The sequence below is a fragment of the Alligator mississippiensis genome, chromosome 12 (genome assembly GCF_030867095.1).
Source record: "Alligator mississippiensis isolate rAllMis1 chromosome 12, rAllMis1, whole genome shotgun sequence".
Taxonomy (NCBI): Eukaryota; Metazoa; Chordata; order Crocodylia; family Alligatoridae; genus Alligator; species Alligator mississippiensis.
This window is the reverse complement of record NC_081835.1, coordinates 43,510,203-43,651,380: the sequence shown is the minus strand read 5'-3', so window position 1 is coordinate 43,651,380 and position 141,178 is coordinate 43,510,203. Positions and strand designations below refer to the sequence as shown.

Sequence of the window (141,178 nt, the reverse complement as noted above, 5' to 3'; positions counted from 1 at the left end):
TGGTGCCCTCGCTGGCACTGCTATAGTGACTCAACACTTTGCTGGCTGCCTCGTCTTTGCTGGCCTGGGAGTCTGCCTTGGCACTGCTCCGAGCTCCTGGGGAACCAGAAAGGGGAGTTAGGGTGGCTGGGGACAGCTGTAAGCATGAGCAGAGCCCATGTGGCCTCTAGGCAATCCTCCCTGTCCAACCCAGTGCTTATCAAGAAATAAGATCTTTCTGTGTTTACAGCCCCTACTACAGTGACCACAGGACAGATTCCCTTTCACTGGGGAAGTTCATCTCAACACCAGATAAGTTTCTTTCCCCTACATGGAGCCTCCTTTTGATTTCCACGCTAAGTTCAGCTTTGGCAGTTCATACTCAATTTGTTCTTGTGGCAGCATCCTTTAGCCTGAAGTCTCTTCCCTCCTCGAATTTCCCCTTCATCTCAGCCTTCTTTTGGCAGGATAAAGCAAGCTGATCTCTTCTAGATTTCTCTCCACCTTTTCTCAGTCACCCTAGTAGCCCTTCTCTGCACCCAAGCCAGTTTCAACCAACCTTCCTGGAATACGGGTGACCAGGACTGGACACAGGAGTCCAAAGGATACCTCCTAGAGCCTTCTTCAGCAGTACTGATACTTCCCCATTTCTAGAGGGGATGCCTTGCTCCACACATCTTATGTCAACATATCTTTCACACTGATACCCTCAGATCCTTCTCTTTGCTTCCATCTAACAAGCTCCCACCCACCCAGGCCTCCATACTACAGCAGCCACTATGCCTGAAGTTGCCCAAGGAAGCTTGACTTGCCTACACAACATGCCTCAGTCCCTTGGAGTGGGCTGGCTGCTCATCCCACCTTCTCAGAAGTTTAAGAGGTGGAAGATCCAGTCCCTGTAAAATCCCATATGCCCATGTTACTCACGAGTGGTCCAGCTTGGGCTGCCACCTTCACCATGCAAAGATTGTATCTCCTGCCTGTGAACCACCATGCCTCTGAGATTGCTGTGTGGTAGATCCTGGGGTGCCCTTTACTTACAAAAAGTGATCTTCACCATAAAAAGGTTGGAGACCACTAATCTACAAACTAGATTGTGCTAATTGTGGTCTCAAGAGGGTCAGTGCATTCTTAGCTCTTTACCGAGACAAGCAGAATAATTGCATGGGATAAATTGATGCTTATCCACTAGAAGCCTGAAAAAACTCAGTTTTCCTGTTTGGGATCTCCAGCATCAGCTAAGGTGGCCACAGCCTTAAACTCCCTTCAGATCATCCCCAAACTAGCACTGCTTCTTTAGTCTTACTGAGCTGTGAGGCTCAAGCCACCTTCACCAAGAGCTCCCAGCTGAGATGGACAAGCTCTCCCATAATGTACTCCATGAACGATACGTGTCCTGGGAGGCTGGGGGGCATGGCAACTGCCCGCAGGTGGCATGGCAGTGGCAGTGGCAGCGGCGTCGGCAGTGGCAGGGGGGTGGCAAGTGCCAATCAGCGGTCAGTGACCACTCGCAGACACTGCTGGCAGCGGCAATTGGCAACTGCCCACAGATGCCGCCAGTGATGTCAGCGGCAAGGAGGTGGGGGGAGGAGTGTGTAGAGAGAGGTGACCGCCCACAGGCACTACCTGCAGTGTCGGTGGTGGCCAGTTGCAGGGGATGCACTGCCAATCTCAGGGGTTGCACGTGCACCCGTGTGCACCCTCTATGCATTGCCAGGGCCTCACACCTTCTAGCACTGGGGTGAACTTGGATGTAGAAATGCAGCCCTATACACCTAGCAGGAGATTGAGACTTTGGATGCAGGGAATCACAGCAACTCAGCACAGCCACTGCCCTTTGGGAACAGGTGAAGGGCTTATTTACACACAAGCACCATTTTAGGTTCCTTCTAATGACCGTTTGAGATCCAGAATGACTGAGCCACTAGAAACTCCTCCACAATGCGGTGATACCCCAGGTTCATTTCGCACTGTGAGCAGACACACCTTGGGGCTATGCTGAGCCCTGCCCATGGCATTCTGAATGATTAGTGCTAGGCTAATGAAGCCTGCTGACATTGCCTGAACCACCTCAGAGTCATTCACTTGGGGAGTAGAAGAGTGAATGTGGCCAGGCCATCAGCTGGTTATCAGCCAATTGGTCACCCATAAGTAGCAATAATATAAACATTAGGTGGTAGAAGGCAGAGGCAGATCACCTTCACATCTGCCACCTGCTCTGCATCTTACACTTTTCTTTGTGTTGGTGCTGGCCTCTCTTTAGGCTAGGAGCCAGATGAGCTGGGCCTTGGCTCTGATGCCCTCTGGTAGTTCTTGTTCTGGGGCACCTGGGGATCGATGGCAAAATGCTTCCATGCTTGACTGCTCTTGGCAACATGGACATCAGCAAAGTTCAGTAAAAGTGAGGGGTGACTGGGCACTCTTTCAGGGACCTGATGGAGAACAAAGTATAGAAAGGAAATGGCATCACTGGGAGAAGACCACATTAGTCAAACAGCTCTGTGCCCATCTCAGCCTGGCACAGACAACCCACTGACTGAAGGACGATGATGACACATACTTTGTGGAAGCTGTGCGTATTCCAGAAGGCTGTCACTGATGCCCAACTGCCACAATACCAGGATTACAAAGGTACCTTAACAGCCATCTTTGTTCCTCAACTTACCCTCTTCCCAGTTTCTGTGTTTAGTAGCAAACCTGAGTACCATCATAATTTCATAGCTGTTAGGGCCTGGAGGAGCACTTACAGGACATCAGGTCCACCCCACCCAGCACTTGGGCAGGACAGACTGCTGGGGTCAGATGATCCCAGCAAGATGGGCATTGAGATACTTGTTGAAGATCGCCAGGGTGGATGACTGTACCACTTCTGGGGGGAGCCTGTTCCAAACCCTCGGTACTCAACTTGTAAAGAAGTTTTTCCTTATGTTTAGCATGAAGCGATCCTCAATCAGCTTGTGCCCATTATTTCTTGTCCTCCCCTGGGGGGCCTTGGTGAACAGATGCTCCCCCAGGCCCTGATGTACACCCTTGATATATTTATAGACTGCCACCAAGTCTCCTCTGAGTCTTCTCTTCAACAGGCTGAACAGTCCCAAGTCTTTCAGCCTCTCTTCATATGACCTGGTCAAGGCCTCAAATCATGCACCTGGCCCTCCTTTGGACTCTCTCAAGCTTTTCCACATCCTTCCTGAAGTGCGGTGCCCAGAACTAGACACAGAGCTCCAGCTGCAGTCTCACCAAGGCCAAGTTGAGAGGGAGGATGACATGCTTAGCCTTGCTTGAGATGCCTCGGTAGATGCATGCCAGTCATGAACAACACATGCCCCCGGTGCCTGGGGGGGAAGGGGGGGTGGTCACGGTGGCACTGGTGGTGGCAGAAGCATGGCGGCAGTGACGGGTGCACAGCGGCAGTAAGTGTGGAGCTCCTGCAGACGCCACTGGTCCTGTTGGCAGCGGGTGGGGGGGAAAGGGGTGTGGTGAGTGCTGAGCAGAGGTCAGTGACCACCCACAAACACCACCCGCAGCAGCCAGTGGTGATTGTTGACTGCCCACAGATCCCGCCAAGTGTTGGTGGCTAGGGGGGGAGTGGCAAGTGTCAACAGCGCCTTTTTGTAGGGAGTGTACCGCCATGCTCAGGTGGTGCACGTGCACCTGTGTGCACCCCCTACGTATCGCCAATGATGCCAATGTTTGATTAACTCTGCAGCTACAGCATCACATTAGTGGCTCACATTCATTTTGTTGTCTATCAAGACACGTCTCGTTCAGATGTGGTGTTAGTAAGCAAGCGTAGCACTGCTGAGCCTGTAAGTGTGTTGTGGATTATTTCTCCCCAGATGGAGCACTTTACACTTCTCCATATTAAATGACATCTGGTTGAGTTCCGCCCATCTTGCACGCCTGTTCAGGTCAGCCTGTACTGCCAGCCTGTCTTCAAGCACGACCATACCCTGCCATGGTTTGGTGTTTGTCCCAGGGACGCCGGGGTTAGAAGGAAACCCCGGGGCAAAACCAGGGGGGAAGTAGACACTTACTTACCCCACGCAGAAGCCGGAGGGAGCAGGGACATGCGTGCGGGAAAACCGCCGGCACGATTCGTAAACCGCGCTTATATCCAGCTGGGGCCGGGTGATGTCAGCAGGAGACGCCACCTGGCAGCAATAAAAGGCGGCCCTGGGAGTGGAGCAGGGCCGGAAGTGGGGAAAGTCTGCAGGGAACCCCGAGAGCAGGACCCGCTTACCCAGCCCGACGGGGGAAGTCATGGCAGCGGCAGTGGCGGTGAGAACGGCAACGGCAGCTGCAGCAGTGAGAGCTGCGCCATTAAAGGAGCTGGCGAAGAAAGCTGCAGCTACAGCAGCGAGAGCTGCGTTCTTAAAGGAGCCGACGGAGAAGGTGGAGACGACGACGTCAGCAAGACTAGAGAAGGAACCGGCTACGGATCCGGTAAAGGAACGGGCGGCGTAGCCGGTGAGGAAACCAGCAGCGGACCCTACGAGAGAGCCGACAGACGGGCTGGTGGAGGAACCGGCAACGGGACCGGCAAGGGAGTGAACGCCGGATACGAGTCTCCCAGAGAGCGGGAGCCATGGTCCTGGAGAGTAGACACCCGGGGGAGTTGGTGGCCTTAAGCCACCTGACGGACTTTGTGCCAGGGCAGCCCATTGATCGGGGCTTAGGCACCCGGGTCAGATCCCGGGCTAGGCATGATAGAAGGGCTTGACTTTCTGTTTTGTTGTTCGCTCTCCTTTAGGCTCTCTCATTTTGTGTTGCGGTGACCTCAGGTCAGTATAGGCTAGGGGCAGCAGGGAATCAGGGGGTGTGAGACCCTCAAGGCAGATTCCAGCCTGGAAAGCTTGGTTCTCCGGAGTGGGGACCACCGGGAGGCACAGGACCGAAAACACAGCAGGGTCGCCAAAGGAAGGCCACTGGGAGACCCGCAGCAGCAGGTGGTGATTGGCTGGGGTGTAGGGGAGGTTGGAGCCCCGTGAGTGCCTGCCGAAGGCGTGATGACCCTGGAGGCTGCGTTAATGGAGACCCCCACCACTGAGGTTCCATCCTAAGTCGTGGCAGACAAGGTTAGGTGGCCTCCCGACACCACCCGAGGCACCTTCCGGGGCCCTCTCGGGGGCTCGGGGCAAGTTAGAACAGCCACCTGAGCGAAGGCAGCTTGAGAGCGCCTAGTCGAGCAGAGGTGGGCACAACGTGGTGCATTGGCCAGGAATATGGAGAACCCCGACTTGGCACCTTATGCCAACATGCAGCCCGCGGCTATGGGCCCCGCCCATGTCCTGGGACAGAACCTACAGGTTCTAACCCAGATCCTGGACTCACAGCAGCAAATGATGGACAGGCAAGAAGACTGGTTCTGACACAGCCTAACATCCTGCAAGATGCCTAAAATGACCAAAGATGATGACCTGGAGGCCTACATCAAAGCGTTTGAGCGTCACGCCCTCATGACGGGGCTAGACCAGGGCTATTGGGCTAGCCAGTTGGGAGCCCTAGTCGTTGGCAAGGCCCAGGCCGCCTATCGGGCCCTCTCGAGGGAGGATGCCCGGGACTATGCGTTAGTAAAGCAAGCCATCCTGTATAGGCTGGAAATCATCCCGGGGCACTACCGTCGCCTGTTCCGGGCCAAGAAGGGGCCTGACGAGAGGCGACCCAGAGTGCTGCTACAGTTATCAAGGGATCTGCTAGATAAGTGGGTAAACCCAGCCGGACACGATCGAGAAGCCCTGGCAGACCAAATTGTTCGCGAACAATTCCAAAATGATCTGGAAGAACGGACACAACGCTGGGTCTGGCAACACACCCCACTGACCTGTGAGGAAGCCCTAAAGCTGGCAGAGGCGTTCACGGCCTTGGAGGCCAGCTACCCTCGAGAGAGAAAGAGCCCAGGATACTCTCCGGTGAACCCCAAAGAGCCGGAACGCCGGCGCCCACCAGGCCGGGGGGCTACCAGGGAGACCAGGTGCTTCCGGTGCGGGCAGAACAGCCATTTTTCCAGGGAATGCCCAAACCAAGTAGTGGAGCACTGGATCCCCACCGACAGGTCAAGAGCCCCAACAGAAATATGAAGAGGTCTGGAATCTGGCGAACCGTTGGACTGCAGCTACGTGGTTGGGGAGGAGAATGCGGCCTGGAGCCGCCCAGTAGCGAAGGCCTGGGTGGAGGGTCGCACCATGCAAGCGACCCTGGACTCAGGGTGCGCCCAGTCGCTGGTGAGGTCAGATATGGTAGGGTCACAGGGCCGACGGGGGGCTTGCCCCGTAAGAGTAGCCTGCCTCCACGGGGAGACCCGGCTAGTTGAGCGCCAGTGGGTACGCCTAAGGGTGATGGAACATCAAGGAGAACTCCTGGTCAGGGTCGTACCACGATTAGCTTGTGAGATGTTATTAGGGCGAGATTGGGCGCCAGTGTATGATGTCCTGGATAGGGTAAGAGACACAGAAGTAGCCCGTAGGAGGATCCAGGACTGCAAAGGTTGGCTGGGTGAGACACAAGAGAATGAGGAATCGGGGGACGAGGCGAACGAGCTAGATCTCAACAACTTCACCAGCTGTCTGCAGTTCCAGGAGGCACAGGCGGAGGATCAAGAGATCTGAGAGCTGCAAGAGCATGCCCGAGGTCCCCAAGACATCCCAGCACCACCGCCTGAAGGGCCTCCCTACTTTGAGGTAAGGAACCGCCTCCTCTACCATGTACAGGGGGAGCGGCGGGGGGAGACCTTGGGCTCACAGTTACCCACCCGATTCCGCCAGACTATTTGGCGGTTGGCACATGCGAGCCCTATGGGGGGGGCATCTAGGACAGGACAAGACCCTCGCGAGGATAAGCCGGTGGTTCTTTTGGCCCGGGATGGGGGAGGAAGTGGCCCGTCAGTGTGCAGCCTGTCCCGAGTGCCAGAAGACGAGAGCCGAGCGTCCGGCACAGGCACCCCTCCAGCCTATGCCCATCATAGACACCCCATTCTCACGGATAGCCCTAGATGTCATCGGACCTCTTCTCCGTAGTAGCTCGGGCCACCAATATGTATTGGTTATAGTGGATTACGCCACCCGGTACCTGGAGGCCATCCCCTTGTGAGCGGTGACCGCCCTGCGTACTGCGGAAGAGTTAATAAGATGGATCGCCAGGATGGGGATCCCGCAAGAGATATTAACGGACAAAGGGAGGAATTTCATGTCCGGGGTCTTGAGGGCGGTGTGCCGGACGTTACAGATAAAACAGCTCCGCACCTCGGTCTACCATCCCCAGACCAATGGTCTGGTGGAGCACCTCAATGGGACGATAAAGCAGGTACTGCGACGCTACATTCAAGGGGACCCCCGGAAGTGGGATCTCCTCCTCCCTTTAGTATTGTTTACTCTAAGAGACACCCCTCAAGACACGATGAAATTCTCTCCATTTGAACTGGTGTTAGGGCACTGGCCGCGGGGTCTGTTGCAGGTCTTGAGAGAAGGTTGGGAGCAGGAGAGAGGCTCCTCTCAAGAGCCGAAGACATACCAGAGAGAGTTTCAACAGAGGATCAAGGTGGCCCAGGACCTCGCACGTGAGAACATGAGGGTAGCCCAGGCCTGTCAGAAGGAGAAATATGACAGCCACGCCCGAGAACGGGAATTCGAACCTGGCCAGAGGGTTTTGGTATTGTTCCCGACATCCACCAGCAAGCTCCTGACCCAATGGCAGGGGCCGTTTGAGATCCTCCGACGAGTTGGACTGGTAGACTACAAGGTACATAGGCCCGGTCACCTTTGGGAGAAACAAATTTACCACGTGAATCTCCTGCGAGAATGGAAGGAGCCCGAAGGGTGGGTAGCCTTTTCTGAAACAGATAACGAGGACCTCGGACCCCAGGGGTTGGGGAGAGAAGCCGTACCCACCAAGGAAGGATCCTTGGTCCGGATCGGGGAGGAGTTGGTCCCCGAGCAGAGGCAAGAGGCCCAAAGTATGATAGAGGAATTCCGGGAGGTATTCCGTGAGGAACCCGGGTGGGTCCAGGACTTGTTTCACGCTATAAAGACCCCCCCTGGAGCAATAGTAAGGGAGAGGTGGCGACCCATCCCGCACCACCTCTTGGAAGCCGTTCGTAGAGAGGTAGACTCTATGCTGAAGTTAGGAGTCATTCAGCTGTCGAGGAGCCCCTGGAGGAGCCTGCTGGTGCCGGTGCGTAAGCCCAATAGATCTTTGAGGCTTTGCATCGACTACAGACGATTAAATGCCCTGGCAATGTTTGACGCATTCCCAATGCCCCATGTGGCAGAGCTGGTTGAAAGAATAGGGGATGCCCAGTATATATCAACCCTCGACCTCGCAAAGGGGTATTGGCAGATCCCGGTGGCCAAGGGAGACCGGCCAAAGACAGCGTTTGGCACCCCGTGGGGGCTATACAAGTTTGTCAGGATGCCCTTTGGGTTACACGGTGCCACCGCAATGTTTCAGCGCCTGATGGATCTGATACTGGCCCCACATGACGAATATGCCGCGGCCTACATAGATGATATCGTCATATATACCCGGACGTGGGCACAGCACAAGAGAGCCCTCCGAGCCATCCTGACGGAATTGAGACGGGCAGGGCTAATGGCCAACCCTCGAAAATGTGCCCTAGCTCAGAAGGAAACAAAATATCTGGGGTTTCTGGTTGGCAGGGGCATGTTCAAACCCTTGGCCGACAAGGTAGAAATTATCCGCAATTTCGCAGCCCCTCAAAACTGCCGCCAGCTTTGATCATTCTTAGGGCTCACCAATTATTATAGGCGGTTTGTACCTCACTTCTCAATGTTGTCCACACCTTTGTCGGAGGCACTCAAAGGGCGAAAAACGGGGGCCATCAGGTGGACAGAGGAGATGACGTGGAGTTTTAAAAAGCTGAAACAAGCACTCTGCGAGGAGGAGGTAATACACGCTCCTGACTTCAGGAAGCCCTTCATTTTACAGACGGATGCCTCGGAGACCGCAGTGGGGGCCGTCCTAACCCAGGAGGACAGAGGCAGCGAGAGGCCCATAGCGTATGCCAGTTGCAAACTGCTACCAGTGGAAAGAAGGTACTCAACTATAAAACGGGAATGCTTACCCATACGGTGGGCAGTAGACCACTTTAGGTACTACCTGATGGGCAGAGAATTCAAACTGATAACGGATGATGCCCCGCTAAGGTGGCTGAGCACGGCCAAGACAGATAATGCCCGAATTACCCGGTGGGCCTTGGCACTCCAACCTTATAAGTTTTACATAGTACACCGACCTGGGAAAGATAACGCAGTTGCGGACTTCCTATCCAGGTGTGACGGGGAAGACCAGACAGGGGCCCGAGGTGACCTGACAGATGGACGGGCCAGCCTGACAGGTGCGACTCGAAATGGGACCGAAGAAGCGCCCCAAGGCATCTTGAGTGGGGGGGGTTGTGTCCTAGGGATGCCGGGGTTAGAAGGAAACCCCGGGGCAAAACCAGGGGGGAAGTAAACACTTACTTACCCCACGCAGAAGCCGGAGGGAGCAGGGACACGCATGCGGGAAAACCGCCGTCGCGATTTGTAAACCGCACTTATATCCAGCTGGGGCCTGGTGATGTCAGCAGGAGACGCCACCCGGCAGCAATAAAAGGCGGCCCCGGGAGCGGAGCAGGGCCGGAAGTGGGGAAAGCCCGCAGGGAACCCCGAGAACAGGACCCGCGCCTGCGGGGCCCATGTACCCAGCCCGACGGGGGAAGTCATGGCAGTGGCAGCGGCGGTGAGAACGGCAACGGCAGCTGCAGCAGCGAGAGCCGCACCATTAAAGGAGCTGGCGAAGAAAGCTGCAGCTACAGCAGCGAGAGCTGTGTTCTTAAAGGAGCCGACGGAGAAGGTGGAGATGACGTCGTCAGCAAGACTAGAGAAGGAACCGGCTATGGATCCGGTAAAGGAGCGGGCGGCGTAGCCGGTGAGGAAACCGTCAGCAGACCCTACGAGAGAGCCGACAGACGGGCTGGTGGAGGAACCGGCAACGGGACCGGCGAGGGAGTGAACGCCGGATATGAGGCTCCCAGAGAGTGGGAGCCACGGTCCTGGAGAGTAGACACCCGGGGGAGTCGGTGGCCTTAAGCCATCCGACGGACTTTGAGCCAGGGCAGCCCGTTGATTGGGGCTTAGGCACCTGGGTCAGATCCCAGGCTAGGCGTGATAGAAGGGCTTGACTTTCTGTTTTGTTGTTCGCTTTCCTTTAGGCTCTCTCATTTTGTGTTGCGGTGGCCTCGGGTCAGTATAGGCTAGGGGCAGCAGGGAATCAGGGGGTGTGAGACCCTCAAGGCAGATTCCAGCCTGGGAAGCTTGGTTCTCCGGAGTGGGGACCACCAGGAGGCACAGGACCGAAAACACGGTGGGGTTGCCAAAGGAAGGCCACTGGGAGACCCGCAGCAGCAGGTGGTGATTGGCTGGGGTGTAGGGGAGGTTGGAGTCCTGTGAGTGCCCGCCGAAGGCGTGATGACCCTGGAGGCTGCGTTAACGGAGACCCCCACCACTGAGGTTCCATCCGAAGTCGTGGCAGGCGAGGTTAGGGGGCCTCCTGACACCACCCGAGGCACCTTCCGGGGCCCTCTCAGGGGCTCGGGGCAAGCTAGAACAGCCACCCGAGCGAAGGCAGCTCGAGAGCGCCTAGTCGAGCAGAGGCGGGCACAGTGTTGTCAGTGAACTTTGCTAGTTTGCTTTTAATACCCAAATCCAAATCGTTGATGAACAAATTGAAAAGCTCTAGCCTGAATACTGAAGCCTGAGGGACACCAATGGTCATCCTCTGCCAGGATAACTCAGTCCATCAGTCAATACTCTCTGGGTCCTATCAGGGAGCCAGTTACCTAGCCACCGGACCGTAAAGTAGTTGAGGCCGGATTTTCCCAATTTTTTCATAAGGAATTCATGGGAGAGCAGGTCAAAGGTCTTTTTGAAGCCCAGGTATATGACATCAACCTCATTTCCCCCATCCAGGGGGCAAGTAACCTGATCATAGAAGGAAATGACGTTGGTTTGGCATGACCTGCCCGTAATAAAGCCATGTTGGTTATCCTTCAGAATACTGCCTGCTGCTAGCTTCTCTGTAATGGATTCCTTGGTAATTTTTCCCAGGATTTTACCAGGGATTGAGGGCAAACCAATTGGCCTGTAATTTCCTGGGTCCTCCTTTCTCCCTGTCTTAAAGATAGGCACCACACTGACCTTTTTCCAATCTTCTGGGACCTCTCCCAAGCGCCACAAGTCTTCAAATAACTTTGCCATTGGTCGCACAATGGCATCGGCCAGTTCTTTTAGCACCCTTTAGTGTATTTCATCTGGTCTTGCTGCCCTGTAGATATTTAGCTTTTGTAGGTGCTCCCCCACAAGATCTATACCAACTATGGGGTGGGGGGGTCACCCCCACCACGATCATCCTGTATCCTGTCAAGCAGGCTAACACCCTTGGACTAGCGGTATACCAACGTGAAGTATTCACTCAGGAGTTCGGTTTTGTACTGAGAGTCAGTTATCAGCTGTCCCATTTCATTCATCAAGGGCTGTATGCTTCCCTTATTTTTTCTCTGACTTCCTACATATCTAAAGAAGGACTTTTTGTTGTCCTTGATTCCAGTTGCCAATCTGTATTTGGTTTGTGCTTTTGCTATCCTGATCTGCTCCCCACAGATGTGGGCTGTTGCTGAGTACACCTCTTTGGTTGTTATTCCTGACTTCTGTCCATCGAGTGTCCCCAGGTGGTACAAGTAGCTAAGATGCCTGCTGCAAGGACATCTGGGGCCTTACCAGCAGTCATTTGTTCTGGGTAAGGTGTTACCTGTCAGCTCTGTGTTCCTGAAGGAGTCATGGCACCCAGCTTGCTGGACTTACAAAGGATGTTTTCTATTTCCACCCCCCCCCACACCCCTCATCTAACCAGAACTAAGCAGAAGACAAGTTTAATAGGCATTTGGGGCCATACATTCCCCAGTCCCAGTATGGGAGGCCTATTTAAACTTGATTGACTAAAACTTGGTTGCTGGGTTAGGGAATGCTGAGGCAAGAGACTGAGTCAGAGGGGGTATGGGTGACATTTGAACAATGGTTAAGGGTTCCTCACAACATCCAGCCCATTGGAGCCCTGATCACAAATGCTGTCATACTTTTCCTGGGATGACTAGTAGGAGTCCTCCCCACAAAGTTTATGAACACTCCAAGTAATCCCCTTAATATGTTAAAAGACTACAGTAAGATCTGAAAGTCATGCTAAGATGAGGCTTATTCACAACAGGTAAAATACAAAAAACTGATGCTGACTTCGCAGTGCAAGCATAGTTAGGCCATCTGAGAAAAAACAATGTGATATCCCTTCCAGTATATCTTCTGTATGCATAATAATTTCAAGCTGGCTCTTAGGTGTCTAGTTACTCCTTAAAACTTTATGTTTTTCCTGGTTGTTAATCAGTTTCTTGAGATGTTCCAAACCAGATAACCCCTTGTCACTGAAAAAGGTAATTCATTTAAATTGAAACTGTTTATATAACAGGATTTTCCCTGTCAATTCTGGCTTGGGACCTTCTTGATTTACACAATTAAAAGAATGCTTTGAAGAGGCTGGACTAAGGGTATAAGCTGTAAAGCAGCAAACAGTGTGCTTCAAGAGGGAGCTATCTCTCTGACACCATCCGCTGTTGTTCTCAAGAAGCTGGGACAAACAGATCGTCTCTTTCCGTTGCCTGTTTAACCTTCAAGGATGGTGCTAGAAACTTTGCCTGTCAACAAAACACCCGAGTGCCTTGGAATGGTGAGATCCCAGCTCTCTTTCTCTTTTTCTCTCTAGGCATAGCTTTCTGAACCTGAATTTTATTAATTAAGCTTGAGATAGGTTTCCCCAAATACTCAATTGAACCAGGGTAATATTGTAATTGTTTTTGTTTGTTTTTCCTTGCATGGCTATCATCCATTTATTTAGCAATAAATAACTTTTATAGTCAAACTGGTGGTAACCGGGTGAACTTTTCCTTCTCTACTTCCCCTTCCCCACTTGCTCTGGAGCAACGCTTCTTCTACCTAAGCCAAAGATCCCTATGAAGCCCCAAAAGACTGTGGGGTGTGCTTATCAAAAGGCTACCACTACTAGGACTGTTAGGGCAAAAGACTGGGATGTGCTGAGTTTGAGATACATAAGAGGAACAGCTTGTATAGGCTGATTGACCCAGTTTGACTCAGATGTGCCCTAATGAACTGAATGCTGGCCCATGAGGGAGTCAGCTGGACACCCAGCCTGATTCAGAGGTATTCTGTTCACCTGTGTGCACGTGTCTGTCTGACTTTATTGTTGCCCTGATGAACTGATTCCTGGCATATGAGGGTGCCAGCCTGTACATGCTGATCAATCTGGCCAGATCAGGCATGTCACATTCATCTCTGTGTGCCTGCGTGTGTGTGTGTGTGTGTGTGTATTCGACTGATTTGATGGCTGGAGGAACCCAGCCCCATTGAAACTGAGTCCTGCAAGATAGCTCCATTTGGGGGTGAGGACAAAACCCGTAACACAGACTTTGAGAAATTAAAGGAGTTAATTAAGGAGAGCCTGATCCCAAGGCATTGTGACCAAACAGTGCAAATATGTCCACAAATACCTCCAAGGAGGGTGTTGATGCAGTCCTCCTACACCAGTATGGTCATAACTGGAAACCAGTAGTGATACCCAGATTACAACATCCTAGGTAGGATCATCTTCCCAATCTGATCCCTGCATCTCTCCTGGGCCACGAGGCACAGCCACAACCAATCCAGAGATCCTGGGGGCCCTGCAGAGCCGGTTTTAGGCACTTGCTTCAGTGTCCCCAAAGGCCCTGGGGCTGGCCTGGAGGGTGAAATGTGTGGGAACTAGTCTGGGCCCTGTACCAGGGCAGGGGAGGGGTCATCACTGGGACAGAGCCCTCAGGTGAGGGTGCTGTTGAGAGGCAGGTGATCCCACATTGGCTATGTACAGGCTGTCCCTGGCCCAGTCAGTGCTATGACACCAGGATGACCCCCAGCCACTCCACTCTTTCCACAAGGGGATGTGACTCCTAGCTACAGAACCTCTCCATAGGTCTACACAGACCTCATCCAGACTGAAGCCACCCCTAGTGTGTCCTCCACCACCCTCACTGAGCTCCATAGCCAGCTAACTTCACAGCAGAGTACTGAGGCCCTGTACCCTAGGGTTGTCTCTCTTTGCTGGACCTCTCCAGCAGGAAGATCAGGACTGGCCAGGTCCTGTCCTTGGGCTGAGGCCTCGTTGGGGTCCCAAGCACTGTATTTCTGCCAATACCTTTCAGACCCCCGCCTCTATGCTATAAAATCCCGCTGCTGCTGTTACCCCCAAATGCTGTTCTGTTTGGCCCCGAGCCCCTGGACTGCCTGTCCCCCTGTCTTCACACAAACTCAGCCGTTATACCCTGTGAGCCTAGAGTGCCCTGTCCTTCAGATGCCCATGCAGTGGCCCCTGCTGCCTGGATGTAGAAATGTGTTATTGTGCCCCCTGGGAGACCTGGGCCCTCCATGTCCAGCACATTCTGGAGGGCCAGTGCCAGCTGTGGCTCAGCTTGCATTTTACAGCCATGGAGAGTGCAAAGAAAGCCTCTCAGGACTGTGGTTGACTCCAGCTCATCTGAACCTCCCTCCCAGCACTCAGTGTGGTAGGACACTGCATGGGGCCACTGCCTCATGCGCTGCAGCCACCATCACCTGTGGACCTATCCTCCAGGCACTCAGTTTCCCTGGGGCACCATGGGACAGGTGTCCAGATGCCGCCACAAGGCACTGCTGCAGCTAGGCAGCCTGGCCAGGGGAGCACAACTCGGCTGTGGTGTGAGTGGCTACTGGAAACAACTCAGCGTTTGTGTTGTATCAGGATCAGATAAAAGGCCCACAATCCAACTTTGTGTTTGTGGCATAGACGGGAGCCACACCCACTGAGGACCACTCAGCCACACAGGGTTAACCTCAGACCTCTTTATTTCAGGTTACACGCAGCAGACAGGGGATGCAGGGCAGTCACAGACAAGGTCACCCAGGCATGGAGCTGGGGACACCGTTGTCAAAGCCACTACACAGAGACAGGTGCTGCTGTTCCAGGACCGATCAGCAACGATGGGGGCTCTGGGTCTTTCGACCAGCTGCGTGCTCCCCAGACATCTCTCACAATCTCTAGCCCCAAGAGCCTGGCAGCTCCATCCCAAATCCCAGGGTCATGAGCCCAGGGGACTAGGGCCAGGCCTGGGTTCTTGAGGGACTTCGCACCCTGCAGCAGGGTCATCCCAGTATGAGCAGTGAGCCTAAACATCTTCCTTGTCCTGCATGACCCTTGGTCCTGGAGGCTCCCAAAACACAGTTCAAACTGGGTCACCCAGGTGCCAAGAAGGACTTGGGGAGGCACTGGAGATGGTGCCCAGACTGGACTGAGCCCTGTGGGAGGATAGGGAGACTACAGGAGCATGAACTGTCTTAGGAAAGCCATGAAAGGTGGCATGCGATAGAATTCCCCTGAGATTGGGGCGTCTCCGCAAGCCATGTCCTCACCACGGGCCACAGTCAGCTACCAGTCTACAGTACTGTGGCAAGAGAGGGACTGAGGGCTCTGGGAGATCCGCACCCACCACGGAGACGCAAGAGCAGGTAGATGGTGCTGTGGTTCTCAATGTGATAGTAAGAGAGCGGGTGGCGATCTTCCAGCTCCTGGGAATTGTGCGTGAGGCGCTGCTGGTCCACAGGGACTTTCAGCTTGGCCTGGATTTTGGCCTTCAGGTTCTGCACAGTGTCTGTAGGCCGTGCGCCGAAGGTGTAGGTCCTGCCATCATGGCCCTTCACGAAGATCTCCATTTCCTGAGGCTGGGTTTGGAGAAGCAGGATCGTGACGTCGTAGAAGATGCCATGTGATGCCAAGGTGCCGTTATCGTCCAGGACCTTCTGGTTGTCTAGGCCAGTGTCCTGCAGGGCCAGGCGCTGCTGGTAGGGAGGGACGTGCCACAAGCGCTCAATCTCCCCCTTGATCTGCCGGATGGTGGTGCTGGGACTCAGCGTCAGGTCCAGCCAGGACCCTGAGAGCTGCTTCACTCTCACCTGCACTGGTCTGGCCGGCTGGAATACAGAGGGCATGAGATGGGGTTGGGTGGGCACAGAACTGCCACAGAGGGAGCCCCCAGTGGCAAACAGCTGCCTGGCACGGGAATGCCGCAGAGCAGTGGCACAGCAGGGAAGTTCCCAGTGGCTCAAGGCTCACCAGGTGGTGGCACGGACTCAGTCAAGGGCAGTGGCTGTGGGGGGTGCCAGCTAGACTAGGCCTAACTTCTGCCTGTACAGGGTTGCTATGAAGAGCAGGGCAGGAGCTCTGGTTGGGGAGGGCCTCCCAGCTACGCCACCCCCACTTCCTGGGAGTACCGGTTTCCCTCACTTTATGCAGGTTCTGTATATGCGAATTTGCTCTTATGCAATGACCCTTTTTACACCCCACATTTGTTATATGCAAGGTAAATTTGCTATATGCAAGGTAAGTCTGTAGGGGAAGGGGCGAGAGGGCACAGCGCCTGCAGGCTAATGGCATCGGCCGCTCCTGGGGCTGTAGTAGGGAGCAAAACAGAGGGAAGTGTCAGTTATGTAAATTTGAGTTACGCACAGTTTTCTGGGAACTCATGTACCGTAGAAAGCGAGGGAAACCTGTAGGTTGGGTGTTTCTCCCCTTAGGAGGCATCCTCGAGGTAAGGGCAGGAGCACTGCTGTGCCAAGCAGTGGGCACTGAGCCAGCAGGGTCGTGAGCAGAGCCCTGTGAAGCACCATACCTGTACAGGCCAGGGCTGGATGGGCGTGGTGCCATTCTGGAAGCACAGCTGGCTCCGGCATTTGGAGGCTTCTCTTGCCACCAGCTCCCACTTCTTTCCCTGCCCTAGGAGTCCCGTTGGATCGGCCGGATCCAGGATCACAGGGCTGCAAACACACAAGCAATCCTTCTCCATGCTTGGTTCTGGGCTTTCTGGCTGCTGTTGGACCCCAGCCCACTCTCTCCCAGCCCTGCACATCCCTTCTCACACAGCTCCCCTGGCTTCTACCCACGGCACCTGTTCCCCACTCAGGGGTCTGTAGGCTACCCTGTCTCTCCTCCCACCATATCTGTGTGCAAGGTGTGGCAAGGGGGGCTCAGTGGTAGGTTTGGCTTACTGGAGCCTTAATCACGGGGGCTCAGTGATGAGGATAACAGTGGTGGGGCTGATGCTGGGCCCTGGGCACAGAGCGGGCAGCACAGACACTGAAAAAGCAGGGCTTTGGCCAGCCCCAAGTAAAAGGAAGGGTGGAGTTGCTTTAATCGGGGAGCCTAGTAGCACCTTGGCCATAGCCAGGCAGTGACTGATGCCGAAGCTAGGATGGAACTGGGCAAGGCTGTGCCCTATGTCTCACATTTATAGGACTTGGGCAAGGGTCTGGCCCCACTGACGACCCTGGGATTTGGACTTCTATGGGCTAGGGCTTCACCTTCAGCAAGCGCCTGCCTGGACAGCTTGTGCATGCCTGGACATGCCTGAGGCTTTGGAGGTCCAGCAGGGGCTGGCTGGTGCATCCTGAGCAGAACTGCCCATTCTCTCTCTTGGGGGTGTATTTCACTCAAGTGCACCTGCCCGCCCCAATGGGTGCCTCCCCAGACCAGGACCAGGACCAGGACCAGGACCAGGACCAGTCCTGGCCAGGCAGGGCAGGGATGGGATGGGATGGGATGGGATGGGATGGGGAGGAGCCGCGTGACATGAGTGACACTGCTCTCACCGCTGGTTCTTTAGCTGTTGCTTGATGTGGGCCCCCACCACGGGGTGCTGGAAGTCGTAGAACTCGGTCCAGTAGACACAGAGCTCTTGGTACCGGCACAACAGCTCCATGACGGTGCAGAAGCCCTCGGCCGTGCTGAACCTCTCTGCTCTTTCGGTGCCCCTCTCCCAGGCGTAGATGGTCAGCAGCTCTAGGGCATACTTGGTGGGAAGGACTGACAGGGTGTAGCTCTCGAGCAGGTACTGTTAAAGAAAGGGAGCCAGCTGAGATGGGGGGGCTGCTGGGGTCATACCCCGGTCCCCTGCGGTCCAGCCCCACAGTCACTAGAGGAGCCAGCTGCTTGGGCAGGGGGTTGGCGGCATGAGACTAGTTAGTGAGAGGGTGCGTTTGTGCGCGCGGAGCAAGGGGATTGGGGCCCTGTCCCTGGCTTGCTGTCTGTGGTGGTGCTGGCAAGAGGCACAGGAATTTGGGGGGTCAGAGCAGGACTTGTCCCTGCCCAGAAACACACAGACCTGCGGGACCAAAGCCGGGAGCCTGATGTCAGGCTGGCTGGTGAGATCTCTTGGTGCCTTGGGGAAACTGGCTGTGCCGGTGTGTCCCTGCTGCCCTGCGTGTGCGGGGGCAGGACCGGGCCCCTTACCTTCTTGTACCAGTGCTTGACGAGGCGCAGCAGGTTCTTGAGCTTGGCCGGGCGGCGCTTCACAAAGTTCTTCTGCAGCTCAGTGAAGGTGGTGGAGAATGTGCTGGGGCCATATCCAGCCTGGATCAGGTCCACATAGACCTGGGGATGGGGTCTGCAGCCAGGAGTCACATGCCCTGGGGGAGAGAGTGGAGTGGTTGGGGGTCATCCTGGTGTCACACCACTTACTGGGCCAGGTCCAGCATGTGCAGGGCTGATGGGGGACCACATGGCTCTCAGCAACACCCTGGCCTGGAGGCCCTGCCCGGGTACAAGACCCAGCCCCCTCCCCACAAGTTCCTCTCTCCAGGTCAGCCCCAGGGCCTGTGGGACACTGGCTCTGCAGGGCCCCCAGGATCCCTTGTGGCTGGGCCTCATGGCCCAGAGAAGGCACAGGGATCAGATCAAGGGAACGTTCCTACCTAGGGCGTTGTAGGCTGGGAGCACGTCCACCTCAATGGACTCCCGCCGCTTCTTCGACTGGATGGTGATGCAGAGTGAGCGCGGAGGGGTGCTCTTTCCTTTTGGCTGAGAGACTTCAACGTCGATGTTGAAGGCGAGTGATTGTCGGCACCGATTCAGCTGGTTTTCGATGGTGCTGATCACGGATGCACGTTTCTCCACCTGGTCCTGGTAGCTGGTGAAGCAGTTGAGGAAAAGGACCAGATCCGCGTCCGAATTATTCTTCAAGGCCGTCCCCTTCCCTGCAGAGCCGCCCTGCAAAGGAACAGAACCATTGGCTCAAGTGCACCCACTCCCCACTCCATCGCTCTGGGGTGCAGAAAGGCCGGGAGCTGTGGGACCTCCTCCAAGGCCAGCTCAGCCACGCTGCCCCTGTGAAGCAAGTGCTGCCCTGGCTCCAGGCTCATGGGGTGTCAAGCAGCAATACAAAGTGTTATGACGGCACACACATCGCTCCCCAGACTGTGCTAATGCTGCTGTTTCCACTGAGGTCTTCAGCAGGAGTTGCCTTCTGATTACTCAGCCGTGACCAGTTAGGAAAGGGGATTGGCAGTGTAATCTTAAAGGAGACGAAGGGGAAGGTGCAGAACAGATATAGAACTGAGTGCAGGGAAGCTGCCTGTCCTGAGCCTGAGGGAGGATGCTGACCAGCACTGCTGGGACAGCGAGGACCTCGACCGCTTGCAGAAGAGCTCCCCGCTCTGCCTTTCCTCCGGTCTCAGTCTGCTCACGCACCCTCCTCTTCCACTTCATCCTGCCCGGGTGCCGAGTCAGCCAAGCCAGCTCTGCCCGCCCCCGTGTAAACCAGGGAGGGGACGGGACCTTCCCAGAGCAGCCCAGGGGGTCTCCAGGGCGGGAGAGATGAGCCAGCCGCCCGCCCCCACCCTGCCGCAGCAACCCACCACCCAGTGCTGATTTTCCTCCCTCTGCCCTCCTCCCTCCTTGTGCCTGTCCTCTCCAAAGCAGGAAAAGCAAAGCCTTTTGGCAGCCTTTTGTCAGAGACAAAACTCAGTGCCGGAACTGAGCCCTTCTTCCCCGCTACGGGCTCGTGGACGGACTACGAGACTAAGTGGTATGCTCTCCCCGGAGAGGGCCTGGAATAAGCTTGGATCAGGTCTGTTCGGCCTGCCCCACGACATGCCAGCACCGCTTTGACCCCGTCCCTTGGCCTGTCCTGGCTGAGGTAGTTCGGACCTCAAACCAGGTTTAGCCGGTGAGTCTCTGGACCCACCTCTTCCAGCAAAACCAAGCCAACAGCTCCCTCCCTTTCTCCCTGACAACCTTTCCTTCACTGGCCGGACAAGGGGGACCTGGGTAGGTGAGGGTCTAGAGACCTCACCTTCACTGTCTTGTCCACCTTGATGTCTTCAAAGCACTGCTCCTTCAGGAAGTCACAGATCCTCCGGACCGTATCCTTCACCTGCTGCTGGAACTCCTCGCTGGGCTGCAGGTTGTCTGCAATCCAGGCATCCAGGTCCCTGGCTCGCACCTGGTACAGCTCCATCTCTACTGCCTCTCTAGCCCCTTGAGGCTGCTGCTTTTGAAGCATCCCGGCACAGCCCTGCCCTGCTGACGTCTCCCTCACAGATGGCGTCATGTGGAGGATATTAAGGTGGACTGGGTTCCTGCGCTGGGGGCTGGGGCCAGTACGAAAGCCTGGGCACTGCCACCCTGCACTCCCAGCATGGCAGGGCAGCCAAGTCTTCTTCCCCCATCCATACCTGCAGGGGCTCCTACCAGGCCCTGCCCACGGGCTCTGTCCCCCATTCCAGCCCCTGACCCAGATGCTGGAGAATGTGACACTTCCCAGCCCTGTCCCTAAGCCGAGTGCTGTGCAGGACAGCAGACCCTGTGCCCCGAGTCATCTTCATGTCACTCTGTGGCCTCTTCATGAAGCTCTGAGCTGCAGCGGGGTCACCGGGGCTGGCTGCGGTCAGGGAGATGCCCCCTCCCCAGGGCTCCATGGTCAGGTGCCAGCCAGGCAGACCCAGGGCTGGCACCTACGGGGCTGCTGATGGGGTGCTGAGCTTCCGCCTTGCCCAGGACTGCGTCCTGCCCATCCCCTCTTGCCCTGCACAGGGCAGTCTTGCAAGCCCTGGTGCTGCAGGAGCTGAGGGTGCTGTGCTGAGCAGCCCGCATCCTGGGCCCCAGCGGCGGCAAGGGCCCCAGAGCACAGGACCGGTTGCACGGTACTGGCTGCATTCCCAAGGCCACCTTAAGCAGTGTTGTTGTTTTTTTACAGCAGCAGGCTGTAAAAGCATGGGTTCGGTTTCACACCCCTTAGGTTTCGCTTTCCAGATTGCTAGAAACGAAACTGGGGAGCAGGGACTGCCAGAGCCGCAGCTGGGGGGAGAGGGAGGGGGGAGCGTGAGGCAATCTAGGCTGGACTTTCCCTGCTGTTTGTCTGACCAGTTTGAGTTCCTGCTCTCCCGTGCCAGCACACGCCATTCTGCGTTGCTGTGGCTGGAAGTGGAAGCTGCAAGCACAGAAGAGGATGCAGTCAGCCACAAGCACCCAGCTGAGATCAGTCAGGCACAGTGCCCTTCCCTGAGACTGCCACAGGTCCCTGCTTTGCACCCTGGCAGTGCCGAGTGCAGGGAGGTGGGGCAGCCTGGGCCAGCTCGATGCTGTGTCCAGAGCTACTTGGACTGGGCCCTGCTCACATGCATGTGCGCTGGTGGGGACACAGGGGCACAGCCAGTTTTCCAAGGGCACCAAGAGCCCCAGGATCTGGATCCCCTCAGCTTTGCACAGCAGTGCAGCCTGCAGAGTTGGCAGTTCCCAGCACGCACCAACAGGGCCGATGACAGGGCCGTATCACCAGCAAGCTCATTTCCAAATGCAGGAAGGTGACAGGCTACTTCCATCGGAGCGTCAAGCGGGGGCAAGATGCTGCAGGACAAACAAGCAGAGCCAAACATCCCACAGCACAAAATCATGCAGGATGTGGAGACTCAGTGAAACTCCGCATACCTGATGCTTGAGAGGCTGGTGGAGCAACAGAAGGCCATCCATGAGATGGCCTTGCTCGGGGAGATTGGGATCAGTGGCCCCCTTAACGAAGTTGAGCGTGATACCATCTCCCAAATCTTGGTGGTCCTCGAGAGCTTCCTCAAGGCCACCAAGACCCTCAGCGCTGCTGACGCCCTCCTTAGCCAGGTGAGCCCCATAGCGAGGGAACTTGAGAGCCAAATGGACAGCTTCCAGGGGATCAATGTTCCTGGCCGGGCCAAGCCGCTGTCACAAGACGTCCAGGCTGCTTTGGATGCTTTAAGAGCCTAGACTAAGGGTATAAGCTGTAAAGCAGCAAACAGTGTGCTTCAAGAGGGAGCTATCTCTCTGACACCATCCGCTGTTGTTCTCAAGAAGCTGGGACAAACAGATCGTCTCTTTCCGTTGCCTGTTTAACCTTCAAGGATGGTGCTAGAAACTTTGCCTGTCAACAAAACACCCGAGTGCCTTGGAATGGTGAGATCCCAGCTCTCTTTCTCTTTTTCTCTCTAGGCATAGCTTTCTGAACCTGAATTTTATTAATTAAGCTTGAGATAGGTTTCCCCAAATACTCAATTGAACCAGGGTAATATTGTAATTGTTTTTGTTTGTTTTTCCTTGCATGGCTATCATCCATTTATTTAGCAATAAATAACTTTTATAGTCAAACTGGTGGTAACCGGGTGAACTTTTCCTTCTCTACTTCCCCTTCCCCACTTGCTCTGGAGCAACGCTTCTTCTACCTAAGCCAAAGATCCCTATGAAGCCCCAAAAGACTGTGGGGTGTGCTTATCAAAAGGCTACCACTACTAGGACTGTTAGGGCAAAAGACTGGGATGTGCTGAGTTTGAGATACATAAGAGGAACAGCTTGTATAGGCTGATTGACCCAGTTTGACTCAGATGTGCCCTAATGAACTGAATGCTGGCCCATGAGGGAGTCAGCTGGACACCCAGCCTGATTCAGAGGTATTCTGTTCACCTGTGTGCACGTGTCTGTCTGACTTTATTGTTGCCCTGATGAACTGATTCCTGGCATATGAGGGTGCCAGCCTGTACATGCTGATCAATCTGGCCAGATCAGGCATGTCACATTCATCTCTGTGTGCCTGCGTGTGTGTGTGTGTGTGTGTGTATTCGACTGATTTGATGGCTGGAGGAACCCAGCCCCATTGAAACTGAGTCCTGCAAGATAGCTCCATTTGGGGGTGAGGACAAAACCCGTAACACAGACTTTGAGAAATTAAAGGAGTTAATTAAGGAGAGCCTGATCCCAAGGCATTGTGACCAAACAGTGCAAATATGTCCACAAATACCTCCAAGGAGGGTGTTGATGCAGTCCTCCTACACCAGTATGGTCATAACTGGAAACCAGTAGTGATACCCAGATTACAACATCCTAGGTAGGATCATCTTCCCAATCTGATCCCTGCATCTCTCCTGGGCCACGAGGCACAGCCACAACCAATCCAGAGATCCTGGGGGCCCTGCAGAGCCGGTTTTAGGCACTTGCTTCAGTGTCCCCAAAGGCCCTGGGGCTGGCCTGGAGGGTGAAATGTGTGGGAACTAGTCTGGGCCCTGTACCAGGGCAGGGGAGGGGTCATCACTGGGACAGAGCCCTCAGGTGAGGGTGCTGTTGAGAGGCAGGTGATCCCACATTGGCTATGTACAGGCTGTCCCTGGCCCAGTCAGTGCTATGACACCAGGATGACCCCCAGCCACTCCACTCTTTCCACAAGGGGATGTGACTCCTAGCTACAGAACCTCTCCATAGGTCTACACAGACCTCATCCAGACTGAAGCCACCCCTAGTGTGTCCTCCACCACCCTCACTGAGCTCCATAGCCAGCTAACTTCACAGCAGAGTACTGAGGCCCTGTACCCTAGGGTTGTCTCTCTTTGCTGGACCTCTCCAGCAGGAAGATCAGGACTGGCCAGGTCCTGTCCTTGGGCTGAGGCCTCGTTGGGGTCCCAAGCACTGTATTTCTGCCAATACCTTTCAGACCCCCGCCTCTATGCTATAAAATCCCGCTGCTGCTGTTACCCCCAAATGCTGTTCTGTTTGGCCCCGAGCCCCTGGACTGCCTGTCCCCCTGTCTTCACACAAACTCAGCCGTTATACCCTGTGAGCCTAGAGTGCCCTGTCCTTCAGATGCCCATGCAGTGGCCCCTGCTGCCTGGATGTAGAAATGTGTTATTGTGCCCCCTGGGAGACCTGGGCCCTCCATGTCCAGCACATTCTGGAGGGCCAGTGCCAGCTGTGGCTCAGCTTGCATTTTACAGCCATGGAGAGTGCAAAGAAAGCCTCTCAGGACTGTGGTTGACTCCAGCTCATCTGAACCTCCCTCCCAGCACTCAGTGTGGTAGGACACTGCATGGGGCCACTGCCTCATGCGCTGCAGCCACCATCACCTGTGGACCTATCCTCCAGGCACTCAGTTTCCCTGGGGCACCATGGGACAGGTGTCCAGATGCCGCCACAAGGCACTGCTGCAGCTAGGCAGCCTGGCCAGGGGAGCACAACTCGGCTGTGGTGTGAGTGGCTACTGGAAACAACTCAGCGTTTGTGTTGTATCAGGATCAGATAAAAGGCCCACAATCCAACTTTGTGTTTGTGGCATAGACGGGAGCCACACCCACTGAGGACCACTCAGCCACACAGGGTTAACCTCAGACCTCTTTATTTCAGGTTACACGCAGCAGACAGGGGATGCAGGGCAGTCACAGACAAGGTCACCCAGGCATGGAGCTGGGGACACCGTTGTCAAAGCCACTACACAGAGACAGGTGCTGCTGTTCCAGGACCGATCAGCAACGATGGGGGCTCTGGGTCTTTCGACCAGCTGCGTGCTCCCCAGACATCTCTCACAATCTCTAGCCCCAAGAGCCTGGCAGCTCCATCCCAAATCCCAGGGTCATGAGCCCAGGGGACTAGGGCCAGGCCTGGGTTCTTGAGGGACTTCGCACCCTGCAGCAGGGTCATCCCAGTATGAGCAGTGAGCCTAAACATCTTCCTTGTCCTGCATGACCCTTGGTCCTGGAGGCTCCCAAAACACAGTTCAAACTGGGTCACCCAGGTGCCAAGAAGGACTTGGGGAGGCACTGGAGATGGTGCCCAGACTGGACTGAGCCCTGTGGGAGGATAGGGAGACTACAGGAGCATGAACTGTCTTAGGAAAGCCATGAAAGGTGGCATGCGATAGAATTCCCCTGAGATTGGGGCGTCTCCGCAAGCCATGTCCTCACCACGGGCCACAGTCAGCTACCAGTCTACAGTACTGTGGCAAGAGAGGGACTGAGGGCTCTGGGAGATCCGCACCCACCACGGAGACGCAAGAGCAGGTAGATGGTGCTGTGGTTCTCAATGTGATAGTAAGAGAGCGGGTGGCGATCTTCCAGCTCCTGGGAATTGTGCGTGAGGCGCTGCTGGTCCACAGGGACTTTCAGCTTGGCCTGGATTTTGGCCTTCAGGTTCTGCACAGTGTCTGTAGGCCGTGCGCCGAAGGTGTAGGTCCTGCCATCATGGCCCTTCACGAAGATCTCCATTTCCTGAGGCTGGGTTTGGAGAAGCAGGATCGTGACGTCGTAGAAGATGCCATGTGATGCCAAGGTGCCGTTATCGTCCAGGACCTTCTGGTTGTCTAGGCCAGTGTCCTGCAGGGCCAGGCGCTGCTGGTAGGGAGGGACGTGCCACAAGCGCTCAATCTCCCCCTTGATCTGCCGGATGGTGGTGCTGGGACTCAGCGTCAGGTCCAGCCAGGACCCTGAGAGCTGCTTCACTCTCACCTGCACTGGTCTGGCCGGCTGGAATACAGAGGGCATGAGATGGGGTTGGGTGGGCACAGAACTGCCACAGAGGGAGCCCCCAGTGGCAAACAGCTGCCTGGCACGGGAATGCCGCAGAGCAGTGGCACAGCAGGGAAGTTCCCAGTGGCTCAAGGCTCACCAGGTGGTGGCACGGACTCAGTCAAGGGCAGTGGCTGTGGGGGGTGCCAGCTAGACTAGGCCTAACTTCTGCCTGTACAGGGTTGCTATGAAGAGCAGGGCAGGAGCTCTGGTTGGGGAGGGCCTCCCAGCTACGCCACCCCCACTTCCTGGGAGTACCGGTTTCCCTCACTTTATGCAGGTTCTGTATATGCGAATTTGCTCTTATGCAATGACCCTTTTTACACCCCACATTTGTTATATGCAAGGTAAATTTGCTATATGCAAGGTAAGTCTGTAGGGGAAGGGGCGAGAGGGCACAGCGCCTGCAGGCTAATGGCATCGGCCGCTCCTGGGGCTGTAGTAGGGAGCAAAACAGAGGGAAGTGTCAGTTATGTAAATTTGAGTTACGCACAGTTTTCTGGGAACTCATGTACCGTAGAAAGCGAGGGAAACCTGTAGGTTGGGTGTTTCTCCCCTTAGGAGGCATCCTCGAGGTAAGGGCAGGAGCACTGCTGTGCCAAGCAGTGGGCACTGAGCCAGCAGGGTCGTGAGCAGAGCCCTGTGAAGCACCATACCTGTACAGGCCAGGGCTGGATGGGCGTGGTGCCATTCTGGAAGCACAGCTGGCTCCGGCATTTGGAGGCTTCTCTTGCCACCAGCTCCCACTTCTTTCCCTGCCCTAGGAGTCCCGTTGGATCGGCCGGATCCAGGATCACAGGGCTGCAAACACACAAGCAATCCTTCTCCATGCTTGGTTCTGGGCTTTCTGGCTGCTGTTGGACCCCAGCCCACTCTCTCCCAGCCCTGCACATCCCTTCTCACACAGCTCCCCTGGCTTCTACCCACGGCACCTGTTCCCCACTCAGGGGTCTGTAGGCTACCCTGTCTCTCCTCCCACCATATCTGTGTGCAAGGTGTGGCAAGGGGGGCTCAGTGGTAGGTTTGGCTTACTGGAGCCTTAATCACGGGGGCTCAGTGATGAGGATAACAGTGGTGGGGCTGATGCTGGGCCCTGGGCACAGAGCGGGCAGCACAGACACTGAAAAAGCAGGGCTTTGGCCAGCCCCAAGTAAAAGGAAGGGTGGAGTTGCTTTAATCGGGGAGCCTAGTAGCACCTTGGCCATAGCCAGGCAGTGACTGATGCCGAAGCTAGGATGGAACTGGGCAAGGCTGTGCCCTATGTCTCACATTTATAGGACTTGGGCAAGGGTCTGGCCCCACTGACGACCCTGGGATTTGGACTTCTATGGGCTAGGGCTTCACCTTCAGCAAGCGCCTGCCTGGACAGCTTGTGCATGCCTGGACATGCCTGAGGCTTTGGAGGTCCAGCAGGGGCTGGCTGGTGCATCCTGAGCAGAACTGCCCATTCTCTCTCTTGGGGGTGTATTTCACTCAAGTGCACCTGCCCGCCCCAATGGGTGCCTCCCCAGACCAGGACCAGGACCAGGACCAGGACCAGGACCAGTCCTGGCCAGGCAGGGCAGGGATGGGATGGGATGGGATGGGATGGGATGGGATGGGATGGGGAGGAGCCGCGTGACATGAGTGACACTGCTCTCACCGCTGGTTCTTTAGCTGTTGCTTGATGTGGGCCCCCACCACGGGGTGCTGGAAGTCGTAGAACTCGGTCCAGTAGACACAGAGCTCTTGGTACCGGCACAACAGCTCCATGACGGTGCAGAAGCCCTCGGCCGTGCTGAACCTCTCTGCTCTTTCGGTGCCCCTCTCCCAGGCGTAGATGGTCAGCAGCTCTAGGGCATACTTGGTGGGAAGGACTGACAGGGTGTAGCTCTCGAGCAGGTACTGTTAAAGAAAGGGAGCCAGCTGAGATGGGGGGGCTGCTGGGGTCATACCCCGGTCCCCTGCGGTCCAGCCCCACAGTCACTAGAGGAGCCAGCTGCTTGGGCAGGGGGTTGGCGGCATGAGACTAGTTAGTGAGAGGGTGCGTTTGTGCGCGCGGAGCAAGGGGATTGGGGCCCTGTCCCTGGCTTGCTGTCTGTGGTGGTGCTGGCAAGAGGCACAGGAATTTGGGGGGTCAGAGCAGGACTTGTCCCTGCCCAGAAACACACAGACCTGCGGGACCAAAGCCGGGAGCCTGATGTCAGGCTGGCTGGTGAGATCTCTTGGTGCCTTGGGGAAACTGGCTGTGCCGGTGTGTCCCTGCTGCCCTGCGTGTGCGGGGGCAGGACCGGGCCCCTTACCTTCTTGTACCAGTGCTTGACGAGGCGCAGCAGGTTCTTGAGCTTGGCCGGGCGGCGCTTCACAAAGTTCTTCTGCAGCTCAGTGAAGGTGGTGGAGAATGTGCTGGGGCCATATCCAGCCTGGATCAGGTCCACATAGACCTGGGGATGGGGTCTGCAGCCAGGAGTCACATGCCCTGGGGGAGAGAGTGGAGTGGTTGGGGGTCATCCTGGTGTCACACCACTTACTGGGCCAGGTCCAGCATGTGCAGGGCTGATGGGGGACCACATGGCTCTCAGCAACACCCTGGCCTGGAGGCCCTGCCCGGGTACAAGACCCAGCCCCCTCCCCACAAGTTCCTCTCTCCAGGTCAGCCCCAGGGCCTGTGGGACACTGGCTCTGCAGGGCCCCCAGGATCCCTTGTGGCTGGGCCTCATGGCCCAGAGAAGGCACAGGGATCAGATCAAGGGAACGTTCCTACCTAGGGCGTTGTAGGCTGGGAGCACGTCCACCTCAATGGACTCCCGCCGCTTCTTCGACTGGATGGTGATGCAGAGTGAGCGCGGAGGGGTGCTCTTTCCTTTTGGCTGAGAGACTTCAACGTCGATGTTGAAGGCGAGTGATTGTCGGCACCGATTCAGCTGGTTTTCGATGGTGCTGATCACGGATGCACGTTTCTCCACCTGGTCCTGGTAGCTGGTGAAGCAGTTGAGGAAAAGGACCAGATCCGCGTCCGAATTATTCTTCAAGGCCGTCCCCTTCCCTGCAGAGCCGCCCTGCAAAGGAACAGAACCATTGGCTCAAGTGCACCCACTCCCCACTCCATCGCTCTGGGGTGCAGAAAGGCCGGGAGCTGTGGGACCTCCTCCAAGGCCAGCTCAGCCACGCTGCCCCTGTGAAGCAAGTGCTGCCCTGGCTCCAGGCTCATGGGGTGTCAAGCAGCAATACAAAGTGTTATGACGGCACACACATCGCTCCCCAGACTGTGCTAATGCTGCTGTTTCCACTGAGGTCTTCAGCAGGAGTTGCCTTCTGATTACTCAGCCGTGACCAGTTAGGAAAGGGGATTGGCAGTGTAATCTTAAAGGAGACGAAGGGGAAGGTGCAGAACAGATATAGAACTGAGTGCAGGGAAGCTGCCTGTCCTGAGCCTGAGGGAGGATGCTGACCAGCACTGCTGGGACAGCGAGGACCTCGACCGCTTGCAGAAGAGCTCCCCGCTCTGCCTTTCCTCCGGTCTCAGTCTGCTCACGCACCCTCCTCTTCCACTTCATCCTGCCCGGGTGCCGAGTCAGCCAAGCCAGCTCTGCCCGCCCCCGTGTAAACCAGGGAGGGGACGGGACCTTCCCAGAGCAGCCCAGGGGGTCTCCAGGGCGGGAGAGATGAGCCAGCCGCCCGCCCCCACCCTGCCGCAGCAACCCACCACCCAGTGCTGATTTTCCTCCCTCTGCCCTCCTCCCTCCTTGTGCCTGTCCTCTCCAAAGCAGGAAAAGCAAAGCCTTTTGGCAGCCTTTTGTCAGAGACAAAACTCAGTGCCGGAACTGAGCCCTTCTTCCCCGCTACGGGCTCGTGGACGGACTACGAGACTAAGTGGTATGCTCTCCCCGGAGAGGGCCTGGAATAAGCTTGGATCAGGTCTGTTCGGCCTGCCCCACGACATGCCAGCACCGCTTTGACCCCGTCCCTTGGCCTGTCCTGGCTGAGGTAGTTCGGACCTCAAACCAGGTTTAGCCGGTGAGTCTCTGGACCCACCTCTTCCAGCAAAACCAAGCCAACAGCTCCCTCCCTTTCTCCCTGACAACCTTTCCTTCACTGGCCGGACAAGGGGGACCTGGGTAGGTGAGGGTCTAGAGACCTCACCTTCACTGTCTTGTCCACCTTGATGTCTTCAAAGCACTGCTCCTTCAGGAAGTCACAGATCCTCCGGACCGTATCCTTCACCTGCTGCTGGAACTCCTCGCTGGGCTGCAGGTTGTCTGCAATCCAGGCATCCAGGTCCCTGGCTCGCACCTGGTACAGCTCCATCTCTACTGCCTCTCTAGCCCCTTGAGGCTGCTGCTTTTGAAGCATCCCGGCACAGCCCTGCCCTGCTGACGTCTCCCTCACAGATGGCGTCATGTGGAGGATATTAAGGTGGACTGGGTTCCTGCGCTGGGGGCTGGGGCCAGTACGAAAGCCTGGGCACTGCCACCCTGCACTCCCAGCATGGCAGGGCAGCCAAGTCTTCTTCCCCCATCCATACCTGCAGGGGCTCCTACCAGGCCCTGCCCACGGGCTCTGTCCCCCATTCCAGCCCCTGACCCAGATGCTGGAGAATGTGACACTTCCCAGCCCTGTCCCTAAGCCGAGTGCTGTGCAGGACAGCAGACCCTGTGCCCCGAGTCATCTTCATGTCACTCTGTGGCCTCTTCATGAAGCTCTGAGCTGCAGCGGGGTCACCGGGGCTGGCTGCGGTCAGGGAGATGCCCCCTCCCCAGGGCTCCATGGTCAGGTGCCAGCCAGGCAGACCCAGGGCTGGCACCTACGGGGCTGCTGATGGGGTGCTGAGCTTCCGCCTTGCCCAGGACTGCGTCCTGCCCATCCCCTCTTGCCCTGCACAGGGCAGTCTTGCAAGCCCTGGTGCTGCAGGAGCTGAGGGTGCTGTGCTGAGCAGCCCGCATCCTGGGCCCCAGCGGCGGCAAGGGCCCCAGAGCACAGGACCGGTTGCACGGTACTGGCTGCATTCCCAAGGCCACCTTAAGCAGTGTTGTTGTTTTTTTACAGCAGCAGGCTGTAAAAGCATGGGTTCGGTTTCACACCCCTTAGGTTTCGCTTTCCAGATTGCTAGAAACGAAACTGGGGAGCAGGGACTGCCAGAGCCGCAGCTGGGGGGAGAGGGAGGGGGGAGCGTGAGGCAATCTAGGCTGGACTTTCCCTGCTGTTTGTCTGACCAGTTTGAGTTCCTGCTCTCCCGTGCCAGCACACGCCATTCTGCGTTGCTGTGGCTGGAAGTGGAAGCTGCAAGCACAGAAGAGGATGCAGTCAGCCACAAGCACCCAGCTGAGATCAGTCAGGCACAGTGCCCTTCCCTGAGACTGCCACAGGTCCCTGCTTTGCACCCTGGCAGTGCCGAGTGCAGGGAGGTGGGGCAGCCTGGGCCAGCTCGATGCTGTGTCCAGAGCTACTTGGACTGGGCCCTGCTCACATGCATGTGCGCTGGTGGGGACACAGGGGCACAGCCAGTTTTCCAAGGGCACCAAGAGCCCCAGGATCTGGATCCCCTCAGCTTTGCACAGCAGTGCAGCCTGCAGAGTTGGCAGTTCCCAGCACGCACCAACAGGGCCGATGACAGGGCCGTATCACCAGCAAGCTCATTTCCAAATGCAGGAAGGTGACAGGCTACTTCCATCGGAGCGTCAAGCGGGGGCAAGATGCTGCAGGACAAACAAGCAGAGCCAAACATCCCACAGCACAAAATCATGCAGGATGTGGAGACTCAGTGAAACTCCGCATACCTGATGCTTGAGAGGCTGGTGGAGCAACAGAAGGCCATCCATGAGATGGCCTTGCTCGGGGAGATTGGGATCAGTGGCCCCCTTAACGAAGTTGAGCGTGATACCATCTCCCAAATCTTGGTGGTCCTCGAGAGCTTCCTCAAGGCCACCAAGACCCTCAGCGCTGCTGACGCCCTCCTTAGCCAGGTGAGCCCCATAGCGAGGGAACTTGAGAGCCAAATGGACAGCTTCCAGGGGATCAATGTTCCTGGCCGGGCCAAGCCGCTGTCACAAGACGTCCAGGCTGCTTTGGATGCTTTAAGAGCCTAGACTAAGGGTATAAGCTGTAAAGCAGCAAACAGTGTGCTTCAAGAGGGAGCTATCTCTCTGACACCATCCGCTGTTGTTCTCAAGAAGCTGGGACAAACAGATCGTCTCTTTCCGTTGCCTGTTTAACCTTCAAGGATGGTGCTAGAAACTTTGCCTGTCAACAAAACACCCGAGTGCCTTGGAATGGTGAGATCCCAGCTCTCTTTCTCTTTTTCTCTCTAGGCATAGCTTTCTGAACCTGAATTTTATTAATTAAGCTTGAGATAGGTTTCCCCAAATACTCAATTGAACCAGGGTAATATTGTAATTGTTTTTGTTTGTTTTTCCTTGCATGGCTATCATCCATTTATTTAGCAATAAATAACTTTTATAGTCAAACTGGTGGTAACCGGGTGAACTTTTCCTTCTCTACTTCCCCTTCCCCACTTGCTCTGGAGCAACGCTTCTTCTACCTAAGCCAAAGATCCCTATGAAGCCCCAAAAGACTGTGGGGTGTGCTTATCAAAAGGCTACCACTACTAGGACTGTTAGGGCAAAAGACTGGGATGTGCTGAGTTTGAGATACATAAGAGGAACAGCTTGTATAGGCTGATTGACCCAGTTTGACTCAGATGTGCCCTAATGAACTGAATGCTGGCCCATGAGGGAGTCAGCTGGACACCCAGCCTGATTCAGAGGTATTCTGTTCACCTGTGTGCACGTGTCTGTCTGACTTTATTGTTGCCCTGATGAACTGATTCCTGGCATATGAGGGTGCCAGCCTGTACATGCTGATCAATCTGGCCAGATCAGGCATGTCACATTCATCTCTGTGTGCCTGCGTGTGTGTGTGTGTGTGTGTGTGTATTCGACTGATTTGATGGCTGGAGGAACCCAGCCCCATTGAAACTGAGTCCTGCAAGATAGCTCCATTTGGGGGTGAGGACAAAACCCGTAACACAGACTTTGAGAAATTAAAGGAGTTAATTAAGGAGAGCCTGATCCCAAGGCATTGTGACCAAACAGTGCAAATATGTCCACAAATACCTCCAAGGAGGGTGTTGATGCAGTCCTCCTACACCAGTATGGTCATAACTGGAAACCAGTAGTGATACCCAGATTACAACATCCTAGGTAGGATCATCTTCCCAATCTGATCCCTGCATCTCTCCTGGGCCACGAGGCACAGCCACAACCAATCCAGAGATCCTGGGGGCCCTGCAGAGCCGGTTTTAGGCACTTGCTTCAGTGTCCCCAAAGGCCCTGGGGCTGGCCTGGAGGGTGAAATGTGTGGGAACTAGTCTGGGCCCTGTACCAGGGCAGGGGAGGGGTCATCACTGGGACAGAGCCCTCAGGTGAGGGTGCTGTTGAGAGGCAGGTGATCCCACATTGGCTATGTACAGGCTGTCCCTGGCCCAGTCAGTGCTATGACACCAGGATGACCCCCAGCCACTCCACTCTTTCCACAAGGGGATGTGACTCCTAGCTACAGAACCTCTCCATAGGTCTACACAGACCTCATCCAGACTGAAGCCACCCCTAGTGTGTCCTCCACCACCCTCACTGAGCTCCATAGCCAGCTAACTTCACAGCAGAGTACTGAGGCCCTGTACCCTAGGGTTGTCTCTCTTTGCTGGACCTCTCCAGCAGGAAGATCAGGACTGGCCAGGTCCTGTCCTTGGGCTGAGGCCTCGTTGGGGTCCCAAGCACTGTATTTCTGCCAATACCTTTCAGACCCCCGCCTCTATGCTATAAAATCCCGCTGCTGCTGTTACCCCCAAATGCTGTTCTGTTTGGCCCCGAGCCCCTGGACTGCCTGTCCCCCTGTCTTCACACAAACTCAGCCGTTATACCCTGTGAGCCTAGAGTGCCCTGTCCTTCAGATGCCCATGCAGTGGCCCCTGCTGCCTGGATGTAGAAATGTGTTATTGTGCCCCCTGGGAGACCTGGGCCCTCCATGTCCAGCACATTCTGGAGGGCCAGTGCCAGCTGTGGCTCAGCTTGCATTTTACAGCCATGGAGAGTGCAAAGAAAGCCTCTCAGGACTGTGGTTGACTCCAGCTCATCTGAACCTCCCTCCCAGCACTCAGTGTGGTAGGACACTGCATGGGGCCACTGCCTCATGCGCTGCAGCCACCATCACCTGTGGACCTATCCTCCAGGCACTCAGTTTCCCTGGGGCACCATGGGACAGGTGTCCAGATGCCGCCACAAGGCACTGCTGCAGCTAGGCAGCCTGGCCAGGGGAGCACAACTCGGCTGTGGTGTGAGTGGCTACTGGAAACAACTCAGCGTTTGTGTTGTATCAGGATCAGATAAAAGGCCCACAATCCAACTTTGTGTTTGTGGCATAGACGGGAGCCACACCCACTGAGGACCACTCAGCCACACAGGGTTAACCTCAGACCTCTTTATTTCAGGTTACACGCAGCAGACAGGGGATGCAGGGCAGTCACAGACAAGGTCACCCAGGCATGGAGCTGGGGACACCGTTGTCAAAGCCACTACACAGAGACAGGTGCTGCTGTTCCAGGACCGATCAGCAACGATGGGGGCTCTGGGTCTTTCGACCAGCTGCGTGCTCCCCAGACATCTCTCACAATCTCTAGCCCCAAGAGCCTGGCAGCTCCATCCCAAATCCCAGGGTCATGAGCCCAGGGGACTAGGGCCAGGCCTGGGTTCTTGAGGGACTTCGCACCCTGCAGCAGGGTCATCCCAGTATGAGCAGTGAGCCTAAACATCTTCCTTGTCCTGCATGACCCTTGGTCCTGGAGGCTCCCAAAACACAGTTCAAACTGGGTCACCCAGGTGCCAAGAAGGACTTGGGGAGGCACTGGAGATGGTGCCCAGACTGGACTGAGCCCTGTGGGAGGATAGGGAGACTACAGGAGCATGAACTGTCTTAGGAAAGCCATGAAAGGTGGCATGCGATAGAATTCCCCTGAGATTGGGGCGTCTCCGCAAGCCATGTCCTCACCACGGGCCACAGTCAGCTACCAGTCTACAGTACTGTGGCAAGAGAGGGACTGAGGGCTCTGGGAGATCCGCACCCACCACGGAGACGCAAGAGCAGGTAGATGGTGCTGTGGTTCTCAATGTGATAGTAAGAGAGCGGGTGGCGATCTTCCAGCTCCTGGGAATTGTGCGTGAGGCGCTGCTGGTCCACAGGGACTTTCAGCTTGGCCTGGATTTTGGCCTTCAGGTTCTGCACAGTGTCTGTAGGCCGTGCGCCGAAGGTGTAGGTCCTGCCATCATGGCCCTTCACGAAGATCTCCATTTCCTGAGGCTGGGTTTGGAGAAGCAGGATCGTGACGTCGTAGAAGATGCCATGTGATGCCAAGGTGCCGTTATCGTCCAGGACCTTCTGGTTGTCTAGGCCAGTGTCCTGCAGGGCCAGGCGCTGCTGGTAGGGAGGGACGTGCCACAAGCGCTCAATCTCCCCCTTGATCTGCCGGATGGTGGTGCTGGGACTCAGCGTCAGGTCCAGCCAGGACCCTGAGAGCTGCTTCACTCTCACCTGCACTGGTCTGGCCGGCTGGAATACAGAGGGCATGAGATGGGGTTGGGTGGGCACAGAACTGCCACAGAGGGAGCCCCCAGTGGCAAACAGCTGCCTGGCACGGGAATGCCGCAGAGCAGTGGCACAGCAGGGAAGTTCCCAGTGGCTCAAGGCTCACCAGGTGGTGGCACGGACTCAGTCAAGGGCAGTGGCTGTGGGGGGTGCCAGCTAGACTAGGCCTAACTTCTGCCTGTACAGGGTTGCTATGAAGAGCAGGGCAGGAGCTCTGGTTGGGGAGGGCCTCCCAGCTACGCCACCCCCACTTCCTGGGAGTACCGGTTTCCCTCACTTTATGCAGGTTCTGTATATGCGAATTTGCTCTTATGCAATGACCCTTTTTACACCCCACATTTGTTATATGCAAGGTAAATTTGCTATATGCAAGGTAAGTCTGTAGGGGAAGGGGCGAGAGGGCACAGCGCCTGCAGGCTAATGGCATCGGCCGCTCCTGGGGCTGTAGTAGGGAGCAAAACAGAGGGAAGTGTCAGTTATGTAAATTTGAGTTACGCACAGTTTTCTGGGAACTCATGTACCGTAGAAAGCGAGGGAAACCTGTAGGTTGGGTGTTTCTCCCCTTAGGAGGCATCCTCGAGGTAAGGGCAGGAGCACTGCTGTGCCAAGCAGTGGGCACTGAGCCAGCAGGGTCGTGAGCAGAGCCCTGTGAAGCACCATACCTGTACAGGCCAGGGCTGGATGGGCGTGGTGCCATTCTGGAAGCACAGCTGGCTCCGGCATTTGGAGGCTTCTCTTGCCACCAGCTCCCACTTCTTTCCCTGCCCTAGGAGTCCCGTTGGATCGGCCGGATCCAGGATCACAGGGCTGCAAACACACAAGCAATCCTTCTCCATGCTTGGTTCTGGGCTTTCTGGCTGCTGTTGGACCCCAGCCCACTCTCTCCCAGCCCTGCACATCCCTTCTCACACAGCTCCCCTGGCTTCTACCCACGGCACCTGTTCCCCACTCAGGGGTCTGTAGGCTACCCTGTCTCTCCTCCCACCATATCTGTGTGCAAGGTGTGGCAAGGGGGGCTCAGTGGTAGGTTTGGCTTACTGGAGCCTTAATCACGGGGGCTCAGTGATGAGGATAACAGTGGTGGGGCTGATGCTGGGCCCTGGGCACAGAGCGGGCAGCACAGACACTGAAAAAGCAGGGCTTTGGCCAGCCCCAAGTAAAAGGAAGGGTGGAGTTGCTTTAATCGGGGAGCCTAGTAGCACCTTGGCCATAGCCAGGCAGTGACTGATGCCGAAGCTAGGATGGAACTGGGCAAGGCTGTGCCCTATGTCTCACATTTATAGGACTTGGGCAAGGGTCTGGCCCCACTGACGACCCTGGGATTTGGACTTCTATGGGCTAGGGCTTCACCTTCAGCAAGCGCCTGCCTGGACAGCTTGTGCATGCCTGGACATGCCTGAGGCTTTGGAGGTCCAGCAGGGGCTGGCTGGTGCATCCTGAGCAGAACTGCCCATTCTCTCTCTTGGGGGTGTATTTCACTCAAGTGCACCTGCCCGCCCCAATGGGTGCCTCCCCAGACCAGGACCAGGACCAGGACCAGGACCAGGACCAGTCCTGGCCAGGCAGGGCAGGGCAGGGATGGGATGGGATGGGATGGGATGGGATGGGATGGGGAGGAGCCGCGTGACATGAGTGACACTGCTCTCACCGCTGGTTCTTTAGCTGTTGCTTGATGTGGGCCCCCACCACGGGGTGCTGGAAGTCGTAGAACTCGGTCCAGTAGACACAGAGCTCTTGGTACCGGCACAACAGCTCCATGACGGTGCAGAAGCCCTCGGCCGTGCTGAACCTCTCTGCTCTTTCGGTGCCCCTCTCCCAGGCGTAGATGGTCAGCAGCTCTAGGGCATACTTGGTGGGAAGGACTGACAGGGTGTAGCTCTCGAGCAGGTACTGTTAAAGAAAGGGAGCCAGCTGAGATGGGGGGGCTGCTGGGGTCATACCCCGGTCCCCTGCGGTCCAGCCCCACAGTCACTAGAGGAGCCAGCTGCTTGGGCAGGGGGTTGGCGGCATGAGACTAGTTAGTGAGAGGGTGCGTTTGTGCGCGCGGAGCAAGGGGATTGGGGCCCTGTCCCTGGCTTGCTGTCTGTGGTGGTGCTGGCAAGAGGCACAGGAATTTGGGGGGTCAGAGCAGGACTTGTCCCTGCCCAGAAACACACAGACCTGCGGGACCAAAGCCGGGAGCCTGATGTCAGGCTGGCTGGTGAGATCTCTTGGTGCCTTGGGGAAACTGGCTGTGCCGGTGTGTCCCTGCTGCCCTGCGTGTGCGGGGGCAGGACCGGGCCCCTTACCTTCTTGTACCAGTGCTTGACGAGGCGCAGCAGGTTCTTGAGCTTGGCCGGGCGGCGCTTCACAAAGTTCTTCTGCAGCTCAGTGAAGGTGGTGGAGAATGTGCTGGGGCCATATCCAGCCTGGATCAGGTCCACATAGACCTGGGGATGGGGTCTGCAGCCAGGAGTCACATGCCCTGGGGGAGAGAGTGGAGTGGTTGGGGGTCATCCTGGTGTCACACCACTTACTGGGCCAGGTCCAGCATGTGCAGGGCTGATGGGGGACCACATGGCTCTCAGCAACACCCTGGCCTGGAGGCCCTGCCCGGGTACAAGACCCAGCCCCCTCCCCACAAGTTCCTCTCTCCAGGTCAGCCCCAGGGCCTGTGGGACACTGGCTCTGCAGGGCCCCCAGGATCCCTTGTGGCTGGGCCTCATGGCCCAGAGAAGGCACAGGGATCAGATCAAGGGAACGTTCCTACCTAGGGCGTTGTAGGCTGGGAGCACGTCCACCTCAATGGACTCCCGCCGCTTCTTCGACTGGATGGTGATGCAGAGTGAGCGCGGAGGGGTGCTCTTTCCTTTTGGCTGAGAGACTTCAACGTCGATGTTGAAGGCGAGTGATTGTCGGCACCGATTCAGCTGGTTTTCGATGGTGCTGATCACGGATGCACGTTTCTCCACCTGGTCCTGGTAGCTGGTGAAGCAGTTGAGGAAAAGGACCAGATCCGCGTCCGAATTATTCTTCAAGGCCGTCCCCTTCCCTGCAGAGCCGCCCTGCAAAGGAACAGAACCATTGGCTCAAGTGCACCCACTCCCCACTCCATCGCTCTGGGGTGCAGAAAGGCCGGGAGCTGTGGGACCTCCTCCAAGGCCAGCTCAGCCACGCTGCCCCTGTGAAGCAAGTGCTGCCCTGGCTCCAGGCTCATGGGGTGTCAAGCAGCAATACAAAGTGTTATGACGGCACACACATCGCTCCCCAGACTGTGCTAATGCTGCTGTTTCCACTGAGGTCTTCAGCAGGAGTTGCCTTCTGATTACTCAGCCGTGACCAGTTAGGAAAGGGGATTGGCAGTGTAATCTTAAAGGAGACGAAGGGGAAGGTGCAGAACAGATATAGAACTGAGTGCAGGGAAGCTGCCTGTCCTGAGCCTGAGGGAGGATGCTGACCAGCACTGCTGGGACAGCGAGGACCTCGACCGCTTGCAGAAGAGCTCCCCGCTCTGCCTTTCCTCCGGTCTCAGTCTGCTCACGCACCCTCCTCTTCCACTTCATCCTGCCCGGGTGCCGAGTCAGCCAAGCCAGCTCTGCCCGCCCCCGTGTAAACCAGGGAGGGGACGGGACCTTCCCAGAGCAGCCCAGGGGGTCTCCAGGGCGGGAGAGATGAGCCAGCCGCCCGCCCCCACCCTGCCGCAGCAACCCACCACCCAGTGCTGATTTTCCTCCCTCTGCCCTCCTCCCTCCTTGTGCCTGTCCTCTCCAAAGCAGGAAAAGCAAAGCCTTTTGGCAGCCTTTTGTCAGAGACAAAACTCAGTGCCGGAACTGAGCCCTTCTTCCCCGCTACGGGCTCGTGGACGGACTACGAGACTAAGTGGTATGCTCTCCCCGGAGAGGGCCTGGAATAAGCTTGGATCAGGTCTGTTCGGCCTGCCCCACGACATGCCAGCACCGCTTTGACCCCGTCCCTTGGCCTGTCCTGGCTGAGGTAGTTCGGACCTCAAACCAGGTTTAGCCGGTGAGTCTCTGGACCCACCTCTTCCAGCAAAACCAAGCCAACAGCTCCCTCCCTTTCTCCCTGACAACCTTTCCTTCACTGGCCGGACAAGGGGGACCTGGGTAGGTGAGGGTCTAGAGACCTCACCTTCACTGTCTTGTCCACCTTGATGTCTTCAAAGCACTGCTCCTTCAGGAAGTCACAGATCCTCCGGACCGTATCCTTCACCTGCTGCTGGAACTCCTCGCTGGGCTGCAGGTTGTCTGCAATCCAGGCATCCAGGTCCCTGGCTCGCACCTGGTACAGCTCCATCTCTACTGCCTCTCTAGCCCCTTGAGGCTGCTGCTTTTGAAGCATCCCGGCACAGCCCTGCCCTGCTGACGTCTCCCTCACAGATGGCGTCATGTGGAGGATATTAAGGTGGACTGGGTTCCTGCGCTGGGGGCTGGGGCCAGTACGAAAGCCTGGGCACTGCCACCCTGCACTCCCAGCATGGCAGGGCAGCCAAGTCTTCTTCCCCCATCCATACCTGCAGGGGCTCCTACCAGGCCCTGCCCACGGGCTCTGTCCCCCATTCCAGCCCCTGACCCAGATGCTGGAGAATGTGACACTTCCCAGCCCTGTCCCTAAGCCGAGTGCTGTGCAGGACAGCAGACCCTGTGCCCCGAGTCATCTTCATGTCACTCTGTGGCCTCTTCATGAAGCTCTGAGCTGCAGCGGGGTCACCGGGGCTGGCTGCGGTCAGGGAGATGCCCCCTCCCCAGGGCTCCATGGTCAGGTGCCAGCCAGGCAGACCCAGGGCTGGCACCTACGGGGCTGCTGATGGGGTGCTGAGCTTCCGCCTTGCCCAGGACTGCGTCCTGCCCATCCCCTCTTGCCCTGCACAGGGCAGTCTTGCAAGCCCTGGTGCTGCAGGAGCTGAGGGTGCTGTGCTGAGCAGCCCGCATCCTGGGCCCCAGCGGCGGCAAGGGCCCCAGAGCACAGGACCGGTTGCACGGTACTGGCTGCATTCCCAAGGCCACCTTAAGCAGTGTTGTTGTTTTTTTACAGCAGCAGGCTGTAAAAGCATGGGTTCGGTTTCACACCCCTTAGGTTTCGCTTTCCAGATTGCTAGAAACGAAACTGGGGAGCAGGGACTGCCAGAGCCGCAGCTGGGGGGAGAGGGAGGGGGGAGCGTGAGGCAATCTAGGCTGGACTTTCCCTGCTGTTTGTCTGACCAGTTTGAGTTCCTGCTCTCCCGTGCCAGCACACGCCATTCTGCGTTGCTGTGGCTGGAAGTGGAAGCTGCAAGCACAGAAGAGGATGCAGTCAGCCACAAGCACCCAGCTGAGATCAGTCAGGCACAGTGCCCTTCCCTGAGACTGCCACAGGTCCCTGCTTTGCACCCTGGCAGTGCCGAGTGCAGGGAGGTGGGGCAGCCTGGGCCAGCTCGATGCCGTGTCCAGAGCTACTTGGGCAATAGAGGACCAGGAAAAGGGAGGGGACCCGTCAGGAGTGGCTGGCATAGACCTGTGCCCCAGCTATAATCTGCACATGGGGAAAGGCCCATGGCACCCCCACGACTGTGGCACAGTGGAGCTCAGTACCTAGCCAATTGCCCAGCCAGCCGCCACCCCCACGCTCCTGCACCCCGTCCTTGTGCCGAAACCTACAAAGCTTGTCCTTAGCAGATGTGTAAGGGGAATCAGACTCTGGTTATAGCCATGGGATTCTGAGTATAAGGGCCCCCCTGCTTCCTCTTGCTCCTACCCTAGCCCTGATGGATGAGGGTGGGGAGGGGTACTGCTTACATCTTTACTACCTTAGTGTGGAGCTAGCTACGTACTTCCTCCTGTGCTATTCAAGCTGCCTGGTTTGGAGCCCAGAAACATGTCCAGGCCCTTACTGAGCTTGGAGCCCAGCAATGGGGGATGGGCCAAGACAAAGGTAGCTTTCGGCTCGCTCTGGCACCATTTTCAGGGACTGCTCCATTCTGTTTTCAGAGCAGTGATGTGTGTTGGGAGAAGGTGGGACCAGGTGAACTGGAGATCCCCCAGGAGCCTCCAAGACTTTTGCTACCAGAGCAGCCTGAAGGGGTTGCAAAAGCAATCATTGTGTCTCCTGCCCATGACACGTCTGCCTTCCAGGTCCAGGGCTCAGCCAGCTGCTGGGAAAAGCAAGGGGTTGATGTCCTGCTGCCTTCTGGCACTGCCCTGATGTCAGTAGTGGTGACCTGCTGCTACTGTGCAGTCTTTCATTGGAAGAAAATTCCTTCCTGACCCCAAATGTAGCAATTGTTGGTGTAACCCTGAGCAGAAGAGCAATACCTTTCAGCCAGGAGCATTCATGAAGGGAAAAATATTCCTTTCTGGTTCCTACAATCAGCAAAAGTCCGGAAGCATGGGCCTTTGACACCGTCTCTCACCCCATCCTCATCAATAAATTAAGCGACTGTGGCATTGATGCCTGCACAGTTGGATGGGTAAAAATTAGCTGATGGGGCGCACCCAGAGAGTAGTGGTGGACGGGTTGTACTCAACCTGACGAGATGTGAGCAGTGGGGTACCCCAGGGCTCGGTCCTCGGGCCCGCACTGTTTAACATCTTCATCAGTGATTTGGACGAGGAGGTGGAAAGCACGCTGTGCAAATTTGCTGATGACACTAAGATGTGGGGCAAGGTGGACACATTTGAAGGGAGAGAGTGGCTGCAACTAGATTTAGACAGACTACAAAAGTGGGCAGATGAGAATAGGATGGGGTTCAACATAGACAAATGCAGGGTGCTGCACCTTGGGAGAAGGAATCCACAGCATACATACAGGCTGGGGAGTTCCCTTCTTGAAAGCACAGAGGCGGAAAGGGATCTTGGAGTCATTACTGACTCCAAGATGAACATAAGCCGCCAATGCCAGACTGCAGCCAGCAAGGCCAGCCATACCTTGTCATACGTCCAAAGGTGCATCTCAAGCCAGTCCAGAGAGGTGATACTCCCCCTCTATGCGACTTTGGTCAGGTCGCAGTTGGAGTACTGTGTCCAGTACTGGGCTCCACACTTCAAAAGGGATGTGGCCAGCCTGGAAAGGGTTCAGAGGAGGGCTACCCGCTTGGTGAGAGGGCAGCAGGACAGGCCTTACGAAGAGAGACTGAAGGACCTGAACCTGTTCAGCCTCAGCAAGAGGAGGCTGAGGGGGGACCTGGTGGCCGCCTACAAGCTCATCAGGGGGGATCAACAGCAAATAGGCAGAGCTCTTTTCTCCCCAGCACTACCTGGGGTGACAAGGAACAATGGTAATAAGCTGATGGAGAATAGGTATAGGTTAGAGATCAGAAGTCAATATTTTACAGTTAGGGTGGCCAAAATCTGGAACCAACTTCCCAGGGAAGTGGTCCTTGCCCCTACCTTGGGCAAATTCAAGAGGAGGTTGGATGATCACCTGTCTGGGGTCTTGTGAACCTAGCATTCATTCCTGCCTGTGGCAGGGGGTCAGGTTAGATGATCTGTTCAGGTCCCTCCTGACCCTAGCTACTATGAAATTATGAAACTATGGGATTATCAGACACCTTTCATTCTACAAGAGAGCTATTTCTATCCCTTAACCTGGGGACTGCAAACACATGACTTCAGACACCATGCATATTGATTGTTGAGCCAGAACTCCAGTCCCATCACACTAAGCCTTTCATTAACTAATGAGTCCAGTCTTACAGCAATTCCGGTTCTTTGCCTGATACTTGGTTTGAAAGCTGTTTAAAAAAATCACACTTTTGAGAGTTAGAAAAATTTTAATTTCCATTACGAGTTTGTCTATATTCATTTCAGAGTCTGTGCTGGTGGCATTCAGGAGTCTACAGGTTCTTCTCTTTCCCCAGTATTCACTCTATGAATGCACTTGCAAAGGATCATCCTATTCTCCTTCAGTCTCCATTTTGTTACACTAAACAAGCCTGGAGTCTTTATTCTTTATTCTTCTTTCATAAAATAAGTTCTCCATTCCTGTCACCAACTAGTAGCTCTTTTTAAAACCTGTTTCTGCTTAAGCTCGTCTTTTTTTTTTAATATTGGTGGCCAAAACTGCAGTTTCCCTAATGGAGTTTTACTAATGCCTTGTGCAACAGTCCTAGTACCTACTTGTTTCTCCTGAGCACAACCCAGGTACTATAGCCTAGGATTGCATTAGCCTTTTTCACAGCTACTTGGCACTGGTGGCTTGTAGTTACTTTATGATGGACCCATACACCCAGGTCCCCCTCTTCCTCTGTTGTCTCCAGTCACAAAGTGCTCTTGCCTGAGTTATAGGATCAAGTCTATGAGCACAGAGCCTAAGCTGGATTCATTACCGGAGCTGGTTAGCAGTTTCCCAGGGAACCTCTGCACATTGGAAAATGCTGATTTGGTGAAACTGAAGCCTGCCATGCAAAGGCCTAAGTTCAATGATTTTTTTTTTTTTACTTGAAAGTAGTCTGAAAAAAAACCCTGCTCAGAATCATCAAACTTTCATTTTGACCTTGTTAAATAGAGTAGTTGGGTTTTTCCATTTAAAAGGACTTGCTTAGGAAAAATATCAAGCAGATAGTATTAAAAAAGACAGCTCCACAGTCTAAGCCCCAAAGGGTTCACTGCCCTGAACCAACATATTTAAAACACATTTGCAAAATGGTTCAGGATTTGACTTCTTGTCTTAATTTGGAACACAAAAAAATTTCAAAACAAGTGTGAGAAGGGAACCATTTTGGTCCTAGTTCTACGCCTACATCTCTAGCCAGGCTCTAGCTACCGTCTGTGACAGGACTGGATTTGCAGTGGCAGGGGTCTATAGGTCAAGACTGATGAGTATTAACTGAGTTCTGTGCAGGGAGCCCAACCTGGCAGAGCTGGGGATTTGCAGCCAGACAAATGTCTGCAAATCATAACCCAGAAAATCTTCCCTTTCAGGGGCATGGCTGGACAGGAGCTGGGACAGGAGAGATGAGTGCAGAGGATTTAATGTGAGTGGTTCAAGAGTAAAAGATGAAAACCTAACCACTAGGGCTGTGTGAAATGGCAGCACTCCGTTTTGAATTTTGTTTCGATTTGAAACAGCTGGTCCGCTCTGTTCTCTCGAAGCGGTCGAAGCGGCGAAACTCACCCATAGGATATAATGGGGAAGGACAAAACAGCTTATAACGTTGTCATTTCTGGCCTGATGTGAATGAAACTTGTAAGAATGGTAGCCCCTTCTGAGGGCATGAAGCCTGCCAAGTTTCAAGGAGATAGGTGCAGGGGGTTTGGAGACACTGCATCTCAAAGTCTTGAAAGCAAAACTCATGTCATGGGTATGTGTTAAGCCACAGTGGGGTCAAAACTGCAGGCATGCTAGCCCGTGCTGAGGCCATGAAGCCTGCCAAGTTTCAAGGGGATAGGTGCAAGGGTTTGGGGGAAACTGTAGCTCAAGCTGCAGACAAGCAAAACTCATGGCAGGGGTGACACAGCGTGTGTTAAGGCGCAGCAGGGTGAAAGCTGCAGGCGTGCTAGCCTCTGCTGAGGCCACGTAACCTGCCAGCTGTCGAGGAGATAGGTGCAGGGCTTCTGGGTTTTGGGGCCTTGCACCTCTGGCTGCTGACAGGCAAAACTTGTGACATGGGTGCTTGTGCAACTGCTGCCTCTCATCCGGAAGCAGGACTGAAGATCCCCCATCACTTGCCACCATGGACCTGGGAGTAATAATTGACCAGAGTATGAACATGAGCCGACAGTGCGATGCTGTAGCCAGCAGGGCCAACAATACCCTGACATGCATCAATTGATGCAGCTCCAGTAAAACCATTGCAAAGAGGTGATTCTCCTGCTCTACTTGGCATTGGTGAGACCGCAGCTGGAGTATTGCGTCCAGTTCTGGGCTCCGCACCTTAACAAGGACATGGTAAAACTTGAGACAGTCCAGAGAAGAGCTACCCATATGATCAGAGACTTGCACAGCAAGCCATACAAGGAAAGCCTGAGGGACCTGGGACTCTTCAGCCTGAAAAAGAGAAAGCTGAGAGGGGGCTTGGTAGCAGCTTACCACTACATCGGAAGCATACATCTAGGGTTCGGTGAACAACTGTTTACCAGGGCACCCTTGGAGAAAACTAGGAATAATGGTCACAAACTCCTGGAAGATTGTTTCAGGCTCAACATTAGGAAAAACTACTTCACAACTAGGGTGTTCAGACTGGAATAAGCTCCCTCCAGAGGTGGTGCAATCACCTATCCTGGAAATCTTCAAGAGGAGACTAGACAGTCACATTGCTGGGGTCACCTGACCCCCAGTTGTCTCTCCTGCTTGGTGTAGGGGGCTGGTTTTGCTGGAGATGCATCAACTGAAAGGGTATTGTTGGCTCTGCTGGCTACAGCACTGCACTGCCAGCTCATGTTCGTACTGTGGTCAATTATTACCCCCAGGTCTGTGGTGGCAAGTGATGGGGGATCTTCAGTCCTGCTGCCTGATGAGAGGCACTAGTTGCACAAGCACCCATGTTACGAGTTTTGCCAGGTGAAAACTGGTGGTGAAATTTCACAGAGCCCTACTAATCACACTGGCTCCTTTCACTGGGGCCTGAGAACAGTGCAAACCCCCCTGCTCCTTCCTCTCCAATCCACCCCATCACTGCAGAAGCTCTGAGCTCTGGTGTTGGGTGGTGACCACAGCTTGGCTCATCTGATCAGTGGTAGGAGGTCTGCACAGATGACAAATCTTCCCCCTGGCAGTGCCCACTGCTCTTCAGACCTGTCCCTGCCTGGCTGATGAGCATAGCTGTGGTGCTCCCTCTGATGGCTGACAGAGGGAAGGCATGGCCAGGCCAGAGAGGCAAGGAAGAACAGACACCACAGTCCTCCAACTTCCAACTCTGGGTAAAAGGCATTGGCATTGATGCCGTTGTAAATGATTGATCGGAACCAGCCGGCTGGTAGGCAAAGAGAGACACTGGCCCCTTGAAACCCAGCTTTCCCACCGGGCGTTGGGCCAATAAGTCAATCTCCTCCACTGCTTCCAGGGCCAAGTGCTTAGGGGACCCATTGGGGCAAGTAGAGGTTACTCAGCCGCATAGTGATCCCCAACAATTCAGGCCCCAACCCCCACTGAAACTCCCATGCCCAGTACCCTACAACCCTGTCCTACACCCTAACACCCACCACTCTGCAACTACCAACTTAGACCCAGCACGCCCAGGGCCTCCATTTTCATCCACTAATTCACCCCATGGAAGTGTCCAGTGGCATCTGCTGGTGTAGGCTAAGCACACTGGGATCACAAAAGCCACTGCATGCTACAGAAGCACTGAAGGGCTGCCTTTGACACCACCTCCAACCCTGTGCCCCTGGCCCCAGGGGGCATGCATGGCAGCCCAGCCTCCATCAGCTTGCCCCAGCCTCCTTTCTGCCTTCTTGGGGCAGTTCTCCCCCCACAGCCTGGGAGGAGCAGTTCCAGGGGTGCTTCATCCTCCCCCTCCCAAGCAGGCAGGGGCACCAGGAGCACGCAGAGCTGCCCCAAGCTGTGAGGCTCTTCTTGCCCTCCCTGCACCCCTCAGCAATAGGCCCTACTCTCACAGGGCAGGTTGGATGCACTGGTGCTGACTCCAGAGCAACCCTGATTGGCTGTGGAGACCTAGGAGGTGGGGCAGTAAGAAAGACAGCCAATCAGAACAGGCTTACCCTCAGAACAGAATCTCGCGGAAGGCAGGAGGGTCTGCTGCCACCACCAGGGGTGTCAGCGAGTGTCCTGTCCTTGGGCAGGAATCTAGGCTGTAGGTAGACCCCAGAGACTGGTGCCATCCCATGTCCAATGTGCATTGCACTCTGCCTCCTCCAGCAAGGCCTGTGAGTGCGGCAACTTGCCCTTGCAGAGCTAGAGAGGCATAGGCCCCCAGTAAACCCCCACTCTTTCCAGCTCTGTCAAGTCTCCTGCACTCCAGGCATGTTGCCCACTGGTTCCAGCTCCACTATCAGGGGCTCCTCATCCTTTTTGTACCCCAGCTGCTTGGGAGGGACAGAGTGTGGATTACCTTTGCCACCCACTGAATTGCTCTGTGTTCTATGGTCATGCCTCTGGGTCCCTGCATAAGCCACATGCCAGGATTGCTATCTCAGACTGAGGCAGTGGGGATCTAGCCAGGGACATTGATTTCTCAAAAGCAGGAGGCTGTGGATTAATCAACTGCTTTTATTGTGTTAATTTAGTACAAGCCCGCTGGGGTGTCCAGTTCTGTCTGTCCCGCTCCCCTTTCATGCCCTAACTGTGTCCATGGAGCTGAGCACGGGCTGCCAGGGCTGCACTCACACATCCTACCTGGAGCAGCAGCCTTCCTTCACTTTCTTCACACTTGCTCTTCTACGTCTTCCTCCCATCTTGCTGCCTTCCAGATGAGCCACATGTACAGCTCCGAGGGAATGTGTCACTACAGTTAGTCGCAGTGGATCTAAGGGGTGCTATCATCACCTCTCGGCTGTTTGGCACCAAACCGGGTTCAATCTCATCATCCCCAAAAGGTTAAAAAAATTCTAGTAGATTCCTGGCTGGGATTTCTGGGAGCTGTCCTGGCTCTGAAACACACCCTCTGATCAGGCAAAGGAGAAATGGGGAGAGGAAGAGCTCAAAACAGGCAGCTGGGGAAAAAGTCTAAGCTTTTCAGGTGGAGAAAAGCTCCCTCTCAATGATCTCATGCTTCACCTACAGGTACTGGAGGATCTGTGAGCTCCATCACACATGGAAGCTGGGACAGGCTTTAGGGGCCTCCTTATCTGGTTTTATTTTGGTCATGAATTCAATACCTCTTAATCCTTGTGCATATGCCTTCACATACTGATCTCCAAGTGCATCACTCATGCATTACAAATGAAGGAGCAAGGGCACTCAGTAGGGCAGGAGCAGAGCTGTGAAGAGAACCTAGGTCCCTGACTCCTGCTGTCTGCTCACTGGGCCCGTGGCTGGTGAAATGCCTTGTGTGCTCCAGAGCTGAGCCCCTACCTATCTGGGGAGAAAGCAGCCAGGAAAGTGTCCTCTACCCAGCCAGGTGGTCAAAAGCAGTGGTGTACTGCATCCCCTCAAGAACTCACCTATTCAAAGCAGGCCTGGGACCAGCTATTGGGCTGTGGTAACTTCCCATTGCTACTAGCTGTGGGCTGGACTTGCCAATATGGACTCAGATCCCATCTCTGCAGGGCCTGGGAGTGATTTCAGATCAGGGGCTCCCAGAGCAATTTATTTCCAAGCAGGCCCAAGTGCAAGACAGCAGTCCATGGGAATGATTAACTCAACCCTCAGGGATGGCTGATCCTTGGTCAAGTTCATGGAGAGTTATGTGCTTCCACGTGGGCCTTGGTTAAGATCTCCCTGGGTCTGTCAGTGAAGAGCAGACTCAGCACCTTTCAGGACACAGAAGGACTCCTGTCCTACCCCTCAGGAACCTGGCTGCCTGTCATTGCTCACTGCTCCCCAGGCCCATCCTGCTGGAAGGTTTCCTAATGACTCTGCTTCTAATTCCATATAAGGGCACATCTCATAAAGGGAAATTCCCAGTGGCTCTCTGATCTCCATCTCAGCCCCAGATCTCCATATACAGCTCTTCTCTTCCACCCCAGAAAATACCAGTCAGGAATGTCCTTGTGGTCCCTTGGGGGCCAGCATGTCCCAAGGAGGGTTTACATTCATCAGCAACAGTCCATTAATAAATACATCAGTGGTTCTGTTTTGTACCCAAGGGGCAGGGAGCTCAGCTACCCACATCCATACCCCTGTGCCCCACACCAAGCATGGGGACACTGGCAGCTGTCTCTGGGAGGTTCCCAATTCCAGAGGGGCTTGGATAGAAGAAGTAGTGGGAAGGGCCCACCAAATGCCGAAAGAGTCTCTGGCAGAGTAGACCAGTGGGACATGAAGTGACCCAGGCTAAGCATGGCCATGCTCAGACTCAGGCTGCAAGTTCCTGGAAGAGAGTGTTGGAGCACGATGCCTCTACTAGCTGGTGGCCCCATCTACCAATGACAGAGACAGCGGGGCTGGAAGGACAAACCAGGTGCCCCGTCTCATCCCATCCTGATGGGCAGGGTAACAACACAATCTCCCATCTCTTTTGGTCTTTCAAGGCCCGGGCAACCCCTCTTTGGCTGTGTGCTGTGGAAGTCCCCTGGGGGCTTTGTCTGCAGGGCTGAATATGCCCCTCTCCAGCCATGGCCAGCTCAGGAGAATAGCAGCTGAACTGGATGGTTGATGATGCCTCCCCTACTAGCTATGTGTGGAGGTCGTATACTGGAGCCGTTTCGGTACCTCTATGGGAGCCATCTCCTCTGCACGGTGGTTTCAATTCTCCTGCCCCTCCCCCTCCCTGCCCTCCCCCTCCCCCTCCCCCCTCCCCACCTCCTAACAGAAGTCTGGCTGTGCTCTCCTGGCCCCAGTGGGTCACCACACGGCAGCGCTGCGGGGTCCTCTCTCTGCTCGAGGCACCTCATGAGTCCGCCGGCTGCGGGCTTTGCGCTTCTCCTCCAGGTGCTTCCACTTGTGGTTTTTGGCCTTGACACTCAGGGGTGGGGGCAGTGGGGGCTTCTTTTTGGGCTGGTGGCTCTTGCGGCTCCACAACTGCTGGCAAAGCTGGTCAACCGTGCTCAGGTTGGGGTGGTCCACCAGCTGCAGGAAGTCCCGGTACCACAGCTTGCGGCTGGCAGGCTCTGAGGGCTCCTCCTCCCAGGAATAGGACAGCGAGTCGGCTTGCTGTGCACCAATCACCTCCAATGACAGACGCAGCAGGCTCTGTGTGAAGCCGTGCTCTGTGGCATGGCAGTGGTACAGCCCAGTGTCCTTGTGCAGGACACTACGGATAAGGATCCCTCGGTCAGTCTTCACCACCCGCTCATCCAGCTGAACCTGGAGACATGAGGAGACCAGGCCAAGGGCTTGGGGGTGGAACTGGAGAGGAGGCAGGTTTCTGGGGGAAGCTGGGTTAGGAGGCAGTAGGCACTTGGGCATGATCCAAAGGGCAGCACCTGGCACTGACCTCTTGGCATGGGCTGCATAGTTCAGTGCTCGTATACACAGGCATGGCCAGGGCTGCTGGGTGGTGGTGGGTCAGAGGAACAACATGATGAGATGCCCAAGAGCCTGGTTAGGGTTTGAGATTTGCCCTGCACTGGCAGGAAGAAGGGAAAGCCCGGAGTGTTAATGCAGCTGATGGGAAGGCTGGACTAGGCATGCCTGCTCTGGGGAAGGGGAGCTTAAGAACAGCATGTTTTCTATCAGGGGGATCACTGAATTTTCTGTACCTGGAAGGGGTCAGGATCTGTGGAGCTGGGGGAGGGTATGGCCAGGTGACATGGCATTGTGCACCACATTGGTGACTGGGCAAGGCAGCAGTGGAGCATCTGTGGTGGGAGGCTGGAAGGTCTGGGACCTCTTTGGAAGGGCACATGGCCCTAGAAGCAAAAATGCTGCCTGTGTTTCCTGGCATCAGTCAGTCTTCACTTGGTTGGCTTGATTCCCCCAACCTTTCCCTGGTATCATGCGGCACTGGTCAGGCCGCAGTTGGAGTACTGCGTCCAGTTTTGGGCGCCGCACTTCAAGAGGGATGCAGGGAATCTCGAGAGGGTCCAGAGGAGGGCCACTCGCATGATTGGTGGCCTTCGTGATAGACCCTCCAGGGGGAGGTTGAGAGAGCTGAATCTCTTCAGCCTTCACAAGAGACGGCTGAGGGGAGATCTTGTGGCCACCTATAAATTTATTAGGGGAGGTCAACGGGGAATAGGGGAAGCGCTGTTTACTAAGGCGCCCCAGGGAGTGACTAGGAATAAGAGGTGTAAACTAGTTGAGAGTGGATTTAGGTTAGAAATTAGGAAGAAATTTTTCACAGTAAGGGTGGCCAGGATCTGGAATGGGCTTCCAAGAGAGGTGGTGCTATCACCTAGCTTGGAGGTCTTCAAGAGGTAGTCACCTGGCTGGGGTCATCTGACCTCGGTCCTCTTTCCTGCCAGGGGCAGGAGGTTGGACATGATGATCCATTGTGGTCCCTTCCGACTCTACAACCTATGAATCTATGAATCACTGGGAGCCAGGGAAGTCCGGCTCAGCAGCCTGGTTCCTGGGTGCAGAGGGCCCCTTACCTCCTTCTTCAGGGTGTCACTTGCTTTCTGGTAGGTCCACACCACCTGGGCCTGCAGGGACTTGGGTACACATTCCAGGAAGGTGCTGCTGCCCTCGACCCCATATAGCTTCTTCTCCAGCACACTGCTGCGGTGAGGATCTGTCAGGCAAGGCCCACCAGAAGTGTGAGCCTGGGGAGGATGGGCCTTGGGCCGGGTATAAGCAGTTGCACTGGGCAGGCAGAACCACAGGGAAGGCACAAGCCAACACATGGGGTGGTGGGGGCATGGGTTGGACATAAGCCAGTGCACCCAGGTGTGCACCCAGGGAGCAAGGGTGGGGAGATAGCCATGGCCATCATTGCTGGCTATTTCTGCCTTGGGGAAGTATAAACAGGGGGAATATCCTGCCATGAAGCAACATGAGGGGGCAGCTGTGGGGCTGCTTTATGTGGGTGGAGCAAATGAGGCAGGATGAGATTCTGGCTGGAATAAGCACTGAGCTGGGATACCAAGGACATCAAGAGCTGAACTAACCTTCTGAGCATAACATGTTGGGGTCCCCATTCCTGACATCCTGCCGCCGAAAACGCCTGTAGAGGGAGAGCAGCAGAGGGGTCAGGACCTGAGGCAGTGTGAGCTGCTGGGTTTTTGGGAAGTGGAGAGACAGCCACCCTTGATCTGAAGCTCACAAGGACTATACAGAAGTCATCTCAGTACCTTACTGAGCCCAACAGCTGCCAGGGACCCCCAGTGCTGCTGGCTCATAGCTGAGAGTGTCGGGCACATGATCAGTTGAAGAGCATGGAGGCACATATCTCTCAGCATCAGCAGGTCTCCCAGTAGTTAGGAGCATTGGGACATAATATCTAGCTCATGGTTTCCTCAGGGAAAGGCCTTAGTTTCACACAGAGGAGGCAGCCATGCCAGCCACATACCATGCCAGATGCCTTCATCTGGGACCTGAGGCCCTTCTGTGGTGCCTATCACCAGGTACCCAGGCATTTCATCACCTGAGGCATTTAATCTTACAATATCTCCACAACTTCCTGGACCTTAAACGCTGGAAGCAGCAAGTGGGAAAGGAACAGTGGAAAAGCCTTTTTCATACCTGTTCACTCTCCCCTTCAACATCCACTCTCTGCCACTGCGTGACACAAGATACTGGGCAAGATGGATCTGTGGTCCATCCCAGTAAAAGGCAGTTCTCATGTTCTTATATTTTTAACAGCAGGGAAATGCTATTGTCTTCACTGAGTGGATGGGGAACTGAGGCACAGAGAAGCAACATGATTTGCCCAAGAGCACATTCAAGGTCTGTGGCAGAGCTGGGAACTGGCCGTGAATCTCTGGGTCCAAGCTGGTGCCAGAACCACAGGCTATCACCCCTTGGTCTGGATCATGCCAGCATAAGCTCGAAGCATGATGCCTTAGCTTAGCAGTACTTCCCCATGTGAGATTCTGACCAAACCAGTACCCAGCTAGGCACCCAGCTGTAACTACCCAGGTGCCTCTCACAAGTGTTTCCAGTGGGCAGTCACGGCAGTACAGCCCTGCAGCCCAGGTCCTGCTGGTCTCAGCGCTAATCCCACCCAGGGGACATCAGAACTAGGTGTGGCTCTAGTGCCCTGGCCGGAGGTAAAGGGTCTGTACCTCTTAGTATTGGGCATGTAGCGAGTGCAGGTGGTGCCATCCCAGGCACAGTAGGGGTCTCTGGCCAGGCAGCACTCTGCGCAGGCTTTCCCATAGATCCCGCAGCGGTGCAGGGGCAGCTGGGAAATGGACGTCCTGGAGCCGAGGTAGAGCTGTTGCTGAGGGAGTGTTGCGACAGTGAGGGGCTGAGACAGGGGTGCGCAGAACCAGGTAACTAGGGCCTTTGCATTCATGGAGGATGAGGACAAACCAAGGGGGCTACGTAAGCCACAGGCTTATTACCAAGGTGATGCCCATGGCTGGGGAGGTGTCCAGCCTGGAGATAGGAAGGGCTAAATCTGTCATTGTGGAGTCCCATCCACATGGCATGTGGCTGTCGGAGACAACTCATGTAGAGAGTCTGGGAGGATTGTAGGATTAGACTGGGTCAGGCCCAGCGTGTTTCTGCCATAGCAGAATCCTGGGCAATGAGAATGGGGATAGTAAGGGTCATCTGGGTGCAGTGGGAGTCAGGAGACCCAAGGGATATTTCAATTTAGCTTAGTGTTGGGCAAAGTGGCCTCTGGATGCTTGCACCAGGGAAAAACCTCTGCTTTGCTGAGACCCCTGCCTGCTAGTCAGCCAAGGGCTATCTCCATGCCCTCGGTTCTCTCTCTGGGAAGGGTGCAAATGAGGGGGCCCCCTGGCACCTTGGGTGGCATGGCCCAAGACCCACTACCCCATCCCTAGCAGTTCCAGGCCTGCTGCCAACAACTCAGGGCCAACATGTTCTGTGTGCTCTTGGCCTTGCCGCAGCAGCCCCAAGCACTCACCAGCCAACAACCCTGTGCTTCCTCCTGCCACTGTGCCCTGGGTGTGGAACACACCAGTGTCCCAGAGCAGTACCCACCCCTATTTATCTGTTGACAGCAACCAGTAGAGGGTCCCATTGTGCCAGGGGCTGTAGTGGCACACAAGGATTCCAGCACTTGCCCTCTGATCTCCACCAGCAGCCCATGGTCTTGCTGGGGTTGGCACAGTGGCATGGAGCTGTCCATGGCCACAACACCAGACCTGCCTGTAGCCTCCTCCCATACAGCACAGCCACTGTCCTTTGCTCCTTACCCGCTTGGATGAGATCTGCATGCTGGTGACAGGGGATGAATCCTATTGAGAGAGAAACAACAGCAGAGGGCGCATTTCAAGATGAAGGCCATTTGAAGCCAGGGGGTTCCTGGCTTATGGTCACAGTCTGTCCATGATGTTTTGCCTGCTTGTAGAGCCATGCACAGGGAATATCTCAGCATCTTTCCAAGGGGCAGATGTTCCCTTTCATGGGTGAGGCACTGGTTCACCCAGCATCGTGTGGCTGGAGCCCAGGAGCTCCAGTTCTATGCTCCAGCTGTTGAGTGCCAATAGCCAGGTTGGCAAAGCCATGTTAGTACAGCTGCTTAAAATGCACTGGTAGTCATGGCTGTGTAGGGCATGGGCAGAGGCATGGACAGGGACATGTGCCTCTGGCACTACACCTGCCCTGTCCCAAAGGAGCTCTACTGTCTAGGCCAGTGTTTCCCAACTGGTGTGCTGCAGCACACTGGTGTGCCAGGCATTTTGGGCTGGAGCCACACCCCCTGCCTGGCTGGAGGCACTTCCTCTGCCTGTTGCTGCTGTCCGGTGTGCCATGGTTCTTTTTTATTTAGGTAAGCGTGCTGTGGGGAGAAAAAGGTTGGAAACACTGGTCTAGGCAAAGGGGAGGGCAACCTTAGTGGTGGCCTTGCTCAGTGGGGCAGTCTGCTGGGACTGGCTCAACATGACAGACACAGTTTTCAGGGGAGGAGGGATATGGATCCCAGCTTACGTGGGCATGATCCCTGGTGCAGAGACAAGTTTGTTGTAGTACACACAGTAGATTGCCTGTAGATAGATACTAAGGAAAAGGGCGGGGGGGAGGAGTGCCAGTGAGGATAGACTCCTGGACTGTCCCCACCCCACCTTTCTTACCTTGAACACCTGAAGATCCTCCAGGAGCAATTCCTCCATATTTTGCCAGCTCTCCTTGTGCACAGAGATCACCTTCAGCACTGTGCCCACATCTGCAAGGGAGGGAGGAGGGAAAGATGTGACAGGGCAGAGCAAAACCTTTGCTTGAGGCTCTCCCTTCCCTGGGAGGATCTGGGTGGAGGCTCAGGCCTGAGCAGTGGGGCAGAGACAGGCCAACAGCTGGCCAAGGTCAAGCCAAAGAGAAAGGCTGTGGCTTTCCAAGGCACCTGAAAGCCCCGTGGAAGCACACACGGTGAAAGTCAGCCTTGGTGTCCCATTGGATCTATCAGCAAATGGTCCTGGTTTCCTATAATTCCTAGACCTCTGTGTATTTGACCAAGGGGAATAAGTAGTAGCATCCCTCATTGTATGGATGGGGAAAGTCAAGGCATAGAAGGGCCAGGCAATGTGCACTGTAGGCCCATGGCAGAATGAGGAACAGCCCCAGGTGTCCTGAGTCTTGATCAATAGAGCCACAGTGTAACAGGGTCTGTATAGGATGACTGGGCTCAGAATATCTGCAAGCCAGAAATCCAAATGCCCCCCCTGCACAGGCTCATCCAGGGAGGCTGGTGCTCCTCACTGCATTTAGGCCACATTGGGCTGAGGGAAACCCTGGCTTTAGGCTGGGCAGTGCAAATTCCAGCCCAGCAGGGCCTGGCACCTCTTGGTGGCGTGACATAGGTGTACCTGTGCCAATGAAAAGGACATCATAATGCCCATCAGCAGCAGTCACCCGGTCCACAGCAATGCGGGTGAAGGTGTGGTCTACGTCGGTCTGCAGGAAGACAGGCCGCTGGCCATGGGGCAGCACGGGGTTGTACATGAGTGGGTGGTTGCGAGCAAACTGGATCACATCGTCGGGGAAATCCTTGGTGGAGCTGAAGGTGCCAAAGGTTTTGCTGGGGCACTACAGGGGCAGAGGGCTGAGTGAATAAGGGCAGGATGGGGACATTGGTATTGATCAGACACATGCCCAACCCACAAGCCCCTGGGTCCCAACCCTGGGCTCCTCCAACAGCCCTGCCCCACAGTCCTGACCTGCAGCCCCCTGCTATCCAATCCCTGGGTTCCCCCTACCTCTCCTGGTGCCCTCACTCCCAGCCCACAGCCCTTCAGACTCAAGCTTCAAGGGGATTCTCCCAGTTGGATGGTGGTAGCTTTGCTGTAAGGACATGTCCTCTGAACTTCTGACAGGACTTGGACAAACAGCTCAATCCTAACCTTAGACCAGGCCCCTGGCAAGGCCTCCTTCCATGCCCTTATCCCTTTGGGATGCTAGGACCAGGCTACTTGTCTTATGATCTGGCCACATGTTGGCTGAAGGCTGTGATGCCAGCCTCTCACTGCTCCTCTGCCCAATAGGCCTCTGAACAGGACAGGGAGGCATTTCCCCTAGCCAGAGCCAAGGGACAATGGTAGGGATGGGGACACGTTGCTCCCTAACATCCTACAGGCCGGAGTACTGGGACATCAGGCTCTGGGTGAGGCCCTGGGTATAGCTGGAGACATCCCAATCTGGTCCTGCCACAGAGTCCACTGCCCTGGATCTCTCCTGGCCATGGGGTTTTACCCCATCTGGCAGAAGAGGAGGAGGAAGAGCTGTCCCCAGGCAATGCTTCTCAACTCTCCCTTCCCATTCCCATCCCCAGTCCCAGCACGATGGGTCCCTCCAGCACATACATACCATTCCGGGGCGGGGGTACGGCACGCGGCTTTGGTAGGACACCCACTGGTAGTTGGGGCCCTCCTTGTGTGCGAAGGGTCCCAGGAAGGCTCTGCGGATGTCATGCATGGTGTACAGGCAAACAGCGGAGCCCTTGAACACTGAGCTGTGGGCATACAGGAATGGCAAAATTATGACAGGGTGTAGGGCAAAGGACACAAGAGAAAGGGGGGAGCAAACAGAGACATGGGGGGAGATGTTAGGAGAGATGGCAGCTCCTGGGCAGCTCTTGTAGAAAGTCCTCTACTGAGAACTGCCCGGTGCTTCCTGGAGAAGGGGCTATATTGCAGGGGGAGTGGGGCAGGCCTTCCCTGATCCTGTACCTGGAAGTGGAAAAGACGGCATAAAGCAGGGGGTTGCGCTTGTCCTTGGTCTGCAACAGGAAGACGTCACCTGTGGGTGGGTAGGGAGGGATGGACAACATCGCTGACTGGCCCCAGCACAGCACATCCTGTGTCACCTATTGGCTTGGGCCACATTTTCCACCCCCACCCTCTGTCGCCCCCCGGCATCATCACCAGGCATTCAGTGGCAGCTCCAAACTCCCTCCACCCCTGGGACACTCAGTGGCTCTCCCCATCTCCTCAGTTCCCTCAGCCCAAGCCCAGAGTGCTCAACTTCCACCGCACCACCTCCTGCTCACAGGTCCCAGCAGCACTCACGCAGCTCATCAAAGTAGGTGTCGCCTCCATCACTGCCTGGCACAGAGCACACCAGCCGGGCCTTCAGGAATGTTGTCCACTTGTTCACTAGGCTCCGCTGCCCGCCCATGTCATTCTGTGTCGGGGGGAGAAGGGCAGGGTCTGAGCAGAGTCCCTTTGCATTTCCCAGGGTGGGGCAGGGGGCTCATGGGAAGGGTCAGGATCAGCAGGGCTTGCTAGGCCTGTCATGCCCTAGCAAGCCCTGCTGTAGGTCACACTCTACCTCTGCCCTGGAGCAACATGGCTGCTCTCTGGGGCTCCTGGCACACAGGGACAACACCCACCATCACCTCAGAACCCCAGGGGAAGCTGGGCAGGATCCTGGGCAAGATGGGAGACAGCTGCTCTCCTACCTCCAGAACTGTGCTGCCTCCAGCCTGGCCCCACTGGTCAGGGACAAGAAACCCTGCATGAGCTGGTCCTGACACGTGGCTTGCAAGCACAGCCTAGGGGGACCCCCAGGCTCAGCTGGCAGAGGTCCTGCCAAGGTGCCAGGCTGGGCTCCAGCCCAAGCTCAGGCCCAGCATTGAAGATCTTAGCATCTCCTTCCCCCCAGCTACTTGGTGACAGGAGCTTTCCCCAAGATCCTGAGTGGGGTGGGGAGCTCTCACCCTGCAGATCTGGCCGATGCGGGCAAAGCTGGACTTGCCCAGCCCCTGCTGCCTCTCCACCGCTGTCTCCCGGAAGAAGAAATAGATCTTGTCATCATCAGGATTCTCACTCTCAGGGATCCAGAACACATCCACAAATTTGGGCTCTGGGAAGACAGAACAGGGCATGACATGTCAGGTGGGTGCCAGGCATGTGTGATCCCTGCCCAGACAGGAGAACATGGGCTGAGCTCAGCTCTTCTACAGTACCCTCTGCAGGTGAACTGCTCAGTGCCATGCCAGCCCAGCAATGGGGCATTACAACACACCCTCTGAGAGATGTAAAGGGTGACTTGTCAAAAGATGAATAAAGAATCAGTGGTAGAGCTAGGAATGGGACCGAGGAGTCCTGAACCCCAGCCCCCCTCCACTCTCTCTCCACCTACTGCTTTCTCAGAAGTGCAAACTAGTCCTCAGTCTAATGCTTCCAAGGCCCCTGATCACTCATCACTTCAGACTCAAGTCATTCACAAGGAGAAGCAGGATTAGGATGAGGCAGCAGGGCTCCTCCTACCCCACCAAAAAGGATGACTTGTCACCAGTTAGGGAGCTGAGGCCTTAAAGTGGCAGAGCAGGAAAGCCAATGGCAAACTGTATGGCTGTCTGAAGCTGAGCCACTCTGCCTTGCAGGATAACCCCCCTGCCCATGCCGCAGATGTCACCACAGCTTGACTGGGTGAATTTCCATGTTTGCAGCTTGGTGGTTGATATAAAAACTCAAGAAGGAATATCAGCATTTTGCACTGAACAAAATGCAGGTTTTCCCCTTTTGTTTCACTTAAGTCAAATGAGCTGATTGGTCTTAAAACATTTTAAAAAGAAAAATCAGATCGTTTCAATTCTTGCAAAATTCTTTTTAAATTTTTTACTAAAACAATTGCCACATTTGACCTGGATGTATGAATTGCTTTGCTCCCTCAGGTTGCATTTCAGAGTATAAACTGCAGTTTTTAAAAAGCCCCCCAGTCCTGACTACAGCCAGCTCTGAGCTGGTGCAGAGGGTGCCCCACACACTTGCTCCACTAGATGGTAGCACAAACCCACAGACTGCCATGATGGATTTAACAGCACAGCCCCAAGAGCCAGTCAGAGATAAAGGATAACAGGACCTGTGTAGACAGGTGGTGCTTCTCAGCACAACTAGCAAGCCAATGCTATATCCCCCCAACTCCAGGTTGCCTTCTGCCACACAGTCCTGCCAATGCCCCTCAGTTTGGACCTGCAGCCTCCGACTGTTTCAGCCCTGGTCTCTCCTGGGTAGAGGTCAACCACTTCCCCAAACGACCAGCACCCTTGACCAGTGGTGGTTAAACCACTCTCCTTGCTCATGCCTTCATCTCATGAGGGTAGCTGGGCCCACTCTGGTCATTTTGCCTGACCGTACAGAGCTGAGGCTGTGGGATGCCGCCCATTGAACCCAGTAACCAGCTCAGACAGCACCATGGGCTTCTTTGGTGCTCTCAAGTAATCCTGGTCAGTGAAGTCCTGGGGTGAGAGGTTCCTGCCTCAGCCCCATGCTCTCAGGAGACACTGCTGCTCTTCAACAAGGCCCGTTTCCAGGCAATGGTGTCATCCTGCAGGGCAGAAAGACAGAGCAGGATCTGGGCAGAGCCCAAGGGCAGCTTATGCCCTGCAGCCATGTGAGGAGCTCTTTGAAGTGAAGTACAGCTCAGGGAGCAACTCCTAGGGGATGAGGCTCTGAGGGGAAGATAAGGCAATGCTGGGGGCAAGGGCTCTGCTCCACTCTTGGAGCTTGTCATGCTAGAACAAGCCTCCCTCAGGGGCAGTGAGGCCCTTGCAGGAGGACAGGTTTATTATCTAAAGCCACACAGATATGTGTTGAGCAAGTGTCTCCATGCACCCTGTTGCAGCCCCTCAATCCTGAGCCATAGTCTCCTGCTTTTCCAGTCTTGGCTCCCCACAGCCAGCTCTGCCAGCATCCCTCACTTCTGACCCACAGCCACTGCTACTGTAGATGTGGGCACCCCCCACCTTCCAAAGCTGTGATTTGGAAATCACCTACAGAGACTGACAGGCACTCAGAGCCTAACTCTGACTTGTCCAGGGTCTATAACACTCACACAGCACCAGGCCTAGGGCAGGGTAGATCAGACTCCTGGGAAAACATGCTGATTCAGTAACAGGTTGCAGTGGCCACCAGGCTGAGGCAGCTGAACTCATCTTCCTCCTGCCACCACCCATGACAAGGCCTCCCGAGCCCAGGTCCTGTGCACAGTACACTGCACCCCACAGCAGCAGCAGACTGGTGTTCCCAGTAGACCCTAAGCCACTGAACTTTCATCACTCCCTACTCACCCCCACTCATCCTGCCCTTCCCCCTGGGCAGGGGCAGAACTGGGCAGCTCTCCCTGCCCTCAGCATTTACCGTTGAGCCAGCGGGAGTCATGCTGCTCAGTGCGGATGGACGGGCGTGGGCCCAGGCTGCGGAAGATGGTGAAGTCACGGCCCATCAGGTCAGTGGCCACCCCAGAGTACAGCTCCTCACCTGGGACAGGACAGAGGGATGAGCATTACCCAGGCAGTCTGCCTCCACCCTCCCCTAACTCCCAGGCATGGGGGAAGTCCAGATGTCCTGCCCCAAGTCAGCCAAGGAACCTCAATATTGCCCACAGGCCCACTCCCTCACTCCACCCTCCCCTTTGACATTAGAGGGCTTTTATAGATGTGCTAAAGGAGTGGGGGGGGACACTTTAATTAATTAAAGCACTTGGAGCATCATGTGTATTAGCCTCCCTGCGCTGAAAAATGGAGGTGGGGGAGCTTTAGTTAAAGCGACCCCACTGCCATTTTTCAGTGTGGGGACACTGATACATGCGACGCTGGAGTTTGCTGCAGCGTGGTAATTACCATGCTCCAGCAGACTTCATTAAGTGAGTCTGCTCTGATGTGCTATAATTACAGTGTGTCAGAGCAGCCTCAGTGCACATGTATAGGCACCCAGAGTGATGTACAAGGTGCCCCCTAGGGAAAGAAGCAGAAGCAAATCCCTGGAAAATCAGTTCTAGAGCCAGAAGCAAGGCCTTGAGGCTGTGGGTGGCAATGATCTTAAGTTCCAGGAAAGCACTAGCTGCACAGGTGGACCCCTCACCGGGCACAGTGTCTGATCCCCATCCCTCTCCAGCCTTGGCCTTTGAGTGAGCTCAGGGACTTTAGTTCCTTGACTAGGACAGTCCCAGGAAAGTGACACACAGGACTGGGCTTTTTGCTCTCTCTTGGTGAACTCTAGGCATTATGCTCCAGGCATCCTACAGTGGGCATGAAACAGCTGTACCCTGTGCCCCCCCCCAGCTCTCTCAGCAGGGGGCAATGTAGGGAAGGGGGGTGGAACAGGGACTCTCCAAAGGCTGGTGATGTGGAGCCTCTGTGCAATGGTTTCCAGCCCTGTCTCCATACCCACGAGCACTGAGGCGGCCACATGCCGGGGGTCATAGGGGCTCTTCCCTTTGCCATCCTCTGTGGCCGCAGGGTCCAGTTTAAAGACAGGGTCCTGGGAAGGAGGAAAAAGAATATGAGTGTGTGTGTGTGCAGGGAGGGGTGGGGGGGGAACGTGGTGCTGGCAGGGCTGAGCAGCTCACAGGACCCTCCTGAGTCCCAGGGCAGAGAAAGTCCCAGTATGTCCTGCAGGCTTGCAGCTGGGCGGGTGGGGTGGAGGGTTGGGAATGCCTGGGCCCTGGTGTTTGGCCCATGACATTCCCCTGCATAGGCAGATACTGTGTCAGTCAGTATCTGCTGGCCCTCACCTCCATGCGCTGCCCCACTTCCACAAAGGCACAGGTGGGATGGAAGGCGCCCGTGCCACAGGCATACAGATGAGTGCGGTTGTAGAGATGCAGGATCTTGATGAAATTCATGCACTCAGCCTGCAAAACAAGAGGACAGAGAGTACACAGAGCTGGACAGCAGGGCACACTCTCCACTCCCACCTGCTGTGGCTCCTCTCCTCAACACCTCTGATGGCACAAACCAGGCAGAGACTGGTTTGCTTCAGTGCCCACCTCCTGTGGGGGGTCTAGCCCCAGGTGGGCTCAACAGCCCAATAAGAGGAACTGTGACACTGAGCAGGATGCTGTGGGGGCCTATCCACACAGTGACTATCACAGTCGAGGACCATACCCAGGGATGGGGAAGGGCAGGGAGCTGTGGGTCTGAACTGAGGGGCCTTAAGGAAGAGACAGCTTTCCCCACTTTTGTCTGGGCACTGTCAGACTGTCTGCAGCCCCTTCAGATGCTATCATCTCATGGGACTGTTGGGACCAGGAGGCAGTGAAATGGTGTGGGGGGAATGGGATCCCTTACCATGCAAGGCCTGGCAGGTGGCTGGTCTCAGGGGCCCTTCCCTGCCCTGCGTGGGCTGGCATTGCTGGGTAAGTGCTTTCCCAGAGCTTGGGCTCTGGCACGGACATTGCTGGGATGCCAGAGCACGTGGGAGCCCTGCTGACAGGCTTGGCTGTGTGGTGAGAGCTCACTGGGGCTGGAACAGCAGCTCAAGCTCTTGAGGAGGTGCAGGGGACAGGATGGAGGTGGGGGTCAGGTTACAAGGGACAGGATGGAGGTGGGAGTGGTGGGGTCTCTGTCTTTCCTACTGCTATTGGAGGACTTAATTTTGCTCTGAATTCCCCCCACCTTCCTGCTAGCTTCAGGCTGGATAGCTGAGGATGAGGCTCCAGACAGATGCCCTGTCCTTCTTTCCTGGCACTGGGAACATAAGGTCCCAGGTCTGGGATCCACCCTTGCCATCTGCGGGGGATGGGGCTTGTGCTGGTACCAAAGAAAGTTCCTAGGAACACTGGCACCTTTTTTTTTCTTTTTTTGGAAAATTTTTCACATACCAAGTCAAATTAGCCAGATCAGTTCCAAACCCTTTCAATTGTTCAAAAGTCTTATGTGGCACTGGCTGTGGGGAGCCCTGGTTACTCCAGCCCCAGCCTCTCCCAGCAGGAGGTGCTGCGGGGGGCACCCCTCATGGACCCAGACACAAGCCCCCATAGACAAGCGCATTCTCGGGTGAGACCAGCTCTGTGCCTCAGCCTCTCCCCACCCCCTCCCCCTGCCCCCAACCTGCTCCGGGCAGCTGGGAGCTTGTGTCTGTCCGCCTGGCTGATAGATGGCTCCATCTAGCCCATTAAGACCTACTAATATTTGAAATGTCTGAAATAGCTCAGCCTGCAGAGCTGTGGCTTCCACATCACTCCCTTGATTAATGGGCAGGAAATATGGGACGGGGGCTGCACCGCCCCCACTTTCCCTGATAGCAGCCCCCAGGGGACCAGTCCACTGGCTCATGGCTTCTGTCAAGGAGACAGGTGGCTTGGAGGCTCCCCAGCACCTTATCTGCCTCCTGCTTTGCACCAAGGTGCAGGGGAGCTGGGATGTGGGGCAGGCTCTGGTCTGAGCCCCTCTACCCCCAGGGTTCCATCAGTTGGAGGGCTGGAGCTTGTGTTGCCCCAAAGAAGGAAGCAGCCCCTGTAGTTGTGTTGTGGGAGCTAATGAACCAGCAAACAGAGCCATAGGGTGCTGTATGTCATAGAGGGCCCAGAAATTGTCCATGAAAGGCCAAATCCTGCCAGGCAGTTGGGCCGTTCTGCTTATGCCAGCGCCTTCAGTCCCCTATCCCATTCCCAGCCCTTATCTCAGTGATGTATCCTAGTTCAACAGGGGGTGCCACAGGTGTGAGCTGGGATGAGCCCCAGTGAGGAATAGCCCAGGGTCTGAGGCCCCCACAGGCCAGGGCAGCCTGAGCAATAAAATCTGTTTCTTTTCTTTCCAGGGCCACCCCCAGAGCCCATTCCAGGTCTCAGGACTTCACGTTCACTCTTTTCCCCTAACTTCTCTGAAGATATTGAAAGGAGGAGTCTCCACCTTGTAGAAATAGCACTCTGCTGGGAGCCCCATAGAGCCAGTGCTCCCATCCAGCCTTCTGCAGCACTCCATGATGGGAGCAACAGGGGCTGGAGAACCTGGGAGCCTCCCCCCAGCTGGAGTGAACACTCCTGCTGTGCTGACTCACTGCATCCATGCTGTGGGCAATATTGTTTGCATCCTCCCCCTGAGTCACCTCAGCTTCATGCCTTGTGGGCGGCAGGCACCTACCCATCTGGAATAGCCATTACCAGGAGGCGCTGGCCACAGCACGTGTTAGTCAGTGTTTTGGTTCAGAGAAGAAGAAGAATCTAAGAGTGATGACAATGTCCCTGGAGGCATTGGACACTCGGCTGCATTCCCAACCCCTGGGGCCCCACTGTCTTTTTTGCCTGCCTGTTAATAGAGAATGGTAATGGGGAGTGGAAGTGAGCCAGCTGTGGGCTGGGCTGGGTCAATGCAAACAGACCCAGTCTTAGCTGTTGCTGCCACCTCATAGCTCTTGCAAGGATGGCTGCAGGCAGCTCATTGATATGTCAGGGGCATGGTCAGGGCTGGACCCTGCAGGACACCCTGCCCAAGGGTTGCTTAGAGATCCTTGTGCTGCTAAGAGTGAGACCTCTAGCTCTCATGACAAGTGAGCACTGTTAACAAGAAGAGGGAATGGCTGGGCAAACCCCTGAAACAGTTCCACCAGCAGTTACCTGACCTGATGTTGCTATCCAGAGGCCTCCTTTCCCCAGCTCTGCCAGTGTCCTCCAGCCTGACTTGCAGCCCCCTGTTATCCCAGCTTTAGGCTCCTCACCACCAAAGCTTGGCAAACCCACCAAACCACAATGCAAGGCTGTTGGAGGGGTTTCAAAACTTATGGGGTCAGCTACTCTCTTGAAATCAGAAGCTGGCTGCAGCTACACAGCCACTGTGCATCTCTCTTGCAAAACAAATCCTGCACTACAGCTACCACTGGCAGGTAGGAAACCAAGTTTTGACTGGGAGGGGCTCAGGGCTGTGACAGGCAGGGGCTGTGGGTCAGAAATGAGGGACACTGACAGCCTGTGTGAGAGGGGAGCTAGCACAGCTGGAAGGGGGCCAAGATTGGGAGACAGAGATACCCACCTAGATCAGGCCAAGTCACCAGACAAGGACAGAAGCTGGAATCCCTGGGGAGTCCCTGCAGGGCACTGGCCAACACCAGTGGGATGGGACAGGGGGAGGAGGTGGGATCCCTCCTTTCTATCTGTTGATCCCTCCTGGGCTGTGTAGCTAGGGGCCGAATCTCCAACCCATGGCTTACCCAAGCAGAACTGTTGAATAAACAGAGGTCCCAGGGCTGTCAGGGATTGTCATCACCCTGCTAAGCCTCCCAGAAAGATAAACAGGCCTGAGCTGGTTGTTTAGATGCCCTTTCGCCCTGATGGCTGAGCCAGGCTCAGCACTGCCAGAAGGAAGCCAGATGGAAACAGAGTAGCAAGTGGGGCCAATTGTGCTGGCCCTCAGTTTTGCCTGATCCAAGTCACTCCTGCTGCTTGTTCCATGTCCCCTGGGACCTCGCAATCCAGAGCTGCTTTTCCAGTAGCACTCAACTGAGTCTGGGGCAGAGTTGGGGACCCCATTGAGGGTTTGAGCACTGGGCTGGGACAGACAAAGGGAGCTAGATTCTAATCCTGGCTCTGCCACTGACCTGCTGGGCGACAGTGGTCAAGTCACTTCATCTCCCTGTGCCTCAGTTTCCCCATTGTCAAACTAGGCTTCAACCCACCCTTCATCTGCCTTTTCTGTTTAGGCCATGAGCTCCTCAGGGGAGGAGCTGTCTCTCATTTTCTGTCTGAACAGCACCCACGGGGTCTTGATTTCGGCTGGAGCTGAGATTTGTGTGATTAGCTGCAGTCCCAGCTCCATGATGCTGTACTATGACATAACAGCAGCTCAGAAGCACACATGGTGCCATGACCACAGGCCCTATGGAACCAGGGGCACCAAACCACAGCAAATCCCACTTACAAATGTTGGCCTCCACTACCACATGTGAGCACCTTTCTCTGGCTAGTAGCCACCGCAGAGAGAGAATGATCACCAACATACAGAGGGAGAAACAGGTCCAGAGAGGGGCAGTGACTTGTCTAAGATCACCCCAGGTCCATCCATCCATCCTGGCCTTAAGGAGTCTGGGTCACTCTTTTTCTATCAGATCATGAATTCTTTGGATTTTAATAGGGTTAATGGACAATTCCTCCCAGGCCCAACACGCCTTCTGTCTGTCCTATTGTCCTCAGTTCCCAGGAGGCAGATACACAGCTCCATGGCCCTCATGCTGAGGCAGTGCTCTTTCAATTCAGTCTGTGCAGGGGAGCCTCAGCCTGCTTGCCTTGGGGGAAGTCTCATCCCTGTGAGGTGCCACCGCCACACAGACAGCCCTTGGCAGGGAGAAGCATGTCCCCTGCCAAGCTCATGCCCAGGCCACTTCGGGGTCACAGGGAACCTAGTCCTCATACTGAGAGCCTAAGCAGCTTTTCTCAGGCCATGGGCAGGGCTGAAGAGCCCGACATAGGCAGACACACCTTGCCTGGGCCAGCAACAGCATGCCTTGGCTCAGGGCTTGAGGACCAGGTGACTCAGCTGAGTAGCCATGGGACAGAGTCTGCTGGCCAGGGGTACCTGGGGGTTCAGCACAGGAGGCTGGGCCTGTTGCAACCACAGAGTTGTTGCCAACATGCCAATTCCTTTCACCATCACCTGCTCAGTCAGCTCAGCCCCCATGCTATCCACCCAGAGAGCTTCTCTCCTGCCCACATGCCGCAGATGTCCCAGAATGCACTGGGTTTGGGACTCATGCCAACAAAACAATGTAGGGAGTATGAGCCTTGCACCTGTGATAGGTGTGGGAGGGGGTGGTCAGGGAAGCCCCTGACTTACCGCCTTCCCTGGATGGATGAGGTTCAGCACATCTGCTCATAAAGACCTCTCCCTCCCAAAGCAAACCGGCTGAGCACTCCCCCTTTCAAAGCAAACAATCACCCCTTGTCTCTGAGCCAGTCCAGGCTGCTTGATTTATGAAAGGAAAAGAGGGTAGGAAGGGGCTCTGTGGTGTCAGGCCTGAAGCCCCACAATCCCCTCCCACAGTGAGGGGATGGTCAAGGGTTTCAAAGGCAATGGGTTTGCTTGGAAGCCATGCTCCGGTACCGATCAGAGGTGTGAGCTCAGCTTGTAGAAAAGACAATTAAGAGGGGACAAGATTGCAGCCTTCAGATATCTGAAGGGCTGCCACAAAGAGGGAGAGCACCTTTTCTCTCTTGCTATAGAGAGCAGGAAATCGCTTGAAGTTGCAGCAAAGTAGGTTTAGATTGAATACATGGAAGAACTTCTTCACTGTTCTAAATAGACCAGTGGCGCTCAAACATTTTATCTGGAGGGCCAGATGGGCAGTGCCCAATCCCTCTGTGGGCCTGATCTGGCTGGTAGACATAATCTGGTGTCCAGGGCAGGCACAGCAGACCCTAATTCAGCTACGTGTGTGTGTGTGGGGGGGGGTAACCAGGCCCCCATCCAGCTGCACAAGGAAAGAGATTTGGCTAGGCAGGGGTGCAGGCTGACCTGACCTCATGGGAGTAAGGGGGCGTGCCCTGGCCCCAACCTAGCCTGGAGGAGGAAGAGGGCATGCTCCAGCCCTGCAGGAGGGAGGGGAGGAGGGAGGTGTGGCTGTGCCCTGATCTGGGCCTATGGGAGGGAGGCTGGTGGCCTGACTCTGACCTGGCCAACAGGGCTTGGGATTTTGGCAATGGGTGGGGTGACAGTACTACCACTGCTTTCCTGCTGCTAGAGTTCCTGACCCATGGGGAACCCCAGGCCAGATTTCAAGGCTCTGCAGGCTTCATATGACCCACAGCCAAGAGGTTTCAGCACCGTTGAAACAGACTTCCTAGAGAGGCTGTGGAGCCTGCATCACTGGAGGTTTTCAAGAAGAGGCTGGATAAGCATTGGTTAAGCACAGAGGTTGTCAACCGGGGGTATGTGTACCCCCGGGGGTACTTGGGAAGGCCCTAGGAGGTATACACTGGCAGGCGGGGATGGAGTGTCACCACCCACCACCCCGCATCACTGCCTCCCAGGAGCAGGGCCGTGGGTGGAGGCCATGGCAGCAGTGCCTCTCTGCGGGCCGCACAGGCACTGCCTGGCTTGCTGGACACAGGAGGGAAGCTCACATGCGGCCACTGCTGCCACCCACCATCCTGCATCCTCTCTTTATCTGGCCATGCACCACCTCCCCCACCCCCCACCCTGCTCCGCATCTGGCCATTGGGAGTACACTTATTAAAAAAAGTTGAAAAACCCTGGGTTAAGGATGATCTAGAAGCAACTATGCCTGGAGTGCTCTGCTAAGAGTAACAGTTAGAAGCCCAAGAGCCCCCCATGTCACATGGGTTGCTGGGAGATAATGAAAAAAGGGCTGAATCCTATGGCAGGTAGATATTGGAGATGACCATATTCCAGCACCAGAAAAATGAAGCAGAGTTCCACAACTGGCTTAGTGGCAAAAGATATTTAAAGGAGCTAGGATAAGATTATGGAAGGGATACAGAAAGTGTGGGGGGGCCTGACTGTCCAGTAAGATGGTGTGATGTGTGGAGTTATGCTTGGTGTCCCCAGGCTGCAGAGCAGAATGGAGTGTGTTTGGTTTTTCCAATGCTTCTGGACTTTGCTGGAGCTAGGAAGGATTATTTTTCTCCCTCCTCTTGCTATAGGTGCCAGGGTTTTTTTTCCCTTTCCTCAGAGGCACTGGCTGTTGCTGCAGCCGATGTTGGGCAATTTGACTGGGGTGTGCCACTGCTGGTGCTGGGACTTCAACCCAGAGGTTCTGGGCTAGAGGGTCTTGCCCTTCTGCTCAGGTTCTGGCCAATCACTTTATCTGGAATCAGGAAGGGATTTTATCTTGGGGTCAAACTGGTATGGACTGTGGGGGTTTTGCCTACCTCTGTAGCAGGGGGATTGGGGTGGGTAGGGCACGGCCCTCTTCCTTGGGTCTCTCGACTGAATTTTAACAACCCTTAAGGCAGCAGGACTCTGACCACCATTGTGCCCTGCTTAATCTATGCCAGATTAGAGTGCTGTGCCTTGTAGTTGTATGGCAGGGTTGATTGTATAGTTTAGTAATAGGTTGGACAAGGAACTGTGTGGGATGGTTTGGATAGGAACTGTGTGGGATGGTTTGGATAGGAATTGTGTGGGATGGTTTGGATAGGGATGATCCTGCCTCAGGCAGGGGGTTGGACTAGGTGACCTAGACATCCCTTCTGCCCTGACTTCTCTATCATTCTTTGATTCTGAGGGTAGCGAGCCAAGATGGTTGGGGGCTGAGGACAACTAGTTCCGCAGTGGGATGGAACAGGGCCCAGGCTGCCACCACAGCAGGGCAGAAAGGGTTAAAACTCAAAGAAAGGTCTGCTGGGCACCTCTCCCCCAAAACCAACTGTCTCCATTGAGATCATGGGCAAACCCCTCACTGTCTCCCCACCAGCCCTCTGGATCGGGGAGATCCTAGAGACAAACTCCTCCTTTAGCCTCAGTCTTGTCCAGGTCTGATCTAGATGTGGCCCAGCCCTACAGCAGGAAAGGAGCAAACAGTCTCCTGTGGATCCTTATCCACAGCAGCAGCTCACTCCAGTCCCACTGCCCCCCAACAACTGCTCTTAACAGGTCAATGCCAAAGGAGCAGCTGTGATCATCTTGCCCACAGGAGGGGTCCACAGCTGAACAAAAGAGGCACTGCCCCCCATGATGCTGCATCTCTAGCTCCTGCTATCACCCTGCATTGCTGCCCAGGTCAGAACTCCCTCCCAGTCCCTGCCTTTCTCCAGAGCAGATCTCACCACATCCTGGGGCTTCCTCCCTACCCCAGCTTCACTGATCTCCCAGGAGGTCAGCAAGTGGGCTTGGACAGGTGGGGTGCCAGACTGCCTCAACCGGTCTGGTCACTAGGAAGGGACAGGCTGATGGGAAATACCCCTGCCCTGCTTCTCCTCAGCGTGTGTGTGTGTGTAGGGGGGTGTTGTTCCAGGAGAAGGAAGAAGGCCCCTTCAGGAGGTCAGAGTGTACTCACTGGGCTTAGCCCTGCAGGGCAACCCTAAGGACAATGCCAACTGAGGGGGTGCTGGACTCCCCTGTGGAATGGACCCTAAGGGAGGGACTTTGGGGTCTACCATCAGGCATGATTCCAGGAGACACTCCTCACAACAGCACCACATTGTTTGACCTGTGATGTGGCAAAGCTCAGCAGCACCCAGCCCTTCTGTGCGATCTCTTCCATGCTCCAAGAGGCCCTACACCCTCCCAGGGGCACAGGACCAGCTCCATCCTATGTATCCAAGGGCAAACAGGAGGTACCACCCTCAGATCACCAAACTGGGGTCAATGGCAGAACCCCCATTGATGCTCACTGTGGCTGTCCCTAGGGACAAATGCTGGGAAGCTCTGCTTGAATGCCAGGCTGGCAGGATAGGTTGGCATCTAGGGCATGGTACCTGGCATTACGTCCTTCCAGCAGTTCCATCACCAGGATACAGAGCTCACACTGGCTGGTAAGGGCCTGGGGTATTCACTGTAGCTGCCAGGGAATGGCTGGAAAGATTCTCCAAAGGGCTGAAGGGGCTGGACTCATCCCAAAGCCTGGCACAGCCAAAACAGGGATCTGGGTCCCAGAGACCTTCTTAGTAAAGTGTGAAGTCTGCATTATCCTCCAGCCCTCCCACTGTCTTAGCCCAACCAGGCACTTACATTGATGTCTTTGCCAGCCCAGTTGCACTCCTCCCTCCACTCCACAGGTGCTGGCCAGTATATCTGTGGAGACAGTAGGTAAGTTCAGGGGAGCAACAGCCTATGGTTATATTTTTGACCTTTAAGTAAACATGGGTAGGCACTGGACATGCTTCCCAACACAGTGCTACTCGATCTTGTTCCACAGCCCTTGGCCATTCTGGCCCTGGCCTCTTCCTCAGCCCAGCCAGTCTCCCTCAATCCAGATCTACATGGGTCCCTACTGCGCTTGAGATGGCAGACTGGGGGATTAGGCACCCTTGAACAGGGAGGGGCAAGGGAGTGGTGATTCCTTGGGAGGCGACATTCCTAGCATTCCAGCCTCCTCCTCTTCCTGCTCCCTGCCAACTCCCCCAGGAAACTGCCTTTAATGAATGTCCTGGTTGAAAGGAGCTGGGGGAGAAATCAGCTGCCGCTTCTACCCGACCCATAGTGGATGCTGCATCCCAAGCCCAGCTGGACCAGGGTAGCTCCCTCCCCTGGACCCCGGGCATGGGCACCCCATTCACGGCAGCCTGGGGTGTGCTGGCACACAGCTGAGCTGCATCCAGGCCCCTTCCCAGAGAGGCATAGCTGGTGGCTTTTTTTGCAGTTAGGTCTCATGCAGTGCAGCTGAGGCCTTGCACAATCAAGAGGTGTCCTGAGAGAAACTCTGAAGCCTGCTGCCCCAGGGGCAAAGGACTTTGACCCAAGTTTGGTGGGCCTCAGGTTGGTGCTTGGTAACTGACATCCAGATCCCCAAGTCTCCTTCCCTCACTTCAGGCAACATCATCTGAGGAGGAACTCAGGGGCTGCAGGCTGGGATGGAGGGGGCACTGGCAGAGTTTTGGGCTGGGATGGCAGGATGCTGTGGGTCAAGGTTGGGGGCACCCCTGGTTGAGATGCTGACCTCCCATGCTGACCCCATGAGGCAGGAGCCGGGCTGTTACCTTCTTGTCTTGCTTGCTGATGTTGTCCAGACTCAGGGACGCCAGGTGGTTCTTGCCTCCTACAAAGAGGCGGCCACGTTCCTCATCCAAGAGCAGCGTGTCGTAGCAGCAGGAATGTTCCAGCTCCTGGGTGCGCAGCCCGTGGCGAGCCTTTAACTCTGGAGGGAGAAACGAGAGCTGAAGTGGAAGCGGTGGCTCTGTGGTAAGCTTTGCTCTGCCCCTTTATGAACTCTGCAGGGGATGCCTGGGCTCTGGCACAGGCCAGCCCCGCTAGGCCTTGACTTTCTCTCTGGAATCTCCCCTACCATTCCCTGCTTCCCTTCCAGAGCCAAAAGTGGAGAAACCCTAGGCCCTGACTCCCAGTCCTGTGCTGTAGGCCTATACAGGACCGCTCCCTACAGAAACAAGAACGTGAGTGGCTGTTGGAGCTGCTGTTCTGCCTAAGGTTTGGGGCTTTGATGGGATCAGCCATCTCCCCATATATCATGTGCTCTTCCTTCTCTTTGGAAATAAGAGTAGAGACTTTCTGTAGGGTTCAAGTACCCACTACCTGCAAATGCACCTGCAGGGCACAGTCCCCATGATGGAGTACACTGGGCAGCCCAGCACATGCAGTCCCAGTGCTACCACTCAGACCAGCTGGCTGCCCAGTCCTGGCTTACTTCAACCCAGAGGCTCCCCCTCCTCTCTCCTCCCCTCCCCCAAAGCCATCCCACCAGCTTTAGCAGGTTAGCAGCCCCTGCCACAACTCAACATTAATCTCTCAGCGCAAGAGGCAGCTTGAGGGAAAAAGGGCCCTTTCTCTGCCCGCAAAGGCTAATCTGCTCACAGCAGTGGGAACAAATGGACTATTGTGAAGAGGCTAAAGAAAGCCGCTCGCAGGGAAGCAAACTGCCCACTAATGAGCTGCTGGCTGGGGTGGTGCACCATGGCTGTGGGACAAGGCAGCCCGGCATGGCTCTGGGGCCAGAGCCAGGCCAGCTCCCTGCTCTCTGTGCCCTCCCCACCCTACTCAGGTGCCACCCTCCTGCCCCTAACATGCCTTTGCAGAACCCTGGGCACAGAGCAGCAACAAAGCAACATCAGGAAGGAGCCAGGCCAGGAGCTGAGGAGCCAGAGACACTGCAAGGTTTGTGCATCTTGTGTGCACATTTGTGATCCTGGGTTACCATGTACCTGCACAGGCAATTGTGTGTTCTTACACATATCTGTGCACATTCCATGCACCATCACCCCCTCAGGGATGCCATCAAGTGCTGAGAAAGGCAGGTCCAAGCAAGTGCAGGGAGAGGCCGGGTCTATTACCCAGTGCCTTACAAGTCTTCCCTCCATCCCACAGAGTGAGCAGCAGGGTCCTCCCGCTCCCAGGAATCAACTGTCCCGCTACAACTGTGACACTCCAGGTGAAGCAGAGCAGGCAGGTTAAAAACGCTGTGCTTCAGAGGCCCCTTCCTCCAGTCACCAACAGTTTGGAAAGGGGACAGCAGGAGCATCCCCAGCCTGGCTGGTTTCCACACTCCCCACAGGGGCTGGGCAAAGGCTGGTCTCTGGCATTGACCATATGGCTCAACACACAGCTCACTATTCAGACACGGAGGGCCCATCCCCATCTGCTTCTTTCTTGCTGCATGGACAGGGACCACCTTACCTAACATGGCTGGGAGAGGGGCCAGTGCCTGGTTCCTACCACATGGACCCAAGCACCATGGAGGAACCTGCAGCCATCCACAGCATGACCCAGCCCAGTACAGCCCCCATGGTTACCATATTTCACTCTCCACACACAAGCCTGTGGGCTTGGGTGGGCAGAGACCTACAGCCACTGGATCCCTGGGAGCAGGATGCTGCTGCTCAGCCCGCACTGACCTCTGCAGGGAGGGCACAAAGCTGCTCTGGGAGAACAAAGTACAAAATTCAATGCAGCAGATGCAGGAATTGGAGTCAACGGAGTCGAGATGGTGCAGGGTGGGGAGTAACTTCTGGCCCACGCCTTGCAGTGCCCTCTGCTGGGGAGCCTGGCTCTGGCACAGCAGGGAGCTCATCTTCTTGGTGCCCTTTCCCTTTTGTTCAGGCTGACCTGATGCCTGGCTGAAGAACTTGACTGAATATTTAAGGAGTGGTATCACGTGCGGTAACCAGGCAACCTGATGCTGTTGCCTAGCAACTCTACTGGAAATCAACCAAGAGGCAGGGACTCCCCCTTCCTCAATGAGTTTCAGGCTGGTCACAGTGATGGACTTGTTGGTGCAAAGGGTAAATGCCCAGCAGAGATCCAGGCAGTGCTGCCTCTGCAGCTCCCTCTGATCACTTCTGCAGGTAGGCCAGGGGCAGAAAGGGTCCCCCTGACTTGGGGCTGCGCTCCCACCCTTCATGCCACACTGGGGCTAACAAGGAGCAGAACCAACCTGGGCTCCATGGGGGTGCCCCAAGGCAACTGGGACATCATGGGTATACAACAGTGCTCTTAGCAGGCCCCCTGCCTGGGGAGGGAAAGTACATGGACGTGGACACTGCTTATATTCAGCACAGCTACGTTATCTCTTGGGGGGATGCTACTGCCAGGGTGGGAGTTAGAGCAGCTTTGAGGCCTCCATCACCCCATTCAGGATTCCTTCCCCCTCCTACCGGCTGCTCTAAGCTTGGTCCAGAAGCAACAGGCACAAGCCTCTGTTGCTTACCTCCCACCTCCTATTCACCACAAGAGCACTGCTGAAGATGACTCCACTCTGGACTGCCAGGGGATTCACAGCAGCACTGTGCTGGGCAAGACTCGGCCTGTGCAGTTCTGGGCCTGAGTCCTCACAGCACCAGGGTTAGGTGTTGGCTAGAAAGCAGGAGGCTCTATGGGAAGAGCTTGCCCGGGCCAGGGCACCTGCCAGTAATTCCACAGAATCACCACTGTGAAGTCTCCTTTGTTTCTGCTCCTAAAAGGTGCCGGCTGCCGGCTCTAGACAGTGGAAGTGGAGGGAAAGTCCCCCACGCTCCCACCTGCCCTAAGGCTCCAGTGGTGAGGGGGGAACAGAAAGAAAAAACAATTACTGCTTAGCAGAGGCTGCCAGCCCCTGGAAAGGCTTGTCATCCACAGTGTGGAACCATTGAGCCATTCTGATTGGAGCGGGATTGGGACTGTGGGCTCCCCCAAGGTGAGCACCACCCCCTGCCTGAATTCAGCCAACTCCCCTTCATGGATGGGGCTGGTGCACTAAGCTAAGTCTCCCCCTTTTCCTTTAAGATATTCCCTCACAGCCTTGTTGGGAGAAGGTCACACCTGGGGTGTGGGAGTCTCCCTAGTCAGAGATCAGGTCCCACCAGAGCAACAGGATGGGGGCCTGAGCTGGCCCCAGGGACTAGCTCAGCCCCACTATCCAAGAGGAAGACTGCTGCTGCACCAGCAACATCATCTATCCACACTGAATGGGACATTCCAGCCCTACATGCAATGGGGCATTTGATCAAGCTGCAGCCCCCTGGCTCTGGAGCAGGGACCCTCCATGCTGGGGAGCTCAAGTACTTGCAGATCAAAGCTGTCAGCATTAATCTGCTGGACGCACAACTGAAACCAGTGTTATTCCTCACGGATGGTGGAGGGGGTTGCAGCATCTTACGAAGCATGCAGAGGGCCCAACGGTTCACAGCAAGGGCAAGGGATGCAGCATGACACTGAGTGACCCAGCGTGGCTGTAATAAGCTTCCCGCCTCCTTGTCACACTCATACAAGCATCTCAGCATGGGACAAAACCCCTGCATGCTTGCCCCCATCACTCTCAGCTGTGCTGGCTTCAGTCTTGCCCATAACCCCAAGAAGGACAGCATTCCTGGTACCAGACACTGCTCATGCTGAAGTGCTGCCAACCCCTATGGGAGGGTTATACAGGCCAGGAGCATGTGGATATACTGTAGCCAAGCACACAAACCAAGCTGGCATCAACAAGAGCAATTCCACTGATGTGAGATGTGCCTACTGATGCCAACCAAAGATCTGGCCTCCAGATTGCTCATAGGAATCCAGCCCTAATGCCACATCTTTGGCAACTCCCCTTTGCTATAGAAGGCTCTGGCTGGAAGTGCTGGCTGTGAATGTACATATTCTGCAAACACACTACACAGGTGGGCACAGCCATGCCACAGGCACCCCTGACACTGGTGAGCTGGGCAGCCCACCATGCCCCCATGCCAGTTACATGGACAGAAGAGTCCCAGGAAGTGTTTCATTTCCAAAAAAGATCTCCACTACTTTGTCTCAAAACTACTGACTAGAGACTGAAAACTTGGCTGTGCACTGGGCTGGATTTTGCTCTTGCTCTCACCGGTGGTGCAGTTCCACTGGCTTGCTTTGGATTTGTGAGGTCTGATCATGGTCCCCACTGCTCTAGATTTCCAGCATGACTGCAGATCTTGGCCAGTTTGACGGAGAGCAGAAGCCATCCTGCAGGCTGTGTGCTGCCCCCCTTGTTAATTCATTACCATTTCCCAGATTGATTAACTCGCCAGGCATGTCTGACAGAGCCTGCATTCCAGGTGCTATATGGGGTCACTCCACTGCCCCTCCCAGGGGTGAGGGAGGTGTGCACCAGATACATCTTGAGATCCAGCTTTGGCTGGACACCGACAGCAGGAAGGGACTTGCACCCCTCTGTGTTCTCCAGCTAGGACTGAGCAGTGCCTGGGACAGGACATGCCACTTACCTGAGAAGGAGAGCTTGAGCCTCGGGTTGGTACTGGCCGCCTTGCTCCAAGTGCTCCCAGCCAGGCTGCAGAGCAACAACAGCAAGCGTGTGTGGCTCATGATTGCTTTCGAGCTCCTCTGAGCTAAGGCACTGGACTCTGAGCCTAAGACAGCCAGAAAGGGAGAAAAGAGAGAGGGAGACAGTGAGATCAGATTACAGCCCCCCCTTCCCAAGGCGCTGGGGGAGGGAGGGTGGATGCAGGATCCGCCTCAGAGAAGGGATGACCTGTAGATTTCTCCGACTGCCTACAGTAAGGCAGGTGGTGGGAAGGGGGAGGCACCCACCAGAGTCAGCAACTCCATTGACCACTGAGCCCTTCTATCCTGCAGTACCAGCAGGTCCCCTCTGCATGAGGAAGCACTGCCTCCCTAATTCATCCCAAGATGCCACTTGCTGTCATACAGCAGGGCACAGTGCCTATCTGGTCACACCTGACAGGTAAACTGTGGCACTCTGCAGCATGATGCCACTCAGCGTGGCACTGGAGCCTGATCCAAGCACATTCACTGAAAAGCTAAGATGCTCTGAGCCCCTGCCTCTGACCTGTGATGTGAATGGCTAAGTCTGGACAAAGTTCCTTTGGGTTTGGAGCACCTGGTGTGTAACCAAGCTGGCAGGGCTGGGCACCCTCAGGAAGGACAGCTCTGCTGTAAAAGAGCAGGTAGCACAGTGGTGGTCTGAGCACTTGGACTCAGGACCCCTGGGTTCTAATCTCAGCTCTGCTACTGGCCAGCTGGGTGACCTTGGGTAAGTCCCCCCAGCTCCCACTCTTTCCCCACAGACATAACAGCACGCAGCTGAGGCTAGCTGTTTACACGGGGCCCAATCCTCTGTTTGGGACTTGGGTTCACATTTAAGCTTTGTTTACAGATTTCAGTGTCACTTTCCAGGCTCTGAAGTACAAGAAAATACCACTATATCCAGGGTCTTGGGGCACCCTCTGCTGGTCCCCCCACAGCTGATAATCAGACAGCCCTTCCTCACAGCGGCCATGCATAAGCCAGCCAACAAAAGCGGCTGCATTCCAAGCAGAGGGGACAGACAAAGACAAAGACAAAGTGGGGAAAGGAATGCTGCCTTCAGCCTCCCAGGGAGGGAGCGCAGCCCAAGGCCGTGGAGAATGCTGGGCGGCCAAGCCCCCAGGCAGCACCCCAGAGAGGATACAGCAGCTGGACTAGAAAAATGACACCCCTTGGAGGACAGGAGGAAGGTGTGAATCAGGGGAGAAAGACCCCTCCTTCCCTCTCCATCCTGATGCCACTACATTCCCTCCCCACTAAAAGAGAAACTCCACCAACTGTTTGCAATCTAGGGCTTATGACACACTGGGGTGCAGTTTCAATGCCATCCAAGGGAGGGCAGCATGCAGACTTTCACCATTCCAGTATCTGAGGCCAGAGTTGCAGGCTGTTCCCTGTTTAAAGTTAAACCTGTAGTGTCTTATATCACACCCCTGGCTTGCAGATCTCTCTCCCCCAAAAACAGAGCAATTCCCACAAGCTCATGCATGCCACAACTCACCCCAGGGTGGAAGGGTGCAGGTAAGTGACGCAGGGAACCAGATGTGCTTTAAGGCTTGATTCTTCTAGAACCACTGGGTGGGACTCAGGATTTGCTCCCCTGCGTGAGGCTCACGCTGCCTCCCAAGTTCATGTCTGCTGGGCTGCCTTGGCCCTGCTGCAGAACTGACCCTTTTAAGGCGAGTGCGAGCAGAGGCTGAGCACGAAGAGCTGATATGCCTCTATGCAGCAGGGCTTAACACAATAATGTTAGCGGCTGCCAGCTGTGCTCAGCCACAGCCCCACAACTGAACTGAGGGGGAGGGAGAAGGACCAAAAGAGTCCAATCCTATCTGGCAGCACATAAAGACAGGAACACAATGCTTGTGACAGAGAGGGCCATGGACTGACAGTGGCACACAAGTGGTAAAGAGCAACGTGCTCTCCTCTCTCTTAGAGGGGATGTTCTCAAGGGGGCACAAGGGGCAGTGAAGGGATTCAGGTAGAGCAGAGGGAACAAGGCAGGGGCCTGACCCATGTTAATCACTAAGTCAGCCAGCCATAGACCACCCTCTGATGTCAGTGGAGCTTGAATGCCACCTCCCACACTTGACACCTTCCAGAGAAGGCTTTAGTCCAGCAGTTCTCAACCTTTTTAAAACTTGAAGCACCCCTTGATAGACTCAAGACACCACTCAGAAAAGGTCAGCTTTGTTTTCACTCGGGTTTTGAGTGCAGAAAGATAAAATAGCATTTTTCTGTTGCAAAGGACTCAGAAAGACCACAATAACTCAGTATGTTTTTTAACATTGTGGATTCCTATTTGAAATCTCTGGGTTTATACTGTGAATTAGGTTTGCACACCTAACAGTGCTAACAACACATGGCAACCCATGGCATGGCAATCCAGGGTGCTTTAGGCACTCCACATTTCTCAATGCTACAAAGCCCTATTCCACCCTATATAGCCATGCTGCAGCAGGGCAGTACAATAACATGGGGAGGGTGAATCAGGGCTGCCTTGTCACCCTGATTGATTAACACTGCATCTGGGCAGCAGCGCTAGTGCTAAGCCTGGGGAATGCCAGCATGCTTTCTGAAGCCTCTTGGAGAGCATCAAGACATGCAGCTGTAAATCAAATTGACGAGTCTGCTCCTCTCCAGCTTGAGAGCAGCTTCTCCTTACAAGAAGTGAGCAGCCAGGCATCACTGTTACAAAGCAGTTACCACAATCAATATTTGTTTTACAGTGGCATCAAAGCCCCTTTGTGGTTCCAGTCTAAGACGGTGCCTGGGAAGGAGAAAGTGCTTTGACTAGGAATATCCAGCACATCAATGGCAGAGGCAGGGACACAACCAGGCCTCCTAACTCCCTGACTGATGCTCTGTCCACCAAACGCCTCCCATGACTACATCTGCCTGGGGGCCTCCTGCAGATGCAACCCATCTCCGAAGCCAGCAAGCAGCTTCTCTCCATCCAGATGCAATCAGGCCCTCCCATGCCAAGACTCAGACCTCCAGCAAAGGAAGCCCTCCAAGCCCATTAGCACAGAAAGCCGAGTCAGTGTCCGTTTCCCCAGAATCCCATGCAGTTGTGGTGTCTGTCCAGATCTCCTATGGCTCCATGGAGGTGCAGAGGCTCCAGGATGGGCAGCTTCCTCCAGGCTGCTCAGGGCTACTTGATTTCAAGGACTGTTTCTCACCAAGATGGGAGAAAGGGAAATTCCTAAATACAAGAACTTCACTAAGGCAGAGGCAAGTGTGAAGTCCAGTTAATATTCCCTCTCACCTCCTAAGCCTGTACCAGCAAAGCTCTACACCTTAACCCCTGTAACAAGCATGAAGCTGTTTGAGTACAAACAACACAGATGTAGCACCACCCCTGACCAGGCCAGCTCTGGGTACCTCAGTGTCTCTTTGTCCAGGACAGTTCACACAGCCTGGCTCAGCTACCATGTCTCTGCCCTCAGACTAAATAATCATCACAGTGAAAAAAAAGTCACCACTTCCAGGAACCCAAAACAAACACACAGGACTTCCCACCCTGAGCCTCAGAACTGGAGCTGGCCTCTCCTTCCCAAGAGTCCATCATCTCCTCTCAGCCCAGGACCTGCTCTCTATAAGAAGCCCCATAACTCCTAAAGCATCTCTCCACCTAGGAAGGTTGGATTTAGCCATGTGACCTGACTATCAGGTGTTTGTTCATTGTCCCCACATGGAGAGGTGAGCTAACTTTGTCACAGATAGGACCAAACCCATTATCCCTTAAAGGGTCAGTCCTTATGGTGAAAAGAGAGCTAGGATGAGCTCTGTCTGCCTCCATCAACAAGTTGTACCCTGACACACAGATATACTGGGGAAATTGTTTTAGTTGAAACTTTTCTTTTTGGAAAAAAAGCAAATCCAGCACCAGGCATTTGAATCCTGGTCACTTTTGCCAAACTGCCCATTCTAAAAAAAGGAAGCAAGATTCAAAGGAACAGAAACCTATGGATTTTCCAATTCTAACGGACTTTCTTTCAGTTTCCTGTGAACATATTCTGAGAAATATTTAGCAATGTCAAAAATATCCCTTCTTGAAATCAAAGCAAAATGTTGTGTCTTGGGTAAAACAAAATGTTTCACTTGATATAAAACTTTTCAGCTTTTCAGTTTGCCAAAAAATTTCATTTGGCTTCATCCTGAACAAATGGGTTTGGTTTTTGTTTTGAATAATTGAAAAATTATCCCCTTCTCTCCTAGCTCTAACATGCATGATGCTTGCTAGCTCCCTCCTGCAAAAAAAGGCAGTAGCTTTGATGTCTACATAGGTTTCATATACATTCATTGTATCAACAATCTATGTTGTTCACTAAGTCCAGAGCACAAATGATTCTGACACCTATCAGTTCCATGGTTAAGGGCCTGTTGCTGGTCACCACTTAGGCAAGTATCTGATAGCTTGGTGACCTCTAATGGATCTGTACCACTTACTGCAAAAAGGAGTCCAGGCTGAGCTTCATGACCACTGACCAGGCCCTGCACTGAGCTGCATGACTTCCCTATGAGGGACTGTCATCCTCAATTTACAATTGGGGAAACTGAGGCACAGAGCACTGAACAATATGTCAAAGGGGACAGTGGGAATCTGCAGTGGAGCTGTGAACTGAACTGTCATCTCTTCTGTCCCAAGCTACTGTCCCATCTGCTAGTACAGGCTTTGTCTTGTACAGAGCCTGGTAGAAGCAACAACAGTTTGGCCATGGGCCCCTTTAAAGGAGACAGCATGTTCTCCAGTTGTCCTAGAAGCAGACTGGGGTTCAGACATTCCCCCCCCACAGGGTGGGACTGGCGCTACCTGGAGCAGCACATGCCCCCTGGTGTGCCAGTACACCTGTGGTGGCTGGGGCGTTTGAGGTACTGGCAAATTTCAGCCCATTCCTTCCTCCTCTCCACTCATGCACACAGGGAATGTAGCTGCCCCTCAAAGGCTGCCCTGCTGTCTGTTCTGCTATCCATGGTGATGATGACAGACCTGACTTATGCTCCTTTACTCCTGTGCAGGATGGACTGGTCAGTTTGCAGATGGCCGCTACTAGCTCTCCTCTGCACTAGGCTGAGGTCCCATGCCAGCAGCCTGGCTGGGCTTCCCAGGACACTGGCACAACAGCCAGAGGACAGCTCTGCAGCAAGGCATGTGGGGTTACATCCCATGTGCTCTTGCACAAATAGAGGCCACCAACACTAGCCTAGGAAGCCCCACTGCCAAACTCCAATGCTTTGGGTCTCCAGCCCCAGCCTGCCAGTGCCACCCACCACCACTGACTGTGCATTTTAAGTCCCCCCTCCTACCCCTCACCCAACCTTGGTGCCCAATCCGTGGCTGATTAATCTGCAACAGCCCCAGCTGGGAAGTCCAGGCTTTTTAGCTCATGCTCTAAGCAATTATGATCCACAACATACAAGGATGGCTACTAGCATGCCCAGCCTCCAGGCTCCCTAGACCAAATGACTGTCCGTGTACCTATTTACTGATGGGTCAGCTAGGCTCAGGTCTGGCATAACTCTAGAGAAGGGCTCCAACTCAGCCTCTGGAGCCGTGGGAAGATATCTTCACTTCTCTACCACCAATTTCTGGGGGGAGGTAGAAGGGAAGGAAAGGAGAGATCACAAAATAACTCCTGACATAAGCAAGTATCTGCTCAAGGAATCTGCTCATTCCAGGAAAACCAGCTTTCTTCAGGGAGCCCCCACGCCACAGATGACGCAGCACAGGGAGGAGCTGCATTTGCTGGAGGGAAAGAACTAATGTCTCTGCCACTGTCAGTCAGATGCACTGTGACCCAGGCAGTGAGGTGCAGTGAGATCCAGGCCACTGGCTGTCCAGGCCCAGCTCTATTCCTAGCCTCTCACTGCATTTCCCTGTGTAAGTTACTTCCTTTCTCTGTGCCTCAGTTTCCTCCATGGGGGATAGGCCCCTCCCTATGGATGAGAGGGGCTGTGGGATCTTAGCATGAGTAACTGGTGCCTCTTGAATCTGGGGGGGCACCTGCAGAAGCCGCCTATGGTGTCGGCCCTGTCAGGGGGGGCACTAGCTCTACCGACAGCATCAGTGTCGGCCATTGGGGCAACTGCCGGTCCCATCACGGGGGGCACATGAACCCCCGTGCACCCCCTACCAGTCGCCTATGGATCTTAGGGTGTAAACATGTTTAGAACAATTATGGGATTGGTGCTCCCAGGACAATATGTTCCTGCCTGCTCTTGCAGTCAGTCTGTCTGTTTCCACCTGCTGTCTTTTGTTTTAATCTTAACTGGTGAACTGGTTGGAGCAGGGACTGGCCTTTTGTTTCATGTCTGCACAGCACCTAACACAATAGGACTCTGGCCTGTGACTGGGGCTCTGAGGCACTGGTGAAACACTACTCATCCTATGTGGATGCTCTTCAGCAAGGCCTGCTCTCCACTCGTCATGTCATTCCAGTTCAATGTGGTCCCACAGCCTCGATCATCTAGAGGATGCAATTTAAAAACAGATGGACCTCCTTCAACTTCCTCTTCATACATGCAAACTAAGGTCAGGGTGACATCAGTGAGTGCAAAGGAGAGCTGAATTTGGCCCATGCATGAGGCTAGGGTTGCCAAGCCTCTCCCGCCCCAATCAGAGTTGATGCAAAGCATTCCCTTTTGCAGTATCACTTTGAGTCCCATGGACCCAGCTGGGTGTTTCCCCACCTCGCTTTGCAGCAGGGGCATGGAGGACAGTGGATGGCATCAGAGCCTGTCTTGTGCAACTGCTTCCTTGAACCATTCGTGAGTAAGTGATGTCAGTTTCCCAAAGCCATTATGGAGCCATCAGGAAAGCCCCTTGCAACACAGGAGATTTTCTGGCAAGTGGTCTGGGAGCTACATGTCACCTACGGGAATCTGCACCAGCTTGGGGTATGAGAGAGAGAGCTGCCAGCCCCAAAAGTGAAAGGACTGGTTCTGGATTCCTGCACTGCCTACAATAGCTCTGGGGACAATCTCCAGGAAGGGTGAAGAAGCACCTTGCTGCTGAGCACTGTAGGAAGCCCTTAGCTAGCCAGAAGCCCCCAGCCTAGATCCCTATACCCCTGGGGGGCATTCCTCTCCCCCCTTGCAGCACCAGGGCCCTGGCCACACCTGATGTGTGGGTACCCCCTCTAATCAGACATCCCACACAGGGCTCTGCAGAAGGCAGCTGTGCTCCTGTAAGGAGGGGCTCTTTTGTAGGGTGCAATTTACTGGCTGGGGAGGCCTGGCAGGTCCCCAATTGATATGCACATGCCAGAGGGAAAGCAGGAGAGAGTCAGGAGCCAGGACTCCTGGGTTGTTCTGTTCCCAACTTCTGCTAGGTGACTATAGTCTAGCACGCAGAGCAGCAGAGTAGGGGTCTGGACTCCTGGATTTTGATATTTTAGCCCCTGGACTGGTGCCAGAGGCAGCAGAACCCACTAACTCAGCACTCCCTTTTGGTGGTGTATGGTGAATGGAAACCCAGCTACAATCAGTAACACACAAATCCTATGATCTCAGCTTGGGGAGGGGGTCTTTTTCAGCTCCCCCCCCCGCAGAGCAAAAACTCCCATTTGCAGCACATCCATGCACAGTGCTATGTGTGCCCAGCACAGAGGATTAAGCATCACAGCATTGGAGCTTTGGAGCCTGATGAGAGAAATACTCTGGTCTTTGCTGAGGAAGGAAACCTATAATCTGTGCCTGTCTCAGAGACAGCAGTGACTCACTGGGACACAGGTGCCCATTACAGTCCACATGGAAATCTATTCCCACAGCACCCACCTTTAGAGTCCTGGACGAAATGGAACCAGCTCCTAGCTTGGAGCTGTGGTTATTCCAGCCACAAGGGAGGCCAAGACTCACTCAGTGAACACTTGGACTGGCCTCCAAATTCTGCCATGGCTTTTCCCAGCTCTACACAGCAGCTTGCAAGTTACCAAAGACCCAAGAGATCCCCCATCCTCAAGCCAGCTCTGACACGCATTTTCTGATACCGTTTCCTGTAGGTGAGGGACAGGGAGTTTTCTACTCCCAGTCAGGTCAGATGCTTGGAGCAGCCTAGATCAGACCCACAGCACCAAACCACTTTTATACCAGAGCTGGGAGTTAACCCTTGATTCCAAGAAGGGTCCATCAGCTAATCGGAGCAGTCCCTCAGCTTGTGCCTCCAAATCATGGCTTGCCTTTCAACTGAATCCCAAACTTCTTGTCTTCTAGCCTGGCACGTCTTTGAGGCAATGCAGGTGGGCCGTGCTCGCTTATATAGCTGTCTGGTTCATTAGGGCTTCTTCCGGCTGTGCTATCAAAATGCACATTTTTAATAATGCTATGCTGTTAGGAGTGGGATGAGGGGTGTGGATGTCCCCTCTCCTAGTCTCCATCCAGTGTCTGGGGCTCACAAGGCTGGTCTACTCCTTCATGCCATGCCCAGGGCACTCCCTGCCTACCCAATCTTGTTCCATGTGTGCCCACTCACAGAAATGAGGCCTCAGAACAGCCCTGAGCCCACCCCAATAACCAGGCCTGAAGCAAAGTGAGGCCATGCTTGGAGCCACTCCAAGGCAGTCTCCTTTCCAAGAGCTGGCACCTCAAGGGCTCCTGGGCATGCATGGAGGTAGTGTGGCCAAGCTGATGGGTTCCCTCCTTGCAGCCAGGTACAACAAAGCCTGGTGGTAGGCCCCTAAACAAAGACAGCAGCCATGGATCAGGTTGCTGGGAGAGGATTTAGGTGAGCACGGCAGAGATCGGCCTTATAGAACAGCTTCACTCACCATCTGCAACATGTTACAACAACACTGTAATGACATTCCCAGACTAGGACCAGCTACAGAGGCAGTATGAGGGAGGGAGGAGGCAGGGGTGTAGAGAAGAGGGAGTGAAGACAGAAATATCATGAAGAAGCAGACTGGGTCTGCTGTGGCAGCATGGGAAGTCATAGCCCACCCACCCACCTCCCAGCTATGCTATGGCATCCTAGAGCCTGGGACTCCTGTGTGTGCATGGGACAAAGGGCCAGGAACTCTGTAGGTATAAATCATCTTGGCTCTCTCAACATCATGGCAATGCTGATTTATATCAGCCAAGGATCTGGCCTATAAAACCACATTTAACCCATGGAATCAGGACATGGTCATGAGAAATCTTAGTGCCCCAGTGATGACTACTCCCACTGGCCATATGTTTTCAGAGGCCAGCACCCCATGCACAGATACCAGCTGACACACCTCCCATGTTTCTCTGTACAGGTGGTGTTCAACTCCCTTGCCTTGGGCAGGCTCCAGTGCTCCAGGGATGGAAAGCCCAGGACAGGTCATCCCAGTAACCCTAACCCCTGTCCTGTGCCCACTGCATCCTCCTGCCACAAGGCTATGAGCTTCTCAGCACATCTTCACAGGGGCAGAGGCACTGTGCAGAGAAGCACAGGTGATGTGTCAGGAGGTGTCCATGCATAGGGTGCTGCCTGTGAGTGTGACCAGCAGTACATCTAGAATACACATGTTCTGCCCCTGAAGGACGCTCACTGCTCCTTCTCTGATAAACCCTGAGGCAAGGTAGGAGTGCATTGGTGAACGTCCTCTTGTCTGGACTAATGACCAACCACCCCAAATGAAACCCAAGGGCCCTTCTGTGAGTGTCCCAGCTAAATCACATGACAGCTTTGCCTCCCTCAGTATGTTTCATTCAGAAAAGTTTTTCAACAAACAAATAAATAAAATTCCCCCCTCTTGCATAGTGATTCTCCCTAGAGACAGATACATTTTGACCATGGGTGATTTATGGAAACCTTGATTAGACAAATAGACAGACAGACAGACAGATTGAAAGAAACACTTTGTATGCATTCAGTACCAAAGGTTGTAGAGAAATGCAAGCTCCTATTATTGACTGATCATAACAGCTAGCTTTATCATCAGCCAGAGAATGCCCATTCATGGTGTGGACAGACATTGACACTGACATTGGTTTGTGCACTGATGTTAATTACAACCGAATAGGACCAGACAGAGGTGCCACTCAGATACTGGCAGCTGGAACTGCACCTCACTAAGTTAGCCTTTAGCAAATTATTACCTTTGAATGGATGCAGGCAGAGGACACCTAACCTGATGTGATTTACCAGTCATTAAGTTTAACCGGTATAGCTTTACACTCCTGAATCTTGCAGAATAGGTTTCTACTGGATTGAGCAATGTCATCCCAGCACAGTGATTAACAGAAAAGTAGGGCTGGAAGGCACCTCTGGAGGTCATCAAACTAACCTCCTGCCTGAGGCAGAATCATCCCCATCCAAACCATCCCATACAAATCCGCTGTCTAACACAGGGCTGCTCAACCTCATGCCCATGGGCCAAATGCAGCCTTAGGAGCCATCGCACTCTCTCCCTCCTGCCAAATCCTCAAACCCCATTCCCTGTGCCACTGGATGGAGGCAAACTATGCCCTCTTCCCCCATGGGGCCAGGCCACATCCCTGCTTCTGGTCCCCCGCTTCTGAATCAGAGCCAAGCCATACCCCCTTCCCTCCACATGGGGCTGGGTCAAGCTCCTATCCCCTGCCAGGCTGCATTGGAGCCAGCCTCCACTCTGCACTCCATGTGGCCAGACAGTGCCTGGGTGCTGGATTGGGAGCACTGGCTGGAGCCAGCCTGTGTGTAGACCGGGCACTGTCAATCTGGCCCAGCCGGCAACAAGGTTGGGTAAGACTGGTCTAACCTATCACTAAAACTGTCAAAACTGCTGCATAACTACTAGGCACAGCACCCTACCTAACCTTCCACACGTAAAGCAGGGAGTGGCACAGTGGTGGTCAGTGTTATTAAAATGCATTCAAGAGGGCCATGCCCCATGCTGCAGGGAAGGCACTGCCCATCCACTACTAGATTACCCGTGTAAACAGTCTGTCTGTACATGTCCTCCAGCACCCATAGCCATGCAGAGCACTTATCTAGCCAGCTTTGGATATCAGTTCTCTCAGATTTACAAAGGAATAAGTCATCTCATGCTCCTGGCTGTGACATTTGAAGCTCCTAGGTTTCTGAGAGGGCAATGGGAGCCCCCAGCATGATCCTACAGCAGTCCATGGCCCTGTAGCTGCCCCAGGACAGCCTCCTGCTCCTGTTGCCACCCCCAGCCCTGGCCTGGAAGACACATGCTGTCCCTTTAAAAGCTAACTCTAAAGCAGCAGCACTGCCAAGGATAGTGAGCAATGCCAGAAGAACGGCAACACACTTTAAAGGCTGTAAAAGTTTATTACGTAGATCGGGTGACAGGCAAAACAGAAGTCAGCTGGTAAGGCAATAACCCTGCCCACTCACCCTCCATCCCCGCAAAGAGGGAGAAGGAGCCTGAAGGAATACAGGCAGCCTGGGCAGTGCTGGGCCAGCCCTCTGGCAGCCCCAGAAGTTTCCACACGTGTCCTTGTGTGTTACAGGCCCCCAATACTTCAACACGGGCCTGACCCTGAGCTGCCTGGTCAGGGAAGGGGGATCATACAGCAAGGGGCAGAGGGCTGGTGCTGGCTCTGTGCCCGCCCAGGGCTGGAGGCTGTGCGCTGTGTGCACCCACATGGCGCCTGCCCGCATGCCCCCGGCTCTGCCCAGCAAAACCGCTGTCACTGTCCCCAGCCCACAGCTCAAGACCAGCGTAAAGGCCAAGCCCCCGGCCCCGCAGGGCTGCCACCCGAGTCATGCCCAGGGCGCTGGGTCCGCGCCTGCTAGAAGGGTGCCAGGGCCCTGGGACATGCAAGGTGCTGGGGGAGCAACTCGGCCCCGGCCCCGTGTGCATCCGCGCGCCGGGGGAGCCCGGCGGCCCCGACGTGCCCCGCCGCTCCCCACGCGCAGGGAAAGGGAGGTTGGGACGGGGCAGCCGCGGCGGCAGAGCCGCGAATTCCCCGCGCCCGCCCGCCCCCCGCCCCGCCCCGCCCCGCGGGCTCCGCCACGCACCTGCCGGCAGGCGCCCGCGGCCCCGGCGAAGCGGGCACCGACCTGCGCGTCCCGCGGCGCCGCGCTCCTCCCCGCACACCGGCTCGGGCGGCTGCTCTCGCCGGCCCCGCACAGCGCGGCAGGGCTGCAGCCCGCCCCGCCCCGCCCCGGCCCGCCCCGGGGACAGGCGGCCGCCGGGATGGGAGGAGGGCGCCGGGACACGGCTCCCCCCGGCCCGCCGCACGCGGCTTTCCCGCATCCCGCCCGCCCGGGCGCCCCCGCCTCCGTCGTCCTCGCACGTGGACACGGACACACACCTGGCCTCGTCTGCGCACCCCACACACGGCCCGAGCCCGCTGCGTGCCGGAGATGCAGCACAGGCGGGGAGCTCCCCGCGGAGCAGCGCCCGGCCAGCACAGCTCACTGGCCCACCTTTGGTTTCCCGCATTGTCCCGGCAGGCTGGGAAGAAGAAGCGGGGGGGAGCAGGCGCTGGGGCCCTGCTGACCTTGTATGTAGCAACCGGCTCAGGCTTTGGCTCTGGGAGACTTCATGGCTGCTACAGCCAGCTGTTTCTCAGAGACATTAAGTGGCCCTCCCACTTCGCTGGGGTCACCCCCCCTCCGCCAGCTGCCTGCAGAGCAGGTGTCTATACCTCCTTCTCAGGAACCTGCAGTTTGCCCTTGGCACAGCCATAGCTGCCCACACAGTGCTTCCCCTGCAAGCCCTCATGATGCTGGGCCAAGTCTCAGATGCCCCTTCTCCCCCCCCCACATCAGGACACCAAACTCCGAATATGGATGACAGGTCCAAAAATGGGAAAAGAGGGTTAGTGCAAAAGGAATAAAGTCCACAGCTGAAGGGAAGGTGAGTTCACCCTGTCCTGGAGATGAATGGAGGACTCCCAGTCCTGGACACGTACCCAAAGCCAAGGCTCCTGACTAAGCCTCTTATTCCATCTCCTGCCTCCCACAACACCAGGCTAATGCCCTGTTGGGCCACCTTGCTGCAACCTCTTCCCTGTCATGCTTCTGCAGCTGACATCCAGTGCCCAGCTCACAAGCCACAACCCTCCTTCAGGCACTCCTATTCCTGCAGTCTTTGGGAGGTTGGGGTGAGGAAAAAAACAAGGGGAGCCCAAGTGGGTGGGAAAGTGGTTTGATCTCACCATGGCCCTTCTCTCCGGTGAAAGTCCAGAGAGATGGAGCTCTTGAATGGGAATCCAGAGTAGTGGTGATGTATGTGGAGGCCCCCAATCATGGCCTGCCCTCCAGTCCTTGCCTGCCCCCTGTTCAGGATGCATGTGTATGTGGGGGGGACTGAAATGGCTTTGGCAGAACTAAAGATGCTGGTGGTGTGATGGAATGATCCAAGTGCCGTGACCCCAAACGCCTCTTCACTTCCTGCAGACATCTTGGCTTCATCCCATCTCACTCGCTTCCCTTCTTTTAGTGTGAATGGACAGAAAACAGCTGAACTGACAGTCTCAGAAATAAGAAAGAACCTCTAGCCATGGCAGAGATACAACATGACTTTCCCCACCAATCACATATGTTCAGTGCTCATCTAAAGAGCCTCAGCCCCAAGGTCTCTCAGACAGCACCTTGTCCAGTCTGGGTACCAATGCTTGGGCTGCAAGCTGGCTGGCTACTTCCTTCCCACCTGGAGTAAACACAGGCCTGAACCACCTCCACACAGTCCAAACACTGTAGCTGGATTCTGATCTAGACCCAGACTCTGGGCTCTATGATGGGATGGATCCAAAGGCTGCATCCACATACTAAGACCTGAGAGCCATGCTCCTTTCATGTCCACCACCAAATAGCCATGAGGTGGGATCCCCTGTCAGCATCTCCCAATGTGGGTGGATTCCCTCAGGTGCCTTAGACCCACAATGCAATTTCTGTACTGTCTGTCCCACCACAGAAATACTTTCAGTCTTCTTCATGAGGTTACATTCCTGTCATCTTGGAGAGTCAGCTTTTCCCAAGACTGCTGATTTTGCATGCTCCCTGAGCACTGGCCTTCAAACAGAACATCAGAGATCTTTCTCCCTCGTTGGGAAAGCCTGTTGATGCAAAAGCATGGGTGGAAATGGGCTCGGGGTAGAAGGCTCCGTGTTCTAGCCTAATCAATACTGGATATTACTCCTTTGCCAAGAATTAGTGCAGTCTCTGCTCAGGAGACACAGGTAAATCAAGCTACTGCCAACCAAGATCTCTCTCAAAAGTCATTCTAGGAGCCAGCTGTGGACTGGCAGTCATGCTACACCCCAAGACTACCATATTTGTGGGAAGAGGGGTATGAATTGGCCTGAGGGACAGTGAAAGTACTGTGACTGAGAAGCCTAGGACTGGAATAGCAAAGGTGCTGCAGGTCAGGACTGAGGATCAGCATAGCTGGACAAAAGCCAAGGCCGGGAGTAGCAAGATGAGCTGTAGACCAAGAACCAAGGCTACTGACAGTATTTTCTCTCAACTCATGCTCACTTCTCACTGTGTGTTGGATCCTCTGGGATGCAGGTGTCTGAATTTACTCTGTGTCCAGCACTAACTACTGCAAAAGGACTGTGCTGAGTTGTGGTGTGGTAGATAACCCCATCTATCAAAGGAAGAGCAATTGAGCTATGAGCAATCCTACTATGTAGTTTGGTACTTTCTGATGTCTCTCCCAGAACCAAGACGGGGTCGAATGCTATAGCTAGACCCTCTGGGGAAGCCTGTAATGGGAACAGCTTCTAATCCCCACAGCTGGGGCAGAAACAGTGTGATTCCAGTTTGCTGTGGGAGTGACAAGGAGTTTGGTCACTTTTCATGTTGCATGAAGTAGTGTGCTGTGAAGGGTGTTGTTGCATATTGTGCGAGCCTTGGTTTCCCTGGCTTGATTGCATGCTCTTATACATTGGAGAAAATGAACTAACTTTTGCCCTGGGTGAGGGTGAATACCAGTTTCTGCATGTAGCTTTCTCAGCTAGCACAGAACAGGACATAAAAATACAGACCTGGAAGGGACATCTCATGAGGACTGGCACTCAGGAGAAATACCCAGTCTGGGAAACTTCGTTGGCATGCAAACACAGTGATGGACAAAGGCAGCATGGCCTTCTAGCTGATAAAAACTCTGCGTGGGTTTGACCTTGGCTTTGTGACACAAGGATCCCCCCTGCCATACTTCAGTTAACCAGTAAATGCCATCTTGATTTTGAAAGCTTGCCTGCCTTGCTGCAAGTCACTTCTGGTGGATTCTTTCCCTCAATGAGGCAGAATTAATCTCAGAAGCTCAGCTAGCTGAAGCTGACTCTTGAGGGCTGCAGAGATAAGTTGGAGGTGCTGTGACCAGAAGGCCTGGTTTCAGAGACTGAGAAGTCTACACCTGGGTTGGCTTCACGGGGTGCTGTTCAGGGAGCCTGTGTGAAGTGGGGAGGGGGTGTCCTGAACAAGAGCTGCTCTGCAGAATCATGACAGGTCAGAGGGCTCCCGTGTATGGATGAACAGACAACAGCCTCCCCCTTGGCTGATTCCACCAGAGAACGTCTGGAATTGAAAGTCTGAACTACTATAGCTTGAGCTAAAGCAGGGGTGGGCAATTATTTGGGCTGGAGGGGCACTTAGGGCATTTTGGCATCTTATTGTGGGCCAGGTCAGCACCTCCTCCCTTGCCCCCTCCCCATCCCCCATTCACTAAAGCACCCTAAGTGGATCTGCGCCAGGGCCCAGCCCTGTGCCGTCACTGCCCAGTGACCCCAGCCTCAGGGTCTCCATGGGGACCAGTCAGGGACCCCTGTGGACAGGGTGTGCTCAAACAGGCAGATGAGATGAGGCTGTGGGGGGGCAGGGAGTGGTGTCTGGGAGAAGGATGAGCAGATCAGGTGGGGGCCAGGGCTGGGACTTTGAGGTGGTGATAGCATGGGGCCAGGGCCCAGGGCAGTGCCACAATCCACTCCCAGCAAGCCCCTGCCCACAGAACCGGCACCCGTCATGGGGATATGCAGGCAGCAGATCATGGGTCTGCCCTTGACCCTGGTCCCATGCTGTCACTGCCCCTAGATCCTGGCCCAGGGGTCTCCATGGAGACTGACCTGGGACCCCCGCGGGCAGGGTGCGCTCAGTCAGGCAAATGGGTGGTCAGGGAGTAGTGTCTGTGAGCAGGATGGGCAGCCGGAGCCAGGGCCAGGGCCAGGATCTTGAAGTGGTGACAGCATAGGGCTGGGGCCCAAGACAAAGCTGCGATCTGCTCCTGGCAAGCCCCTGCCTGTGGAACCGGTGCCTGTCACAGGGACATGTGGGCAGTGGATTGTGGTTCTGTCCCAGCCCTCAGTCCCATGCTGTCACCACCACAAGATTTCAGCCTCAGCCTCAGCCCTGCCCACCTATCCTACCCCAGGATGCCACTCCTCTGCTGGCTCATGGCCCCATCCCATCTGCCAGCCAAGTGCACTCTGCCTGCATGGTCCCCAGCCAGTCTCCATGGAGACCCTGCCCACCTGCTCCATGTGGTACCCTGGTGGTGAATGTGGGGCAGATGGGCTGGGCTGCCTCGGCAGTGGGGCTGGGTCCTATGGCAGTGGTGACACTAGCAGCAGCAGCCGGAAGGAACTGTTGCTGCCAGGGTTGCTGGGAAGCAGAGTCCAGCAGCCATGCCACCCCAGCCCTGCTGCATGCCTGGAGGTGGTGGCACTGGCTGCATGTGCCAAGGCCTAGGTTGCCCCTGCACCTGGGCCAGATGGGGTCAAGGAACCTGCTTTAGGCCAGATAAAATCCCTTGGTGGGCCAGATCTGCCCCATGAGCCATTTTGCCCATCCTTGAGCTAAAGGGTCAGGTTTATGCTCCTCACGTCCTTATGGAACTGGGCACAGAGAGAGGCTTGCAACACACACTCCTCATTGGATCCATAAACCATAAACACAAGGGTTTGCAATGGTGCCAATGCGTGCGAGAAGTTGTGAAGGTCAAGTAGCAAACATGAACCTGGAGGGAGGATCCAATTCTCGAGGTATGGGGATGCTTCTTGGTGAATGGCTGATGTTTCGCTCGGAGGCAGATAATGGAATACACCAGTCTCCTCTGCGCAGCTGTGTCCCAGATGCCTGGCTTAGTCCCAACCAAATGAAAACAACATTCTTTTGATGCTTCCAATTTTCCACACATCGGTGCCAAGAATAGCAAGTGCCGTACAGCTCACGGTGACCAGCCCTGCATGCACTCCACTTCTCTTCATCTCCATGGGCCTGCTCCAAGAGATGCCAGGTAGTGCCAATATATCCACGCTTACCCCAAGCCCATAGCCATTGCCATGCCAGTGCAGAATGCCAAGGAAAACACAGTCAGTAGAATAGAGAAGAATAGACTAGGGTCAGGATGGAGATGACTTTGCAGGAAGAAAGAGGTAAGGCACAGCTTCTTAGATGTTTAAGGAGTTACAGAAGATGGGGTGAAGGTGCCAGGGTTGGGGAATAGGGTCTTTCACCTCTGGAATGAAAGTTCAAATCCAAGTGCTGTTCCATAGCAATTGCAGCAGGCCAACTCTTCAGTTACTTATATGATATGACATGGATGCCCTGGTTTGCTCTCTACTGGACAGTCTTCACCAGGACTGCATCATACTTGGTGCCAGCACAACGTTCACCAAGAACAAAGAGATGGGAGTCCTGGCACTACCTACTTTCCATGCTGTCCCTAAGCAAATGTCCACTTTTCTGTTCCAGATGAACACCATGTGGCATCACATCCCCTCCTGGCTACACCCGAAGACAACCTGGCAGCCATGCCACTGAGTCAGATTCCCCAGTGAGATTGCACCTATGAGCCAATAGGGCTATCTGACACAGCTGTTTTGAGTCATGTAAGAGCAGTGGCACTGAAGAATCAGTGTTTGTAAGCAACAACCTCCGTGGGGTGGGGAGAGGTAAAGGGGACCTCTCTGAAAGTGAATCTGTTGGGAGGGAGCCACCCAGGGTGTGGTCAGGTGCTGCCCAGCCCCCTCAGATTAGTTCCAGTGGACCAGGAAGCCTTGCTCCAAACCTGCAGTTGCTGAGGGAAGACAGGAGATAGTGACTCCTTATCTGCTTGTTTAGAGCTGTTGGTGAGGTCACATTCTTTGGAGTAGGAGGGGGTCGGGTGCACTCTGCTGCTGCTGAACTGCTTGAGGCTGGATGGAGTGGCCAGGCCTGGCTGTGTTTAGGCTGCAGGCTGGCATGGTCCTATTTGAAGGTCTCTGCACATCACAGATGCTCCTGTGGGATGAGGCCAAGGCCAGGACTCAGCAAACACAGCCCTTTAAATCCTTCCTCCTATGGCCCTCTGAGATTCATCTAATTCACCTCCAGGGCAACATGACTCCTCACAGCACCTCCTCTTTGGCTGCAGCTAGGCCTGGGCTGGCTGTCCCAGCTTCCACTTGAAGACTGTTTCCCAGCACAACAGGGCCTGCCACATAGCATCCCCCTCTCTTCATCTCCTCATGCCCAGTCACAGGCAAATAACAAGAGAGTGGTGATTGACGGAAGTCAATTGTTTGGTGCGTGGTCACCAGTGGGGTCCCTCAAGGCTCTGTCCTAGGGTCTATACTGTTTAACATCTTCATCAATGATGTGGACATTGGTGTCAGAAGTGGACTGGCCAAGTTTGCTGATGACACCAAACTCTGGGGTAAAGCATCCACACTTGAGGACAGGAGGGTGATCCAGGCAGATCTTGACAGGCTCAAGAAATGGGTGGATGAGAACCTGATGGTGTTCAACACTGAAAAATGCAAGGTTCTTCACCTTGGGAGGAAAAACCTGCAGCATGCTTATAGGCTCGGCAGTGCTATGCTGGTTAGCACTGCAGATGAAAGGGACTTGGGGGTCATGATTGACTGCAGGATGAACATGAGGCTTCAGTGTGATGCTGCAGCTAGTAAAGTGAGCAAAACACTGGCTTGCATCCACAGATAATTCTCAAGCAAATCCTGGGATGTCATTCTCCCATTGTATTCAGCCTTGGTGAGGCCACAGCTGGAGTACTGCATCTAGTTTTGGGCTCCACAATTCAAAAAGGATGTGGAGAAGCTTGAGAGAGTGCAGAGGAGAGCCATGTGCATGATCAGAGGCAAGGAAAAAGGCCTTATGATGAGAGGTTGAGAGCCATGGGACTCTTCAGCCTAGTAAAGCTCAGGCTCAGGGGTGATCTGGTGGCCACCTATAAGTTTATCAGGGGTGCTCATCAGGTCTGTTCACCAGAGCGCCCCAAGGGATGACATGACAAGATCGAATGGTCACAAACTCCGCCGCGACTGATTCAGGCTGGACATAAGGAAAAACTTCTTTACTGTCTGAGGCCCCAAGGTTTGGAATAGACTGGCGCTGGAGGCAGTTCAAGCACCCACTTTGAAAGCCTTCAAGACACATTTGGATGCTTATCTTGCTGGGATCCTATGATCCCTGCTGACTTCCTGTCCCTGGGGCAGGGGGCTGGACTTGATGATCCTCCGGGGTCCCTTCCAGCCCAAATGTCTATGAAATCTATGAAATCTATGAAACAATGCTCCCTCCTTCAAATGTGGCCAGAGGTCTGGATTGTTCCAGGGATGTGGGAGGAGCTGTCTTTAGCCTCCTTTCACATGGCAAGTTTCCCCAAAATGCCCACAGTGCAACTCACAGTGGCTCATACTGGAACGGTAGGTTTGGCAGGTCAGAGGCTGTCTCTGTATGCATCCATACAGCACCTTGCATGCTAAAGTCTGGATCCCTAATTCAACCACCAACCACAAAACAGATAACAATAGTGAGCAACACTCTGAACAATAGCCCCAAGTAAGAACAGGCCCCATGGTGCTAGTTGCTGCCCTGCAAATCTCATAATTCTCACAGATGAAAACGAACAGAAATATCCTTTTATCCCCCTTCTCGTGGAATGAATGGAACAGAGGGTCACTGGACTGCCATGTGTCCCACAGCCTCAAGGGGGTGACAGACTCCTGTATGTATAACCCTCCCTGCCATCAAAGGAACCACTGTGGAAATTTCACCTCTGAACTGAAAAAATTATTAAAGGAACACCCTGTCCTGAAAAATATCCTCATCCACTGTGGCTCACATAAAAACCTGTGCCAAATTTGAGCCAAAGAGAGTAAGAGAACTCATTAGATCTCTTAAAATTCTCTATCAAAACTTTGTTTTAAAAAAAAAACACATAAAGTTTTACAAAAATGCCTATTTGGATCAACTTTGGGGGGTGTTCCTAAAACCTCCTAAAACCAAAAGTGTTCTAGTTTTTAACAGCAGAAACTTTACTGGGCTTTTGAACGAACACTTAGATAATTCTAACTGGGGAAAAAATGTTTTCCTTGAAATTTCTTGCATGGAAAAAACAGTACTTTCCCCAGCAGCTCTCAAATTCCTGGCAGGAAGCAGAACCAGGGAGTCCCTTGACAAGTGACAGTACCATGGGATCAGGCTGTAGGGGCCTGAGAGCAGTGTTTTGGGTGACTAAAGATTAGGGGGCATTTTCCTGCCTGTAAGGCCATGAGAATGTCAGCTTTTCCCTCATTAGCCTCAGGTCCCATGGGCCCACACCCTTCTGGGATCAGAGGTCCTGAGAGTTCCCAGCTTTTCCTGTCAGACAAGCCATACCTAACTTATATGTGAATGAAAGCCCACAGAGAGGTCACCTGTGTGATTTCCTGGTGTCCGGCAGGTCTGGGAACGCATCATGGCAGCCGGTTGACATGCAGCCACCTGGGAGTGGAGCAGACACTGAGAGGGCATGTGCATGAGGCAGTGCTGGTAGTTCTGGGCAGCGCACCTGCTTGGCCAGCTCCGTGACAAGTGGCGTGTACACGCACAGGACCAGGGCGGGACCTTATATCTTCCAAGGAAATCTCTCTCCCGCCCTTCCTGGTTTGTTTGCTTGGGTAAAAAGTCCGCCAACATACACCTGGCAGGTAACCCTTTCACTGCTGGCACAGAGGGAGCCATGCTGGCTTATGTCAGTTTCACAGGTCAGAATGCCTTTAACACTATGGATTAGTATGTGAAATCTCTGGGTTTATCTGTGAATCATGTTTGCACACATTGTGCTAACATTGTGTGGCACCCCATGGCACCCTTGAAAGATCTTGCAGCACCCAGGTTGAGAATCACTGGCCTAAGGTAACCCCTAGTGGTGACACCAGGCAACACAGGTAGGCTAGGGACAGAAGTTACACATAAACCAGTTAAAGTGATCAGAAACTGATTTAAACCTGTAACAGAACAGAAGCTCAGTATACATAAACCAGGTTCAAAATGACTGAAACTGGTTTAAGATAAACCTGGTTGAATGTAATATCAGACTTAACTGATTTTGTTCAAAATAGTTTATGAAACTTCTGCCCCAGATCCCTTCCTGGTTGAAGTTAAATCACAGTCCCCCAGCATCCCAGCATGCTTTCCAGCCCTGGACTGGGCTGTGCTGTCTGCTCCAGAGAGTAAAGCTGGCTCCACCCCTCTGCTCCCTAGCTGGAGCAGTGAGAGCTGACTGACAAGGGCATGTGGGAGGCAAGCCCAGCTGGAGATGCAGCCCAGTCTACTGGGGTGGGGGGAACACCAGCTCCCCCCGCCCAGGCAAACCCTATCTAGGGCCAGAGAGAGGGGCTAAACACCCTTCCCCACTCAAACTTACTGCTGACTGCGACTGTGGACTACAAATCACAGAGGCACCCAGCAGCAGGAAGAAGAAGTGATGATGAGCAACACTGCAAAGTCCTGCTGCTGTAATTCTGGACTGTAAATCCCAGAGACCTCGGGGGCAGTAGGAAGAGGAAGTGAACACAGCCACAGAGCCATGCTCTAGTGCCCCCAGCTTCTGGCCTGAGTCACTGTGTGCACATGGCTGCAATACCTGAGTCAAAGGTAAATGTTTGTTCACTTCTGTTTCAATTTAATCCATGCAGTTTAGACTAACCCGCAAAGACTGAATCAATTCAGCCACAGGTTTTTTGACTGTCTGTACTTAGCCATAGGGACCAGAAGAGCCCAAGAACCACAGGGTCCATTTGTGTCCAGCAGCCTCAGTAAAGAACCCTGCTCCCGTACATTTACCATATCTGGGTTGGCAGGAAGGAGGGGCTTCCTAAGCATCCTCTCTCCTTAATTCAGCTCCATTTGGACCAATTCTTGTATCACAAATCTGGAGAAAAGAACAGCAGCAGATTCTACCTTGAGGCCTGTACTTTGCTCACTTAAAAGCGAAGAGCATGTGAAAAGCTCCAATCTAGATCCTCACTGCTGGGTGTTAGGGGCAGATGGGTGGGAGGGAGGACACTGAAGGAGAGGCTCCTCACAGTTGAGGGAGCAGGAGGATCCTGGCACTGACACATACTCCCCTGATACTGACAGTCATGTGCCATGTCCTCGCTGTGGGAATGAACACAAGCCCCAAATGAGGCAGTGTCTCTACTGAAGGATAACTGCCAGAAAAACTGAGCTCCTCTCAAGGCAGGGCTGTGCTGTGAGGTTAAACAAGGATCTTGAAGAGAGGGAGGATGGGATCAGATTGTTTTCTGGGCAGCTTCATGGCTGCCCTGGGAGAATGCCAGATGGGAAATATTTACCCTCCCTACAAACTTCCATGTAAGCTGCTGGCCATTGCAGGATGGAATCCAGCCCTTGGGAGATGCAACTGCTCAGTGATTGAAGAGCAGAGTGGTGCCACACGTCTGGTTTTGCACTTCCTCAGCACTGCCAGCTTGGACATACATAGGGGCTCAGCCAGAGAGACCCTGGGCTAGATTCCCACTACCACCGATCCAACTGAAGTCTACCAGTAATGATACCGCCTCCCTAAGAGTCTGTAGCTCTGACTGACAAGAAACCACTGCAGGGGTGAGAAGGGATTGGAGGGGTTCTGATTATGTTAGGGTACCAAGGTCAAAGGCTGGGAGCACTGGATGGAGCTCTGTCTTGTGGCCCATTCCATCCTTGGCCTTCGCCCAGACTAATAAAAAGAAGGTCAATCTGTGGCCAATTTTATGAAGCTTTGCTATGATGGTGATTCTGGTCTATGAGGAACCAGTGGAAATTCTCACTCTGCCTCCTGAGTGGACTAGACTTTGCATGTCAATCAGATTAACTGCATGGGGAAAAACCTCTGTAACCATACCAAAGGCGATCTCATCTCCTGGATTGATACCCACAAAGGATTTGACAGGGGGCAGGCAGTCAGTGCCCCGTGACTACTGCTCCATGCTAATCAGTGGGGTTGCGTTGGTACTATGTGATCCCCCTGTCTGTCTGCACCCATCTCCTGTCTTGTACCTCAATTGTATGCTCTTTGGGTCAGGAACCATCTGTTAGTCTGTGTCTGTACACTTGCTGTATAGCACAATATAATCCTAGTCCATTCCTCACACTCTCATGTGATGCTGCAGTGGCACCTAAGAAATAATTTCTAGCCCATTCCAACCAATGTTGGAAGCGTTTGTGAAAAGAGCTGTGAAAAAAATGAGATCTTGGCAGTTCTAAACAATAAAAAGAAAAATATTTTTTATCACACAAATCTAAGATAGTAAATTTTCTAAATGTTTTGGTGATTGGAAAAGTTCAAAAAATGGCTTCAAGGTATAAAACATTTCTTTGCAATTTTGAACATTTTTGGAGCTCATGGAAAAACCACCCATGGGCCCAGTGACTGTGGTGCTGAGTCACGTGCAGTGTGATGAGTCAGCACAGTGCCTCATGGAAGCAAGGAAAATGGATCAGATGAGTAATAAGAGGAGTCAGTATTATTAATCCCTTCCGTACCCATAGGGATTGCTTTCCAGCTCTGTAGAGATTGATGGGATATTGAAGGAGGAGGAAACTGAGGCACAGGCAGCTGTAGAGATGTACTCAGGGTGACATATCATCATCATCGGCAATCCCTCGCAGTCAAGGATTGACAGACTCTGTTTCAGCTTGGATACATGCTTCCCTGTGGGATGGATGGCTCTGGGGTCTTGGTTTGGTTTATAATATGTTGTTTCTGCTGCTCCCATTTTTCTGTCTCTTGTTGTCATCATAAGGTTTCAAAGTACTGAGATCCTTGCAGCAGACTCTTCCTCCGTTTGGGGCAGTCCTGGGTGATACTCTCCCACGAGTTGATGTCTATGTTGCATTTTTTTTAAGTTGACCTTGAGCACAGCCTTGAAGTGCTTTCTCTGCGTCTTCTTGAGTGTACGCCTTGACTGAGCTGGGAGAATAAAACTTGCAAGGATGCAGTGGAAATTACAGAAGTAGAAAAACAGGTGGAAAATTTACAGGACCAAAAGGAGAAAGCAAATAAAAAAGTGGTATTGTGGAAACCAAAAGCACTGGATGCCCAAAGCAGTGTGAGCAAGTTTAAAAAAAATTCTCAAAATAGATGTGGGTCTGATCATAATCAATGCTGCCAGAAGATAAGGGAGTTAGAAGCTAGATTGGAAGTGTTGCAAGGAATCGTGGCAGCAATACAAGGAGGATGTATGGGGGGGTCGGTCTACTGAAAATGTAGTGTTTATACATAGTGTATATGACACACTCACTTGGTGTGTATGACACTAAGTGGCTTAGAGAGAACATCAGCAGCACAAGGTGAGTCTGTTTGGTGCACATACTCAGACAATCATGTGAAAACCACTGTCTATGGAACACATGCTGCCTCGCCCGTTCCCTGTACCATGCTCTGGCTCTAAGCAATGCCTGGCAAGGACTGTACCCAGGAAGTCTGCACACAAGATAGATCTGGCCTTACCAGTCCTGGTCTCGTGCCCTGAGGATCCTGCAGGCAGCACACGCTGCTGGTGACATTGACCACACACACAACTTCCACAGCCCCTGGTGTGCAGTGAGTCTCTGCCCTGAGGACATCAGCAGGACCAGGCTATAGGGGAGTGAGTAGGGACTGGTGAGTTTGAGGGAGGAGAGTGAGGTGGCCTGACAGGTGATGTCACATGGAGACCCACAAACTTGCAAGGGCAGGGATGGAAAGGGTCCAAAGGTGTAGGGAAGAGAGCAGGAAGACAATCTGGGATTGCAGACAGCTGGGTGTAGTGTTCTGCAGATCACACTGTTTGGTGAAGCCTCAGCTGTGTGTGCATAGGGATTCAAGGGCTGGGGTAGCTGGAGGCTGCAGACTGGGGTCAACAGGCTCCATATACCCAAAGCTGGGGACATGAATGAGCCTTTATGTGCACCAGCCTTGTATCCCAGTGACTCTAAGGCCCTTTCAGAAAGGTCCTCTCCCTCTCACATACATACACACATGCACCAACCTAGCAGATGCCAGGACTTTGTCCAAGCAGCCTCTGAGCAGGGCAGGTGATCGCCCCCATTACCTGGAGCCAGTTCTTCCTAGGCTCACGTTACTCCCCTGCAGCCCCAGCTGCCTTGATGGGGATTTGCCACAGGGATGAATGGGGTGGAGGGGAGGGGAGGGGAGGGGAGGGGAGGGGGGGGTGGCAGAGAAGAGGGGTGGGAAGGACGACTCTTCCTGGGCAATTACGGCTCCTGTAGCCTTGGGGATGAGTTAATTCCGCACATGCTCAGTGCCAGAGGCCCAGCCAGCTGCGATTCAGATAGGAGAGCCCAGCCCTTTCGAAAACACCTGGCACACAGCAGCTGCTTGGATTCCTTCTCCACTGAGGTCATCTGTGGAGGGGAGTGAGGGGGGGCACTTGCCACATCCACTCCTCTTGCGCCAGCATGGGTTCCTGCAGTCTGCCTCACACAGATGGGTGCAAGGTGAGGGCAGCCATGGGCTTTCAGAGAGAAAAAACTCACTTCAGCAACTGCAAGGAAATTCTAGCCTGGTGAGGACGTTCCAACCTCCTGGATGAAAGCTGCCTGCTCCCTGCCAAGGCCTGACCAGCACTGGAGAGCATCAGGGAAAGGAGAAGTTGTTGTTTCCTTGATGGGCAGGGGAAGCCATGAGGAAGGAGGGTGACCAGTTCCTTCCTTTGATTGCAACTGCCCTCTCTTGTTTGGCAGGTTCCCCCAGAGGGTCTCCCCATATTCATACATCTCCACAGCCAGCACAGAAGGAACCATTACTATCTGTCTCATAGGTATGGGGAAACTGAGGCATACAGTGAGTCTGTCATCAGTGACATAGGAACAGAACTTATGAAGTCCTGATTTCATAGTTGGTAGGGTCAGAAGGGACCTGAGCAGATCATCAAGTCTGACCCCCTGCCATGGGCAGGAAAGAGTGCTGGGGTCAAATGACCCTAGCAAGGTCGTTTGCTTCAAAAGGAGCAAAGCCTCCTTTTGAAGACCCCCCAGGGTAGGAGCGAGCACTACTTCCCATGGAAGCTGGTTCCAGATCCTAGCCGCCCTGACAGTGAAGTAGTGCCTCCTGATATCTAGCCTGAATCTACTCTCAGTCAACTTATGGCCATTATTCCTTGTTACCCCCAGTAGTGCTCAGGGGAACAGGGACTCTCCCATTGCCTGCTGGTCTCCCTTGGCCAGTTTATAGACAGCCACCAGATCCCCTCTTAGCCTTCTCTTGTGGAGGCTGAACAGGTTCAGGTCTTGTAGCCTCTCCTCGTAAGGCCTGCCCTGCTGACCCCTGGTCACGCAAGTGGCCCTCCTCTGGACCCTCTCAATGTTGTCCACATCCCTCCTGAAGTGCGGCGCCCAGAACTGGATGAAGTACTCCCAACTGCAGCCTGACCGGTGCGCATAGAGGGGGAGGATCATCTCCTTGGACCTGCTCGTGATGCATCTGTGGATGTATGACAAGGTGCGGTTAGCCTTCCTGACCGCATCCTCACATTGGCAGCCCATGTTCATCTTGGAGTCTGTAATGACTCCAAGATCCTTTTCCCAGTCAGGATCAGGCAGTATCAGCAGTGGGGTGGTAAGCAGCAACTGCCTGCAGAAGCTGGTGGCAGCGATTGGTGCCCCGCCATGCCCTCCCTACAAGTCAACTATGCTCCCAGCTCTTCCCTGGTCTCTCACTGGCATTTCTTCTTTCCCTGAGCTGGGAACAGAACCCAGGAGCCCCTCCCACACTGCAGTTCTGACCAGTAGAAAACACCTTTCGTAGAGTTGGGAACAGTGTTCCAAGCCCCTGGCCCAACTTTAACCATTATATCAGGCTCTACTCCCCATTCAGATTCCTGAAGAGAACCCAGGAGTTCGGACTGTCAGAGCATTGCCCTAACTAGAAAACCCCTCATTCTCCAGCTAGAAAGAAATAACAATTCAAATTCATGTGCTGCTGGATTTACTTTTTCTAATCCAGAAAATGAAATCTAGCATTTAGGAATAGGATGTTCCTTAAAGAGACTGGTTAAAAATACTTAACTATATTAGAGACGGTAAATTCCCTCTTTTATCCTTTTGAAAGGAAACAGCACCTCTTTATTCTAGGCAAAGTGAGTGGGTGGGCGAGCTGGGATGGGATAGCAATCAACATTGGAAGGGGCTGATTTTAAAGGCATAAGACTATGAAAAGACCACAGAAGCCTCCAGGAAAAGTTCCTAACTTGTTAAAAAGCCCTGAATTTGGCTGCCTCCGAAACAGACTTAAAAAACAAAACAAAAACAGTTGTCTGTGGTTTATACAGTTTCTAGGAAAAGGATTAGAGAAAATAATGAGGAAAATGGTCTTTCTGCTCTTTAGTTTGTTTTTTTTAAAGTGAATACCATGGGCAGATGACACAGCACACAGAGAGGACACCACCTCCCTACCACTACTTGATATTTTCTGGTTCATATCTCCAAGGATCATATATCCACCTTCTCAGCTGGCACGTCACCCAGGGATTCATGGTCAGCTGTATTTCACCATGACCTTCAAGGCCTTTTCTCAATCAGTTCCTTATCCCGTATGTTTGACCTGTGTTTTAGATACCTGACTTTGCAAACTGGTGCATTCACCACATTAGTGGAATGAACCCAGCTTCCCAAGCAGACCAGACTGCTCTGTAGCACTGACCTTTCATTGTCATTATCTACCGCTTCACCAATCTTTTCTTTCGTTGCAAGGATACAAACCTCTTCCCCATCCTGCCAGGCTTCCTGGAGATGGTGGTAATGCTGGCACCTTCACATGCATCTGAGAACAAGAGGATCACAAAGTAAAACTCCCCATGAGCACTTACAGTTCAGTTCTGCAAATTTCAAAGCACTTGGAAGGGAGGGAAACTGAGGCCCAGGAGAGGCAGTGACTCGTCTTTGCATTCTTACAGTGTGTCAGTGGCAAAGCTAGGAACAGAACACAGGTGTCCTGATTCCCCTCCCATAGCTCTAATTACAGAGCCAGCTGCCGCTTAGGATTCCAGCTTTCTAGCCAGTGAAACCAGTCCCTGGAGAACGATGCTAAAAATCTCATGTGAGATAGAAGAGCTCCCAGAGACTCCTCTGTCTTACAGACTTGGCAGCGCTTTTGCAAACGACGTGTGGCTCTTGACTACAGATATTCATGCTGTCCTTTTAAAAATCCCACATCATCAGAGCAGATCCTTCCCTACTCTGCCCCACACCCCCCACTCTGGTCAATTGACATTTGCAAATTGGGTGCATGCAAAAATAACAAACAGGATGAGTGAGTCTGCAAATGATTTCCTCCTGGCCTGGCCCACAACCTCATCTGAAACAAATCACTTTGATGGCTCGATAAGGACACATCAAATACATGCACTGCTGGAAACCGGGACCAGGGACACCTGTTTGCCTTCCAGCACCGCTCCCTTTCTGGTGCCTCCTGCCAGTGGTTGGACACTGCCCCAGGCAGCCCTGCAAAGCCAGGCATCCCTTAACTCTGAAAGCCCTGTGAATTCCTAGGAGAACATTTGTCATCAAGCTCTTCACCAATGCCAGTTAAACCTCATCAGCCCCCAGGGATGGCAAGGGAGCAGAGTGGTTATGCCGTGGTGGAGCTTGGTTGTAAATGAACACCTGCTCACTTGGACTGGAGAGTCAGGGCAGCTGATATTGATCTAATATGTGTGCCAGTGCTACAAAAACTTCTCTGCCTTGTTCATATTATCCTGGTGGTCCGCTCGGCTTGGAAGCTTCTGGTGAGGAAGGGTCAGGAAACATAACCCTGAGCCTTGACCCTGAGCCAAACCCTAGAAACATCCTTTCCCAGAGCCAGGTAGAGGAACCAGCTGTCCTGAGGCCTATTCCTGTGGTTTCATGAATGTCTATTCCTCCAACTCAAGGATCCTGACAACCAGGCCTCTGCTGTCTGCACTAGTCACATCCTTTCCTTTGCTGTACATTTGTGCTCAGTAGCCAAAGGGTTAAAGCTCTCTGTTGTTTCTCCTCTCTGTTGCCTTGGGTGGGTATGCATGCGTGGCAGGGAAAGGGGTGGTCTCTGATGTCAATGTCCAGCAGAACCTGGCCGTAGTTCAGAGACAGAAAGCAGGGCCTGCCTGCCAAGCTCCATCTGACTTTGCTATTCAGTTGTCCTTGCTCCAGGCAGTGGCGGAAATGCACTGGGGCTGTGTCACCAGGGCCCTCTCCAGAGCTGTTCTGGTTTAGAAATAATCAGTGCTGGGATTGTTGCAATAGGCAGGCTGAGAGCTGGGTATATCAGCACTCCCTGATCATCCTCGGTCAGGTCAGGAATGGGCGGACATAAGTGGGCCCTTGGCTAAGACCCTGGGCACAAACCCTAGCTCCACCATCCAAGGGCCTCTGGGATTTGCAGTCCCGGGAAAGTCCAGCTCCATGTTGCCCTCTGGAGGCATTAGGAGGATCCGTCTGCTGACCTGTGTCTCAAAAGGATCCCTTGTGCACTAGGTGAGATGGCAGGCAGCTTTGATGACTTGTTGAAAAAGCAGTATGTGGAAATGGTACCTCAAGTGTGAAAGAGAGGTCTGTGGGTGCTCCCGACCTCTGCCAGCAGTCAGCATTTCTGGGAAGCAGAAACAGGTGTGTGGCTCTGCAAAGTTCCCATCAGATCCCAGTTTCTGCCTCCTACAGCACTGGAGCTTCTGTTCCCTCTTTCCTCTTGGGAAGCCCTTACCCTGAGTCCCCATGAATAGGGAAGCTGGGTCTTAGAGCAGAGGGAAGGAAGGGGATGACCTTAGGGGGGGTGCCCCTGCTTGGTTGGTGAGAACTGATGCATTGCATTGGGATTAACACAACTATTTCCAGAGACATGGCATTCTGCCTGTGCCCAGGTCACCCATTGCTCAGCATATGTAGTGCCTCCCACTGTGTCCCTAGGAGAGATGCCCCCATGCCCAGAACTCCCTCTGTCTTATTGAAATCCACCTCTCAGCCCTAGAGAGACTTCCCTGGGAACAGAAGAAGAAAAAGCTTCCTCTGTTTTATATTGTTCTGCTTCCTATGTCCTTCAGAACTGTGGTCCTGCACAGAAGACCACAGGGACTGCTTTGCAGCAGAAGCCCAGAGGAGAGGCGAGTTCTCTTCCTCTCTACAGTAGAGAGAGCCCCTTGAAGCCAGAATCCAGGGAGTCCCTCTCCATTAAGGATCAAGTCCCAGATCCCAGCTGGTATGATCAGCACTGCTCATCCATGTGCCAGAACCTACAAAACTGTGTTAATTTATATGCCCAAGGATCTGGCTCCCAAAGTCCCCAAAGAAGGGATCACTCATATCCTCACAGCCCTGGGAAGGGCTTCCCAACATCTTGGCCTCACAGCAATACCAATGGAGGTGGCTTCTGGAGGCCTCCATAAACTAGGAAGGCAGCAGGTCCTCGTGGAGAATGCACTGGCCTGGGAGAGCCAAGCTTGATTCCCAGTTGTTCCCTCCTCCTCCCCGCTCTCCCCCACCTGCTGGGTAACCCAGGACTTCTTACCCTAAGACTAATGGCTCAATCCAGAAAAGTACGTAGGCAACTTAGATAAAAATTAGACACCTAAGTCTAAGAGCCCAATCGACAGAGAAGCCTACATCACCACTTTGATATCTATGTTTTCACTACTAAAGTGACTTAGGTGCCTAAAGTTTTGCTACTATAAAAGCCCAAAGACACTGCTATGTTAGCTGAGTAGAGTCCTGGCACCTAGTTGTTTTCCCCACCCCTGCCTCTGTTCCCCATGTTTAAACTGGGGGCAATGATAGCAAGTTCCTTGGTAAAGCACTTTTTTGAGATCTGCTGATACAGAATGCTGCATCAGAACTAGTGATTCTTCTTATCGATCCAGAGCTGCTCTGAAGTGTGTGAGTCAAACTGCAGGGCTAGAGCTCAGCTTGGGTTACGCTTTTAATTCTGTAGCAAACATTATAGGTTTACTGCTGCTGAAGTTTTATTATAGCCTCATGCCTTTGAAATTGTGCCAGGTCAGGCCACTTAGCTTTACTGGTATTTCAGTGCTACCAGCACGGATGGTCCCAAGCCTTTTTTTTTCCCTTAGAAGCTCTGCTAGAGATGGGCCTGAGCTAGGCATACCGCTACTTCCTAGGGGACGCACCTACACAAGATGTTTACTGCGGAGTAGTAGCTCTACAGTAAATTAGCTCTACACTAAATGTCTCAGTGTCTATACAAGCAGGGCTATTAGGCTGGAGTAAACTAGTAAAGTCTACAGCAGGGTAGTACTTGTAAATGCAAGTACTATCCTGTTTGGAGTTTTTTACTCCACAGCAGTGCACATGTAGATGCTGACCTGACTGGCTGGGGAATGAACGTACTTCAGTTCAGGGCTGCCTGCTGGTTAGCCCTACACTGGAACACCCTTGTGCCCCAGCCAGCCCCTTTGCAGCACATTGAGTTAGGTTGGAGCAGCCCCAGGCTGGCAGGCTGACCCCTGGAGCCACCTGCTAGCCAAGGCTGCTCCAACCTGGTTCAACATGCTGTGGTCCCAGGAGCACGTTCACATGGCATGTCCAGAAACAATAAACTCCAGTGCAAAAGTTCTTGAATGTATTGAATTAATTACACATGTAGACATGCCCCCTATATCAAAATTTCTTCCTACTACTGCAGTCCCCTCATTCCAACCTAAAGTCTCATGGAAATGCTATGGATGTTGATGACATGCTGAGAACTAGGACATGAGGAATGTCTTGCAAAGGCCGATAGTACTGTTGGTGTGACTTGTGATGATGAGTTCTTGGTGAGCATTGCCAGGAGTTTGCTGTATCTGGAGAAGTAATCAAGGGCCATAATGACCACATTTCCATTCCAGAAAAACAAATCTATTGCTCTTGCTGCCAAAGACTCAGATAGATCTGGAGAGAGGACTGATGCCGGGGGTGGGTGGGGGTGGGGAGGTGTTTTTCTCTCCTGCTCTATGACTAGTGATTCTCAACTGGCCAACTGAGCCCTGGCTAATATGCTGATTGGTGTCCTGCCCAGCAGTTGTTTATTCCAAGAGATCTTTTAGGCATTTTGTCAAATATCTCATTCCAGAGTACTGCAAGAATACGGGTGCTCTGGTCCTTCCATGAGAAGCCTACCAACTATAGCAAAAGTGACTGCCAATATGGTAGCAGGATTCTTAGAAGGTCACTCCCACTTTGGAAAAGTCAAGTTTGTCTCCAGCTCTAGCTGTGCTCCTCTTACTTGTTGCAACAGCTGGCTGATGCTGAAATTGCCATCTCCATGCAGTCACTGAAGACCTTCTAGACAGTATATTCAGTCTGTGCTTCCCATTAGGTGCTCTGCTGCTCTGAGTGTCTGCCTGCTCTGCTCACTTGTGAAAAAAAATGCAGTAACCAGAACCAAAGTTGTTATATTCAGGGTTAAAAGACTTCCAGGGTTTCACAACTGCTAAGGTTTTAGATCTGTTTCTGTTGTAAAATTTAGTAGCATCGGAGGCCACTGTTGCCAGGGATCATCGCTGTTACAGCATTGTTTTCCACCTGGGCATAGCACTGCTCTGATTTGGTGAAGTTTCACATTTGAGGATGTTGGAGCTCTGGTCTCCTGCCAGCTGATTGGGTGAGAGCCTTGCTACCATACACTCAGAAAGACATCAGCAGCTACTGCTCCTGGAAAGCGTCTGGGTATTATATCCAAACAGGTGGACAGGCCAGTTGGATGTGCCTTCTCTCAACCAACTCATTTGGTGTTGGACCCCAGCACAGATCTATATCTTAGAACCATTAGGAAGATCTTTTTAAGTCTTTGTCAGCTGTTCTGAATCTGACATATACTAGGTATCTTCCATAGCAGCATACAAGTCCCAAAAGATGAGAGGTAGGGGAAACTCTTCTTTTTTGCTCCTGCAGTTCATTATGGCATGAAAGTCACTACTCAAGGATCTCAGATACTGACCAACAGCAAAACTGCTCTTCGTCCAATTCCAAGAGCCCTCTCTCACTGCAGGAAAAACTATGGTGAGCCTCTCTGTTGCACCTACCATTTGTGGTAAGGCTACAGTGAGTGGATAAAGCAGCATGGGTTCCATGCAACTCCCCAGTGGGAAGAGATGGTCTTGGCCCTCATCTGAAGAAAGCAGCACTGCAGCAAGGTTTCTCCAAAAATATCAGTGGGAGGGTTTTCCCATCTGTGGAGGGAAGAAGACTAGTTCACACAGTGCATGAGAGCACTTTAGATCACAGAACAAACAAGACTGGTGGCCTGCCAATGGGCACCGCTCACAGCACTTCCTTACTGGAAAGAACCTGACAAAGCTGAGAGTGCTCAGAGAGGAGGAACATGGAAAAGGAATAGATGCAGACAAAGGGGGCTGGGGAAACACTAAGGAGGGAGATGAACTAATGGTCTGGAAACAGTGGGTTATCAGGAATGATGAAGTTTCACAGAGCTTTAATTGTGAGGAAGGAAGCTGTGCAGTCATCCCCTGGCTGTCTTAGGTATTTAGAAAGCTCCCACTGGGTAGTACCCAAGGCAGAGATGGAACTGGGACTAGCGACCTGGATCAAAGATAACAAGAAATCTTTTTTTAAATACATAGGGGGTAAAAAGAAGGTGCCAAATAATGTGAGGCCTCTGCAGGACATGCTTGGTAATCTGGTGGTAGCACCAGATGACAAAGATAATCTTTTTAACATATTCTTTGCTTCCATTTTTCTGAGTAGGGACAGGGACATCCCCCCCACTGGGATACCGGACAGACCCAGGGGAGGCACAGCCAGGTCCAGGGTCAGTGAGGACCTAGTCAGGGAACTTATGGAGGGACTAGGTGTGTTAAAATCAGCAGGTCCAGATGATCTCCACCCCAGAGTGCTTAGGGAACTGGCAGAGGTCATTGCAGGACCCCTGGCACAGCTTTACGAGCACTTGTGGTACTCTGGTGAGGTGCCTGATGAATGGAAAAGGGCCAATGTGGTCCCCATTTTCAAAAAAGGGAGGAAAGAGAACCCAGGAAACTATAGGCCCGTTAGTCTTACCTCGGCCCTGGGGATGCTGTTTGAGAAAATTATCCAGGAGCACATCTGTGAAGGGCCAGCAGGGGAGTTTATGCTTAGGGGCAATCAACATGGGTTCATTAGATGCAGGTTCTGTCGGACCAACCTGGTGGCCTTCTACGACCAGGTCACAAAAACCTTGGACGCAGGTGTCGTGGTGGATGAAGTCTTCCTGGACTTTAGGAAGGGCTTTGACACTGTCTCTCACCCCAACCTCATTAAAAAATTAGGCGTCTGTGGTGTAGGAAGAACCAGCAGCAGACCTACAGCCTGGGGAACTCCCTTCTCATCAGCACAAAGGCAGAGAAGGATCTTGGAGTCAGTACTGATTCCAAGATGAACATGGGCTGCCAATGTGAGGACACAGTCAGGAAGGCTAACCGCACTTTGTCATGCATCCACAGATGCATCATGAGCAGGTCCAAGGAGGTGATCCTCCCCCTCTACGCAACATTGGTCAGGCCACAGTTGGAGTACTGCATCCAGTTCTGGGCGCTGCACTTCAGGAGGGATGTGGACAGCATCGAGAGGGTCCAGAGGAGGGCCACTCGCATGATTAGGGGTCAGCAGGGCAGGCCCTATGAGGAGAGGCTATGGGACCTGAACCTGTTCAGCCTCCACAAAAGAAGGCTGAGAGGGGATCTGGTGGCCGCCTATAAACTTGCCAAGGGGGACCAGCAGGCAATGGGAGAGTCCCTTTTCCCCCGAGCACTACTGGGGGTAACAAGGGACAACGGCCATAAATTGACTGAGAGTAGATACAGGCTATATATCAGGAGGCACTACTTCACTGTCAGAGTGGCTAGGAGCTGGAACCAACTTCCAAGGGAAGCGGTGCTTGCCCCTACCCCCGGGGGTCTTCAAAAGGAGGCTAGATAATCACCTAGCCGGGGTCATTTGACCCCAGCATCCATTCCTGCCCATGGCAGGGGTCAGACCAGATGATCTGCTTAGGTCCCTTCTGATCCTACCAACCAACCAACTACCCAGGTACCAGACAGTCTGCAACACACAAGGGGCATCTCACAGTAGCCCCATGAAGTGGGATCAGTGTTGTTACCTGCATGTGCAAGAGAAACTGAGGCACACACAGAGTAATGGCTGGATTCACTAAAGTACCTAGGCAACTTAGGCAAACTTTAGGCAACTTAGACAAAAATTAGGCATCTAAGTCTAAGAGCCCAATTAACAGAGAAGCCTACACCACCACTTCGGCATCTATGTTTTCACCACTGAAGTAACTAAAGTTACTTAGGTGCCTAAAGTTTTGCTACTATACAAGCCCACAAGCACTGCCATGTTGGCTGAGTGAAGAGTTCTGGCACCTAGCGCATATCTAAGGCTGTTTAGGAGTCACAAGCTAAGTCTCCCTTCAGTTGGCCTCCTGAGGGGCCTGGTGTGGTAGACCTGTGCAGACCACCGTAACACACTTCAAGATTCATAGATTCATTGATTGTAGAGTCAGAAGGGACCCCGAAGGATCATTATGTCCGACCCCCTGCCCCAAGCAGGAAAAGGACCGAGGTCAGACAACCCCAGCCAGCTGCCTATCTAGCCTCCTCTTGAAGACCTCCAACTTAGGTGATAGCACCACCTCTCTTGGCAGCCCATTCCAGATTCTGGCCACCCTTACTGTGAAAAATTTCTTCCTAACATCTAACGTGAATCTACTCTCCACTAGTTTGTACCCATTGTTCCTAGTCACTCCTAGGGGTGCCCTGGTAAATAGTGCATCTCCAACTCTCTGTTGTCCTTCCTTGATAAACTTATAGGCTGCTACAAGGTCTCCCCTCAGATGTCTCTTGTGAAGGCTGAAGAGATCCAGATTCCTCAACCTCCCCTTGTAGGGTCTTGTACAGAGGCCACTAATCATATGGGTGGCCCTCCTCTGGACCCTCTCCAGATTCTCCACATCCCTCTTGAAGTGCGGCGCCCAGAACTGGACGCAGTACTCCAACTGCAGCCTGACCAATGCCGCATAGAGGGGGAGCATCACCTCCCTTGATCTGTTGGTCATGCATCTGCTAATGCACAGTAAGGTGTGATTGGCCTTGTTGATGGCCTCGTTACACTGCCAGCTCATGGTCATCTTGGAGTCAGCTATGACTCCAAGATCCCTTTCAGCCGCTGAACTGCTGAGGTGTCATCCCCCAACTTATCGGTGTGCAGGGGATTCCTCCTCCCTAGGTGGAGTACCTCGTATTTGTCTTTGTTGAATTGCATCTTGTTTCATTCTTCCCATTGCTCTAACCTGTCCAGATCTGCCTGTATCCACTCCCTGCCCTCCGGTGTGTTAACTTTGCCCCAAAACTTGGTGTCACCTGCGAACTTGGACAGGGTGCTCTCCACACCCTTGTCCAAATTGCTGATGAAGATATTAAATAACACTGGTCCAAGGACCGAACCCTGTGGCACCCCACTGCCCACCTCCTTCCAAGCTGAAAATGACCCATCCACCACCACTCTCTGAGTGCAGTCCCTAAGCCAGTTTGCCATGCACCTGACTGTGTAAGCATCCACTCCACAGCCTGTTAGCTTCCTTATTAGAATAAGATGCTAAACTGTATTGAAGGCCTTCTTAAAGTCCAGGTAGATGACATCTGCCTCAGCTCCAGTGTCAAGGCAGTGTGTTACCTGGTTGTAAAAGGCTATGAGGTTTGTCAGGCAGGATCTACCTGTGACGAACCTGTGCTGGTTTCCTTTCAGCATCAGTTCCCCTGCTGGGCCTTCACAAATGCTCTCTTTAATGATTTTTTCCAGTGTTTTCCCAGGGATAGAGGTAAGACTGACTGGCTTAAAATTACTCGGTTCATCCCTTCTCCCCTTCTTACAAATGGGTACCATGTTAGCCCTTTTCCAGTCCTCAGGGCCTGGCTGGAGCACCATGAGTGCTCAAACAGCCATGCCAGTGGCTCAGCTATGACACTGGCCAATTCCTTCAGTACCCATGTATGGAGGTCATCCGGGCCTGCTGACTTGTACCCATCCAGTCCCTCCAAGTGCTCCTTAACTAAGTCAGCACTAACCATTGGCAGTCAACAGCCTCCCAGACACCTATTTGTGTTCAAACTGGGGGAACGGTCTTGGCCAGTACTCAGGAATACTGAAGCAAAGAACTCACTGAAGAGCTCCACCTTTATCCGTGTGTTGGCCACCAACTGTCCTGATTTGTCCTGCAGGGGCCCTATGTTACGTTGCGCCTTCCTTTTGCTCGCTATGCATCTGTAGAAGAACTTTTTATTGTCCTTGACTGTTGTAGCCAGCCTAAGCTCCAGTCCTGCCTTGGCTTGCCTAACTGATTCCCTGCAATTGGGTTCATCACAAAGCACAGCATATGTGAGCACTTTCATTCAAAATAGGGCTGAAGGGGGATGTACCCCCTTGATGCAGTAGCCTAGTGGCTAGAGCACCTGCCCAGGAAACAGGATATCTAGGTTCAAACCTAGAATGCTGCCCACCCTCCCCAAGGTAAGTGTCCTTATCACTAGGTTATAGACATGTTTCCTGTCACTGACTTAATCTCTGTTCTCCTAAATCTTCGATTCTGGGCTGCACAGTGCCCAGCTTCACCAGAAGGGAAGAGCAATGTAGACTAGTCTGGCCTCTTGACTCTTCACTGCATTCCCCAGTGATGTGGGAGATGTGGATTTGAATCCTCTCAAGCAGAAGAGGGCACTGGGGAGAGCAATACCAATCCTGGTTATGCTTTCAAAAAAAGAAGTGAGCTGATCAGCCATAACCAGGGGCTGATTTAGGCACTAGGTGGTGAGTCCCAGGCTCACATATGTGTAACTCAGGGTTGTAGTGGGATATTGGCATTTGGGAGAAAGGCATGACTGCAGGCCCGCTCTTCCTTTTAGCTTGTCTTGTAGGCTGGCTCAGGTGTTCTGCTCAGTGTTCTGGGTGTTGTGAATCCCAGTCCCAGGGGCCAACTCTTCCCAGTCACTGTGCAGAGAACTTAGGCACCCGACTCGGGTTTGTGACTTCCCCTCCTGGAGCCAGGCACTTGAGCCCTAGGAACAGCAATGCTGAGTGCTACCCTGCCCAAGGCCCATTGTGGAGCTGGGCCTATGCCACTCAAGAGAAGTCCCTGGGCCACGCTGCTGGGAGGCAGTTATGGAAGCACCATTGTTTAGGACATTTCAAAGTAGACCAGACAGGCCTGGAGACTGGACTGCAAATCAGCCAAAGGCAGGGGATAAGGCTGGAGTTACAGGGTTTCAAGGTCAGAGCAGAAGAGGTTAAAAATCAGAATGGCAAAGCAGCCCTGCTAGGTGCAGCAGGGCTTAAGGGATGTCAGCAGAGCTTGGAGTGGGGTCCAGAGCTGGAATAGTAAGGGGCTGCAGGCTTGGACTGAAGGAGACCAGAGTATTTTAGAAGGGGAAGACCAGGCCAGGAACAGCAAGGGGGTGCAGGCTTGGACGGGACGGAGGGGAGGGGGATGGCTGTGGGCTGGTGTATCAATGATTGGGGGCCCCAGAGACATTAGCAGAGCAGGGATGGGAGCACCAGCTGCTTGCAGCGAACACACCAGTTCCAACCTGTACTAACAATTCCACAGAAGAGAAAAACCAGCAGGGAGAGCTCGCAGCCGGGAACCCAGCCTCCCTGCATGCCTCGGCTGCCTCTGTGCTGTGAGGCCTCAGAAGCACCAGGATGCCTCTGGCTGGAGGGACTGCCTGGTACCACAAGGAGAGCGCAGCATTGCTGGCTTCTTGCCAGCCCTGCTGAATAAACAGTCTCTCGAGGCCAGGTACTTCAGAGCACTGGGACAGGCATTTAACCCCCCCTCTTGTGCGCTTATTAATCTCCCCTGCTCTGTTCAAGAAGCCAGGCCTCTGCTAACCCCTTCATTCCAGGATCTGGCTTTTACATTCCCCTATTTGCTCTCTGCCCATTCCCCTCATTGCTCAGAGAACAGTTGCATTGCACCAGCCCCTGGGAAGGCAGCGCCTGCTGGACATTAGAGCTATGAGCCAAAGGCAGGCAGCACCCAGGTGCTGTGAGCTTCTGCACAGCAGTGCCCAGTGTCAGCTACAACTCCAGTCCTGTGAACTTCCACAGAGCAGTGTCTTTATCAGTGTCAGCCCTGACTCCAGGATTGTGAGCTTTCTCCAGACAGTGACATGCCAATGCCTGTCACAATGCCAGCACTGCGAACTGCCTCAGAGCAGTGCCATTTGAAAGGACAATCCAGCAGTTAGGCTCCTAGTCAGCCTGGAATTTGGAGCGCCAGGTTCAACTCTCTGCTCTGCCACAAACTTCCCGTGCAAACATGGGCAAGACACTTAGGTTCCTGAACTATGACATAAAAGCAATGTTTTGCCTCCCATGGGCATGCAGAGGGTAAATACAGCAGAGAGGGGGGAGCACAAGTATTGGGGTAATGGGAGAGAGAGAGTGCCATGTTTAAACAACAGCCAGCTTCCAGGTACAGTGAGCTTCCTGACTCTGCCAAACAGCACAGCAAGCTTCTAGCACGAGCACTGTGCTCCCAACACCGTCCAGAACATGCTGCTGTATACATTCTCACCACAGCACTGCCTATAGCAGCTAAACAGTGGTATCTTTGCTTCAGTGCTCTTGTGATACAATTTAGGACTGCAGTGATAGATACCCGCACAGTGATGTCTGGGGGCCCCCGAAGGCACAGGTCATGCCAGCCAGTGCTCCAACCAGATGGGTTGTTTCTTCCACCAGTTGTGTCCCCTTGCCAAGGTGCAGAACACAGGCAGGCTCCCCACCCATGTTCCCAATCAATCAGATGCGGAAGGAAGGGAATGCACAGTGCCCCCGCTCCCCCCCAGGCACAGATCAATCAGTGGCTGCATTTCAAAGGCGCCCAGTGGACACCATGACAGGTTTATACTTGCTTGACTGATGGCTAGCACAATATTGAACTAACCTCTCATTCATCTCCCCCCAGGCCTCTGCTCTGCTGCAGTAGCTGTGCGGGCAGCAGGACAGCCAGGAGTCCAGGGGCACCATCAAGTGATCAACTGATGAGCCCTGCAATCTCAGTGCTAATTAAGGCCCACCTGGTGACAGTGCCCTCTGTTGGGGAAGGGAAGACATTTCCATTCACTCACATGTTCTCTTCACACATCCAAAGTCTTGCTACTGGAGAAGTTTGAGAGGCCAGGGGCAAATGTCTCTCTGAAATACTCTGAGAAACAGTGACTATGGGCTTACTGTTCTTATAAGTATCCGATCCTTTTGGACCCTGCACTGAGCCAACATCGGCCTAGAATATCCTGCAGACATGAGTCCTACAAGTTAACCACAATGTACTCCTCTGTGTTGGCTCAGAAAGTCTTCTCGCTTTGCGCCGTGCAGCTATGATCAGGAATGTCCTCCTCTGCACCCCTTCTCCTCTGTGTACCAGTAGCATGTCACCTCTTCACCATCTCTCTTCTAGACTGAATTGCCCTGGTCTTTTCAATCTCTTCTGAACCATCCGTTCCTCCTCTCAGTCTTTAGAGCTTTTCTCCTTCTGCTCTGGGGAGGGGACTCATTAATGATCCACAATGTTGCTTTTCAACCAGGGTTTTGTCCTTTAACAAATCTGGGCCAATATCAGTCAGATCACAGTAAAAGGGGTTTTGTCTTTGTTCAGTGGTAGCAAGGAGTAGCCCATGGTGTCAGGGAAATAAATAATGCAGGCGTGGGATAGTGTCTCCCAAAGAGTTCCCTTTAATTCATAGGATGTTTTAGGAAACAGAGGTCAACAGCTTGTCTTGTATCTTGGCTGTGAAATCCAGGGGAAGGCCCAAGAGTTGGGCCTGCCACGTGGCCAGGAAGTCTTTGCCTTCTGATGGTTGTGCAGCAAGCTGTAGAGCTCACTACTTAGGGGATAAGGTCCCCATTGCAGAACCTATTGCCACACCAGGTACTAGTTATCCCCTGTGTTGGCTGCAGCAGGTAGGCCAAGCCCCAGCTGACCCTCGGGAAGTGCTGTGGCCACCATCCCTCTAGAAGCACGTGCTGGTACAGCCCTGGGCCTGTTAATGCTACCTGCTTTCCATGCAAGGTTTGATTTTTCATAAAAGAATCGCCAACCCGAAACATGTGAATTCCTTATGCCCCCCGTTTTCCCTCTTGGGCAGGGCCCCTGGCCAGGCTATGCCCCCCAGAGTACTCTCTGATCGCGAGACTCCCAGGATGCTGCACCCCATTTTCCCAGAGCCGACTCTAGTCAGACCTGGGTCCCAGCCCACAGGGAAGGGCAGGAGCGAGCAGCAACATTTCAGTCAGAATTATTTTAGCCCCAAATTGAAAAATTTCCAGGGGAGTGTAAAAAAGTCTCCTAGCAAGTTCCATAGTAATGCACCATAGTCCCTGAAGGCAGCAGGTTTGACTTGATCCCCAGGGGGCAGGTGGGTGGGGGAGAAGGGGCTTGTACACAGATGATTCCTCTCTGCCCAGGCCTCTCCAATCACCCGCCAGCACACCTTCTCTTGTCTGTGAGCCCTGCAGGTTTATCTCCTTTGTTATAACAAAACCGAACAACCTATCTGCTGTTTCTGCCATCCATCATTCTGCATAACAGGAGCTAATGGAAACAAGGGTTGATGATAGCTACAGATCTGAGGGAACCTCAGTCAGGCTGCATGTGTCAGCACCCCATGTCTGGTTCTTCAGGGTCTGTCTCTGCCTTGGAAAGCAATGAGACAACAATTCAAAGTTCTGCTGCAAGGGCTGCACCCTAGTTGGATCTGGGGGCAAGAAAATCCTGATCCAGTCCTTCCTTCTTAGGGTCTGCACACAGAACCCAGGTGATAACAAGGATCCAGTTTAGGATTTTGTTGAGTTTTCCATTTGTCTTACAAACCTATATGTCACATCAGTACAAGCTTCAGGCACTTCAGGCAGCAGTACAGACAAGATTTTAACTCCTGATCATCACAGTAAAAGTGAAACCCCCACTCTTTCTCTAAAGCAGAGGAGCACATACACACTTTATAGCATCAGCATAGCAACATGCATTTAGATCGCACTTCTACTCCTAGTCCTTTCAAGCTCTATTACATAATATAGGCACAGTCTACTCACTGTTGGAATTCATCCACTGCTGGGGTGGATCATGGCAGTTTTTTGACAGCACACAACAGCTTAAAATGGCAAATGAAGACTTATCCTGTATCCATCTCAAACTCCAAGTGGAACAGAATATGGTCACTAAGAGGGTATTTGGCACAGGACTCCTGAAACTTAGCCAGTCACGGCAGCACTGAAACCGTAAGCATGGGACTGGGAATAGCTGGGAATGGGAATGAACCATGGGGTTTCATCTCCAGGTCACCACGCTGAATCCAGCCAAGGTCACCCACAAAAATGACTGTCTAAAAGCAGTGGTCCATGTGAACTGAGCTTGGGAGTTCTAATTCAGTTCCTAACACAGCAGCATCCACCACTCAAATCCACAGGCACCACCTCCCCCCAAGATTGTTGCTAACTTGGCAAAGAGATCAAGGACTCAGACCAAATCCAAAGCAGGTCTATGGCACATCAGTTGCGGGGGGGCCTTAGGCAGATCCTGGGACTCTCCTGATCTGGCATCTCACTCAATTAGACAGAGCAAGACACAGGTTAAAGGGCAGGGCGCTCCTCAAAATGCTAATCAGAAGAGCTGGGTGGGAGTGGTGGGGGCAGGATGCCCCATAGCACAATGACAGCCCCAGCCTCCTTCAGATCTCATTAACGGTGCCTCTGTGAAAGTCACTGCCCGAGAACAGTGGGCCTGACAAATTCTGGGATTCACTGCTGCCTGCCTTGTTGGGGTCCCTGCCTTTCATCCCGGCAGGGTAGGGAATGTTTGAGTCCAAACAACGAAAGATAAAGAGAGCGACAGAGAAAGGGAGTGGGAGAAACAGGACAAGAAAGAAAAATAAATAGAGAGGAGCAAAATAAAGAGGAGACAGATGTCTGAAAGCAGAGAGATGGAGAAATCCATGCTCCCTGCCGGCATATTCAACTGTCGCCAGCAAAAGGATGTGTTTTGTGTACTTGAACACACAGGCCTTGGAACTGGTGGGTGGCCTTTGGGAGGAAGCTAATAAAAGCTCCCTTAGTCTAGGTTTGTTCACCAAGAGAGAAAAGTAGTTCTGAATGGGATGGCAGAGACATTCGCTTCACTGATGGGAGCATCCTTCCTGCCACACACACAAAACTCAGGTGCTCAGTCCCTACCACCCCATGCTACAAACCACTTATGGCATCGAGACAGCACTGTCCAACTGGAAAAGGATGTGTTCACACATGTGCATAAGTGTCTGTCAGGAAGAACCATCAGGCATGAATCCTAATCTATTTATCCAGTGCAGAAGCGGCTGCAAAGCAAGGTTGGGTCTGTATCAAACCCCAAGAGCAAACCTCCTCTGAGTTCTGGGGTGGGGGTCCATTTCTCCTCAGTAGCATCTGACTGAATTGTTCACAAGTAACAAGAGATTTTGGGCATTCAGCCTCAGGTACCACCAAGGGGTGGATATGTCAGAGAGCAAGAAACCCCCACCCATGCAGAACCAGGCCCATTTAACACACCTTAGGTTAGGCCCCCAACTGAAGGCCTTGTTTTCTACAATGAGCCAAGCCACCAGCCAGTACCCCAATACCAGAGACTCAGATCTAAATTCCAGGATTCACCTCCCATCTGTAGGGTCCATCAGGGTGGGGCAAGGGGAGAGGGAAGCCTACAATTCACTGCAAGAGGAAAAGCAAGTCATTGTGACTGAAGGGTGTACCATGAGGCAGCTATGTGTGTGTTTGTTCAAATGGAAAGAGCCCCAGTGGAAAGGTTAGAGTGTCTGGGCACCACAGGCTTGCTCTTACAGGACACATACAGTTCTGGACAGGGGAAGGTCCAAACCCATTTCATAGTAGGTTTTGGTAATACTGGTGTAGTGATGAAGAAAGGAGACAGTGAGCACCGCTCCTCTAGGCCTGGTGACCGAGACCTGTCTGTCTGTTTCTCCAGCCTTTGGCACCTTTGAAACCAAGCCGGTGTAGTTCTGGAAGCAGAGTACTTGAGCCATTCCAGGCCTACCCATGTTCAGTTTTTATTTGTGTGCCCAGAATTTTCACTTCCTGTCTGTACCAGTCCTAGTTCAGCCTTTGAAGCATCCCTGGCTCTTTCTGTTGAGCAGAAAATGTCATCATATCTCCATGTGGGAACAGAGGATCCTTTCACTCCTTTGTAGACACTTCCATGCTCTCCAACCTGGATGAGCCTCTACAGGCAATTGGTGCATGTTCTCTGTTGCATCAAGTAGTTGTTTTGTGGCACAGTCTCAGGCTAACACCCAGCTAACACTCAGAGCAGATGTTTCTGTGACTGCCACAGTTTTGGGAGGATCTGATTTGTTCCTGCTAATTCCTCCTGAAGAGGAAAGTGCTCATCCCTGGAGTTGGCCTTTTATTCACTTTCAGTCCCTCTTGCTGCTGTCCTGGTGCGAGGACAGCACTGTGCTTTGCTTGCCAAGTGCTGCACAATAAGGATATCATCTGTGCATGCCATGACCCTGCCGGGCACTGAACAGATTCCAAACAGCAGCAGGCGCTGGGCACAGTGCCTTCTGAATACATGGCATCTCCTGTGGGAGGGAAATCTACTGCAAAGGCATCTGGTACTTGATAGCTCCAGAATGGGGAGAAACATGTCACCTACCCCATTCCCCAGGTTGTCAAATCACCAGGCAGGAACAAGAAGGCAAAGATCTCACCAGGACAGGGACCTATGCAGACAGAACAGACACAGGTATCCAGAGATAAGCAGTGTGCACTTCATCCCGCAGGGCTACAGACATTTCCCTGGCTGGATCTGTCATCAGACTGGCTTCTTGAATCATCCGTAACTTGAACCTTTGAACACCCCCACATGCATCCTTGCAGAAGCTGGAACAAGTCTGCTCACGTGCTGAGTGATGCTGGGATTTGTCTCAGACACTGCTTTAGTCCCTGGCCTCAGACAGAGGTTCCCATGGCTTTTGTCATGATGTGCTGCTTTTGCCCTTGTTTATAATGTGTCAGTGTGAGATTGCATCTCCCCACCTGACAAACAGGGAAGTGGCTGCTTGTTTCAGGACATTCATCATTGTCATGGATGAGGTGGGGGTTATGTGGCCATGTGGCAGGATGCTGCTCTCAGCACTTGTCCCCATTCCATATGCCATCTGCCTGCCTTAGTGATGAGCCTAACTGATCATCTGGTCTGATGGAGCAAAACACTAGGTCCTATCTCTACCACGATGTCCTCTTGTTGGATTTATGTTGCATTGGGCACTTCTGCCCCAAAGCCAAGACAGTATCCCATTACATGGCTGGTAGGAAAATGGATTAGTGGATGACTAGGATGCCTGGGTTTTTTTCCTGGCCATGCCACTGATGTGCTCCATGAATGTGGACAAGACACTTAATCTACCTTGTACCCTGGCTTCTCATTTGAACAATGAAGGAAATATGTTCCTCCCTCACAGGGACCAGGGCAGGATCCTATCCATGAGTGACAGCTGCCTGTCCAACACATACCACTGCCATGTGGGATAAACAACAGTGAGGATAAAAATTCAGATCTTCAAGCTCTGCCCATTCAACTCAAGGAAAATCTCCATCAGCAGTATGGAACCTTTGACACACATGTGAACAGTCTTGGCTCCAAAAGAGAACAGTAGAATAAAACCAGACTCCAAGGCATCGCTATGATTTCACTCTTTTCTTACTGCAAACTATTTGATTTTGCTTCACGGTGCAAGAAAGTCACGAAAAAGCACTTACAATAGCCTTAGACGAAAGCAGGTGCCTCCCATGTTAAGCCTCCCTCTGAGAGTCAAGGGGAAGTGTGAACAGCCCCAAACACCAACATGAACCGGGGCCCTTAATCATGGTGTCTGGGGGAGCACAGCCTGCCACAACCCTGGCCCCAGCAGCTGGCACAGAATTCCCACCTGGATTAGGTGCTGCTCCTAGGAGCCCTGTGGCTGGCACAGGCCTGCTAATCCCTTTTATTTGTTCTCGCCTGAGTGGGCTGGGTGAGACTGGGAGAACACAGCCTTTTGTGTGGACTCTGAGCAGGGGAGCCAGGCAATGGGTGGCAGGGAGGCCTGTGGAAAGGCTGGGGGAGAAGCCTCTCATGCAGGCCTGGGGCAGGGGAGCGTGTGCTATCTTTTTCCCTTCAGTAGCTTGATGAGCCTTGGAAAACTAGGGCAAAGGAGGGCTCCCACCCAAGAAGACAACTGTTTTGGGAAGAGTGGCTGAGGGCTCTTTCTTCCCTGGTTCCTGCCACAGAGTCCTGACGGGGACAAAGCTACAGGGTTACAGAGGCCTCTCAGGACAGATCTTGAATGGCTTTCTGGATAAAGCAGTTGGTCTCCAAGCCATGTCAGACACAGATGCCTCCTTCCCTCACTGCTACTGCCTGGCACATGTGAACTCCAAGACCAACATTAACTTGGGGCTGGTATTAAATGCCTAGGAGGGGTTAGTAGAAGCAGCTCATGATTTTAGGTCCAGAAGTCCCAGGCTCAGTCCCTGGGGCTGATGATCCACTAAGGGCATGGTGATAGCAGCCAACAGCTGGGCAAACCACAAAGATATGATCAGGCATTCCCTGGACCTGGGGCAATTCCAGTATGTTCAGACAGAAGAGTTTCCCTAGGTCTTCCCTTGCAAATGACTCCTCAGTGTTCCCAGTTAAGAAGAGGCCCTGTAGATCAGTTCCCTGCCCCAGACATGGCTGAACTGATCTCAAAAGAAACCGCCTGCCTTTTTGTAGGATCTCTGTTCTTGGATTGCATTGTTCAAAACCTGATCCCAACTTGTTTGTAATCCAGATTTGGGGTTTTGGCTTCACCCATTGCAGGGGTAGAGATCAGAATTCACATCTGGCCCTGAATCTCCTCAGAGTTGGGGAACTGGGAGGATGCAACCTAGGGTGGGTGGGCATCTAGGGATTTGATCCAATCTGTTGGGTGAAAGGCTGGGGTAGACAATGGATGGCCCATCTTGATGATTTATGCCAAGCTGAGTGGTGCTCCTGGGAGCCAGGGAATCTGTGGTCTGCCATTAAAAAGGTCTTTGATTTTGATTAACCTTTCTGTAGGAAATTAGTATGACACAGGTACCCGTCTGCCCAGTGCCCAGGCAGTCAAGCACACAGACAAACCAGGCCAGATTCTACTCTCCCCTAAAGGAGTATAACTCAGGGTAATCCAGGAGTGCCTATCCTAATGCCCATGGAGCCCAGTGCACAGCTCCTAAGGCAAGTAGGCAGTGGAGAGACCCCCTGGCTCTATGTGGCAGATTGTAACCAATGATATGCGGTGAAGAGAAATCTCCGTTGCACTGAAGTTTGATGCCCCAAAGCCCCAGATTTGCAATAGCCATGCTGCCTTGAGCATTGTAAAATGAAGGATTAGGGCCAAAATAAGTGGCAGATCATTCTGCTTCCCCTGGCCAGTGGCTCTTAATTAAAGTACTGAGCTTACTCCATCACCAGCTGTTGCTATTCATCTCAGTACCAAACTATGGGATTTTTCAGATACAGCTGAACTACAAGGGTTATTGTGGAAAGGTCTTTCCAGACTCTGTTGAGGAAAAAGATTTGGGTAACCTCTAGTTTGGCCGTATTTACTAAATTCCAGAATTTAGATGCATAAAAACGCAGTGGGCAACTCTTCCTTCCCTGTATGATTATCACTTTTGCAGAGTGGTCACCCTACTTAGGAAAGAAATTAAGTGAATCTTATGGTAGGGTCTGTTTGGCTTAGACAAACCATTTAGCAGCAGGGTCCAAGACACAATGGATAAGAGGGTGAGTATTAGGGTTAAGAAAATCATGGTGTCCAATGCTGTGGATTGAAGGAAAGCAACAGAGATTATGGTACGCAGTACTGCACTTACATCACACTCCCTGGGACAGCTCCATATGAAATGGGTCTCTGGGAGCAACCTCTGATGCATTAGCACTGAAGGTGAGATTTACAAATGCTCTGCTCTCATTGGAACATGCAGCAGCGGTTGCCATCAGACATGCTGAGATATTTTTGGAAATCACTGATAACAAGTACTAGCCCGGTCTTTACAATACCTGGTCTTGGATTGGCCAATGGCCTATACAAAGCCCATGGGAAGTCCATGGGAGTCTTCAGTGGCTGCAGAAACAAAGCAATAGTCTTCTACACATCCTCTCTATAGGTGCAAAGACATTTAAGTCTAATGTTAACATCTGGCTGTCCTGAGATCAGACCCTGCTTAGGTCACTAAGGCAAGTTTCCTCTCCCTATTTCAGTGCTGTGTCTAGTGCCCATGCTATTCCTCCCCGTGAGAGCTGCAATTTCAACAACGCATCCCAGGCCAGAGTCCAGTCTAAGACAGAGGACATACAGCAAGAAAAAAGAGCAGGGGCCTGCTTGGTCCCTGTGCTGTCCCCCTTCAATTGAGGTGAGAAGCCAAAAGAGCACAGGGACCATCTGACTGACTTGGGACTCTGAAAAACCAAACAGGAACAGCATAAGGTCAAAGGCCACTTATGGATCGAGGCGGGCCGGGCATATGAGATGAGCAGCCTAGACAGCACGTGCAGCTCTGAAAAGATGTCAAAAGCACTGGCAGGCTATGCTCAAAGTTACAGGGCAGGGGACTGTCATGTAAAACACAAGGCTCATGGCGGCTCCTCCCTCTACCATGTTCTTCAATGCTCTGCCAAAGCTTCTGTGTCTCAAACAGTAGCTTCCTGCCTGATGGATCAGGAGACAAAGAATTCATAGTCCAAAGAAAGCTTCTGTCTCAAGTCAATGAAAAGCAATGGGATCAGATCAGCCCTCCAGCTCTGCAGACCTTTACATTTGAACTCAGGACAGAGAGGTCAAGGCCTTGATAGGCCACCAGCATAGCCAGGCACAACTTGAAGTGAGCTCCATAGATTGCAAAGGTCATGGAAGCACGGTGTGGCGTGGCATCTGTCCTCTAGGCTAGCAGGCCACATGTTCGCTCTCCCTTGGGTAACAAGTGGTAGCTGCTCACCAAACCAGAAGGAATCCTGCTCACTCTCTTTCTCTTTAAAAGCAGAAGCCCTCTTTAAAAGCAAAAGCAGAGGACAAACTGAGGAGGGAGGCTACATCATAGATTCTCAAGGTTACTATTCTGGAACAACTGTGAGATGCCATCCAGTGGTCCCTGTGTGAAGTGTGTAGGATGAGGAAGACATCTTGTTCTGAGTACTAGTGTCCATGTCACCAAGCAGTTACTAGAATTGGGCCATCCATCAGCATGCCCAGAAGAAATGCCTGGAATCCAGCATGTCTTGCAGGCTTAGTTATGGCGCACCCTGTGGAAGGCAGGGTAGATTTGCACCTTATAGACTAACTAAACCAGAGATACATATAGCATAAGCCACTGCTTGACTACAGATTAATAAATCTAATTATGTCTCCACACCTTGTGGAGTAACGCCCCCAGCATGGAGCAAGGTGTATCAGTCGAGGGGGGGCAAATATCTTGCTGCTGCCTGTGCATTGGTACTCAGTGGGCACGTATACATGTTCATTAATGTGCCATAACTACTGTGCATTAAATGTAATACTTGTATAATTGAGTACTAAATTAATGTGCGCTGGTGTTACTGTGCAGTACTGCCAATGAACACCTTTTCAGTGATGCTACTGCACAGTAGCCTAATAATACTGCGCAGTAGCATATTAGCACTGTTTGTGCCATGATTTGCTGCTGCGCAATACTATTAGGCTACTATGCATTTAGCATCTTGTGTAGATGCACCCAGCGTGAAATCACTCTCTTGCTACTCCAGACAGTGTGTGTGGACAGAATTAGCCTATTGATGTTTGTTTGCTTATTGATTTATTTCTGCTGTGGCAGCCTTGGAAGAAATGTATTCCCATTGGCATGTGCCTGAGCCATGTGTCCTTCATCTCCACTGGGGCACCCAAACACAGATGTTTCAGGGACTTGCCAGGCCCGACTGCCCTAGCAGCTGCAGGAGGTTCTGATGATGGGGGGCAGGTGTGGGAGAGGGGAATTTCCTATTAGCTGCACAAGGATCATGGCTCTTAGAAGCCAGAGCTAACCACAGGCCTGAACTCAGCAGCCACAGAGAGAAAGGAGACAATGAGAGGTGATTAATAAAGTGCATGTGAAACCGGCCTGCCTCCGAGTGTAACAGATTGGATGCATTACTGAGCTGGAAAGTCCCTGTTCATTGGCTCCTCAGTTCAGTTCTATAGTATGGAAGTGGGTCAGATTTGCAGCACATCACGTACAGCCAGATGGAGTTGTTATACATGACCAAGGGACAGGAGGCAGGGCTGTGGCCTGCCCCCCCTCAACCCCATTCATCCCCTCCCTGGGCTTTTCAGGGGAGTCTGACCCACCCTAAGAGCTGGGGCCACAGTGGGGCACACACTTTGTGATGTGCTGTTAAGGGAAGATGAAAAGGGCTGTGGTTATTCTCAGCTCGGGCTGTGGTTTTTGCTGGCCAGGCTCCCTTTCCACAGGGAATGAGCTGCAAGCAATGAATGTGGCGGGGGCATAAGTTCCAGTTCTTCTTGTTGGAAAAGAGCCACACCAGGGGTTGGAGTAACTGGGAAGGACGTGGTCCCAGCCCTACTCAGAAGGGGAGAGGAGAGTGTCTGAATCCCATTAGAGGAAGGCATCAATGCCAACAACCACTCAGCAGAGCAGAGATATTCTGGGGAACGCAGTGACTCTGTAGAAAGAGACAGGCCGTGCCTCATGTGTGCAGCATATTGAAATGCATTGGACTGAGGGGCTCTGGATGGGGAGAGAGGAGACTGTAAGATGGGTGTGGGAGCAGGGGTGGATCTTCTTGTTTTTTTTAATAATTTCTTAAAAATGCAGGACCTATTAGTAGGGACCTACAAAATTCACAGTAGAAGCGGGCTATATGGCAGCAACTTTAATATTGCAGGTCCCGTCCCACCACCCCAGCCAATTGGCAGGGTGCCACACAGCTCACTCCTGATTGACAGGGAGGAAAAAACTGTGGTTTTAAATATGGTGGGTGCATGGAGGAACCTGAAAGATTAAAGGAGCTGCCACGTAGCCCACTTCCTCCGTGAATTTGGGAGCTCCACATATTAGTCTGGAAGACTCTAGGGCAGTGGTCTCAAACCTTTTTAAGTAGATCACATTTGGCATTTAAAAGCAACCCAAGATCTACTGTGCACGCCATCCCCTTCCCCCCCACCCCCACCCAGCAGGTAAGTCTGTGGGGAGGGAAGGGAGGGGTGCAGATCGAGGTAGAGGGAGAAAAAATTATTTAGAGGCACACCTCCCCAGCAGGTAAGTCCCATCTGCCCAGGGCCCCATTCAACTTACTCCTGCCTCTGTCACGCTGTCCCTCACTGTAGGGGCCTTGATCTAGCCCCTGCCCCTTCTGCAGGCCCTCAGCTCCCCACCCCAGCCTCAGATCGACTCCAAGAGGGTCCAAGATCCACCCGTGGATCGAGATCCACTGGTCAGTGACCACTGCTCTAGGGTGACTGGAGGGACTGAGAACTCAGGACATCCCAGGGGTCAAGATCTGGAGCAGTTGAGAAGGGAAGGGACATGAATGGGACTGTTTCAAACTCTGCTTTTTGTTAATGCCTATTTAATTTTAATGCTTAGCTGATAGTGGGTGCATCTACATGTGTGCTTTAATGTGCATTAGCTTATTTTAATGTGCATTAAAATATCACAAAAAGTGCTATTCAGTTAATGCACATTAAAATAGGCTGAAGCACATTAAGCAAGGCGCATTAAACATTAAAACAGGCTAAGGTGCATTAAACTGTGGGCACTTTTATATGTGCGGGCGGTGCTTTAATTAGAGTGGCTTGGAGAGTGGCTTTAAAGCAATGCCATCTCCTGTATCAGCATCCCCGCCCTTAAAGACAACAGCGAGGGCACTTGAACTAAAGCTCAGTCAATGAGATTTAGCTCAAGTGCCTTTGCTCCCATTTTTAAGCACGGGGACACTGATACACAAGACTCAAGAGGCTGCTGGAGCTTCAGCAGAGTTGATTAATCGAGTTTTCTCTGACGTGCTGGAATTCCAGCATATTGGACTAGCCACCATGCTTGTGTATAAGTGCCCCATGCTTTTTAATTAATGCTCATTAAGACAGGCTAATGCACATTTTCCTAGTACCTCACAATGGCGGTACTAGATTTAATGTGCAACAACTAAAGTGCATTCATGCAAGTGTAGATGTGCCCAGTGTGGATAAAGAAAGTCAGTATTAAAGACTCAAGGCTCTCATGCTTTAGTGTACATGTTAGAGATTCCGCTAAGCATCCTTCAAGTCTGGAGAAGAATCCCCAAGTCTGGGAACACAGCTTTTCAGTGCCAGTGCTCTCATGAGAGCGCAAATGTGAGACAACTTGCTCTGAGATCTAACTTTCCTTTCCGTCTTCCTTGTGTCCCCTCCATGCTGACTGGTAGCTATTTGAGAATGGGCAGAAAATGTGAATCAGCAGCTCTTCCCCAAACACACAGACCCCTGTACAGATGCATGCAGGCCAGCCCAACACTCTGCAGGAGCTGAGGGCTCCCCTTGGAATTAGCCAGGCACGAGGCACTGCTAAGCTTGAAATCACTTCCCTTCTCAGAGGATTTGGCCAGGCTTTTAATCCGATCAGGAGCATTCCATGGGTAGAAACAGCTGTGGCAGAAATGTGGGGCTTAAACCAGGCCCTGCCCCACCACCAGTGCTCAGCTCCTGCCAGATGCGCATACAGGAGCCTTGGGCTACGTTTCCCCAACGTAGTGGGTGGACTGTTCTCTAAAAGAATCTGATTTCAGACTAAGGAAAACATCAAGGAAAGAAAGAGTAAATGTAAAGTACCTGATTCCAGGCTTGGTCCATGCACAGCTTTGAAGAGGCAAATGTGGCAACAAGTCTCTTTTATTCCCCATGTGTCAACTGGGAGGTTAGCTAGCTGCTCCCCATCCAGACCCTGGCATTGCACTTTGCACTGAATTGAGTCCATTTCTATGGCAGGGGATTGATGACATATTGCTTTGGCCCCAACCTTTTTCTCCAGTATTTGCTTGCTACACTTGGGAGAAGCTGCACTATAAGCCACCTAAAAATTCTCAGAGAATGGGATCCATGGGCTTCCAGTCAACCAGTCAGGAAAATATGGAATATACCTTGTGACTTATATGATGAATCACACAGTAGGACCAGTGGATAAGAAGTCACAGGAAGGTGAGGGTGGTGAATGGCCATGCACCCACAGCACCAGAAGAGAACCAGGTTCTTCTGAGAGAGCTGGACCTCAGCCATAGCCTGGGGGTCTCCCTAGATCTGGGCTGGGAGGGGATCTGGATTCTGATTGGGATGTTTCTGTCTCAGGTGCTTCTTTGTCCAGGATTTTGCTTTGGCTCCAGCCTTGACCCCAAGACAAAAACTTATCACTAAGCCAGGTGCTCATTCAGATCCTACCATCCCTGCCCGGCAGGTGCCAACTGGTCCCTGATCCTGCCAGTCCCTGTTTAGCCTGGTCTGTTGTCTGTAGCCAAGGAGAACACTGAGAGCTAAATGGAAGCTGCACTTCCCTTCTATGCTCCCTTCAGCCTTCATGACTTCTAAGGGACTAAGGTACAGTTCAAGGTCTTGCTTTCCTTTCCCAGCTGTGCATGGTGGGGAGCACCCAAGCATGGATAGGAGCTGGCAAATGTCCATAAATGAGAAGGTCACCAACCTGTTGCAGGGCCCACTGGACTTCCACCTCCTATAGAAAAGATGCTTAACTATTTCCCACATAGCAATAGGGCCAGCAGAGGGATAGGGAAAGACAGTATAGTGAAGACATATAGCAACATCCATCCATCCATTCTTCACCTGAATGAAGGATCCAATCCTCTTTCAAGCCCTCACACTCCAAAATATCAATAGTCTGATATCAGAAGGCTTTGTTGGATGACAGTTCCCTGATGAGCTCTTCCCCTCCTTATTTCCTAGCAGTTCTTACCATCATATCTTGCCTCAAATGAAATATGCTTATTAAAGGAAAGAGCTCCTAATTACAGACCCATACCAATTGTCTTCTGCCCAACTTGAATCCCAGCTTGGTCTGCTGTTGTTTACCAGGGACCATGTCCAGCCTGGAGTATTACACAGCTCACAGAGACACCGTGTGGCAGACTGATGTATTGCAATTAACTTTGCTATTGCAGCATGGGGAACATACCACAAAATTATTAATTATAATGGTGTATTTCAGTAACATCCAGGGGCTGTAGTCAGAGGTCAGGGCTCCACTATGCTAGGTACTGAAAAGACGCTGTAAGAAGAGTTATGTCCTCTCCTTTATAGCTATGTTGTTCCTCCTCCAGGGAGTCTGCACTGAGTGTGGGGAGGAGGAAAGTCCAATGTCAATTCAGGAAAGGGCCTATTTCCCTTGTATGTTTCCTACCTCTGCAAGGGATTCATTCAGATGCCCCTCTCAACTTCCAAAATGCCACCTGTCCCTCGGGATAAACCCTCTGTCACTGCAGTGCAGGAACTCCCATGTCCCCAGCTGAATCCATGAACCTAAATGGCAAGGCCTATGTCTGGCTCTTTCTCCAGGTGATGCAGGGTGAGAGGTGACCTGCCAGCACAGACCTGAATAGGACAGGAGGGGCTTGGATTGCCCAGCAGTGACCCTGGCACTCAGTTATCTCTGCCAAGAGATAAACACCCAGACCCTTCACAAGGTGTCTGCCATGGAAGAGCAGAAAGGCGTAACATGAAAAACACCCATTGGTCACACAGAAAACACATTCAAAGCCTTGTCAAAACTATTATACATTGCAAAGGAATCAGCAAGGATAAACCAACTCCAAGCTAACACTATCCCTAGGGTTACTCTCCTCAGGATCAGCCAAGACAGTGAGTATAATGCCTCGGGTCAACCAATCTAGACAACAAGCTACATTTTAAAAGAAAGAGTAACTGTCCAGCTGAGCCATGGCAGTGCATGGAAGAGCCCCAGTACATCAGTCCCTTTCCTATCACTCTGGGCTTAGGGATTGCAAAATGACCACTTTGGCCCAAACCAGGAAAAACCTGACTAGGTAGGAAACAGCAAAGCACCCAGCTCCCAGAAGAAGCAGGGCAAATCAGCCCCCAAGCTGTTGGAAAGCTGCCAACCCCCCCCCCCCCCCAAAAAACCCCAAAAAACAAAGGCAAAACCTGGACACACTAGAGAGCAACCGAACAGAGGTGGTTGAGATACAACTGAAGCAACCTACATGAGGCTCAGCAGACAGGCCACCAGTACAGACAGCTTGGGACAATGTGGCTCACAGGGCAATTTAGTACTCTGAAGCCATGCAGGGTATATCATTGCAAGACAGCTGTGTGGTTACAGAGAGGAAGCTTGGGGGAGTGACCTCCCAGCTGGGGGCACAGAGTCACCTAAGGACAAATGTGTCCTCCAGGGAAATGGAATATATTTTCTGCAGTGGTCAGAGAAGGAGGGTGGATCATGCCACACCTTGAAACAGATACCAGCAAACTTTGCCTTGCTTGTAGCCAGAAAAGGAACATCTCCCAGAGCCTCCTAGATCTTGCCTGGCTGCTCATCCACACATGGGGAAACAGGCTTTTCACTCCCAAGAGACAAGTCCTGTGAAAACCCTCAGTTGCCTGCTGAGGGAAATCAAAGAGGACTGAAAAGCCTCATCCACATGGGATATATTTTAGTCTGACCAGCAGGAGCCACAGCTGTTTCCAGCCCAACAAAATAGGGTTGCTGCCTATTGGACAATTTGCAGGCAACACTGCAGCAGGGTAAAAGCAGGAAACAGGCTCCTTCAGGACATGGCCTCCAAGAGAGAAGGGCAGTGAAATGCTCAAGAGCTAAACACTGGATCTAGCCAAGCGCAGGGTAGGCCTAGAACTGCATCACTTGATCCCAACTCCTGAGCACATCATGGCAGAGGTGCCCATAGCAATTGTTAAGGCAGGGCACAGACCTGCCAAGGCTTCAGGTAGGAGGACCTGCTCCTGGCTCAACTGATTTGGGCAAAGGCTGCTGACTCGTGTGTGCCAAAAGACTTGGGGCACCTGCCCCATCCCCTCTGGCACAATGAGAATGGAAACACCATCCACATAGGCCAAGGAACTAACAGGGACAGTGTTTGGCTTCTCCAGTCCCTCCATGTCCTACAGGATGCAAATCTGGCTGGAGATTCAGAGGCTGTAACATCCCAGACAGAGGATGATACTCACTGACAGACATCCTGGCATAGGTTTAAAAAAGCTGAGACCAGGAAGCACTGTAGAAGCTAGAGGAAGGAAGCCAGAAAAGAGACAGCAGGGGCACTAAGGAGACAGGAGTGAGAGGAGCATCTACCTGATTGCCCCAAACAGACCTTGTGGGAGGCCTGGTCCCCACAGCTGCTCCTGGAAACAGAAGGTATCTGTTGAGCCAGGCCTGTGCTAAGCAGTTTGGAGGCCCTGGGCAGGGTGTTGCTGGGGGCCTCTCCATGTCTAGTTACGTGCCAGCTGCCTTGGTGACTGTGCCCCATGGATATGGGGCATATTCAGTGGCAGAGCTGTTGGGATTTTGGCATGTCTGTGCTCATGCTTTGTTTCTGTCTGATCCTTGTCCCTAAATAATCACACCCTGAAACATGTCTTGTTCCAGCACAGGCTGATGGGTCTGGGGCCCTTCCAAACTGGAGGCGTAGGCCTTACGACATGGCTGCTGTGAGCGCATGAGGTGCCCCTTGCAACAGGAGCAGTCAAGGAGACAAAGTGTTCCAAATTGAGAAATTGGGCCTTGGCCATGATCCCCATCTCCGCTGGCGCTGTCACTGCTGTCTGGTGCACTACCTCTACCCCCCTCTCCAGCTGACTGGCCAGGGTGGTAAGGTTGAACCACAAATCATGCTGTCTTCTTCTTTCCCCTCTGACCACACCAGTTTTGTATACCAGGCTCCAGCTGCAGCACCGCTACAGCACCCAGCAGCGTAGAGGGCCAAACACCTCTATAACACATCCCAGAATGGAGGCTTCTCACCCCGGAAACAAGAAGGGAAGGGAATCAGCAGCCTGAGCCAAGCAAAATACTGTAACCTCAACTAAGATCAGGGAAGGAGCCAGTACAGAGACTTTTTTTTAATTAAAATATATTTATCTCTATGTTTATAGAGAGTGATATATATACATCCTCTATCATAAACTTTCCATCACACATCTTTAAACCACATTAAGAAACCCGTGCTTCCTGTTACAATAAACACACCCAGTCCCCTATGCCAGAGACCCCTAAACATGCTCTGCTGAGCTTTCCTGTTCACACTCTAGCTAATGGCCCCTTTCCCTCCCCCCTGCCCTGCCCTCTGTTTTCAGTGCTGGCGTGGATGCCATTCTAACTCAGCCGGGCATTAAATATAGCTGAGCTGCACCCTGTGCACCCCGCCCTGCCACAAATTGGTATTTTTAGCCTGGGTGTGTCTACCAGGGCAACATGCTGGAGTCTTTCATCTGCTCACACAGGCCATGGAAATCCTATTCTCAACTGCAAATCCTGGGCCAATGACACTCAGCACAGACAGCCCCAGGGCTGATGTCAGCCCTTTGCCCTTCCCAGTTCCCTTTTCCCTGCTCCCAGGCCAGGCATGCTGGCAATGTCATTTGGGTCAGTGAGGTCACTGAATAAGACACAGTGCATCTGAGCCACATAGGTGAGCCTCAGGGAGGCGCACAGCAGTGGGATGTGAGAAGTGCTAGTGCTGCCAGTAGGTGAGGCAGGGATGGTGGGTCAGACTAGGGTCCAGACAGCTCTGAACGTGGCAGCAGAGAGAGCAGAAACCCCATTCTGGGTAAGGCCCCTCCCTAACACTGCAGAGAAGTTAAATAAAAGCCAGTGGGTCCAACCTGCCCTGGACACTTCCCTGTCTGTGTCCCTGGGGGAGGCAACAAGCAGTGGACTGCAATGGTTTTCAGATGCAGAGGTAGAAATAGAGCAGGTGAGCTCATGGCAGAGCACACAGGTGACTGAGCACAACAGGTACAGCATGTGCCAGCCACATCAAACGCTTTGTTTGCTGCTGGCTACAGGGGCTGGGGTATCTCAGCCACAGTAGCCCATTACGCTGCTAGGCCTGGGCAGACCATTAACCCTGAAGACCTGGACAGCATGTTATAGTTCATCCCTGATAGAAGAGTCTCTGGGAGGTCCTTGCACATCTACTCTAGAGCGGAATTTGTGCTATTACTGTTCGTGGCTACCCTGTCAGCTCTGCTGATAACCCCAACTCCTAAGCCACAGCCCTTTGCTATCCCAAGTCTGGGTTCGCCACACAGCTGTGCCAGTGCCCTTCAACTCCAAGCTGCAGCCCCTGCTATCCCAGGCCCCACCTCCCACACCCAGCTATGCCAGCACTCCTCCTGCAGCCCCTGCTACCCCCCACACCACCAGCTATGTCAGTGCCCCTCACACATGACATGCAGCCCGTGCCATCCATACACCAATGGCTCTGTCAGCACCCCTCACTTCTGACCCACAGCCCCTGCTATCCCAGCCCTAGGCTCCCTCACACGACGGGTCTGCTGATACCCCTCTGTCCTGACACACAACCCTGGATTCTGTGGAGCGGGCAACCATTTGGAATATAAGGTATTTCCCTGAGCCCCTGGAGGGAAAACAGAGGGAATCTTTCTACTGCAAATGCCTTCTCAGACCACCCAGCTGGACCCAGGCACTAGGAGCAACAGGAGGGATGCTCAGACACGCCCCCTGCTGGTAGCCTTTTCAGAGGCACCCTCCGACCTTTGGATCTTGGCCCACCCGGTGCCCTGCCCAGGGCCACCTCTGTGCTCTGCACTGTGTGGGATGGCAGGCATGTGGCCCCCCCGGATGCTTCTCTATTTGCCTTGCTCATACTGAGCGTGCTCCAAACTGGCAATGCCCTTCCCCTTGTGTTGTGTCGCAGTGGGGGGGCGTGCACAGCCATTCACCAGAGCCAGCCATAGTTCAACCCCAACTCTGGAGGCGGGGGGGATTTACTGTCTGTCTCTGTTGGCCGAACAAAACAGAGTTGGAAGGGCTTTGTGCACTGGGGCCTGTGTGTGGAGGGGGTCCTTTCTCCCATGAACGCCTGGTTTGAAAAATGCAAATATCTTAATGAACAAAGGATGGCTGGGGCAGGCCAAGATGGGCATGGGAAGGAAAAGATGCTGCAGCTCTGGCTAGTCTAGCCCTCACCCACTCCCCACATCATGTCAGCTCTGGCCTTGCCTGGGTGGGCAGTGAGAAGGTGCCTGTATTGAGGAGATGCAAGTCACTGCTGGGACAGACCACCCGTGAGCACCCTGTGTTAGTGCCTTTACCCCACAGTGCTTCTGATGCAGTAGCGGGCAGTAGTGAGTCGGGGGGTGCTGTTTCAGATGAGACAGGAAGCAGGTGCCTTCTGCTAGTGGTCCACAGAGCCACCTTTAGGGGTAGGTGATGTGTGCAACCACCCAGGGCACCATGGTCAGGGGGGCGCCAAACACACAGACACGTGTGAGCAGCCTGGGCTCACAGCAATGTTCTCCCCCCAACCCACCCAACCCCAGCTGATCCCTGCCCTAGCAGGAAGAGCAGTGGCCAAGCCAGCCCATCCCCTGCCTCCAGTCACTGCTCAGGAGGAGCTGGGCCGGAGCTGGGCTGGGCACGTGTGGGCAGGGTTATGCCTGCTCCAGTCTGCCTGCCTTGCTCCTGCACTGCAGCAATGGTGCCTGCCTGCTCGCCTGCCTGGTGCCCCATGCTGCTCCGCCTCCCCACTGGACTGCACCCCGCACCCCTGGCCATTTGCCTCTGCTGGCAACAACGCTGCTGACTTTGGGAGCAGGGGAAGACCAAAAATACAAGTTCACCCAGGGCACCACTTAGGTCAGCTCTGGTGGTCCATCGTAATGCCACAGTCACTGCCCAACCCAGAGCAGCACAGCTGGTGTGCACAGGGCTATACAGAACCAGTGCTGCTGCCTTACTTACAAGCAATCACCAAGGACATCTTGGCAGGGTGGGTGGACGGCTTGAATCCTGCCCAAATTTCAACACAGCCACATCCATTCTATTTTCCTGGCCCCAGGTACAGTCTCAATTGCATTCTGCTTTCTTTTTCGCTTCCTACCTCAGCTTCTCCTATAGTGAAAGAACTGCCATGCTCTACCCCAGAGATGGCTGCATTATGGCTGGGAAGCAGTCCTATTTCTAAAGCTGGCTATGGGGAAGCTAGTGAAAAGCATTAGGTCCTTTTTCTTTTGTCTCTCTGGAGAGTGTCAGCAGCATCTAGCTATGTTTAATGAACAGGTTGGGAAGGAGTGCCTGCCCACAACTGGTACCAAAGAGAGGCAGGGAATCCATGTTATCTCACTGTGCAACTGGCCTGTCCAGTTAGTCTCTAGCAGCTTATAATCACTCTCCCCACCTCTCTCACCTGCCCCACTTTCTCCCTCTCTTGCCCCGTGTCTCCCCCAAGTACATCACACTGATTGACTGCAATACTGTCCCACGGCACTTTCTCAGGGCAATGGTGTCTGGGAACAGCTCTGACAACCCACGAGTGAGTATAAAGCAGCTATTGATCAGCAAAACCAGCAGAGCCTGGGGGGAGGCAGGGGGGCAGACACAATAGGGCCTTGTCTGGTAATGGACCTCCCTGTGTTGCTTGAGGGCCCAGGGCCCAGGGGACGGCTTCTTTACAGCTTCCTTACAGCTTCCTTACAGCTCAAGTCTGAGCCAAGTGCTAGAAGGGGAAAACCACAATGCCGAGGGCAAAGGCAGGGAGAGCAGCAGCCATGCAGAACATGGGGAGGGGGGTAGCACTGCCGTATTCAGAAGCAGCTCAGCAAGTTGAGCACTTGGAAAAGGGCTTGTCAGCTACTGCCCAGAAAGAGTGTACAAATACCCATGCAGTGCTGGAGTAGCTGTGCTGGCCTCTCCCTGCAGGGTGTGCTGTATAGGGCAAGGCAAGGGTGCTGGCTGCAGGGGCACTCCAGGCTACTCCAACCCCAGCTGCTCCCAGTAGGGAGTGGGGCAGGAGCATTGGCCATGAAAGATATATCCTGCCTTGCAAAGCCTTCAAGCCAGCACTGGGAACCAGATGAGTTATGAGCCATACCTATAATGAATAAATCAGGGGCTTGGGATCCCCGGCTTTCACTCATCCCCCTGAGGGTGATGCCCCACCTCAAAACATCCCAATGGAGTGCATGAGTGGTGGATCCTATCACCGCTGCCTGCTGTTCCAGTTGTCAGTACAACTGATAAAGAAGAGTGATACTGGCTACATGTAGGGCTGAACAGGTCCCTGGGGTTTCCTGGGGCTTGCCCTATAGCTCTGGGCTCCCTCTGCACCAGGTGAAATGCCCACAGTGCCTTGCAGTGCAGCTGGGGAAAACAGAGGGCCCCTGCTCTACTCCTGTGCCCAGGCAACATGACCTGTTGCAGCCAGTTTGTACTCAGCCCAGCCACATTGCTGCAGTGATCTCTGGCACCCAAAGAAACATCCATGAATTCATCTCCCCTGCATCGCAGTTAAGGCAACTGGGCTCTCACATGATTCTAGCATGTGGCACAGCCCATCAGGTATCATACTCACCTCCCTGTAGCGATGGGCTCCTAGGCTCCAGCTGTGCTCCTGGGCTCCCCCTGTTCCCTCTGGGTGTCAGGATGAAAATGATCCCAGGGTGCCTGCCCCTCCCAGCTTGTCAGCCCACTGCTGAGATCATGCCCAAGCCACTTCTGATCTTTGTGCTCTGAATAGTCACTTCTCCATGTGACAGGCACAAGTCACAGCTGACGCGGGAGGGAGACAGCTCAATCAGCACAGCCGCTCTCCACTCTCTGGGACAGCATGGCAGGGCTTGCAAAAGAAATGACTCAGCAGCCAAGCCCAAGGTCCATGGGTCTGAAGCCATGGGAGGGTGACTGTAGAACTGAATGTTGACTGCTATGCAGTGATGGACCTAATGGGTTTCCATGTGGGCAGCCATACCTCAGCCCCTGGGTCTGGTACTAGTGGGTGGACCTCAGGTGCTCTGGGCACCGTCTTGTTCTGCATTAGGACAAGAATAGAAGTGGGAGTTCTGGTGGGGCCAAACCAAAGGCTACTGCATCCAGGGTTAAATCTGACAGCCCTTTGATCTAATCTGCTGACATTTGCAGCCCAAGCAGGCTTCTCCTTGTCCCTCTGCCCCAAGGTGGCCAATTGCATCCATATTGCTGTCACAGAGTGTGATCTGGGGGTTTCTGAAAATGCTGACTGTCCCAACTGGTGCTGACTGTCCCAGCTGGTGCTCTGGCTCTGCTGTAGGTGTAGCTGGGTGAGCGTCTATTGTCTAGAAATCAGGAGTCGCTGGGTGAGAGTCATGTTATGAAGGAGGTCAGGCTGGATGATCAGAAGGGGATTTTTTGGCCCTCTAGCCAATTAATAATCCTTTCTATTAATACTCAATAATCAATGAATAAGCTATTCATGCTATTCTATTAATAATCTTGTTTCTTTCAGCACTCTATTGTCTACAGGTGGCCAGTCAAGGGTGGGGAATAGCTGCACTCCAGCTCCTGCCTCTCCCAGCAAGGGGCTCTTTGGAGAGCAGGGCAGGAGTGCTGGCTATGGAAGAGCTCCCTGTTACTCTAACCCTGGCCTCTCCCAGCCAGGGGCACTGCCTGGCACCAGCCACTTTTTACATAATGCTGGCTAGAGGATAGTCATTGATGGCCCATTCATAAACCAGAACAAGGAAGCGGCTTGGAGACAAGGCTGCTCACTATGTCAGGGAGGCTTCAGTGTCTCCTCCGTGCCCTCTGAGTGCCCTTCTGCCCTGTAAATAGCCATTGAGTCAAATACCAGAACTCTCAGCCAGTGAATGACCCGGTGCTGCAATTACCCAGAGACTTCCAAGCATTCAGCTAATTTGTAACCACTGGCTCTTGGCATGAGCTTGGCTGTTGGTGACTGTTCCAGCACCAAGCCTAGGCAGCCTTACGGTTCCATCCATCTGTCCATCTGTCCCTCCATCCAGGGTGTTTCCTGCCTGTGCCCCAGGAGCTGGAGTGAGTGCCCTGTTCCCTGCAAGCCCTCCCTGTGTGCCCCTCCTCTCTACTCACTTCAGCACTGGCCTTGCCTTCAGCCCAGGCTGTGACCAGGTTTGTCCTGCCGAGAGTAACACAACTACAGTTTCTCTTGGGCTCACTCTTCTGTTGCAGGGAGCTCTGCGTATGTATTATCTCTTGACAGCAGAAGGCAGGGTAGAGGTGCACATTAGAGACTAATTGAATCAGAGATGCATAAACTTTCATGAGAAACAGCTCACTTGTAGAGAGCGTCTGAGGTGCACTAGGCGCATGTGGGGAAAGACTAGCTCTCACTACTGGGGCTGGCAGTGCTGAGATAGCTAGCTAGCTAGGATTGCCCAGTCTGAGGGCTGGGATTCCAACTACCAGGCTCAGGTTTCTCCACCACTCACTCATAAGCCAACCCCCAACCAGAATTGCAAGGCCGGGCAGCTGCTCCATCCAGCCTCCCCCACTGGCTCCAGCAGCATGCTCTCCCTTCCCCAGCTCCATCTGATGTGGTTTGCAGGGCCCTGCATCCTCAGCATCTCCCAGACCAGGCTGATTCATGGCTTGCTAACATATGGTTAGTTTGTCACACAACCACGGCCTTTGCAAAGCCAAGGAGAGCATGGGGTTGGTGGGAAGCAGCCTCAGCCACGACAAAGCTACTTGGCTCACTGCCTCTGAGGCTCCCATATAGAGAGTAGCAGTCCCAGTATGCAGGGTTAGCTGTGCACTCTGCTCTCTCCTCCAGGGCTAGAGTAGGAGCTAGGACCTCCTGGCAAACAATAATGCAAGGCAGGAACTGAGTCAGCTGCCTTCTGTACAGATGCTGTGACAAAGCCCTCCTGTGTCAGGGTGCCCCCAGAGATACACCTTGGATTTGTGTAAGCCTATTGGCCCTCTGCTCCACTGAATGGGTCCGGTCAGGTTATTAATTTGTCCAGAAATCAGGATTTACCATGTGCACTTCGGTGAAGCAACAGAAAAACAAAAAGGCTTAGTAGAAGGAAGAACAAATGGTTTAAAAAGCAAAAGTGATCAAATGCTTTATCATAACTGATGAAACCCCTACCCTATGTTCAATCTACCACCCAGCCCTCATAATTATCCTTGTGAAAATCCCCTGGGACAACCTCCCTCAGTCACAGCTAGTCCCTCAACTAGGGACATCCATTCCCTCTCTCTTCACAGGAGCCCCCTTCACTTGCCACCCCCAAATGGCCACTGCCTCAGGACATTCTACACTGCCTCTCCCCACCCCAACTACCTTCAGGGGAACCACCGAATCCTGTACTGCATGAGTTCCCAAACTGTGGTACACGTAGCCCTGGTGGTATGCAAGACATCTCGGGGGAGTATGCTGGAGAAATTGTGTAATGGCAGATTTAATTTTCATTATAATAATAATAGGCATTTAAGGGG

The 141,178-nt window shown here is 53.5% G+C and overlaps 2 protein-coding genes across 8 annotated transcripts; both read right to left on the bottom strand.

The window, feature by feature from the left end:
* Positions 1-14,933: 14,933 nt before the first annotated feature.
* On the bottom strand, positions 14,934-39,684 carry LOC102567000 (uncharacterized). Its single transcript, XM_059716002.1, has 21 exons — positions 39,468-39,684; positions 38,089-38,383; positions 37,628-37,803; positions 36,988-37,229; positions 36,002-36,146; positions 34,772-35,303; positions 30,917-30,983; positions 29,847-30,228; positions 28,468-28,762; positions 28,007-28,182; positions 27,367-27,608; positions 26,381-26,525; positions 25,153-25,682; positions 21,966-22,108; positions 21,298-21,364; positions 20,228-20,609; positions 18,849-19,143; positions 18,388-18,563; positions 17,748-17,989; positions 16,772-16,916; positions 14,934-16,073 (listed from the first exon to the last, which is right to left on the bottom strand). The coding sequence occupies exons 1-21, from the start codon at positions 39,675-39,677 to the stop codon at positions 15,540-15,542; spliced, it is 5,421 nt and encodes a 1,806-aa protein (XP_059571985.1). The 5' UTR covers positions 39,678-39,684; the 3' UTR covers positions 14,934-15,539.
* Positions 39,685-47,460: 7,776 nt separating this feature from the next.
* Positions 47,461-138,401, bottom strand: SEMA3B (semaphorin 3B). Of its 7 annotated transcripts, XM_019482069.2 has the most exons (19): positions 138,294-138,382; positions 104,393-104,453; positions 76,437-76,580; positions 71,751-71,908; positions 70,783-70,845; positions 61,896-62,015; positions 61,549-61,642; positions 60,521-60,640; positions 58,096-58,241; positions 57,446-57,560; positions 57,107-57,176; positions 56,745-56,889; positions 55,748-55,967; positions 55,019-55,110; positions 54,143-54,184; positions 53,039-53,196; positions 51,923-51,978; positions 51,407-51,546; positions 47,461-50,177 (listed from the first exon to the last, which is right to left on the bottom strand). In XM_019482069.2, the coding sequence occupies exons 2-19, from the start codon at positions 104,451-104,453 to the stop codon at positions 49,716-49,718; spliced, it is 2,406 nt and encodes an 801-aa protein (XP_019337614.1). In that variant the 5' UTR covers positions 138,294-138,382; the 3' UTR covers positions 47,461-49,715. The 7 variants fall into 7 exon arrangements, with proteins under 7 accessions (XP_019337614.1, XP_019337617.1, XP_019337615.1 ...); XM_019482072.2 differs by lacking the exon at positions 104,393-104,453 and having other exon boundaries at positions 138,294-138,401; XM_019482070.2 differs by lacking the exons at positions 104,393-104,453; positions 138,294-138,382 and adding an exon at positions 88,847-88,922.
* Between the last annotated feature and the right edge of the window lie 2,777 nt (positions 138,402-141,178).

What these genes read in the sequence shown, in the direction of transcription:
- LOC102567000 (XM_059716002.1), bottom strand. Translation starts at nt 39,677, where the DNA reads ATGCTTCAAAAGCAGCAGCCTCAAGGGGCTAGAGAGGCAGTAGAGATG. An exon ending in CCACCAAGATTTGGGAGATG is followed by an intron (nt 21,365 to 21,965) that starts GTATCACGCTCA and finishes CTGTGCTTGCAG; the next exon opens with CTTCCACTTCCAGCCACAGC. An exon ending in TCCAGCCCTGGCCTGTACAG is followed by an intron (nt 16,074 to 16,771) that starts GTATGGTGCTTC and finishes TCTGTATTCCAG; the next exon opens with CCGGCCAGACCAGTGCAGGT.
- SEMA3B (XM_019482069.2), bottom strand. Translation starts at nt 104,453, where the DNA reads ATGCATGTGAAGGTGCCAGCATTACCACCATCTCCAGGAAGCCTGGCA. An exon ending in CCTGGCAGGATGGGGAAGAG is followed by an intron (nt 76,581 to 104,392) that starts GTTTGTATCCTT and finishes TGGCTGTCTTAG; the next exon opens with GCTCAGAGTCCAGTGCCTTA. An exon ending in CAACATGTTATGCTCAGAAG is followed by an intron (nt 51,547 to 51,922) that starts GTTAGTTCAGCT and finishes CTTGCCTGACAG; the next exon opens with ATCCTCACCGCAGCAGTGTG.